Here is a 144,179-nt window from a genome sequence, read left to right on the forward strand (position 1 = left end):
TAAAGTGAAACGTTGAGATTGGCAGAGAGATAAACCTGTGTATTAACCAATCTGCGGATGGAATTTCTGCAACAGTGAATGGTAATTTTTCCAACTTTTGTATGTGTAACATAATGTATGTCATGTCTTTCCTAGCCATAGTGGTCTGTCCTTTAATTAAATTGTATGGTAAACGCAAACTACTGGCGTTTAGGTGTTTCCATGGGATGCAGCCAGTACATAATGTCTTTAGAGTCCAACTTAGTGGCATAATTGACCTAGGCTGCGATTGCCCATGTTGCAAAAGGGACATGTCATTCTGTATGATGTTGATAGCAGATGACACAAAGTTACCCAGAGAATATATCTGATTGGATAAGGTGGTCATACCATTGTCTAGTACTGCTAGAATCTTTTCTAAATTTGCTCTGTCATTCTCACGCAGTCTCTCAGCAGCTTCCGGCTGTGAATATTTCCACACTTCATTATATATTGCATTCAGAAAGCGCTTTTGACTTGGTTTTCAAGGACCTCGTAAAAAATCAGGTAGACTCATGTCATCAGAAAGAAGGGACAAGTGTTGTTTCACCTCAGACAATGTTGAATGTTTTAGCCACTCAAGGAACAACTTTCCAATGCTGTATGTTGCTACCACTCCTGCGTGTTGTGTCTGCACATAACGTGAGCCTGTGTTGTCAAGAAAACGTGCCTGACATCCATTAGTGTCCAACTTGAGTGGAACATGAAGAATTGTATGTCCCACTCCTAAGCATGCTGTCTAATGTTTCCTCTGTATAATTTGCGAACTGTTGCCAATTCTCAAAACGTGCAAATGTGGGAATATTTGGTATATTAAAAACCTTTATCTTGGTTAGGCCGAGACAGGACATCTCCTGCACAGTTTTATTCAGGAAAATAAGTTGATGTTGTATAAGGCATGCTCTAAATAAAGCCTCATTCCCCTGAACCTGCCAAACGTTTACCTCCCACATAGATTTTATAGCAACAGTGTCTCTCCAAAAGTCATACCCTTGTGTCGACAACTGGGAAATAAAAGATGTAGAAACATCAACATTGTATCAGTGAGCATAATTTTCTTTGCTGGAGAAGGTGTTAATTTATAATAATACAACTCTGGGTCTGTGGAATCATGACCAGAAAATTATGCACATTTCTGTGCAAATATTTTCAAGCTGCCATGTAGGGCAGTATTCCCATTGTGTGTAATAAAATATTGCACGAGGAGTACTTGCTTTATGTAAAGAATAATGAACATAATGGTGACAACAGAACATTTCATCATAATTAGATGCACCATCATAAATGTTTTCACTATTGAAAACAGTATATAGATCTCAATCACCAGACATTTTGTGTACTGTGTAAATGTCCCAATCATCAGAGATAGTTCCAGGAGTAATTACATCATTCAAAGATATTTGAAATACATAAGGTATTTGTAAAGTTGTATTCAGTCCAAATATATCATATGATACCTTATCCCAAAATTCCATCAGGAACTTGAACAGCTGAGATGTCTCTTCGCACTTTGTGTGATGAAGAATGGAGTTTCAAAACCTCATTTACCAGTTCAACTGCAGAGCGTTCTGGGAGATAGTGTCCATTCAGAAACAAGAAAAAGACAGAAGTAAATTCCTTCCAGGGTGGGAAAGGGAATGGAACATTTTTTGGGGGTTCAGGATAAGAAGTTTATCGCCAAAGAAAAATATTTTCTCTGTGGAGAAAAAAAGGTGCAACTGGGCTTTCTCAGTGAGGAAATGAACCGTTTGTACAATCTGCAATTTGGAAATAGTAATGTGTAAAAATGTCAGATTACCAAAATGTTACATGACGCTACCAGTAGTGTCAGTCTGACCCTGTGCCTCATGGGAACAGTCCAGCCCGAACTGCCAAGCCATGACTTCCCTGGACCGGAAACAAGCTTCCTAGGGCCGGTTTCTGGCATTTCAGCCGTCTTCAGCCAGGCTTGCTTGAATCCAGTGGCAAAGTGAGCAAGGGACTCACGTCTGAGCATACCCTGCCAACTTATGGCGAACAAAGCGGTACAAAAGGGGGTGGTGATGGACGGAGCATCAGAACCAATCAAACACTCACACCCAGTCAACAGATCTGGGTTTGTTTCTGAATGGACACTATCTCCCAGAACGCTCTGAAGTTGAACTGGTAAATGAGGTTTTGAAACTCCATTCTTCATCACACAAAGTGCGAAGAGACATCTCAGCTGTTCAAGTTCCTGATGGAATTTTGGGATAAGGTATCATATGATATATTTGGACTGAATAAAACTTTACAAATACAGCTTTGTTCTCCATAAGTTGGCAGGGTATGCTCAGACGTGAGTCCCTTGCTCACTTTACCACTGGATTCAAGCAAGCCTGGCTGAAGACGGCTGAAATGCCAGAAATCGGGCTGGACTGTTCCCATGAGGCACAGGGTCAGACTGATTTGCATATGGCCATGTCTGAACTGGGGTGGCAGAGTGGGCTAAAGAACGGTGATGGATCAAACCCAGATCTGTTGACTGGGTGTGAGTGTTTGATTGGTTCTGATGCTCCGTCCATCACTACCCCCTTTTGTACCGCTACCAGTAGTACGCCCAGAAACCTGTGACATGCGCATCTTTCCCAGCCTACTGCTGTCAATGTTTGTGTATTTCAAAAAGTAGGAAATTTGCTTCTGTTCATAGAAGTACTTCTATGGGTGCAGACCTACTAATTTGTTTTGTAAATTGGTCCCTGCATATATTTAATTCCCTGATCCAAAGAATGAACAAGTTAAAACCTCTTCTTTTAGTGAAATGAGGACAAATGCATACTTTTAAAATATGAAAGGCTTATTTGCACCAGATCAGGAAGAAAACCAGCACAGACATACCCGAACTTAAGGCTCCCAGACCCAACTATCAAGTCAAAACTGCATTTATTTTGGGGGAAGGTGTTACTCTCGAGACACCGACCTTGAAGATACGCCCCCGATTGAAGGCCAATTGTCCTTACAAAAACAGTAATAGAGACCTTTCAGCCATTTTATTTGATAGGGGTGAACCAAGACTTCAACCTCCAGAAAATATGGTTGTTAAAATGAAACCACAACACTGGTGCATAGTACCCTACTGACATAAATCTCTCTGTAAACATTAATTAGTGTGGAGATGAAATAACTCTAATTTGAATATAAATGGAACATAGAGTGAACATCATTTGTGATTACAAATGAGAAGACAACAATCAATCTCTTCGCTCCATATCCACGAAGGATGACTCACTGACAGCTCTCTCTACATAACAACCTTAAGTTGTACTGAAATCTGTACACGGCCTCGTAAATAAATGGAATATTGCAGGAGGACAGAAGCCAAACTGTTGTACAACTAGATGACTTGAAACAATGAAAGCCAGAAGAACTTTAAAATTCCCAAGGACACATAGTGAAGACAACTTAATTCTCACACAGTTCAAAGTTATTCTATCCACAGATTCAGTCAAATAACACTGTTTGCTTCCTTGCTATTTTAACTAATATCCAGGAAAGCTCATGTGCTCTAAATAGTTCAGGTAAGAATAAAATGAAATCCAAAAGTTTGAAAAAACCCAATGAAGATTTGTTAGCCAAGCAATTACTATCCTGAGTGGAAGATGCTTCTGATAGTCAAACTAACTCATATAATATTATTGTTCATAATGTGCAAGAATAGGATACTTATTTAATTGCTTATTAATCCCAAGCCATCATAACATACTAGTTAGTTGGTGTTTTTTGGGAGAGCTTGACTGTCTTTTCTGAAAATGACTGGCCAAGTTGGGTAGGTTGATCTGACTGGCTGGAGGTTTAAGATGTACAATGCCTCCAGTGAAGTTTGCATTTGACACCCTACCTTTGTGTGTGAGTGAATGCTGGTGAGTGTCTCTTCTGGTAATCAAGAAGTTCTGGAGCTGGATATTTGTGACTGGGACCTAGCACAACAACAGCATATCAGGGAAAAGTAGTCTGGTCTTCATGCAAAGCACTAATGGAATCACTATAGATTACTCAAGACTATTTTGCTTCTAGCATAAATTATTTAGGAAACAATCAACACTATATACATGATTGCTAGTTATGTTTGGGCCTAGTTTGTGAAAAAAGACTGCAATTTTGGAACACAAATCGAAAAGGAATTCACATTCCTGTGCACCCGCCATGCTAGGGTGTAGAATGTAAAATAAAAGCAAGATGGCGTACGCAGTCTTCGGTCTACATAGCTGCACATGAAGTACAAGTGACATATCATAGGCATAATTTTGCTAAAATAAATTTCGTAATATCATAAGGAGAAATTCAATCGACATAATTTAAAGTTTAACAGAAGAACAAGTCATTTTGAACAGTTAAGAGTGTGAAAAAAGAACAACAGTCATATTTCAATAAAACATATTAGAACCCCGAAATTAAGTTTTATGTTTAGTTTAGTTTGAATCTTGTACCTTTGAATATGAAGTGCTTACTTGCTAACGAGGATGAAGGTGAAACTAAATAATTTGAAGTGTGAGACTGAATTTGAAACAAAAACTAAAGCGACATTGTAGACAATGAACAACTAACTGAAAGAGAGGATTAATTTATGGACAGTATTCCATTAAAATACTCTTATAGAAGAATATAAATATGTTGATAAATCATCATCTTTTGTATATTTGTAACATTTGTGTGAAGTGCCTACTGCACTTTGGTGTGTTTGCACTCACTCTATATAGGTTAATGGGGAGCACCAGTCCTTCAGAGGTGTTGTTTGCAGGTTGCCCATTTGCACTTTTCCACGAAAGAAGGCCAGGTTTTGCAGCATTTATTAAAACGCCATAGGTTCGGAAAAGGCTGAAATATGTCATATTTCGGTCCTTTCATGGTGTTCCCAGCAAGCCTGACTCTCTGCATAAGTGGTGTGAGTACACCCATCCCCAGAACATGTTGAGAAAATGGTCACAAAATGATTCCGTTTTTAGCATAATTTTGCTAAAATGTCTTACAAGCTGTACGTGATTAGGGTAGTTTGTAAAATGCAATTTTACATTTTCTATAATTTTCATACCATTTATCTTCCTTTCTACAATTTATTTCCTTCCATTTTTTCCATTCTGCGTTTTCTAAGAACTACATATGTTCGGAGTGGTGCCCCTGAAGAATTTTCATGTATGGAAGACTGATGCAGAAGTTAGAGCGGGGACATGAACGTCAGCCTTCCATGCTGAACCCTGCCATTAGTCTGAGGTTAATAGGGCCACGTTGGGCGGGATCCCAGTGGGGAAGCGTCTGCAGGAAACTATGTGTCAGCCATCCATGCTGATCCCCATGATTATGGGGTGCATGAGGGACAGTTGGGGTGAATTCACGATCAGAGAACGCCTGCAGGGTAATGACTTCAGCATCGTTCTTCCATACATGAAAATACTTCAGGGGCATGTACGAAGCCTCAAGAGCTCAAGCTTGAATTCAAGACGGGACAATATCATTGGTCCGCCTAGCTATAAACATACAGCAGTCCGAGGTCTTCCCCTAGTGTCTCAGTCGAACCTGTATGCTTGGCCGAATCCAGTGGCCTTACTGAATGCACAAAACCACCCTCAATAATACCAAGAGTTCATCTCAGTCGTGATGAGACCCTGGTATCTGAAAAAGGGTCGAAACGCTATCAACACCAACAAAGACAGACCTTATTTCTGAGTGAATTAACACTAGGGTCCTACCCGCTGTGTTTAAAATAAATGTGATGCATTTTGACTGTCTTTTAAAGCAATAACCATTATACCATTTATGTTCACGCATATTGTCACTTTTTGCTTTTGATAGTTTTGGTTCTTTTCACTTGGGGTTCTTGCACCTGACTGTTTAATTCTTTGACTCAGGATTTGTTATTTACTATAGCCTTTTAGCCCGCCGTAGCGGGCTATACCGGCTATTAAAGGCCCGCTGCAGCGTTAAAGGCCCGAGCCGAAGGCGAGGGACTTTAACAAAGCAGCGGGACTTTAATAGCTGCTATAGCCCTGCTACGAGGGGCTATAAGGCTATTAGAACATTCTGCCACTAGACAAATATAACAAAGCATTCAGGGAGCGCGAGGGGATTGAAATCCCCTCAGGCTCCCTGAAGCCTTTGTTCACAGCCAGAGCTGTGAACAAAGAAACATTGGAATGTTGGAGCTCCGGGCTTATACCAGCCATTATAAGCCTGGAGCACTCCATTGTTTTCAATGGAGCTTCCAGCATTCTAATGTTCTAATATAGCCTTATAGCCCGCCGTAGCGGGCTATACCGGCTATTAAAGGCCTGCTGGAGCGTTAAAGGCCCGAGCCGAAGGCGAGGGACTTTAACAAAGCAGCGGGACTTTAATTGCCGGTATAGCCCTGCTACGAAGGGCTATAAGGCTATTAGAACATTCTGCCACTAGAGGGCAGAATGTTCAAACAAATAAAACAAAGCCTTCAGGGAGCGTGAGGGGATTGAAATCCCCTCGGGATCCCTGAAGCCTTTGTTCACAGCCAGAGCTGTGAACAAAGAAACATTGGAATGTTGGAGCTCCGGGCTTATACCAGCCATTATAAGCCCGGAGCACTCCATTGTTTTCAATGGAGCTACCAACATTCCAATGTTCTAATAAATAATAAACTTTAATTCGAATGAATCAAATTTATCTTGAATATTGGTTGGTTTTTCTTTAAGATTTATTCTGAACAGAATTTCTTTTTCTGTAAAAATATTACTGTTCTTCATGAGATTAAGTCTATACAGGATTACTGTACTATCATATAGTGTTTTAGGAAATGAGTTCCATGTTAATACTTGTCCCAAGTTACACACTTGATATCCATGTTCACATGGACATTTGGGTTGAGCTCTTGTTATTTTTAATACCATTTTGTAAAAGAGCATCAACAGTCAATGCGATGCAGTTCAAACCAATGCCCCCCACATAAAATGGACACTAAAAGCAATGAACAATATACATAAAGTACACAATAAACAATTTACATTTAATTGTAAAAACAATAATCTAAAAATCTAATCTAAACAATTTATTGCTACATAAAAAGAATAAAACATCATGTAATCCTATATCTGCTAGCACAACTGCCGGCATATTCTGTCTTAAGCATAAAGCAGATTGCAAAAATGTACACACCTCAAAAGAAGTGAGCTCATCATTGCCCATATTTAGAAAGCTTAATGCGATTTTATGTTATTTTACACCTAAATTCCAACATTTGGGGATTATCCAGTTTTTCCTCACAAAATAGTTGGTAGGACAAAAGAAAATAAAGAGCACCTCTGTTTCAACTTTGACCATACAAACTGGGCAAAGATCAAATCTTTCATTGCGTTTGTTCCATTTAATAAAAAAAGAGTTTAATGGGAGGATCCATAGCCTAAATTTCAGGAATAAAGTTCTTGCTTCCTGTGGCTAGGTCTTATCCATAAATGGTTCACACCCTATCCTATTTTTGTGATCAAAGAACATATCGGTCAGACTTCCCGATCTTGACTCCCAATACAATATATTGTATACAAACTGCCGATATCTCAGTTGACACCTCAGTTTTGGGAATGTCACATAACTCTTCTTGATTTAGGGTTATGGAGCCAAGTCTTAACATGATTAAACCATGGTATTTTGCAAACCTCATCTTGTCCCTTCAGATCCCCTTGTTCATTCTTATATGCTAATAGGTGATTACTAGACCATATTCTTAACCAATACAACACAGGTTTTAGATTGGCAACATGTTCAATATTCTGTAGGCCTCGGTCCAAATGAAATGGTGTTAGGGGAGCAATTTTGGGCATGTTGAGCAACTATCTTATAAATCTATTCTCTTTTCTGACTAGATTGTTTAAATTTCAACTTTCTCACAGCTCTGCATCCTACAGTGCTTCTGCCTGCCCTTTAGTCCGATATATTTTGATCACTAGAGAAATTGGGTGGAAAGTGAAACTGGAGGATTTCTGTATTTTTAGAACAGAGGAAGCTCCATGTTGTAGGCTCAGATCACTTTCCGTGATCTGCTGGGCCCATGGCAATGAATTTGTTAAAATCACCCTCCGATAGTCAAAATCCTTTACTTTCTCTATCAAGGTATTGCCCAGTTGTCTCTTTCCCCAAAAGATCTATGTGGGTTGAAAACAATGAATTTATTCTTGCTAGGATTGATTTCTAACCTGTTTCTCCTTTTCGTCAAGGAGGAGCTCCACTGAGGCAACACCAAGGGTCCAGGACCTGAGCGGCAACTCCTGGGAATCAACAACTCAATCCAGCAGAGGCCAGCAGGGTTAGGGCAGGTCCAGTTGCAGGTCTAGTTGCAGGTCCAGGCAACAGGTCAGCGAGGCAGATGCATGGAGCCTCTGTAAATTGTTATGTCCCTGTAGCTCAGAACAGGAGGTCAGTCAGCTCATCCTTGAAGTCACATCTGCCTGGGATGAAGGCTGCAGGTCAAATCGTTCTTCTTAGCAAGCAGGACAGTAAGGCAGCAGGGTAGCAGTGCTTCTGGCAGCTGAGCAGCACCTCAGTCCTTCTTCTGTAGTATCCACAGGTCCAAAGGTGTACTGAAGAGCACCTTTCAACAGCCAGGTTTAAAGTAGGAAGTTTCTAGAGGTTTCCACCCCCAGTTGTGCTTGTAATTTCCCACCTCACTTCTCTGGCCACAGTATGTCTGGGGCACAATAGACTGTTGTAAAACCTTGTATGAGTGTGCTGAGGCAGACTCTTTGTGATGTGCATGTGTGGTAGGTGCCAGCTCCACCGCCCCATCATGTTGAGATAGCCCATCCTGTCAACACTCATTCCCCATTGTCTCACTGTCTGAGTAATACAGAAAGACCAACTGCCAGCTACACCAAGTCATGTGACCCAAGATACAGAATGCAAGCACCACATGTTTAGAACAAGAAAATGCCACATTTCTAAAAGTAGCTTTTTCAGAATTGTGACCTAAAATCCAATTTTGCAGATTTTCTATCAAGCTAATCAGCCAATAATTCCCAGGTTATCTCTGTGCCCTTTGTTGTGGAATGGGATGACCTCTGACCCTTTCCAAGACTCAGGAATTGTGCCTCCCGCTGTGATTGCATTTGATGGCAGATTCACATGATTTCCAGATTCACAGCTTCACTGTGCTGTCACTAAGGGCTACGTTGGTAGTACCTTTCCCCTTCTTTCTAAATATTTTAGGCACCTATGTGACTGGTTATTGTTAGAAATTGGGCTACTGGTTGACTGGGGTGTGAGCCCTGGTCAAGTAGCAACCACAATCCTAGGCAGGGCAAGGCACAAGCACACCCCAAATTAACCTGTGCTCAACCCCCTGGCAGCCTGGCTTAACTTAGACTCAATGTGTATAGTATTTGTGCAACACTTCAAACAGTAAAACAGTGGAAAAACACCACACAAAAGGTTCCCACACCAGGTTAGACAAATAGAGCTTAATTTAATAAATGAAACAAGATTAAAACGACAGAAATCAAATCAGTAGACCTAGAGTTATACATTTTTAAGGAGAAAGCTGTGATATAGTGCCTGAAACCATAAAGCACCTGTTGTAAATAATAGGTTCATTCCATGTAGTTTCATTTAAATCTGGTCGCCCTGGATCAGGTCAAATTCAAAAGCTCAAGTCAACCACAATGGAGCGCGGGTCAGAAACAATTCCAGATTATTCCTGCTAAGTCATGAGCAAGGAGAGCGTTGCTGGCGGTGGTCGGCATTGGAACGACGAGCAGGCCGTGCGTCGCAGACTGACGGACTGGTGCTTTACATTGGCAGTCCACGCGGGCGATCGATGCTTGCCGTTCTAAACTTGCTGACAAACTTGTGGCAGCTCGGGCTGATTTTCTAAGCAAGCTGCTCAGTTCCAGTGTGACTGGGGTCGTTCATGCACATAAAGAGCTTAAAAGCTTGAATTTGAGAGCTCTAGAGCCGCACCAAGGACCCAGGACCAGAGAGGTGCCTCTTCAGGGTCAGAAACCCAGGCCCAGGAGCTGTTGGGGAGCCTGTTATGTCCCTGAGGCTCAGATCAGGAGGCCGACAGACTAGCCCTTTGAGTCACTCTGGGGTCCTGGGTTCAAGATGGGTTCCAGGTCCAGTTCTTCCTCCCCAGGCGAGAGGGCAGCAGGGAGCAGGTCAGCACAGCAATGCAGCAGTTCCTTCAGAGTAGCAGTCCAGCATAGCTCAGTACTTTCAGCAGCACAGCAGTCCTTCTTCCTGGCAGAGTATCCACAGGTCCAGAAGTATGCTGAAGTGGTGGTGTCTCAGGTCCTTCTTTTATACACTGGGGCCCTGGTTCTGGAAGGTGGGAGAAACTTTTAGACAATGTCTATGAAGTGCATGGAATTCTCTACCTCCCCCGCCCTGGCTCAAAGCAAGATGAGGTGACAATGCAGGATCGGTAAGCCATTTGTGTGGAGACAGGCACAGCCTATTCAAGTGTAAGTGAGGCTGGGCCCAGCTCCTCCCTCCCATCCTGCCTGTGATGGCCCATTCAGTCATACCTAAGCTCCCATAGTATATGGCCATCTAGGAGGAATACACAAAGTCCAACGGCCAACTACACCCAGTCAAGTGACCAGAAACAGGCTGCAGGCACCATAAGGCTAAGGCAAGAAAATGCCAACTTTCTAAAAGTTCAGAACACGAACCCGGCTCCATACTACCGTACACTCCTACTAGTCATGGAGTAACGAACAGTCAACTCTTTTATCTGTCCGAATGGAATTTTTATTAGACCATTCCTGTTTCTTATTAATTTAAAAATTGATCAAAACTATTTTTTGGACTGAAAAAGAAACACAGACATATCAAATTCACACATGAACTTACACATATATACAATTCACATTAACATACACTTAAAGACAAAAATGGACTGTGAAAAAATTATTGGCAACAGCTTGCAACATGACAAAAGCAGCAACTGAATTCATACATTAATCTGATGCAAAACACATTTTTAGGAAAATTTACATCATATACAAAATTTAGTAATAAACATGAACATATCCAATGTTATGAACCACATGTGTTATTCCAACTCCAGCGTCAAAAGAGTGTCTGAATAGTATATCAATCCTTTATCCAATAATTTCCTTCAACTCTCGTCGCATTCAGAATTAACGAAATGCCTCCCAAAATGCCAACGCGTTTCAAGACCCAGGCGAATAGTACTGGGACTATCATCAGGGCTTCATATAAATGGACCAGATATTCTACAAAAAACAAGATAAATAAATGATGCAAAAACAGCGTCAACCCGAACTAACTCTCTCTCTTGTACATGTAACTAACTTAGTGAGTACCTGTTTTCTAGAGATGGAGCGGCCGCTCCAGCTCGTTTGCTCCAAGAGTTTTTGGCTTTTCTGCCACTGGACTTGTTTATGTTACTGCCTACGAGGCTCCCTTAACACTTTGCCAGTATGAATTTCTGAAATGAAAGAACCAAAGTATTAAATATATCTGCTGCTACTCCCGACTTACACCCCCAGAGGGAAGCACCAAAAAGATATGTACCTTTACTGCAGAGTATGGGCAGGACTGAGTTCCTTGAAGACTCTTTATTCTACAAATGAAAAAACAATATTGTCCTCATTTAACAATGTATCCAAACAGGCAAAATGCATGAAGCAGTTTAAAACACTATTAACAAGCGGACTTACTTTACCGCATCTTCACCAATTCAAAACTCTGAATGTAATGGACTTTCTTTTTGCTCAAATACGGGCGTGCTTTCCCTCACGGGTATTATCTATAAGAAGATCATACTCCGCCACGATAATAACTGGCCTTAACTAAAGATGAAAAGTTAATGACTTAGTTCCCTTTTCCTATATGCTAACCACAGTATATATGTAACTATATGATGGATGCAGAATTATCCTTCTCAGAACTGATGTGTTGACATACAAGATTAGTCTTATGAACAGAGTGTGTGACTGACCAGCGTGCGTAGAATATTAACAGTGACACCGATTCATTAGACCTCCGAGTCCAGTTCTATATGATTCTCAATGAATAGCTACATGTGCGTCCAAACCAGCAACAGCGGCCTCCATCACATTTATCTTAATATAAGAGTGCCAGTCAATGAGATTAGCTATTCATTATTCTTAATTTGTTGTTCCTTGGCTCCTAGAAGGACATTATGTCCTTATTCTTTTGCCAGGACCAAGAGGGATGGCCCTGCCCTGCCTCTTCCTGTCACCGACGGGTGCAGACAGGCCTGCCCCTGGCCCAGGCAACACCCACATGTCCCCACCCCCTATGCGTAAAAGATGCGAGTGCTTTATAGTTAGGGTGACTAGATGTCCTGGTTTTATCCGGACGGTCCCGGTTTTTGGAGTAGTGTCCCGACACTTTGCTCCAAATTAAAGAAATGTACTGGTCTTTGTGCAGTGCCGGGGTTAAACAGAGAAATGTCCCGGTTTTTAAATAGTGTCTTGGTGCGCATGCTTACTTCGTACAAGTGCTGAGACCGGTCTTTATTGGACTCTACATTTTTGCCCTCAGGGAGAAAAAAACATCTTACTGCTGAAGCAGTACCACCCTTCACTGCCTTTGAAGAGACCTGTTATAGTTCTTTCACTGTCTCATCATTCCAGAACTGAAGCATTACAATGTTATGTACAACAAAGCCAGAGTTGTTCCTTATTTAGCTTATGCAGCTAACAACAATTGACAAAGCTAATAGTCCTGGCTTGTTTTTTTTTTGTTTAAACATTTTTTTATTGTTTTCTTACCAACATACCAATCCAATTCCCACAAAAGCACCAGCAACTCACCAGAGAATATTACATACGACATTTCAACCATTTATGCATTGGAGAAGTTACCCTTCCCGCTGGGGCCCCCCCCTCACACTCCCTCCCGCAACCCATGTCAGTGTGCCCCCGTCTTCCTATCCTCCCACTGATGTGGCCCTCCCTATTACTATGATGCATATAGGGGTATTCAAACCTGACTCTGTCAGCTTGGGCGTTCCCCTGGGTTCAGCCACGTTGAATGTGTCCACCTACCATAGTGACCCCCCTCCTACTCCCCGCTTATCGCATCCTCATGTCGGTCAGGTATGCCCCCCTCTCCTATGTTTTCTGACATCAGCCCCTGAAGTTCAACCACTAGTGACTCCCATGCACGGGCCGTCGCTAACGCCTTTTCGTCGTTCCTCCTATGCGCTAATTGCAGGCGAAGTGTGCCCTCCGCGCCTGCCCATTTCGCGAACGCCGTCCTCCACCTCAGAAAGCTAGGCCCCACCCTTGACTTCCAATGCATGGTTAGCTCCCTCTTGGCCATGATCAACCCTAAGTCACAGAACTTGCTAGTAACCTTCGTGCGGCGGGTGTGGGGGAACCAAAGCAACAGGCAGGCCCCCATCTCAAAATCGATGTTGCGATCTGTCACTTGGTGCAGGCATTCCGTGACGTCTTCCCAGTAACTACCCAGCGCCGCGCAAGACCAAAACATATGGCGAAAATCAGCCCCATCTCCCCCACACCGCGGGCACTGAGAATGGGTGCCCCCAAAATATTGCAATATCTTGACTGGCATCAGGTATGCCCTGTGCAGTGTAAAAAACTGTACTAGCTGAAACCGGGCATTACGCGTACCCTTCCAGGCCCGCCGCACCAACGCTGGCCATGTCGACTCGGGGATGGGCTTCCCAAGATCAGCTTCCCATTTATCTTTTAACGTGACTAGGGGCAGCAAGCGCTCCATCGACAGCCGTCGATATAGGCAGGTAATAGCCCCGAACGTACCCGCGGCCATAACCACATATTGGCAGCCCGCGGCAACTGGTGGTTCCGAGAGCCCCGCATTCCAGTGCTTCTGGAGGCCCGTTATGAGAGCAGCGTGAAGTAAATAATCTCCCCGTGGGAGCCCTTAAGAGTCCTGCAGTTCCTGGAAGGGTAAGAGCACCCCCTCCCTATATAAGTCACCCAACCCTTGTACGCCAAGGTCCTCCCAAGCGGCTAGTCCCGACCAATCACCCCCGTGTGGGAGCGCCGTGCACATACCATGGGGGATCTCCGGGGCATAAGGGTGGATAATGGCGGCCCTCCTCTGACATCGGTTCCAGCACAACCTAAGGGTGCGTTCCTCAAGAGTGAGCTGGGCTAGGTCCATCCGCTGTTGGAGGACTATGAAAGAAAGCACATGGCGAGGAATTAACCTGCCCTGTGGGCCCTCTGGGCCTCTAAACTCCCTTGCCACCGCCTGTGTGAGCCATTGTAATTGTGCTGCCAGATAATACCACTCGAAGTCCGGGACCGCCAGGCCCCCCTCTGCTCTTGGCCGCCTTAGTGTGGTCAAAGCTACCCGCCGCCTACCCGAGCCCCATTTGAAGCCCGTGGACAGTGCTCGAAGCCGCTCAAAAACGATGCCGGTATCCATATGGGCAATGTACGAAAAAAATACAGTAGGCGCGGCAGCGCTACCATCTTCAGCAGCGCTACTCGCCCAGCACTCGATAGTGGGAGCGTTCTCCAGAAACCTATGCTGCCACTCAAGCCCCGGATTTCCCTACCCACGTTCCCTTCCAACAAATCAAGCTGGGTATGATAGATATTGACTCCCAGATAGCGCAGACAGCGACCCTCCCATCGTATCACTCCCAGCGATTGGGGTTCCTGTCCATTAGGCGACAACGGGAACAAGCATGTTTTGCCCCAGTTTAATAGTCCTGGCTTGTTGTAGGTGTATTGTTATTTGTTGTATTATTTATCTTGATACAATGACAGAAGCAACACATTTTTCGGGCGGCACACTATGCGAAGCACAGATTGTTTAGCTTATGTGTTTTAAGCCACACCCTTAATTACCGCAGCCAAACCCCCTTTGAGAGACCCACCAGTTTTTTCCTCCCACTTAAAGCCTGGGTACTTCTGTCATGTCACCTGGTCATTGTAGAGCGCTATATGGGACTTCAGCACGCTGCCCTGTTTGGGAGCACTGGGAGGGCACAGGATGCATGAGTGGTTGAAGGGAGTGTTAGGGGAAGCGTCAGGTGTTGTGCGGGAGTGGTGATGTGGTCAAGTTACTGCAGCCTCCAAGCCTGCTCGGGTAGTATTTCTACTACATCTGAAGGCCCTTTGACTTAGAAGCGGTGAGACACCTGCCAGTGCGCTTGTCTCATGGGACATGGTTGGGTGAGATACACAGGGCCAGAGGCGAGCTCTGCCTTTTGTTTCCCTTTCTCTTCCTTCTTCCTCTTCCCCTTTTTGGCTTCTGGCATGGGGCAAGCTTTTTAACTATTTTTTGCAAGTTAGTAGTTTTGAGGCTGTTCTTGGCATTGTTAAAGCGAAAACTTCATTGCTGTCTGTGTCACACATCTGATTTGTCATCAGAAATTCTTTATCTGTGTCTGTGGAGGCGGCTGCCATCGTAGTCCCTTTTCTATGTCTATGACAGCTATCAAATAGTTCTATTTTTATGTCGAGGGTTACTGCAAACTGTAGTCCTACTTCTTTGTCAATAACCTGTCCTGGTTTTTTTGTTTTGAGAATCTGGTCACCCTATTTATAGTGCCAAGTTAGCTGTGGAAGGACCGCCGCCTCTGGTCCTGCCTCTCAAAACTGGGTCTCCTGGGACCTGTAGTCCCTCCTGGCTGCTGCTGGGTAAATATCATATTCACTCTTTGCACAATTGCCAAACACTTTGTCCACCAAAGGAATTATGAAGCTTTTCTACTCAAATATTCTTTCTGTGCGTTTTTCCCTTCAAGTAATGAAATAAACTTTTACCTAAGTTATAAGTAATAATATGTTTTTGAGTATTTCTTGTTGAAGGACTTTATGCAGATTCGTAGCAGTGCAAATGAAAAGTGGTATCACACACCACTGTAATCATGTTCATTCAGTGTGTGGATTTAACCCCTGCAGGAAGGATTCCAACTTGGGTCCATCGGGTCCCCAGCAGAATGCAGCGCTAATCTCTCTCAGACATCTTTAGATAAGTGAAATATATTTAAAAAGTAAAAAAAAAACATGAACTCCACCGTTCCATAAATGTATTTCCCACAGTTCACGGTATGTAGATGCCAGTATGTTCTGACAAATAATACAAAAGAAAGTCTTCCAATTACAAAATGAATCGAGTTACTCATGCGATATTCGATCATTTTTCTACAGACACAAATGAGAAGACTTCATAAATCAGCCTCTTTTGTCATTGGGGTCAGAGATAATGAAGGTTATCTGGAAAAACTGCCTTTTTTTTTACCATGATTGAAGAGGTTGGCCAAGGTAAAGCATTAACTGGATCTGTAATTAGAGAAAAGATGCAGAGCCAACCAGCCTCAGGGGCAGCTCCAAGAATAACCAATGGAGGACAAGGATGCAGGCCCACGTCACGACCGGCCGAGGAGAACAGAGTTCCATCACTCACCCCAGAGAGGGAAGAGAGCGGAAAGTACCTGCCTCAGTGAGAAAGCGCACAGGGAAGGAAGGACGTGACGCACAGCTGGCCGGGTACAACGTGAGCCACTGGTGGATGGTAATTTGAAAGCAGTGAGGTAGTCCATACCTCATGCCTGTAGAGAGCCACCCGGACTTTCTAAAAATATGTCACGATATTACACGCATCCCCACACCCCTCGGGGCGGGCTCGGCCCGAGGGGATAAATAAACGTGGGCGGTACCGCACGTGGTCTTCCGGCCCAGAGTGCTATACTGTGTCCGTGTGTGTCCTTTACTGTGTAGTACGACGTAACTGAGACCCCGGGCCTCACCGCGCTACACTGGCGACGAGGCCGGACGCGCCCTCGTGTGTAACGCAGGAAGCCCGGTTTGCGTGGAGCCCACCCGCGACGCTGCTGCCTCGGCATCTCACCTGCTACTGGCCTGAGATCGCGGAGCCCACCTGCATGCTGCAGGCTGACGTCTGGCTGTGTTCAGCGCTGTGCGCTGCATCTGGGGTGAGTGGCTGCCACAACGCCCTCCCGTGTCTGGCTCCGCTTTTGCTGCCCCCGGCGGTGGGATCCACGTGGGTGTCTCTCCTCGCGCTGGCTCCCGGCTGATCTCGATGAGGGGACCTTTCCAGGGCTGTCCTTCCCCCTGCCTGCCTGGATGCAAGGAGTGTACAATAAAGGTTTCAACAGCAGAGAAAAAAAAAAAGCTGAAAAGGGGAAAAGAAAAGCAAGCATTGGCAAGGCCACACAACAGTGCATGAGACGGAAGGACACTGAGACAAACAAGCATTGGCGAAGCCACACACCCAGATAGGGGAAAGCTGTCCTGAGTTAACCAAGCAGTTGGAAAGCCACAGCGACGCCTAGAACAGCGGCACGATGTCCACGCTGGCTGCGGCAGGCGCAGGTGCACCGCAAGCGGGTGGGTCCAATCAAGGTGCCGGCAATAATCCACCACCGCCACCAATGGTCACCCACGCTGCATTAGCACCGTTTCCACCGTTTAGCGAGACCTCGGATCCGGCGACTGCTGCGCCAAGATGGAAAGCGTGGGTAGGGCGCCTAAACCATTACTTCAAAGGGACTCGTGAGACCGATGGGACAGTCAAGCAGTCACTACTCATTTACTATGGAGGGGTGGAAATATATGACTTGTTTGAAACGCTTCCCAACACAGGGAACGAGGATGATTACGACGCAGCGGTCGCTGCGCTGAATGCCCACTTTGACCCCCAGCTCAACCCGGATTTCGAGAAGTTTAAGTTCCGGAGGGCATGGCAGACTGACGCGGAATCCGTGGACATGTTCTACGTGCTGCTGCGCCGGCTGGCCAGCACGTGCCCATTCGCGGACCAAAGAGAGGAAATAAGGGATCACATCATTCTAGGCTGTCGTTCCAAGCTCCTGCGCAAGTTGATCCTTCGGCAGCAAGGAATCTCGTTGGATGAAATCCTAGTGCTTGCCCGGTCTCATGAACTGTCCGATGCCCGGGCGGAGGAAATGGAGGCGGCCCTGCACGCACCCGTGGCTACGGGGTCGGGGTTCAAGAACTTAACCATCAAGGAAGAAAAGGTGGAAGCGATCCAGCGACGTCCCGCTACACCTCACCAAATGCCGAAACCTGCACCAGGAGGGTCGTGTGGGTACTGTGGGGACGACCACCCGGCAACGGCCATCTGCGGGGCAAAAGGGAAGGCATGATCGCGCTGCGGAAGAATGAATCACTATGCCCGAGTGTGCAGAGGCGGACGATTCCGACAGCCATCATCGAGGCCGAGGTTCGGGTCACAGCAGATGCGCCAGATCTCGCAAGAAGATCCGCTGCCGAACCAGGACCGCCAGCCGCAGCCACGACCCCCAGTGTATGAAGATGTGGATGATGAAGTGTTTGTGGTCTTGTACGTCAGCCGGACCGGCTCCCAACGAAGGCCGCCGCCCATGTGTTCAGTCTCGGTGTGAAACACGAAGATACAAGCCCTCATCGATACCGGGGCATCAGTCAATGTGATGGACTCTGATCAATATGACCGACTGTCGCCGCGACCCCTGCTGACGCCGTCCAGGGCGCGCATATACACATACGGAGGAACTGACCCCCTTCCCCTCCGTGGCGTCATCAGCACTACCATCGCCAGTGGGGAATACTCAACTCAAACCCAGTTTCACGTAAACGGAAGGCAAGAAAGGGACTCTCCTTAGCTGTCACACGGCGGAGGACCTAGGCCTTGTGTTCTTCGCAAACCAAGTTCACGACTCCCACGCCGAAGGCATACTCAAGGAGTTCCCCACACTCTTCACCGGCCTGGGGAAACTCATGGGCAAGAGGTTCAAGCTGCACATAGACCAGTCAGTACGGCCAGTGGCCCTCAGGCATCGAAGGGTGCCGTTCAACCTACGTCCTCAAGTGGAAGAGGAGCTGCAGAAGCTCGAAGAACTAGATGTTATCGAGAAGGTGTCAGGCCCCACCCCATGGGTGTCCCCACTGGTCGTGGCACCCAAGCCCAAGCAACCAGGAGCCATCAGACTCTGCGTGGACATGCGGTTGCCCAACACCGCAGTGAAGAGGGAGCGGCATATCACCCCCACGATGGACGACATCGTGGCGGACCTCAATGGGGCGAAGTGGTTCTCAAAGTTAGATCTGAATGCCGGCTATCACCAGCTAGAGCTAGACCCAAGCAGCCGATACATCACCACATTCTCGACTCATGTCGGCCTCCGGAGGTATAAACGGCTAAGCTTCGGAGTCTCCTCGGTGGCCCGAGGTTTTCCAAAATGTGATCCGTGAGACCCTGTCAGGGCTGCAAGGGGTGATTAACCTTAGCGACGATATCCTGGTCTTTTCGAACACGCTAGAGGAACATCACTCCCACCTCAGGGCCACGCTCAAGAGACTCGCAGAATGTGGGCTGACCCTACATAAAGCAAAGTGCTTGTTCTACCGGGACAGTGTAGACTTCTTTGGATACACGTTCACACGAGAGGGGCTGCTGGTAGACCCGAAGAAGGCGGAGGCCATCAGGGCCGCCCACACGCCTCGCAATCCTACCGAAGTGAGAAGCTTCCTCGGGATGGCCACTTACTGTGGGCGCTTCATCCCCAATTTGGCCGCCATGTCAGAGCCTCTATGAGCCCTCACATGCCATGACCACCCTTGGGAATGGACACCGGAGGCCAACAAGGCCTTTCGGGATATCAAAAAGGGGCTCCTCGACAAGACGATCATGACATATTTCCACCCTCGAAGGAAAACGGAGTTGGTCGTAGATGCTAGCCCGGTGGGCCTCGGGGCTGTCCTCCTGCAGGAGCAGAGTCACGAAGTGTGGAAGCCAGTCGCATATGCCAGCAAGGCCCTCACGGACACTGAAACGAGGTATGCCCAGATAGAAAGGGAGGCGCTTGCTATCAAGTGGGCATGCCAACACTTTCAACTGTATTTGTGCGGCCAAGATTTCACTGTGGTAACCGATCACAAGCCACTGATCCCGTTGTTTGCTGGACTGTCGAGACTGGCCCCGCCGAGGATTGAACGGTGGGCCGTACAGCTTCAGGCATACCAGTTCAAGGTAGTCTATCGGCAAGGGGCTCACAACCCCGCGGACTATCTGTCCCGTCATCCGGGACCAACATCGCCATCGTCCACACCGGAGGACACAAGTGGCACGGAGGAGTTTGTCCGCCTGGTCACGCAGAGCGCCTGTCCCAAGGCCATGACGCTAGTGGAAATCGGTCAGGCCACCCAGGATGACCCTACACTCACTCGAGTCTGCCGGGCACTAGACAGCAATGGATGGGCCAACTTCATGGACGGGGCCCGGGCCCTGCGACCAGAGATCAGCCATGCTCTCCAGCAACTGTGGCACGTACGGAATGAGCTTAGTGTGGGAGAAGAAGGAGTCATTCTGAGAGGGCGCCTCATCGTAGTCCCTGAGAGCCTCCAGGCAAGAATTCTTGCACTGGCGCACGTGGGTCACCAGGAAATGGCCAAGACAAAGGCCCGGCTACGCGATAAGGTTTGGTTCCCGGCGATGGACGCGAAAGCAGATGAGATGGTTCGGCAGTGCCACGCCTGCACTATCACTGGAGGGGATCCAGCCCCAGCTCCCGTGATCACTGACGAGGCGTGCGGGACACCGTGGACCCACCTCAGCATGGACTTTGGAAGTTTCCCTGATGGCCGGCACATGATGGTCGTCGTCGATACCTTCTCGAAGTTCCCAGTGGTCGAGGTAATAGCGTCGACGGCGTTTCCTCATGTCAAAAGGGTCCTAGACCGAGTGTTTGCAACTATGGGCTTGCCGGAAGAGGTCAAGTCAGACAATGGTCCCCCTTTCCAGGGGCGAGAGTTCCAGGAGTACCTTGCCAATCTAGCAATCCGACACCGGAAGATCACTCCCCTATGGCCCCAGGCGAACAGGGAGGTGGAGCGACTCATGAGAATGATCAATCGAGTGCTGCGGATCGCCGTGGAGAATGGAGAGGACCCGGAGGCAGCCCTGGAGCAGTTTCTCAGAGTATACCGCCAAACACCCCACAGCACTACTAAGTGTGCTCCGGCTCATATCCTGTTCAAGCGAGCCCCGCAAGATGTCATCCCGGCCGACCCAGGGTGAGTCCCTGCGGAAAGAGACGGAACGGTTATCCAAGCGAGGAGAGAAGAGACGAATCGGAAGGCGAGCGAGTCGAGAGGAGCCCGAGAGCCGCTGATGCAAGTCGGAGACAGAGTGGTCGTCAAGGATCGGCATCCGGGGTGGAAGTTTCGGACTCCCTATGAGCCTGAGGTATGGACAGTGACGGTGGTTCGAGGGACCATGGTCACAGCCAGACGAGGCCAACCGACTATTACCAGGAATGTATCCAGCTTCAAGCCGAGTGTGGAAGTGGGTACCGACGGGGAAGAGCCCCAAGTGCAAGGCCCAGTTTCGGATGGTGGTGCCCAGGTGTCTCCCGGCGGAGTGCCATCACCTCCGGTGTCCGGTCAGCAGTCCCCACAAAGTGGCGAGGGCTGTCAAAGACTATCCGCTCCGGATCCGGGTGGTGTTACATCACCGGCTACTCCGCCGCACAGCTCCCCAGCATCATACACCCGGAGTCAGAGGCATGGACTACGTCCTAACCCGATCCCTAGTCAGCGACTGGCAGACTTTGTATATCCTTCCCCGTAAGAGGGCGCACTCATAATTTTGAACTAAAGGAAAGGAGGGATGTAGAGAGCCACCCGGACTCTCTAAAAATATGTCGCGATATTACACGCATCCCCACACCCCTCGGGGCGGGCTCGGCCCGAGGGGATAAATAAACGTGGGCGGGACCGCACGTGGTCTTCCGGCCCAGAGCGCTATACTGTGTCCGTGTCTGTCCTTTACTGTGTAGTACGACGTAACTGAGACCCCGGGCCTCACCGCGCTACAATGCCTAACGTGATAAAACGATGCGGTGGTGCTGCTGTGTTTCTAGTGCTTTATGAATGAGGTGTTTGCCCTTCCGAAGTGATTGATACTAAGAATGATCCATTGATTCAACTGTTGTTTTAGAGAACTTCTTCTTCTTGTATTATTTTGAAATTCTCTGGTGAGCTAGGTGATCGATTTACAAGGGTTTCCTAAAGTGTACTAAATCCCACAGACTTAAGACTGATCCCTAAAACAGTCATAGCAGCAATGCGCAAGCTATGTTTCCCTGCACCTGCTTGCATCAAAGCTGTTCGGATGCACCTAATATCAGAAGAGGCAGCAGACATGTACGTCTTAACCCCACCACCCCCTCTGTCACAGCCAGTCACGGATATTGTTGCATGCCTAAGTTCTACTAAGGCGTGCAGAGAACCAGTTTACAACAGTATATTCCACATTGTAATAGATAGATATAGGATTGGTAGAATGTTACTCTTGTAAATTGCACTGATGCGCATTAAGATCCAATTGTACAGTAAATTGTCTGCACTTGATAATATTGGAGTAATGGCAGGAATACATTCTGGGTCCTGCCTTCGAAACTGTAGTGATCGACAAATTCACAAGATGGTAAAGATTCACAAACACTTTTATTGCAGTATTCGTCCCTAGAAATGCATGCAAAATTGTTTTCAGGGTGGTGATGGGAAGGGTGTAGGGGAAGGTGTTTCTAAACAGCGAAAATTAGTTTCCCAAAGGAGAAAAAATATTTACGCAAGTGCACTTTTTCCGCATTATTTAACCGTGTAAAATTTTCCACCAGATGGAAATCTTGAATAAGTAGATTTTTCAAATCAGAGTACACCTATAAATCTGTGACTTGCACATATTTCCTGGAGAAGTGGTCTTAGCCTGTAGTCTGGGGACCCCTAAGAGTACCACGAAGCCTACTCAGGGGTCTGTGATGGCCTTGACAATTAAATAATATTAACACATTAATAAAGTGTATATAAATAAAGGTGATATTTTAAAACGTTTGTAATTAGGAAGGAAATTGAAACAAGAAGCTAAAATGAAGTTTGTATTCTCAGATTAATTCTTGGGAGCAGTGCAAGATCATCAAACAGACTACTGTATGGCCTATGAGCCGCATCATTTGAATTTGGAAAAGTTCCAAACCTCCTATTAAAATAAAAATTTAGATTTTTTTAAAATATGTGTTTTGAATTAAATAAACTATTTAATGAGTTGTGTATTTGTTTGATGAATGCTTGCTTCTGTGTTTTTGTGTGTATTGTTTTACAGTTCAAATCATGGAAAATGATTTGGCCGGGGTCCAGCAATGACTCAGTAAAGGTCCCTGGAATTCCAATTATGATTTTTGTTGGTCCCAGGGTTCCAATAATGATTATAATGATCATGGGGTCACAGCCCCAATATTTATAGTACATTTTTTCTTTGTTTTCCCAGAGGCCTAGCCAGATCAAGCCGACCACAAGGTAGCGGCCTACCCAACTCAGCCCCTCTATGTTCCCAAGGCTGTGCGACCAGGTGCTCTAGGGTGGGGTCCTAAATGGTCATGGGGTTGCTACTTAGTCTCAAAGGTTACACACAGACTCTCTGGAACTAATGGACCAGCTTTTGCTACTAGAGGAGAGAACCTGCCCATCTCAGAACCCATGTTGATTGTTCTGCTACTGGTCGTGGTATAAAGGTGGATGAACTGTTAACTTGGTAGAGTTATTTAGTTATAAAGAATTACCCACTTGTGAAGTTCCTGTGGACATAAGATACCTTTAAGGGCTCTCTTTTCTCCTTCACCTAGTTGTTTGTGGCATATTGTGCACATGAGACTTATCAACCGTTTTGACTAGCTACCAACCATAGGATCTCCACTCTCATCTAAGCAGCATTTATGCAACATAGGCAAATTGTTAAATGCCATATTGCCCTTAACTGGCTAGTCAAGTGTGACAAAGACTGTATTCCATCGCCTGTGCTTCTAGCATGGATCCTGCCACTGCCCTTTCTTCAATACCAGGTTGTGAGATTTCTCACTGTGGTCATAACTTGCATTGACTATTGAATATAATCTTTGTATTTCCCACACGCGGCAGAGAAATAAAAATCAGGCTGCTAATTGTATGCATGTATGTATGTGTGTGTTTGCGTATGTATGCATGTATTTAAGTATTTATGTTTGTGCTTCATATAGGAATATTAGAATTGTAATGCCTTCTGCCTTGTACATGAGTAGTTGTGCGCCTGTGTTATCGTTTAATTGGTTCAATTCTTTTCATTGTAGCAATGAGATAAATGTCTTATATTTACTTAGATTGTGCCTTTCACCCTAATACACACAAAGGTTTAGGAGGAACTACTCTGCAAACACATGATTCTATACTGTGAAACTCCATCCCCTACACCTCCATGAGGCAATAAACCACATGAGGTTCAGACAAAGCCCCTTGTTCTGCTCTGTGTATTGTTCCTAGTAACATTCTATACAGCACCAGACAAGTCAGTAAAAAAAATACATGATAGATTTGTTTATCCAGGGATGAGAGTATGTTACACAAGTAAATTTACCTTTGTGAATCTGGCACCAGGAAAATCCAAAGCGAGACCACCTCCCAGCGAGGTTTCTCAACGTGATTGATCACGGTGAAAAACCATCCGTTTACGTTGAGGAAGCTGCCACTCGAGTAGAAAATCTACTCTAGCGGCACAAAGAAGCAGCACACTCTTGCGCTGCGCATGGTGCCGTTCGCGCTGATTTTCCAGCGCATGACAAACACCCGGTGCTAAAAATTAGCGTGAATGGGACAACCTAACGCACTCCATCACTTGCGCTGCAGAGTTTTTTGGTCAATTCGCGGAATTGAACTCTGCAAACTCTGCCCAGGCTTAGTGTGTAGGTCTATTCATGTGTAGATATACTCCTCCACGGAGGTGTAACGCTCTACTATTTTACTATTAACCATTTCTGACTCGAGATTAACATCTAGCTATAGACTTACATGTCTCCCTCCCATTCAGTGAGAGGAAGAGTCCCCTGTGACTGACTTTATGTGCGTAAAGTTACTATTAGTAACTTTCCCCCTCTTCGTGTTGGTGGAGGTGTCCACCACTGGGGTGGAGCTCTCCCTCTCAGAAATTATAGGGAAATTTAACAAATAATAATAAAAAATATTTAATATACATTTAACAAAAAATACTATTAACCTGGAACTAATACAACAAATAGATACAACATTTTACTTCCTCAAATTAAATTTGTATTAATAATGATTTAAATATAGCAATTTAATTGATAAATATTATTTATTACACAATAATTTAAAAATAAAATTTACCGCCATCACTAACACTTTTATTTTCATTTCATGTGCAGTAAACTTGGTTAAAAGGTATATATTTATTCAATGTAATTGTTTTGATATTTTTCTTTAAATAAGTTAAAAAGTTTCTTTTTTTCATATTTTTTAAATTAGGTGTATTGGTAAATTTAACCCCAAAAAATCAATTAAACTTGCATTAATTTATCTCTGAAAAAATCTATTGTATATTAATCTAAATTTAGAATTAATTGTAATTCATTTAACATTAATTCCTATGCGGTCCTAGTTTGATTCCCTGCCTCCGTTGTTTTTTATGGCAGTGTGTTGCAGTACCAGTGTTTGGCCGTATGTGGTGCTTTACCTTCTCAAGGTCTGGGTTGGAGTCAATTTAAGGCAGTTTTTAGACTTTTAAGGCTTTATTAACTTTAGAAGTGCATTTTGTGAATTGCAATGGTGTCACTGTTTTGTGGGTGTGTGACTTGCATTAGCATGTCTGTTAGAAATGGGATTTCTGGTTGGCTCAGGCATGCACCTAAGCCAGGCAGAAACCACCACTCTATTCAGGGCAAGGGAGTTACACGCTGCAGATAACCCCTGGTAGCTTGGCACAAGCAGTCAGGTTTATCCCAGAGGCAATGCGTAAAGCGTTTGCGCAACACACACACAGCAGCAACACACTAGGCACACCACAAAAGAAACTCCACACAAGGTTATATAAATAATAGCCTTTGTATTATCATAAACACATTAGAATCATAATCACAAAATATACTCTGTGCCAACTGGCACCAGGTAGAAATTCAATGGGGATTATATACATGACAGGGCCAATCTGGCCACTATCAGAACCTTTAGAAAGCACAAGTAGCAAATATAAAACAACCAGTAACTATTGGCAAAATACTGTACTCAGCATTATCACTAGCAACATAAACACATTACGTCTGCATCACATTAGGTATAAACACATTATGCATAACTCACATTTAGGAGTACAACGCAGTAACACTTCCCAGGTGCATACATCACCTTCAGCATATACACATTAGGCATTCTTTCAGGGCCTTGCACCCTACCAGTACTGTAAAAATGACCTCAGGCCACCTGGCCTTACTCTGGGGCCCAAGTGCCCTCTGTCCCAAGTCAAGGCTCAATAATCACTGGACCTTCCACCAGGCCCTCCAGCTGCCTTGGCAGGGAAACCAATGTACGCAATGCACTGGGGGTGGGGGAGCGTATATCACTCCTTCCTTGCTCTCAAAATAAACATGCCCCCATTGATGCAGCAGCCCACTCTCGCCCCACTGTGCCTTGGAAGCCCCACTCCGGGACTTCTAACTACAACTGCCCCTTCGATACAGCTGCCCGCACTCTTGCGGTGCAGCTGTGCTCTTCAAAGACTGACACCAACAGTGCCTCCTGAGCCCCCTCCCACCGGGCTTCTGCGCTGGGCCTAAACACGGCCCAAAAGAAATCAGCATGGGCACCACCAGTGCCTGAAGAATCCCGTTCACCGGGCTCCTCCTGGACAATTGCTCGGTCCCCTCTGGGGCTTGTCTCCTCTGGCTGTCGTCTGACCCACTCGCGGCTGGTCGGAGCTCCCAGCTCCCTCTGGCAGCCTCCGGTCAGGCACCCGAACTACCCGGCACAGGCCCCACTCACTGGGGTCTTCTTCGCTGTTCTCTGCCTCCTCCGGTCTCCTTCTTGGGGAGGCTCCTCACTGCGGAGTAGGCTCCCACCCACCGTCTGACTTTGCTCAGGCTTCCTCGATCACGGGGACAGCTCAGCGGCATCTCTCGGTCACGGAGGTGAGGTAGGCACCCGCCCTCCTCCAGGCACGACTCTGCCTGTCTTCCGGACGGCACTTCTGTTCCGGCCTCGCCCACAACAAAGCTGCACCTCAGCCTGCTTTCAATTGCGGGCACATCCGCTTCCATGGCAACGGACCCTGCCCACAGTCAGGCTACTCTGCATAACTTCTGTTTTTGCCGATCTCGGTGGCGGTTTCACTCCAGGCGGCAATACAACGTGGGTTAGGCTCCTGCTTTACTACCATGCATCCGCAATGCGGGGTGGGCTCCCGCTTCTCCTGTACAAAACAGCAGTTCCTCCGACAGGGCAGCAGATTAGCCCTGTGCAAGCCCTCTCCTTGAGGCACGGATTTCAGCAGTGCAAAGTCAAGTCTCTCAAAGTCCTCAGAGGCAGAGCTGGGCCCAGTCAGGCCAGCTCACCGAGCACTCCAGCAGAGGGGCAGTCCCTCGTGGCGTTCCTCCTGGGGCCCAGCAGGCACAAGTACCCCAAAGCAGCACACCTTTCATGGGGTCACAGCCCCAATATTTATAGTACATTTCTTCTTTGTCTGCCCTGGCACAGGGCTTGAGGAACCAGCCTCATCTGGTTCTGGGTCTGGGGGGTGTTGAAGCACTCTGTTTACCAGGCTTCCACCCACCTTTGTCAGATGGAGCTCGGTCCTCAGACACACCACAGGGGGCAGAGTCAGCATTCACCTAGGCAGGCACATACCTATTCAGTGTCAGGGGACTACTCCTCCCACTACTCCAAATGCAGATCTCCTATTCAGCCTAGTGCTGACTCATCCTGCCCTTCCTGGAGCCACACACCTCACCAGCCCCTGTCACTCCAGAGCCGGACATGCAATACACATCAGGCAGGCAGACACATAGCACACAGAAATGCCAACTTCTAAAAGTGGCATTTCTAAAATAGTGATAATAAACCTGTGCACACCATTACGCAGCATTTATTATCACTATTCCAAACATACTAAACTTGACCACGCTGCTCCTCTCATATCAGGAATTCCCACTGAAACACTTATCGGGGAATCCCCAATGCATTACTATGGGAGGGCAGCCTCACAGCAGTGAGAAACCAAAATGGCTATTTGTCACTACCGGGACATGTCACACACTTAAGGTACATGTCCTACCTTCTACCTACAATGCACCCTGCCCATAGGGCTAGCTAGGGCCTACCTTAGGGGTGACTGATATGCAGTAAAAGGGGGGTCACAGAAGTGTATTGAGCTGGTGATTTACAAATTTTTCCAAACATTTGGCAGCTGTGGGCAGTAGTGAGACCGTACGAAAATTAGCTGGTAATTCTGGGTCTCCATTAGCCTTTTTAGAGAGGGGGACAATATTTACTCTCTTCCAAGAATCGGGGATAGCATCCAACTGAAGTGAGACAGAGAACATCTCCTGGTAAGTTGGACCAATATTATCAGCGGCAGCCGCCAAAATTTGAAGACGAAATGGGTCCGCTGGTGATCCTGATTTGCATGTTGCCATGAGCTTCTTCAAGTCCTCTATTGTAGGTGGTACAAAGAGTGTAAATTCGGTTTCTGCTGAAGGCCCTGAAATATTACCAGGTACTGTGACAAAAGCCAGTGAACTGGGACTTCCCATATTAACCCGGATTTTGAGGATCTTGTCTTCAAAAAAGTCACTTAATCTCGTGCAGATAGTTTGACTAGATACCAGGAGAAGGGCTTTAATTTTAAGGTCCACAAAACTGGAGACAATTAATAGCACATTGTTACCGCTTTAGTCAGTGCTTTTACAATGTTTGTTAGTGCATAGTGCACGCGCACTTTTAATCTTCGCTCAACATATTAATCATGATGTGGTTGTCTTCGAGTAAGTGTTTTGCTGAAGAAATATAGCTTAGTTGCTAAACTGATGGCTGCAGGTGTGGGCGCTTTATTTTATCGCATGCAAAGTTTGTGATTAATAACAAATACAATTTTAAGCAAATTATAGTGCCTTGAAAGGGATTCTAAACATTCATACCTCCAGTCCCAGTGATATCTTTTCCTTACAGGCAACCCTTATATATAAAAGCTAGGCATTGCCACCCTGCCTCTCCATCTAGAAGATGTTATCCAATGAATACTCGGCGACTCTAAATATTGTATTTTCAGAATCAGTAGAGGTGAGGGAGTGGAGCTCTCTCAATACATACCTAAAACAGGGCTTCAAGAACTTGAGGATTTGACTAGTGGCCTGCTAGCCTTCATTTGATCTTGAACTTAGCTTTTGTTATGGCTGTTTTAACTGCCTGTTCAAAACATTTCACAAATGAGGTGGGTGAAAGTAAGCATTGCTCCCTATTTAAGGAGAAGGATATGAGCGTTGACCTTTGACCCTAGCATAATACTTTAAAACATTTTCATTGTTTCCGAGCTATACATTTTTCTGGCCTTGTGTGAGCACTCCAGCCTCACAGGGAAAGAAGTAGTCATTTAAGGGGAAGTTGGGAAAGTAATCCTTATCTGAAACGTTCTAGATGTTTGCTTAGATTTATTTCAGGTTTTTTCCAACTATCAGCTCTTGCCTTGCCCAAACATTGAATAAATGGAAAGGAGAGGATTTGGTTTCACAGAAACCACTGAGGTTAAATTGCATCCGTGTGTCTGTATCCACATTCCATGCCCTGACCTCGGCTGAGGATAAGGTTTAGTTGGTGAAGTTTCCTTAGAAGAGCAGAAACACATTTTCAAATGGGACTTTCCAGTCCATTTCTCTTTTCTAGCTGGAAATGACTCACTACATATTTGCTTTTCCTGATTAGGCTTCGTACGTTTTTGCTACACATGATCCAGGTCTTATTTATTTCACTATTAATTAGAAAGTATTTCTCTTCCTCTTGCTCGGCTTCGGTGTGCTGCAGTGATTTTCCACAGTCCGTGATGTACTAATTATGCTCAGTGAGTCAGAAACCTGAAGAATTTTCTGCTTTTAGTTTTTGGTGTTACATTTACTTGCACTTGATATCTGTGGAGGCTTGGAAATGAAATGGGACGAGAGAGCAAACAACAACATGGGACTCCACCACTCCGACTAGTCTCCTCTGTCGATCAGAAATACATGTTACACATACAAGATAAGATATATGTTTAAGTAACTTTTCTATTAAGATTTCTAAGTTTAAAAGGGACAGTGAATGGATATTTGTTAGCAATATCTCTAAAAATGTCAGTTTACACGGCTGTATATGGAACTTCAAGGATATTCTGTTGTGTGTTTCGGTCAGTGTATTATTACCTTTGTTTTATTCCATTTAATAAGTGATGGTCTTGGTCGTCGTCTTGGAATGGATTTAATGACATGCAAATGTGAAACAGTACCCCGCCGGGAATGCTTTTTAAAAGAAGAACCATTTCAAGGTGGTTGCAGTCCGTCTGCAGCCATCTGGGCTAAAAATACAAATGCCTAAAGTATTAGTATTACGTTCCATGAGACCTATCAGCTTTGGCATAGCTTGTTTTAATTTGAATTTTTCAAAAGTTTCTAATCACCTTACAGTGACTTTAGAGCACGTTCCGTAATGAATGGGTCGGAACGGAGGAGTGAAATATGGCACAGTTCCAGAAACCCAGTGAAGGAGGAACCAGATGACCCACTGAAGGCAGGAGAAATGATAGAATATGTCACTTTCTATTACAATCCCAACATGATGGCAAATCCTTAAAGGGAAATGGGGTTCATAGAGAAGGAACAGATTGTCTAATACACATATTATCCTTCTCAATACTGATCCTGATAGGCTTGTCTTTGAAGGTAAAATCAGCCATGGTTATGTATTAATGTGACTCAATATTTACAGCAGTTCTGATCCATTAATGCAGTGAACCTCTGTGCTAAGATCAAATAAGATGTTGTACAGAGGACTTTTTTATGGCTCATTATACGTGTGAATGGTCTTATCAAGCCAAAATGATTGCTCAGTCATACCTCCTCTTTCATTGAAACATGTTTTAATGCCAGATAGTATTTTGTCTTTGCCCATCTGCTCCTGGCTGTGCGTTAAGAAGGCCTATGGCAGTGTGTGCTGTACTGAAGACTTTGGAATTATCAGATTTTTCAGCAAGACTCCAAATGACTGAAGTTTAATACAGAATACATTCAGGGTAGGAGTCATCCAGAATGTATGGTCTGATCTGAACGGGTTTCATTCAAGTGTAATGGGCCAGGAGTTTTGCATTCTTGTTGTACACTAAATGCATCTGTTCTGATCCCGACCAATTCTATAAATGTACTCATCTTACATGGTTCACATATCTATATCTTAGTATACCTTTAAAAATTAGTTGTTCACTTTCATTAATATGATTTATTATGAAGTCTTTATGTACTGAGGCAACTTGAAACATTACAACAGCAGATCGCTTCCTGATAAAGTTCGGGATTCTAGGACCATGGACAAAGAGAAACAATATCAGACTTGAATAGAAGGAAAAAATATTGTCATTCCCCATTGGAAGTTCGAACCCACTGCAAGTAAACCCTAAGAGAAAATGGAGAAACTATGCACGCAAAATAACTTAAAATGCCTTGAAGCTTCTAGAAAATGCAATGTCTGAGCTAAAATGCAAAGACGTATACAAATGATATCCATAAACCTATATTGTCTGAAGGGGCAGCATATCATAAAATATTTTTCTAACTCCAGTCTACAAACTGAAAGATGGGGTTTAAAAATTGTTAATCATTAGTAATGGCTCTCAATCTACGAAATGTAGACGTATTGCTTGAGAAAGTAATCTAGCTGGATGTTGGGTCTCAGCTCACTGTTAATATCTGCATCTAGGTATGCTATCACATCTATGTATGCTGTCACTGTCAGGAGCTATTGAAGGTTGTGGGGGATCTATTCTAGAACAGAGGAATGTAACAGCAGTTAAAGTGGGAGCTGCGCGAGTGGCAGAGACCTTACTCATGTCCTGCTGTTAATCAATAAATCTTGGCCTTATCTGTTGGTGTCACAACTTAATATTGGCGACGCATTACCGGCAACCGCAGGATGTCCTACACGTACTTGAAGTCTTTATGATTGCTATCCTGAAGTGATCTTCCTGTACTGGATGTTATCCAGTATCCAGAGGATTCCCTGTTGGTGTCACAGCAGTTCATGTCATAAAACTTCAGCCTGTGCTTGACACTTCGATTCCCATCAAGATACTGTACTTAAAATTTACTTAGCGCTACACAGCATGAGCTCCGTGGTTTGAGACTTTCAAGCCGCCCTCAGCCACTCAACCTGTTAGCCTCATTAGATTCTGCCAGCTGTATCCACATGCGGACGAAACAATCCGCGGTCATCTTTAAGTCAGGTCGACTATAGGTGGAACTTTTAACTGTGCGCTCATCCTTTATGACACGCACACTCTGCGAGTCTCCGTGGCCACTCTTAACCTGCTACCTCCAGTGATGCACACTCCATGCATTCCAGTGATGCTCATCGTTTTGGGGTGTTATACTGTTGCGGGTCAGCTTTCTCAGTGACACGCACACTCGTGTGAGTCTCAACGACCATTCTTGTTTGGGCTGCCTTCCAATTGGATCTGCGTTCTGGTGACACACAACGTTTTGGGGCATTATTCTGTTGCGCACACAACAGTGACGCACACACACATTCTACACTTTCTGGTTCAACTCCAGTGCGTTCCATCGGTGTCACACACACCTTTCTTGGAATCACATTAATTCAGTTGTTTGTCTTCTCTTGCACATTGTTTGGCGTGCACATCGGTGAAGCGCACAACTTGGTTTTCATAATACAATAGCCAACCATTCTGCACCATAGTACTTTCACGTTGTTTTGATTTCCACATGCAATTTTCACACATTGCCAAGTCGACATTTTCTTTTCTTTTCTTTTCTTTGTTTTGGTTTATTTCATAGGTATATCGTTGCATTTACTAACATGCTGCAGTCAATTGTGCCTCCTCTCACTTTTGTACCCAATCCATCATCACCTGAGACTGATTGAGAACAGTGGAAGGAAGGTTTTGAGGCATATCTTGATGCTCTTCAAGGAGAATCTTTTACACATAAAATAAATTTGCAATTTCAATGCACTGTCTTGGTACAGAGCATTGTAAAAGTCTAAGACATATTCCTAAATAACTGGTATTAACTGTAGAAGGTGAAGGAGATGGAACAGAAGACAAATATGCTTCAGCCATGAAATCATTGGATGCACTTTTCAAGTAATGCAAAAATGTTACCTTAGAGAGACATAAGTTCTACAAGAGAGTACAGTTGCCAGCAGAATCTGCGTCCAGCTATGTAGGTACACTACATATTCTAGCAGTATCTAGTGAGTACAATACCTTCGAAGAAGAGATGATTAGAGATCAGCTGATGGAAAAAACAAACAATAAAAAAGTGCTGGAAGCTCTATTGTCTAAGGCTAATTTAACATTGCAAAAATCCCCAGAGATTGCAACTAGAATAAAAAGCACTACATCTTACATGGAACAAATGTCTTTATCATATTCTAAGTCTCAGCCACTATCATAAGGGATGTTAACTGCCATAAGTAAATATAAACAAGAACAAGGGGAATAACGATTCCGAGAAGACCAATAAAGATAATAAGGCTGACATGAAGTCTACATTTAAACACTTGGAGTGTTATAGGTGCGGAGGCACTTCACATCTTGGTAATGCTAAAGTGTGTCCAGCCGTTGATAAAACTTTTTCCAAATGCATGAAAAAAGGACACTTTGCTAGTATGTAGGTCGTCTGGAAAAACTTCTTCAGGCAAAGTCCACAGAATAGAATCTAACAAGCTGGAGGATAGGAACACTTTGTTAAGCAAAGAAGATGAAGTCTTCACTATGACTGAAACTAGTGTCCCGTCTCATAGAGAACAAGTGTGCATTGTGACATTACAAGGAACTAGAAGACCTTTTTTTATGCATTGAGTATAAATGGGGTGGACATTAAGGTGATGGTGGACTCGGGGTCTCCTTTCACACTTGTCAGCCAGAGGTTGTGGAGAGATCTGTTTGATAGTCTAGGAATAGTGTTAAGGTGTTTCACCTTGCAACCAGTGTGTTATGGCACTAAATACATCGAGATTTTAGGAGAATGTGATGCAAATTTAAGTTTCAGGGACAAAAGGTCTTGTGCAATTGTGTATGTGCAAAGGGGTGAAGTATGCCTGTTAGGATGGTATGACCAAGGGAATCTAGGAATCCTACTAGACCCCAATAATCCTGACCAAATTACACTAAAGAAGGATTATATACAATTGTCAGCAGTGCAGGAGAAAGCATGGTAAAAATTATATCCTGAGGTGTTTAAAAACGAACTAGGTCTATTTAAAGGATTTAAACATAAAACTCAACGGAAGAGCTCAACTAGTAGTTCATAAAGTTCAGAGAGTTCCGTTGGCTTTACATGCAGAGCTGAACAGAGAAATTGACAAGTTGTGCAAAACTAACATAATAGAATCTATTGAATCATCGAATTGGGTTGCTCCTATTGTTTTGGCCAGAAAAGCCAACGGTGCTCTGCAAATGTGTGTAGATCTGCACAATGTTAACTAACAAATATGGGTGGATCAGTATCCCTTACTAAACATCACCGAAATGCTCTCCACACTCAAGGAAGGAACTGTGTTTAGTCTACTGGATATGACCTCTGCGTACCACCAAATTAATATACACCCTGAGTCTAGACACTTTACAGCTTTCATCACTTTGAAAGACTGTTTTCAGTTCAAATGCATGCCCTTCGGGCTTGCTTTAGCCGGAGTGATGGCTTTCCAAGATGATATTTTACTTTATGGTGATAATCGGAAACAGCATGATGAAAGGGTTTGTCATGTCTTAACCATATTAAGGAGCAAGGGTGTAACTCTTAGTCTTGAATAATGCAGAATTAACACTTGCACTATAGAGTATTTGGGTTATAAGCCATCAGCTAAGGGAGTGGTAAAGGCCATAGAGGATTTTTGGACCCCAGAGAATAAAGATCAATTAAGGTAATTCATGGGCCTAATAGATTTTTACGCTAGATTCATACCTAACAGTGCCGAGAAGACTTTTGAGATGAGAAATCTCCTGAAGAAGAATTCCAGATTTGTTTGAAGCACAGAACAAGTTCAACTGTATCAAGAGGGAAATGAGTTGTTGAAATCAGGACCTGATTGTGAATTAAACAGAAGTCATGACCTCTGATGAATATAAAAAACTTTGATGCTCCAGTCATTTGAACTGTCCACCTGCCTGCTCCATCCACCGAAAACGTAGGTTAATGGATGAAGATCTTGCATTTGTCCTACAAATGCAGTAAAAAACATGTTTTTAAATTAAAAGATCCTAAATATAATTTTGCCATACACTGATGTAGGCATGTATTGCTATTTGCATAGCCCAAACCAAGCTTGTTAGCGAGGGAGTGCTGTACATCTGTGAGCAAGTTGAGCGATAATACAAGATTATGCATCTCAATTAGGGAATTAGGACTGGATGTTCTAAGTATTTTTACAGATGTGAACCCTCTGATTCAATGCTTGTGACTGTACAAATGCTTTTTCAGTTGTACTAATCCCATTTTAGGAGTTGGAAAAGCTTTTTAGACTCCTAAAATTGGATTGCAGATGGTTGCTGATTCTGTATCGGGAAGTGGCATGTTATAGGCGTCCCTTACAAATATTAAATCTGTATCCTAAGTATCAATGTTGTGCAAGCAAAATACTGTCAAAGAACAATGAGAAAGTTACCAAGAACTCAAAGGAGGTGGTAACCTGTTCACAAAAGTAAGGACCTCCTCCCCATTGAGAATTATAAAAAAAAGTGTAATGGGAACCACAGGACCACTGCCAATTGTTTTTTGTAAATGCAGCCAGGTTCCTTTACAGAAAATGGACTGCACTCAAAAAAATGTTTGCTTTATTTAAAAGCTATCACAGGCATAATGGCCTGCTGATACCAGCATGCGCAACATCCCTGTGATACTCTCCAATCGGATTGAGTCTCAATTTGTGACTAGCTCATGAATATTAATGAAGTAGGCCAGACTGCAACCCACTTCAAATATGATTTTTCCAATCTGAGCTATTTGTACATTGATTGCAAAAATAATAATCCGAAATTCCGACCAGTTTTTTAGGAGGAGGGAATAGTATGTACTGTGCTTAGGCATTTGGGGCCGTATTACACATTATCAGTGTTTGCACATGGTGCTCCTTACAAAAGATGCGTCTGGCGCAAACACTGATAATGCACCCCCTAATGCAGCCGAGAACTCGCACTGCCCTGGGGGCAGCGCATTCATGTGAAAACACGGAGCAGTCACTCTGTGTTTTCATAGTACAGGCTGCACCCGCCTGCACTTTCAAAGGGATTTAGAGTTACCTTGCAGGTGGGTGCAGTCAGTGACTGCATCTGCCTGCAAGAGGATTTCTGGGGGGTCCATGTGACCCCCTTTACCCCCTGCAGAGGGCTGCTGTTAGGTGGCGCACTGACAGTGTGCCACCTTTTAAATGGCACACTGTCAGTGCGCCTCCTGAGAGGAGCTTTGACTGCGTCTGTAATATGGCGCAGGCGCAGAGTCAAAGGAATCCTCTCATTTGCATAGGGCACGCCCCTATGCAAATGAGGGCACACCTTCTGTTAATAGCCCTGGTGCTTTAAGTGTGCCAGGCTATCGTATTATAGAAGGGGACGCACAAGCATTTGCGTCCCCTTCTATAATACCAAAGTGCCCCGGGGGCGCACAACGCAGGCACAAATGCCCGTTGTGCACCCCAGGCACCTTCTGTAATACGGCCCTTGAAGAGCACAGCAACATAATAGTTTCTATACTTATAACTGCATATTTTTTCACACATATTTAAAATTTAGGCAAAAGAGAATTAGTGGTTAGAACAGAATCACATAATTTCTAGCCAACTGCAGGAGCTGGGATTGGAGAGCAATTCCCCAGGTTCCGCACTGGGCAGCTTATTCACTAGATCACATCTCTGCCTGATGATGCAGAAAAGATCTCCACCACGTTGCCCATAACTGTATCATCGTAGCCAGATGATTAACACTCAATTCTTGAAAAAACACCTTTGTATGTACTTGACTCAGAGAAAACAACAAGGTTGTTTCTGTAGGCTTGCTTAGGCTTGCTTTGGCAGTCGTTGCTATTGTGCGAAGTGCATGTCTCGCTTTGCCAGTCATCTCTGGTACTCACTGTCGATACGTAGAGCAGGTCTCACTGGAACTTCACACTGGCGGTCATCGAGGGTGGTAGAGTCTTGGCGTGAACATTACGAAGAACCCAAAAGTCAGACTATTCACCTTTTCTTTAAAGTACACTCTGACACTTGCCATTGGTCCAGAACCTGGGGAGGCAGCTCCTGGGGATTAGAACTGACACCAGCAGACACCAGCAGGGCTCAGGCACATCTAGCTGCCGGTCTAGTTGTAGCAGGCCATCTGGGCTGTTTTAAGGAGACCTCACACAGGAGGCCAGCCAACTAACACTTGAAGAACTCTGGTTTGCCTCGAATGAAGGCAAGCAGGTCCATTCTTCATTTGCACACAGCAATGCAGCCGTAAAAGCATCAACAAAGTCATCTGGCAGCAGGGCCACAGGTCCAGGAGTATTCTGATGAGTGGGTCTGGAGGTTCATTATTTATACATGATAGCAGACTTTGTTTAGGGGGACTACCTATCCTTTCCCCCCATGTATGGCTCTGGAAACTTCACCCCCATCCCTTGTCAAAGCTCCAAACTGCCTGAGGGTTACAAAAGACAGGGCAAGCCAAGTTATTTGTGCAGAAGGCAAAGCCCTGCGAAGTTTTAGTGGGGCTGGTACAGCCCTGACACGTGGCTACGTTAGGCCCGGGAAGAAAGACTGCCATTTTACATGTACACGTTTCTTAAATTGCCTTCTACTCTACACAATGACTTTTTGACACACATTTGCTTACGTGATAGTGCAGGATTAGATTTCCTGAAACAACAGTGCTTACAATTCCACTTTGTAAGTACACCACCAAAACACCTTGAACATTTAGTACAAAGCCTGAACACACATTGTGCAAATGCTGTTGTTTGTTATTAGTTCATGAGGTGACATGGCTATCACAAAGACAAGAAACAATGTCGGCCTGGTAGAAGCCTCGACATGGAAGCATGGATGATGTTATTATAAATACATACACATTTCCCTGCTAAAATTAGAAGAGCACTCTGCTGTCATTGCGAGGTTGTCGCTGTGTTGGAGTCTTAGCCCAGCTGATTCCTGTTTTCCCCTCTGCGAGGAGGGATGTCCAACATATGACCAAGATGGGGACCTACATACCTTGCCATCAAGTAATGGGGAGTTAGATCATGAAGTAGGGGATTCCTGGCAGAATACCCACCTTAGGCAATTATGTTAGGGGAGTACCTAGTAGGAGTACACCATACCCAGTACTTATATTACAGCATATATACACTGTTTTAGCACAATGGTGGAACTGTTTATCCTGTTCACTGTTCTTATATTGCCAATCCCTTTCATCTGTTTCTGTCTATTAATCATTGCAGAGCATATATTTTATACAAGAATCACAACGGTTCAATAATAATTGAAAACACCCCCTTTGTGTATTTCTTGTATATCTTTCTGAGTGAGCATGAGTGACTGAACGAAAAGGTTCTAGATCTGTTACCCCGGTTCCTTGGAAAGCCACGGTTGTCATGTTCTAACTTTGTCCAAACCATTTGTTACCTTACTAGGTTTAGGGTTAGATATGGTGGCACTGTGAGCCAGCAGGTCTATAGGCCAACATATCCTGAGGAGGTGCGTGGAATCAATCTGGCAGCATCCCAAAGTTTATGTTGTCCAACAAACAAACAGTTCCTACTGAAAAAGCGGAAACCATAAAGCATGGTGCCACCAACACTGGTTGATTTGGTTCTTATTTAATGGATCGCCTGTGTAGTTCTCTCGTGCATACCCAGAGACCCCTACACTAATCATAAACAGTGATGTCTGTGGTAACCCCTATGTATTGGCTTCAGGTTCTTCAAGCTTCTGAACCTGAATTACATTAATTACGTCAGATGCAATTTGCTACTCTCTAATTGGCGGATTGCCCATCTGGCCCTATGTTATCCAGGGAGTATATTCTAGAGGACAAGGTTGTCATACCTCTTGTCAACTACTGCGGGAGACTTTTCTAGATGAGCTCTCTCTCTCTTGCTCAGACTTTCAGAAGCTTCCTGCTGAGAAACTTTCCATATTTCAGTGTATATTGTATACAAGAAGCGTTTTTGATGTGGTTTTCGAGGACCTAGCAAGAAGTCCGGTAGTTTCAGGTTATCAGAAAGAAGGGACAAGTGTTGTTTCCATTGGGACAATGTTGAAGTTTTTTCCAATCAAGGCATAACTTCCCAAAATTATAAGTTGTTACCACCCCGAGTGTTCTGTCTGCATGTAACGCAGGTCAGGCCTGCTGATCTTAAAGCCCTCGCTGTTACCCAGAAGCCATGCTTGATATCCATTATTATCTAACTGCCAAACTAACCATGCCAATTTGTTTCTGATGAATTGTATGTGCCATTGCATACCATGGTGTCTAATGTTTCCTCCTTGTATTTTGTAAACTGCTGCCAGTTTTCAAAACGTGCGCATGTGGGAATGCGTGGTGTGTTCAAATCCTATATCTTAGCTCCACCAAGACATGAGGTTTGTTGCACGGTTTTGTTCAGGAAAATCATCTGTCGTGGTAATGTATCATAACTAGAAAAACAAGCAAACTTCTGTGCAAATCTTTTGAACTACCATGTGGTGGTCTAGGACAATGTTTCCATTGTATGTAATTAAAAACAGCACGTAGAGTACTTGCTTTATACAAAAAATGATGACCATACTGTAGAAAACAGAACATTTCATCATAATTAGATGTGCCTTTGTACATTTCATCAGTTGAAAAAAACAATAGAATGCCCGAGATCTTCTAGTATTTCATGCACTGTTTCAATATCCCTATCATCAGAGATAGTACAAGGGGTGATGATGTCATTCAACGATAATTTAAACAAATATGGAATTTGTAAAAGTTCATTAGGACCATACACATCATACGATACCCTATCCCAAACAATCTCATCAGGAACGGGAACAGCTGAAATGTTCACCAGGGAAAGGTTTCTTTGTTCTTTGTGCGATGAAGAATGTGGTTTTAGAAACAAGTTCACCAGTTGTACAGCAGAGCATTCTAGGAGATAATGTCTGTTCAGAAGCAGGAAAAAGACTGTCACAATTGTAATCCAAATGTGTAGCCATGGAGGAACAAAGTATGTCTTTTTCAGCCAAAGATAGATAACAGTAGAAGTGCTGGTGGATCAGATAAATCCGTGGAAAAGTCATCAAAGTCGATGAAGTAGCCAGAGACAGTCCAATCTATTTTTGGCAGCTTTTGTAGAACTGGGAAATGACTTGATCTTTGGTATGTTGACGTAAACAGCATTTGTGTCAAGATTCCAAACTTAAATCTGTGTTTTTGTACTAGTCGATTGTACAGTAGTTGTTGTAGTAACAAGCAGAAGAGGTACATCATTGTTGGTTATTGCTATCTCCCGTTGGGGAGACAATGCTTCATCAGTAATGAAAGCTGCCATCCAAACTTCCTGTTTGGTAGTGAGCAGCTAACTACCCAGGAGCACATACAGTTTAATGTTGAGAATCGGCCTCATAGTGTGGTTTGATCAGATCAATGGAGACAAATTTCTTATTTTTGCAGCCGGCAAGAGGCGGAAGAAGTACAGTTCTGGTAACTGATTTGTGACTCGCAAAATAGCATTAGTACATGGGCCAAGGTTTTTTTGCGGGCGCAAATGGGTCTAAAACCCATTTGCGCCTGCAGAAAACCTTTGTACATCTGGCCCAAAGTGTCATTGGCAATAGACATGTCTGCATTACAACATGGGCAGTCACAACTTAGATCCATCTTGCTATTGATTTGGACACAGCAAACACAAGGAGATGGTGGATGGAGCGCTGAAACTTTTCAGACACTCACCCCCAGTCACAGATCTGGGTTGAATCCATCATCGTTCTGTAGCTCACTTTGCCACCCCAGTTCAGACACAGCTATATGCAACTTAGTCTTGACCCTGTGCCTCATTGGAACAGTTCAGCTCGAACTGCCAAGCCATGTCTTCCCTGGACCGGAAACAAGCATTCTGGGACTGGTTTCGGGCTGACAGCTCTCATCAGCCAGGCTAGCTTGAGTCCAGTGGCAAGGTGAGCAAGGGACCCACATCTGGGCATACCCTGCCAACTTAGGGCGAACAAAGCAAACACAAGGAGATGATGGACAGAGCGCTGAAACTTTTCAGAAACTCACCCCCAGTCACAGATCTGGGGGTGAGTGTCTAAAAAGTTTCAGCACTCTGTCCATCATCTCCTTGTGTTTGCTTTATTGAGTTGGACACTTCAGTTACTTTGTTCTGGTCTCATACCATGTCGACATATTAATGCCGATTTTTGTCATCTCCAACTGGAACGCAATCTGGCGTCCACGCTGCAGGAAGACTACCTACAGTAAGGGAAGACGCTGTCCCCTGCAAGTCCTCTATATACGAAGTAAAGGGGGATGACAGTAACTCATGGTAGTAAGGAGGACCAAGTTCCCTCGCCTATTCCCTATAATCTAGTAGTAGTGGACCGTGGGGTTAACTGACTCACAGTGAGTCACTATATGTAGGGACTTGTGGGTATTTTATGGAACCGCTATGAACAGGAGGCCAGTTGAAACAATATTATCACCATACAGGTTCCATCGAGGAACCCTTCTTCTTGCCATTGGATGTTTTTTTTTAAATTCTTGCGTATTTTCGGTGGGAGAATCTATTTATTGTCTTGAAGAAAGTGGTAGGAATCATAGAAACCCAAGAAAAAATCGTTGACGGGGTAAAAAAAGACTGGATCGGTAGCATATCTGATACGATGACGATGATCCTTAGTTTAAGCATCATGTATAATGTTGACACAGAGCAGTAATAGAGAATAAACCATTTAGTGTTGCCTTGTGTCTCTCCAGTATCATATACTTGCTTACACGATTTCTAGATTGTTTATTCATGTTGCGTCCTAATGTGGAAAGAATTAATGTGATTTTTAACTCAAATACCCTACAAGTGAGAACTGTTTTTAACATTGTAAAGTGAATTAAGTTATTTTATTGTATGAACTGCTGAGCATTTTTCAGTGCATGATTACTAATAAAATCATGGGACAGCTCTAACAAATTTTAATGTGACCTAATAGCTTTTCCATATTGCAGTAGTACTGAGGTTGGATAAATATAACACATATGCAACAAGTTAGGGCTGGCCGTTGGATTGAATGGTGTATGCATTTGTGGCACTGTATCTCCCAGGGGGAGATCTTACTTTTACTGCCATATTAATGCCACAAGCCTCTTTTTTTCCATGCCAACTTACAAAACAGCAAATACACATGGCACACAAAAATGTGACATACACTATGTTGCACATAGAGAAATTAGAGAAGCTGCCTTTCACTGTTGCTGAGAAACCTTATACGGATTGGATAATCCACAGGTTCATTACTCTTTAGATTTTTACATTTTATTTCCAATACTGCTTAGAACAAGTGGGCAGATATGAAGCGTCAGGGAAAGGGTATGTACATGAGTATTGGACATTACCTTTTAAATTCCGGTGTCAGAATAAGGAAACTGAAGTTTTCTTAGCAGTTCTGGCTGCAAGAGTGCTTTAAGAGATTCCTTAGTGTGCAAGGAAGTTTCACTCCATAGGGCTTGTAATGCATCCTTAGCAAACTTATCTTGCTACTTGTAAGGTTCCCAAGTGGCCTAGATTTGTCCGGCTTTCAGATTGCTCTCTAATGGGAGTTATTTGATGTTGAACAATCAAAGTTGCTGCTGAATGAGACCAGGCATAGCCTATCTTGTCACTGTTTCTTCCATTGTTACTTGTTGTATGCAAGTATTGTTTCCACCTGCCCACAGAGTTAGGGAGGAAACACTTTGGCCTTTGATAAAGCTTTCAAGCGTGCATTTTGATGCCCTGAGCAGACTGAAAGTCTCACTGTTTCAGAAGGATGTGGCCTTAACATCTGCAAAGGAGACGTTTGATCTTCAAGTTGCAAGGTCGTCTTCGGACATACAGTCGCTACTCAGCACTAATTTCCCACAACATTTTGTAGAATTAGTGCACCACATTCTACATATGTCTCATACTATGGGGGTAGTGCACTTTTGTAAAAGCTTAGGCTCTGGTTTGGTTAGTACCTTTCAGACAGTCTTCGGAGTCATTCCATCATCCATTCACTCCGTGCCTGGAAGTTTCTTTAGAGGTCTTCCGCTGGTCCTGTTCCTGGCTGTCAGGATTGTGAATTAATTTTTTCTGCTCTGCAATGGATGTCCTACCAGGAGATAAAAAGGAACTGGCCATGAAACCATTGTATGATGTTTCGGTGTATCCTTGCTTCAGGAACGAAATAAACATTGATTCTTAAAATTTCAACCTGTGTGGCTTCACTGTAAGCAGCCTGTATTCCGCTGTCTGATGTGCACCTTCGAGTGTGCCTTGGACTTGTACCTAGGAATGCAGTCTGTTCAACCTCTGGACATGGACGTACTGGTGGACTCCTAAAAGGCCTGTTTGTATTGCTGTCCTTTGCATTTTCTGTTGCTTCTGAACATATTCTATGAGCCTTCCTGGGATGCTTTGCTCCTGGTGACTTGAATCTTGGCTTTGGTTGTCTGGATTTTTCACTGGACATGGTCACTCCTTCTACCACTGCTGTGGGGGTAGGATGGAAACACATTTGCTCCATAAACGTGCTCTGAGGTGTGTCTCTGGGATCATCAGCTGCTGTTGCTTGGAACAGAAATATTTAATCTACCTCTTGGAACACATAAACAATTGGCTATTCCGTTTGGTGGTTACTTTTTGATTTGGCCTGGTTTTAACATTCTAAATTCCTTTTCAATTTGATATTATTAACTTTTATATTTTTGATAATGGCTGTCTGTATGCTTTGGTTTTTCAAACTGCATGATTGCCTTTTTGAATAATTTTAGCATCTTTTATATGAACATATGCTGTCGTATTGCTCTGGATAGCTTTCTTATTATTAGATAGCTTTAGTCTGCTCATGTCAGAGTAATGGGTGACAACAAGTGGCTAGATTAGGCCCGGGAAAAAACAGCCATTTTAATTGTACATGTTTCTTAAATTGTCTTCTTTTCTGCTCGATGACACACATTTGCCTGTGTGACACTGCAGGGATAGTTTCTCTGAAACCAGATTGCTTACAATTCCACATCGTAAGTACACTAACACAACACCTTGAACAGTTAGTACCAGGCCTGAACAAATGTTGCTGTTTGCTATTCGTCCATGAGGTGACATTGCTATCACAAAGACAATAAACAATATCAGCCTGGCTGAAACCTCGACACGGAGGCATGAATGATGTTATTATAAATACACACACATTTCCGTGCTCAAATTAGAGGAGCACTCTGCAGTCGTTGCGAGGTTGTTGCTGTGTCTGAGTCTCAGCCCAGCTGATTCTTGTGTACCCTCTGCGAGGAGGGATGTCCAACTTGTGGTCAAGATGGAGACCTACATATCTTGCCTTCAGGTAATGGAGAGTTAGATCATCTAATAGGGGATTCTTGGCAGAACACCCACCCTAGGCAACTAGGTTAGGGAGCACCTAGTAGGAGTACAGTATAGCTAGTGCTTAAATGCCAGCATATGTACACTGTTTTAGCACAATGCTGGAACTGTTTATGCTTTTCACTGTTCTTATATTGCTAAACCCTTTCATCTGTTTCTGTCTATTAATCATTGCAGAGCATATACAAGAATCACAATTGTTCAATAAATATTGAAAACGCCCCTTTGTGCATTTCTTGTATATCTTTCTGAGTGAGCACGAGTGACTGAGTTAAAGGTTCTAGATCTGTTACCATGATTCCTTGGGGAGTCAGGGTTGTCATGTTCTGAGGTTGCCCTAACCATTTGTTATCTCACTAGGTTTAGGGGTACATATGGAGACACTGTGAACTAGCAGGTCTACAGGCCAGCAAATCCTGAGGTAGTGTGTTGAATCAGTCTGGCACCATCCCAACGTTTATATTGTACAACAAACTAACAATTCCTACTGAGAAAGTGTAAACCAAATGACAACCCCTATCCAGTCATCCTGCCAGGATGTCCTATGCTCTCTACACCTAAGCCCCCATTGTGTCAATGTCAGGAAGGAACACACAAACCTCAATAGTAGAGCCATTCAGAGTTAGTGACCCAGGACAGTGTCAGAAGGCACAAATTGTTACGACAAGAAAAAAACAACTTTCTAAAAGTGGCATTTTCAAAAATGGAAGTTAAAATCCGACTTCACCATTACTGAGGATTTTAAAATACAATTTATAATGACGGTGATAAGGGATGTAAAGGGCTCATTGGAGCCAAAGATAGACTTAGTATCCGTAGAGGTCACACTAATCAGAGCGGAAAATGTTTTGACGGCCGAAACTAACATCGCCCAGCTTCAGTCCACAACAAAACATCTGGAGTCCCATTTGCTTAAGCTGACACAGCAAGCCTCACACATGGCAGCGAGGCTAGAGGACAAAGAGGGTAGAGCAAGGAGAAACAATATACGAGTGGTTGGGGCCCCGGAGTGGGCAGAGGACCCTAGCGTTGATTTATTCCTGGCGCATTTTATAGTGAACAAGCTGCAGCCCAAAAGACTGTCAAAATTATTTTCCATTGAAAGAGCATGATCCAGCGCGGGGCAATGGGGGGGGTGACATTTTCAGACCCTCCCTGCGTCACGGACCCGACATCACGCTAACTCATTCACACACGCATTCATTGGTGGGGCCCATAACACCAACACTCATACGTTTCTCTCACAGATCTGCACACAGGAGGAATGATGCGCTGGACATGTGGGGAGTACCTTATAACCTATAGGGAAGAAAAAGTTACATTACAGAATATACATATTTGCATCACCACCTACAGGATCCTAACCTTAACATCAAGGCACTCCACCACTTGGTTGGCGGACCAATTAGTTGGACTGGTTGATGGTGATTTAGAACCAGCTAAAACACATTTAAGCTTCAGAATCCTTTAGTTTCCTAATGGAAAAATCACAAACTCATAATTTCTGTTAATCAAATTATTGTTTATCTAAATCTTGTTTGCAATTATATAATTAGCATTTCGGTCAATCAAAGTTGAAATTTAGTCAAATAGCACAAATCGCATGGCATTTTATATTTACCTATTCTTGCTATCGGGGTCTTTTCTAATTCAATTGGCTCTACATAAACCGAATTTTTCTGCTCAATTGTCCCAATAAAGCAGGCCAAGGCTCAAAGTCCAGAAAAGTTATTTGCTCAGCACGTCACAGTCCCAAAGATCTCCAAAGGACCAGGAATCGTGCATGCATCTAGCTCATCTGTCATCGCCTGTGGGCTCGGTAGAGGTGTGCGGTAACTCCTCCCTATTCTACTACCCTTTTATAATAAAATTTGGGATAACATGAAACATTTCTTTGACAATACTATAATCTGATTGGTCCATTTGAAGAAAATTTTAACATCGTCCAACTTTCCCAGACTTTGGTTCTCAAAGAAGTGCTAGGTCACTTCCTCAGTTCATGACTTGTCCATGCAATATTGTAGTTTTTCCTGGCTGTGGAAGTTCATTGTTCCTTGCATTGATTTTTACTAACTGAAGTTTGTCAGTCCTCCATGTTCCTATCCTTGATCAGGAACACTGTGCTCTGACTTGAGGGTGCCTGGAGGTCTACGGAGCCATCCGAGTCTGCGCAGTAGAGATCGCGCTCACGAGACGGTGGCCACTTCTGAACTCCATTTTGGATGTCATGGTTTGGTAGGCCCAAATGCCAAATTAAGCAAAACAAACACAAAAAAGTAATTAATACACAGAAATAAAGATTCTAATGTTAAACCCTCACCTATCCCCTTTTTGTATTAGTATTTTCCTAGCTTATAGCGACATTTCAAGCAATAAAACTCACCATTCAGTCCAAACGGGAACGCAAACGTCACCAAAGCAACATAAATCATGCAATATTCTATCGCCACACGTACTACTATTAATAGGCGTACCACAATTAGTTATCAGAGTTATTCTGCCATGCAAATAGCAATTAGTCCCACGTGTAATTTGTGTTTACCAAAAAAGGCGAAATGTTGATTAGTATAACACACCACTCAGTTAAATCAAATTATAATATAAATAAATTAAGTAATTAGTATTTTCATGCAAAATAGAGGAGGTATACAAAATTTTGCTTTACGTGCTCCATCAATCACATAGAGCTCCGGTGCCCCCACCTAAGCCTGGATGCAAAAACAACAATAGATGGACAGAATGCAGAACAATGTCATACATTCACCCCAGTACAGAGATCTGGGCCTAAATCCATCGTTTTTTTGCTCACCATGCCATTCCAGTTTGAACCCAGCCATATGCAAATCAGTCTTGACCCTGTGCCCCATGGGAACAGTCCAGCCCGAACTGCCAAGCCAAGTCCTCCCTGGACAGGAAACAAGCATCCTAGGACCGGTTTCGGGCTTTCAGCCCTCATCAGCCAGGATAGCTTGATTCCAGTGGCATGGAGAGCAAGGGACTCACGTCTGAGCATACCCTTCCCACTCGGGGTGACAAATGCAAAAACAACAATAGATGGACAGAATGCAGAACAATGTCATACATTCACCCCAGTACAGAGATCTGGGCCTAAATCCATCGTTTTTTTGCTCACCATGCCATTCCAGTTTGAACCCAGCCATATGCAAATCAGTCTTGACCCTGTGCTCCATGGGAACAGTCCAGCCCGAACTGCCAAGCCAAGTCCTCCCTGGACTGGAAACAAGCATCCTAGGACCGGTTTCGGGCTTTCAGCCCTCATCAGCCAGGATAGCTTGATTCCAGTGGCATGGAGAGCAAGGGACTCACGTCTGAGCATACCCTTCCCACTCGGGGTGACAAATGCAAAAACAACAATAGATGGACAGAATGCAGAACAATGTCATACATTCACCCCAGTACAGAGATCTGGGCCTAAATCCATCGTTTTTTTGCTCACCATGCCATTCCAGTTTGAACCCAGCCATATGCAAATCAGTCTTGACCCTGTGCCCCATGGGAACAGTCCAGCCCGAACTGCCAAGCCAAGTCCTCCCTGGACTGGAAACAAGCATCCTAGGACCGGTTTCGGGCTTTCAGCCCTCATCAGCCAGGATAGCTTGATTCCAGTGGCATGGAGAGCAAGGGACTCACGTCTGAGCTACCTCAGTTCGGGCTGGACTGTTCCCATGAGGCACTTGATTTGCATATGGCCATGTCTAAACTGGGGTGGCGTAGTGGGCAAAAGAACGATGGATTTAACCCAGATCTCTTGACTGGGGGAGAATGTATGCATTGTCAGCATTCCGTCCATCATTTGTTTGTTGTAACGCTTTTCGCCCTAAGTGGGATGGGTATTTCCAGACGTGGGACCCGTGCTCACTACGCCACTGGAGTTATGCTATCCTGGCTGATGATGGCTGATAGCCAGAAACCGGTCCTAGGATGCTTGATTCCGGTCCAGGGAAGACATGGCTTGGCAGTTCGGGCTGGACTGTTCCCATGAGGCACAGGGTCAAGACTGATTTGCATATGGCCATGTCTAAACTGGGGTGGCGTAGTGGGCAAAAGAACGATGGATTTAACCCAGATCTCTTGACTGGAGGAGAATGTATGCATTGTCAGCATTCTGTCCATCATTTGTTTGTTGTAACGCTTTTCGCCCTAAGTGGGATGGGTATTCCCAGACGTGGGACCCGTGCTCACTACGCCACTGGAGTTATGCTATCCTGGCTGATGATGGCTGATAGCCAGAAACCGGTCCTAGGATGCTTGATTCCGGTCCAGGGAAGACATGGCTTGGCAGTTCGGGCTGGACTGTTCCCATGAGGCACAGGGTCAAGACTGATTTGCATATGGCCATGTCTAAACTGGGGTGGCGTAGTGGGCAAAAGAACGATGGATTTAACCCAGATCTCTTGACTGGGGGAGAATGTATGCATTGTCAGCATTCCGTCCATCATTTGTTTGTTGTAACGCTTTTCGCCCTAAGTGGGATGGGTATTCCCAGACGTGGGACCCGTGCTCACTACGCCACTGGAGTTATGCTATCCTGGCTGATGATGGCTGATAGCCATAAACCGGTCCTAGGATGCTTGATTCCGGTCCAGGGAAGACATGGCTTGGCAGTTCGGGCTGGACTGTTCCCATGAGGCACAGGGTCAAGACTGATTTGCATATGGCCATGTCTAAACTGGGGTGGCGTAGTGGGCAAAAGAACGATGGATTTAACCCAGATCTCTTGACTGGGGGAGAATGTATGCATTGTCAGCATTCCGTCCATCATTTGTTTGTTGTAACCCCCCACCTAAGCCTGGGGCTCCATCTCGCACGATTATCCCAAAAATATTTAATTACTGTGACAGAGATGCAATTCTTCAAGCGGCCAGAGTGAAAGGGGAAGCACACCTCGAGAACACCCTGGTCCACTTCTTCCCAGACTTTACTCTGCAAGTGTAGCGCCAAAGGAGAAGTTTTGAACCTGTGAAAAGGATGCTACAGAGAGAGAGACATTAAATATATGATGCATTTCCCTGCAAAGCTGCGTGTGATAGCGGTTGGTAAGACCTGGCACTTGGCATCTTCGGAAGAAGGCTGGGAGTGGCTGGAGGGCTAGCGTACAGTTGGCTGGAACAAAGGCAAGGGTCCAGGCCACAAGTGAGGAGCAACCACAGGTGGTACTGAAGCGGGTGCTTCGCAGAACCAGCAGCCTACGAGTGCACTGGCGGCAAGTCCGCAGACATACAATGGGGGCGAAGGAGCTTGAATAAAGGGGGCTGTTTTGAAGGTAAGAGTGTGTGTGGCCAGGTATTGATCTTGAAGAAGGGTACATTGGGGGGCCTCACTGCCAGGACACTTTGGACAGACTCCTTTGAAATGCCGGACTTTGCCGTAGATGGTGGCTCGATGTGGCATATGGAGACTACAGTCTGGGGAAGGGCTCGTCAGGGAGGCATTCAGGGTTGGAAGAGCTTCTCATTAGTCTTGGAGGGCTGCGTCCACCCTAGTTAAAGTTCAGACATGTTATCTAATGGGCGACAGGCGCTCTGCAGGTTGGGTTGTTGGGGATTTCATCACCATATTTGCAGGGTAGCAGGGGGAAAGAGGGACAAAGTTGGGGACAAGTGGGTTGTTATTCATTGTTATTTTCAGGCATCTTGGTGATACAGCATTGGGATGAAAATAGGGCCGCAGTATAAGGGGAGGGAACCGGGGAGGTGGGCAATACCCCTTCACAGCTTTCTGGATCCGCATAGGGGGAAACCCAGGGCCCAATTCAACAAGGTAATCTGAGACAAAATCCTAACTTTACGACTTTCGGTATTCACAAAGGGCATTTAGGAGTAGTAAAGTTAAGATTTTGTCTCAGTTAAACTCAAGTTTTACCTAAGTTAAACTTAAGACCAAAAATTAAGTTTAACTGAGACAAAATTCTAACTGTACTACTCCTAAATGCCCTTTGTGAATACCGAAAGTCATAAATATAGGATTTTGTCTCAGATTACTTTTGTAAATCGGGCCCATTGACTTTCGTACCAATACCTAACCATCAGACACAATCAATGAAGATATGGTCCTGGAATGTAACTGGCCCTAACGGCAAGGTGAAATGCACAGTAGCTACGCAATTCATTAAGAAACATGCCCCAGACATTATCCTATTACAAGTAACACACCTTCATGGACACCATTGTAAGGCCCTAGATAGATACGGCTACGCTCTGCTGGCATACACTGGATACACCGCGGGATCCAGGGGAGTAGGAATGCTATGTAGGAAGAATTTCCCTTTATCCTGGGGAAATCATGGACAGACCTCTTGGGCAAGTATGTGGCTCTGAGTGGACAATGGGAGGGCCCGACCATCAATCTCTGTTCGGTGTACGCCCCACCCAGGTTACTGGCCACCACGTTGGACACATTGGGTTCTCTTCTACTTGAGCTCCTTCAGCAAAGATTGATAATGGGGGACGACATGAAGACGTTCCGGGTGGGGTATCCTTTGGGAGGAAAGCCGGGGCTCTGGGTGATATTCTTTCAGCTATGGGGCTAGGTGACATTTGGCGGGGTCACAATCCCGACGTCAGACAGTACATCCACCTGTTCGCGGCACATGTAAGCCTTGTGCGACTCGACAATCTGTTCACAAAAACCCACTTCATGGGTCAGTTCTAAGGAGGCCAAACATATAGCTTGGGGATATCCGATTACTTCCCAGTTGCAGCCATGTTAGAGGGGCCTCCGTGAGAATATGTCCTGCCCCCACTGATTGACCCATGGTACCTCAGAGATTAACACTTTAGGTCCAGTATCAGGGAATGCACAGACCGATTCTTCACTGAGAACCTGGGATCAGTGGACTCTGGTATGATACTTTGGGAGGCTTTCGAGACAGTACTCAGTGGCCACGTCCAAGCTCAGATTGGGGCCTCCAAAAAAGAAAAGGCACTGAAATGTATGGCCCTGGAGAGTAAAATTCTGGATTTGGCAGCCCGGACGGGGAGGGTGAAGGAAACATCTGGGGAGGTGGCCTGCCGCCTTTGCCAGCACCAGAAGGAGTTGCAGGAGCTTGTGGAGGAAGGCACCAAGTGCCCTGGACCGGGCCACACAGTACAGAATATACAGGATAGGGGACAAGGCAAGTAAACTACTGGCGTGGCTGGAAAGGCGTGAGACTTTGATGTGATGGGTCCTGGAAATACTAGACGACCTTGGGGTAAGACACATGACCGGGCGAGAGATCACAGAGGTGTATGCATCCCATTATGAAAAGCTATACACATCCACCTTGAGGCATGCGGAGACAGACTGCATTGACTTTCTATGGGACATCGCTCTGCCGGGCCTGCCAGTTGAGGATAGGGACAGATTAGAAGGCGACCTCACGGTGGAAGAGATTAGCACAGCTGTCCGGGCTCTGCAGGCTGGGAGGACTGTGGGGCCCAATGGTCTCCCACCGGAAGTGTTCAAATGTATGCTCGATAAAACTGTGCCACATCTCCTTACAGTGTTTTAGGAAGCGAGCCAGACAGGGGTTCTGTCACAGGATCAGCGGTTGGCAGTGATAGTCGTGATACCCAAAGAGGGTAAGCCCCCGAAGTGTTGTGGGTCGTTTAGACTGATATCCCTCCTGAGCTTTGAGGTTAGGGTCCTGGCGAAGGTCCTAACCATGCGTCTGAGCACTGTTGATGTAATCTCTTGTACACCCAGTTCTATCGGGTTTTATGCCGCACAGGGGTACCAGACTCAACCTGTGTAGACTCTTTGGGGTCCTGCATTTCACCGAGTAGGGCTCCTCGCCGCCAGTGGCTCTCCTGTCCCTGGATGTCAGAATGGCTTTTGACAGTGTGGAGTGGAACTACCTGTTGGTGGTCTTGGCGCGCATGGGGTTCGGACCTAGGTTTATTGGTTGGATAAAGTTACTATGTGAACAGCCACTGGTGAGGGAGCGGGTTAATGCAACAGTGTCTCTGAGTTTCCCCAGAAGGGGATGTGGCAGGGGTGCCTCCTGTCTCCGATTTTTGAACCTCTAGAGGCATGGGTACGACAGGACCTGTTGATATGGGGTGTCCCAGTGGGTGAAGAATAAGAGAGCGCATAACCGTATATGCAGATGATTTTCTGTTATATGTCCAGCGTCCACGGCAGTCCATCAACAGAATTCTGAAAATATTCCGTATCTTTGCAGACTTCTCAGGGTACTGCATTAACTGGGAAAAATCCTTGCTGTTTCCATTGGCAGGGGGGACCCCTAAATTGACGTCAAGGTGTGAGGTGCCCTTGGAGCGGGACGGGTTTAAATACTTAGGGATAAATATAATGAGGAACCATCAGGGGTTCTATGAAATAAACGTACTACCCCAATTGGATAGGTTTAAGAGGGAGACACCCAGCGCTGGATGTTGCTGCCTCTAACGTTGTTGGGCCGTGTCGCCTTATTTGTTGGGCCTGGACAGACTTGGTTATGTTTGGAGGAACCAGGCATACGTGAGGGTTGCGGTCCTTCAAGAAGAGTATGAAATGGGCAAACAACAAAAGAGGAGAGAGCCGGTCAAAATGTAAAGAAACTGGGAGCCAAAGAGAAGAAGACAGATTCAGCCCACTAAGTTGAGACAAATCCCATCAGCCCACCGTTTTGGCAGAACATAATCATCCGGGAGTAAGGTGGATCAACTCATTGCAGTGCACCCTATTTCAGGGGAACCATCACTGTGTATATGCAATGAGTTTGCAGTCTTCCAGAGAAAAAGTCTCGAAACATAGTGGTATTGAGAAAGATGTGAGATGCAGTGCAAAACAGAAGAGAAGTGTATTAAAAATGGCTACCTGATAACACCACTCAACTTTATTCGGTGTAAAAAAAAAAGTGTCTGTAGGTATGTCTGTATGTATGTATGTCTGTATGTATGTCTGTCTGTATGTATGTATGTAGGTATGTCTGTCAGTATGTATGTATGTATGTGTGTGTATGTCTGTATGTATGTATGTCTGTATATGTGTATGTATGCATGTATGTAGGTATGTCTGTCTGTATGTTTGTAGGTATGTCTGTCTGTATGTATGTATGTGTGTATGTATGTTTGTATGTACGTAGGTATGTCTGTATGTATGTCTGTTGGTATGTTTGTATGTACGTCTGTATGTGTGTATGTATGTATGTATGTAGTATTTCTATGGCGCACATCTAGCCAAAAGCCAATGAAGATGATGTAGGTCCTAACTCACATGAACAGAAGATGCATGCATGTTACATATGTTTTACGTGTTTGTTACATTACACCACCGATTTGGCATTTTGCCTTGTGCGAGCAAACAAGTTCTTTGAAGGGGGGGGCTAAATATATGGAAACTAAGTTCCTGTTTGCAAGTGGGAGGATGTAATTTTCAAATATTGAGGCTTTTTAAAACAAGTATTTGCAATGCAATAGGTCTCGCATTTACGCAAGTTTAAGCTATTGGCATTGTAAATGACAATGCCTTTTATTTATGTTTAAAAAAAGGCATTTTCATTTACAATACCAATAGCTTAAACTTGCGTAAATGCGAGACCTATTGCATTGCAAATGCTTGTTTTCACTTTTCATAAACCGAATGTCTGTGTGGCACTTTTTAAATGCAGTTTTATGTCTGAAACTAAAGGCAGCTTTTGTCATTTAGTAATTCTTAAATCAATAGGTGAAATGTAAGCGCTATCAATTCACCCTTTGATGATTATCAAATCATCACATCTATATGATTTGAAAATCATCACAAATATTTCATTTCACAGATGACATTTGTTCAAAGAGCACTCTCATCATTAGTTGAGTCAAATATATGCTTTCTCTACCAAAGATATTGCTACTCATCTTTAGTGTATATAGACATGATAATTTCATTAGCACACTTAATTTCTATCAAGTATATAAAGAAACCCCTACTAAAACTAGCATGTTCATTATCACTTGTTATTACAAAACTGAGCACTTAACAATTTTACCTCTATTTCTAAGGCAACACAAGTTTTGTCTGTAATCAGATCATATATAGCCAAGCTCAAAAGGTCAGTGTAGAGTTCTGTAAGTAGCTTCTTGGAGCTGTTAGTTTTCTGCAAAATAAGTAACTAAAATAATAAAGGATCCAACAGAACAGTTCTCTTTTTTTTATTGTTATTTTTAATATTTTGTACTTTATAAAATGGATAAAACTGAGACTGGTAATCAAAATCAAAGCTTAAATAGGTGAAGGTGTCTATATATTTGCTTGATATGTGTCCATGTAATATTGTTTGTTTGGCTAGTGTTAGCACTAATAGTGCCTTATTGTATGTAGCCTGTCAAATCTACTAATGATTATGTAAAAACAATTATGGAAGTAGCAAGAGTCCTTAAAGAAGATCAATACGTAGATATTAAAAAACTAACGAGGAATAACTGACAAGATAACTCCATTAATGATTTCTCGTTAAATGTTTTTACTTAACCTTTATATGAGTATGTTGATACTATGGATGCAAGAGATTGTTATGTGTGCATGCAGTTACCTTCGTCTGTGTCAGAAAGGGTGACCTATCAGCACCTTCCTTTAACATGTAGAATTTCTTGTAGTGTGCTAACAAGCTTGTTCTATGGCAAGGAGCAGTTTCAATATTACTATTCTAATTATGATTTAGTTTTTTCAGAAATTCCTATTAGGAAGGATCTGAATTTAGTGCCTAGTGCAAAGAATGCTGAGTATATGGGTGTATTCTTTGATACCACTAAGCCTATAGACACTGTACAAGCACCTAGAAATAATCTTACATGTAGTTTGCACAGAGTAGAAATAGAGTTTCTGAATATTGTAGAGGATAGACGGCAAGAGTTTAAGAGAAAAGCTGTAGAACAGAAAACTAATATACCTCCATGGGCTCATAGGGAGGGTAATTATAAGAAAGGTGAGACAAAGGGAAGCTTTGCTTAGTAAGACAAAAGACTGAATATAATAATGATTTCATTGGTTCTAGTGAATGTAAACATACATTCCTAATTACGGGAGGTTGGTGATTAAGGGGTGGTAGTGATCCAGTTTTTCCTGGAGTATATTATGTGTTTGGTAAAAATGCTTATTCTAGATTGCCACTACATTGGTATGAATGTTGTTATGTGGGCATAGTTTTTCCAAAGATATATCACGTGAATGAAAATCATGAAACCAATGAAAGGAAATTAACACGAAATCGAAGAGGAATAAGTGCTGCGGAAATTGTGGGTGATATTTTTGGAGCATTGATACCATCAGTAGGAGCAATTTTGAACTCAACGAATACTGCTGGTAGGTTTTTAATATTGATACTGAAAGGGTTGCTATGAGATCTATGGTTTTGCAAAATAGGCTTGCCCTTGATGTACTGTTGGCAAACAAGGGCGGAGTCTGTAGTATGCTGAAAATTCAAACAATGTTGCACTTATATCCCTCACAAAAGCAGAGATTTGGAGGGATATATATGTAACATTACTCATTTACGCAGTGATTTAACAGAACTAAAAGTTGATGGTGCATAGGAAAAACTTGGTAAGGGTTTTCCTCGGTAGGTAATTGGTTTACAGCACTAAGCAACAATTTGCTAGGACAAATATTAACACCAATAACTGCTATTGCTGCTGGTATACTAATTGTAATACTGATATATAGATATTGTAAATGCAAAGTAGAAGAGACAAAACGAAGGGCAAGAAAAAGAGACGAAATAGAGTTGGAAGACAAAAAGGGTGCTTATTAGGAAGTATTAAGGGATGTAGAGGGTGTTAAGCTTAAACAGATGAGAACAAGTGCATCAGATTGTAATCAGATTATATGGATTGTGTGATGGCTTGATTCGCCATCAGATGGGGGACTGATGGAGCATGATTATTTGGGAATAATTTTCCTTGATCAAGTCTGATCATTAAGTGTGAACTAAGATTTATTGAATACGTTTTGACTAATAGTGTGGTCTTTTTAAAACACGGGAGAGTTTTCAAAGTGCAACGTAAAAGCATGCAGGAGTGACAACACCTTTAGAGTTCCAAAACTGCATCGTAAAAGCATGCAGAAGGCTTGCAAACTGGAGTAATGAGATGCCATGAGAGAGAAACTTACTAAATGTACTAAGAAATATAGTGTAAATGTAAATTGCAAGTAGAAATATAGAAATATGATTATGCTTAAAGGTAAATTGATTCTTGCTTATGGTTTTTTCTGAACATGAAAATCTAAATAGAAAAACAGTGATTGCTTATACTTTTAGAAAACGTAATCAGACTATGCTTATAAATTTAATTGAAATGATGCCTTTTGTATTGTTTCTTATGCATTCTCTATTTCTTATAAGCTTTTTATAATAGTGTGTTTTTATTCATTAGGAAATTATGATTTTATGGTTTCTATGTAGGCCTCAAAGCCTGTTAGTGTATTATTTATTTTCCTAACCTAGGCCTCAGAAAAATGTATTTTGTCCTTCACTATTTTTAAAAAGCTGATCTAATGCTTCAGTTATGAATGTTTATCACTAAAGTTTTCCTTCCTATGGTTAGAGAATTCTTTCTATGAATAATTGTAAAAACTTTGTGCAAGCAAACATGGAAGTGAGTGCGTGGATGTGAAAAGTTTCAATGTGCTTCCTATTTCCGAGGTGATTTGATAACATACAAATGAATAAAAGAATTATGTTAAAGTTCCAGATGAATTTGAACTGGAGAATGATCACACTATGAGCGCACCATGGATCCTAACCAATGAAATCGTGTACAATTGTGAATAAGCTACATTTGGGTGTTGGAATTCTGAACCTTTTGAGGTATAATTACTCCGTGAGAAAAGAACGGCTGGCTGGCTATTTCCCTTGCAAATCTTGGGCGTAAGATGCTGTCAGTCTGAACTCTGACTTTCCCTAAACTAAACTTTCCTGTATTTTCCTTGCACTTCATCGGCTGGTGATGTTGCACAAGCTAAACCTTTTCGACTAAAAGGATGACTTTATAGACTGTTGCACGCTGTGCACTAGCTCATTGATCATAGGATCCTATGAAACCTCGAATTGCATACTGAAATTGCAATGTGTTTCTTTTCTCTCTCTCTTTCCCCTCACACCAGTTATTGATTTATGATGTATTTTTGCTCTAAGCTGATTGTTTGTTATTATCTGTACTACATTTCAATTAACCAAATAACTGGGAATTCCAATGTGTTTTGTGCATTGACCATTTATTTGAAGTTTAGATATAAGTATCTTGATAGATATTTTGAGTTTGTCTTGATTGACGCGAAATATTTAACCTAAAATGATTAGTAGACTATTGTTGTTAGGCATTTCCTTCATTACAGGTCCTCATGAAGGACATAGCATTCGTCTCTAATTATCTGAGTCCCTTCATGTAGTTTACACAGAGTAGAAATAGAGTTTATAAATACTGTAGAAGATAGATGGCAACAGAAAACCAATATACCTCCGTCGGCTCATAGGGAGGGCATTATAAGAAAGGCGAGACATATGCTGCAATGACGCTGGATTGGCATCACAAAGGGAAGCTTTGCTTACTAAGACAAAAGACTGAATATAATAATTATTTCATTGGTTCTTGTGAATGTGAACATACCTTCCTGATTACAGGAGGTTGAAGATTAAGAGGTGGTACTGATCCAGTTTTTCCTGGAGTATCAATGTCAGTGAGCTGGGCGCCATTTGGTAAAAATACATTTGATTTCTGTTGTGGATCTTAATTGAGACATTCTACTCTCATACACCTTCACACAATGTACCACACATAACTTGCCATGTTCTTCAAACTATGGATAGAAATTTGTCTCCGAATTTGTCTTAGTCTTTTTACTCAAATAAAAACATAGCCCTTCAGCTTGTAATTAAATACTTATCTCTGCAAGTAACCACAAAAAAGGAGGAAGGCTGAGGCTTCTGGCCTTTTGTTGAGTGTCAGAATTTTGTTAAAGTTCTAAATTCTTTAAAGGGCTGCTGTGAGTAGTAGCAATAAAGGAGAATGCAATAATGTTAGCCTCCGGTCTTGTCATAAAATTGTGTATGTTTGTCACTTACAATTCACAGCTTGAAATGTAAAAACAATGATGTATTAACAAAACTGCATGTAGTTATGTTTGCTTAACAAAATTAGTCACAGAAATAATTATAACAAGAGTAGTTTGCATTGAAAGTTGTGAAGAATACTGAGCGAAATAATGCATCGTAGGAATTTGAGACACAGGGCCGGTTTATTTGTAGTATCTTTAAGCAAGTCTGCACACACATTTTAACTTTTGAACAAAAAAAGCTGTAACTGCAACAACATATTAACATGAATGCAAAGTAAAGCAAATTAATTTTCAAGGGTGATTATTGAGTAGTAATTTGACTTAATTTTATGACAGGCTTATGCATCCAAACACCAAGCATTAAAACCATTAATCAGCAATTAACATGTTGCTGGGACAGCAAAGTAAATGCATTTTCAAGGGTGATTATTGAGTAGTAATTTGACTTAATTTTATGACAGGCTTATGCATCCAAACACCAAGCATTAAAACCATTAATCAGCAATTAACATGTTGCTGGGACAGCAAAGTAAATGCATGAAAGAACACACGTTAGGTGTCGATTTCAAACTACAAGTCTTGTTGCATCTATAGTTTTTGATAAAAAGATGGCATGATTCCTTTGCCAAATCTAATGGGAACACAAAGGGGGAATTGTAGCCAATCTCAAAATGCCATAGTGGGTGATTACTAGTTCGGCGGCCCATAGGACGGCCAAACACGTGGTGGCGCGGCGGGTACCGCCTCACCAATGGTCCGACCACCCTCGTCTTAGTTTGGCGGTCAGACCACCGCAGGCACGATGCAAGCGGTATGAGGCAGTAAGAAGCTGGCGGTGCCATTGCGGCACCGCCAAGCATGTTACGAGTTTTCTCACTGCCACCCTTTTCATGGTGGTGAGCAGACCATGAAATGCCTGGCGATGAGGGAACTAAGGGTGCCCTACAGGGCCCCCTGGTGCCTCAGGCCATGAGAGGTGCAGTGAATGCACCCCCTTTCCCGAACGGCATAGACTGCAGAGTCCATGCCATGCAGAAACGGGCTTTGGCATTCCCATTGCGGTGCTATATTTAAAAGCACCACCCTGGGAACGCCAAAGGACGCCCGCCAGACAACGTGGTAACTCGTAATCTGGCAGGCGGCCAGCTGTGAGCTTTGGCGGTGTGGGAGCGGGGCAGTGGCGTGCCGCCCCGCTCCCACACCGCCAAACTCAGAATCAAGCGCATAGTCTTGACTCACAGCCAATCCAAGCAATAGCAAACCATGAAACACACAGGCAATCCAACAACTGAAAATGGGTAATCCAAAGTACACTCTCTTTCTCTACTTCTTCATACTTCTTTTTAATGTTTTGAATGCAAGAGCTATTGCAAATGTAGACTGGCATAAGACCCTTCCTAGCAAAATAAAAGTGAGAATTCTAACCACCTCAGTTTCAAAAATTCCGTGTACAACATCCACTGTACCCCTCATTACATATAATTGATAAAAATACAGTGATCATTGTACTCGAACCCTCTTGTACCGTGCAAAAATTGTTGTTTTTGAATGTCAGAACTGCCTTTAGCGTTTACTCTCTTTCAATTTTTTGAGGTGGCTTTATATTAATTTCTTTCCTTAATGTTGTAATCATTGTCTATTATGCTCTCCTATTTTAGCAAGTTTCTGAACATTGCATCTGGGTGTAAATGGACAATCTATCAAAGTCTTTGTACAGCTCTATATAAAACTATGGAAATAACCAAAATCCATATAAAAGAGCAACTTTACTTGCACTATGATCTTTCTTTGTAGAGATTAAGTGGTTTGGTATAGATGAGATTAGCCACTGGGCAAGTGGTCGTGAGCAAAACCCTGTATTCCTGCATATGAATCCCACACTACTGTTTGCATAAACACGTGTCTGACATATGAAAAGGACATAATTTCACATTAGCAAAGTGTGTGTATTTGCTCAACCTGCATGTATATCATATCTCGTATGTCAGAGTATTTTGTAGAAAAATATATTTCTATGAAATATTGTAGCCAGAAAATTGGCTACCACAATATTGTGAAGGGAAGCATACAAAGATAAATATAGATTTTGTTTTCTTAACTCCACATCTAAGTGCTTTCTCGATACATATATTATCAAGGGAAATGTATGTGGAGTCAAGTAGAGTAACATATATATCCTACTGGCGGTCACCAGTCGATAGAGTGATGTTTCACTAGAAAAAACGTTTTTTGACATTCCTAGATCATTGGTGCCGTTTGAAGAATCTTCACAAATTTTTTTTTTTTAAAGCGTGCCAGTGATTCGTGTTGTGCATGGAAAGCAGGGGCCAAGAAAAAGGGGGTAAAAAAATTATTTTATTTACAATATAAATAATTTGTTGCTAAGGTGAATTTCCCAATGTGAAAAAGCCTGCTGGGATTTCAAGAATCATGTTTGAGAGAAAACAGTTTCTTCATGATATTCACATAGAGATTATAGAAGGTGAGAGCATATTTTCTGTAAATTCACACTGTGTTTCGTAGCCATATAAGAATGAAGTCTGATATTCTCAGTAAAACATGTACTTCCAGCAGGGGTAGCCTGTCAGTTGATTGCCTTGTGTTCTACTGCGGCCTCCCAGAGTGTTCTAGAGAACAACTAGAGCGCTAACAGTCTTACTTATGACATAAGTGTGACACACCTTAAGCCATCTTGATTGAATTAAACTGGTAAAACTTAAAACATCTAATTTAGAAAGGAATACAATTAGGGGCTTCATTTTGTCATAGAAATTATGGTTAGTGCTGTAGAAAGAAAATTAAGAAACGTTTTAAGTGAGTTCTCAAATATCTTACTCTTCTATTTCTTTAAACATTCTGATATGTAGACTAAAACATGCAATTTCAACACCAGCAGCAGACTGCCAGTTAACTCCCTGGTGATCAGCAGTTTACTATAGTGTCCAGATGAGCAACTAGATTGCTAACATTCTGAATTTATGCCAAAAGGGTGGCATACCTGACCGCCATCATGATCGAATCGAAGTGGAAAACTGAAAACATTTTGTACTGAGGGTACTGCAATAAATGAGGAGCTATGGGAACTTCATAACAAATAAGTCTTCCAAGATGGCCACCAGAGAGCAAAGAGCCCAAATGTAGTACAAATATCACCCAAATGTAGTCCATGTATAGTCCAATGACAGAAATGTGCAAAACACTTAATTGTTTATTTATTTTGCAGTTTTATTAAGCGCAGATCTGACCTGAAGGTATTGAGGTGCTTATGTAGGTAAAGAGCTATAACAAGTGGATGAATATACATAGAAATATATATATCCAATGTAAATCATGAATGTAACCACTAAAGTGCCAATCATATAGACAAAAACTTTATATACGCTTATGATTAGAAAAATACTTTTATTTCTTCATTTGATATTCTTTTTTGTGTATTATTATTCAATCTTATTTTGATATGGCGTAAAACAATTAAATATATGACAATATTTACAAGTCAACAAACAAAGTACAATAAAGTGAATGCAGTAAAAAAATGGGGGAAGGGAATACAGAAAAATTAGGTATCCTGAAACCAGATAGCAAAAAAAACTACATAGACATGTGAGTAATAAAAACAATGCGGTAGATGAGAACTACGCGCGTTTCGGCATAACTGCCTTCATCAGGAAAACCGTCTATTGTACTGAAACTGAAAAAAATATAAACAACATGTAAGAGAGTGGTTACATTCTAATGTTTTGTATACATGTGCACCGTAATTTTAAACACTTTAAGTACAATGCTTACGGAAAAAATATATATAACTGAATAGTTTGAAACAGGACAAAAAAGGGATACAAAATGATATATTAAGCATTCGAATAGACACCTCAAATTAATCATTCCTATTTGATTGCTCGTCAAAAAAATTGCATGACCAACTGAGAGTAGAGCGTGCCTAATCTTTAAAACATTCCATTAGTTATATACATATATACAATCTCCTTATCTTCTTTTATTTAATATTCACACTACTATAATACAGTGATCCTATCTATACAAAGGCTAATTATTTAAATAAACAAGGAGAACACAAATATTCAGAAAAAGTCAAAATAAGGAAATTTGTAGAAAAACAGTAGAATAATAAAGAATAAGTATTTAGAAGAAAGATCAAACAAATAAAAAGCAGTCAAATCAGATAGCCTTATGTAGCTGAAGTACCCATCAATACATCACATATTGCTACGAATGGAAGGGGTAAGAAAAGGCTACTTCACTTACTGAATACCAAAAATTAGAGAGCTGAATTATCTTGGATTTGGTTGGGCGTCAATTATATGACTGAAGGCAATGTTTGCGCAGTCAAAGATGATATGATTTACTGGTTCTCTCTAGGCAAATGAGATATACAATATATGTAATTGGGTAAATAGATTCATACAGCTATATTCATTTTATTAAGCCCAAATGTACAAGTACCTGGAAGAGCCTCCTACTATACTCACTTAAATTTGATTTGAATACGATGATCTGTAACACGACGCTCCAAGAGTAGAAGTGTGTACGTATCTACCCGGATCAGCTATCAAAGTGAGTGCCAATTCCACTAACAGCAAGAACTAAAAAAAGGAAGAAAGGTCGAAAGAGGTAACCATATTGTTGTCGTTGTACCCATAAGTATTATCCATGGGTAGACAGCCACCTATTAGCAGTGGTATATTGTGCCGATATCTACTTACTAGAGATTAATCGGTATCCTTCCTTATGCGATTCTGGATGAGAACAGAGCTGACCAAAAAACGTCTATCGACATAAACTCATCCAAAGGTCCAAAATGTAGGAAATCACCAAGGTATTTCCTAAATATTCCTAAAATAACAATGATAAACAGAAAAAGTGGGTGTCTTACAAATGGCTCTAGCGATAACGTTCTGCTAGTAACAAAAAGCCGTAGTGACATACCTGATAATCGCTCAAATTATAGTATAACTGGCTCCAATGACTAAACTGCAGACAACGCTGTCAGCTCTTGTTTTAGCGTTTCACCATCTGTATACCACACGATTAACGCACCAAAAATCTCATTGGTTCAGCTAATTAGGAACAGGTAGCGATACTACGAGATACAGGTAGCGATATTCCGAGTTAAAAATAAACATCGAAGACGGACCTTAGCCTTGAGTATCTAATCTCATATATTCAAGATGGTGCTGCCCATTATGCATCCCGAGAGTCGATTAGAGGAGGGACAAATAGTCCCAATATTCCGAGTTAAAAGTAAACATAGAAGACGGACCATAGCCTTGAGTATCTAATCTCATATACTCAAGATGGCGCTGCCCATTATGCATCCCAAAAGTCGATTAAAAGAGGGACACATAGTTACGAAAATAGATAGAAAACGAAACCGTAACAAGCACCATTAGTAAGGGTGCATAATGCTGTAGGTCTCAATACATACCGATGTTAATGATGTATATCTACAGATCAGCAAAATTATATATACTAAGTAAAGAGATGTATAAACATACATCAATCCTACATCTACGAGCGCCATCTTGGAACGGGACAGAATATTAAATAGATGGTATTATTCATGTATAAATCCATGAAAGGCAGGACAAAAGGTCCCTATATTGAGAGTCGAAAGTTAAATAGGGGGGCAAGATCTACTAACACAGTGTAATTTGCCAACCTACAGGAATGAAATATTCAACTATACGTTTATCAATATAGAGAGGATTTGTACTAAGGCTAGACTTAGATAATCGACTGATCCCAGGGTATTTCCAAATTCAAGCCCTTTTTAACAGTATCCAGACTGCAAATCCAAAAGACTTCCCGTTTCTTTCTTATTTTATCAGAGATTATGCCTTCTTTACCAAGGATTTTTTCCAGAATGAACCATTGTATATTATCTTCAGTATGGTTGTTTTCCAGAAAATGTGAAACCATGGGGGAAGCCATTTTTTTGGTCCTAATAGCGGACCTATGTTCAGTGAGTCTGATGTTAAGAGACCTAGATGTTTCACCCACATATCCTTTGTTGCAAGGACATATAAGTAAGTAAATGATGTTTTTTGAATTACAGTTACTGATACCCCTCGATACAATTATTTGTCCATTAAAGACAAGTTGTTTTGTTTCAATAGCTAAAGGGCAGACTTTACATGTTCCGCACTTGAAGTTACCCTCTATGGGGAGCATGCCTTCAATACTTCTCTGTATTGGCTCTTTTTGTGTAGGCATGCGGAATCTGACAATGTGATCCTTAAGATTTCTGTTTTTACGATAAGCAAAAAGAGGTTTCTGTACACAATCTATCTTGGTTCTATTCACATTTAGAAGGTGCCAATTAGAACAGATAATCTGGCGAATTTGTTCGTTCATAAGTGAATGACAAGTAACAAAAACTAGATTTGCTTCCTGTTTTTGTTTGGTGCCTTGTAGTAGGTGTTGACGATCATAAAACCTCGCTCGTTTGTACGACTCTCTAATGAGTCTGTGAGGATAGCCCCTATCAAGAAACTTCTTTTTCATAGTTATGGATCTTTTATCAAAATCTTCCAACATAGTACAGTTCCGCCTCAGGCGCAGAAACTGGCCGAAAGGGATACTGTTTTTTTGTTTCGTGGGGTGGAAGCTTTCATAGTGCAACAAGGTGCGCACCTTGTTGCACTATGAAAGCTTCCACCCCACGAAACAAAAAAACAGTATCCCTTTCGGCCAGTTTCTGCGCCTGAGGCGGAACTGTACTAAGTTGGAGGATTTTGATAAAAGATCCATAACTATGAAAAAGAAGTTTCTTGATAGGGGCTATCCTCACAGACTCATTAGAGAGTCGTACAAACGAGCGAGGTTTTATGATCGTCAACACCTACTACAAGGCACCAAACAAAAACAGGAAGCAAATCTAGTTTTTGTTACTCGTCATTCACTTATGAACGAACAAATTCGCCAGATTATCTGTTCTAATTGGCACCTTCTAAATGTGAATAGAACCAAGATAGATTGTGTACAGAAACCTCTTTTTGCTTATCGTAAAAACAGAAATCTTAAGGATCACATTGTCAGATCCCGCATGCCTATACAAAAAGAGCCAATACAGAGAAGTATTGAAGGCATGCTCCCCATAGAGGGTAACTTCAAGTGCGGAACATGTAAAGTCTGCCCTTTAGCTATTGAAACAAAACAACTTGTCTTTAATGGACAAATAATTGTATCGAGGGGTTTCAGTAACTGTAAGTCAAAAAACATCATTTACTTACTTATATGTCCTTGCAACAAAGGATATGTGGGTGTAACATCTAGGTCTCTTAACATCAGACTCACTGAACATAGGTCCGCTATTAGGACCAAAAAAATGGCTTCCCCCATGGTTTCACATTTTCTTGAAAACAACCATACTGAAGATAATATACAATGGTTCATTCTGGAAACAATCCTTGGTAAAGAAGGCAAAAACTCTGATAAAATAAGAAAGAAACGGGAAGTCTTTTGGATTTTCAGTCTGGATAATGTTAAAAAGGGCTTGAATTTGGAAATACCCTGGGATCAGGCGATTATCTAAGTCTAGCCTTAGTACAAATCCTCTCTATATTGATAAACGTATAGTTGAATATTTCATTCCTGTAGGTTGGCAAATTACACTGTGTTAGTAGATCTTGCCCTCCTATTTAACTTTCGACTCTCAATATAGGGACCTTTTGTCCTGCCTTTCATGGATTTATACATGAATAATACCATCTATTTAATATTCTGTCCCGTTCCAAGATGACGCTCGTAGATGTAGGATTGATGTATGTTTATACATCTCTTTACTTAGTATATATAATTTTACTGATCTGTAGATATACATCATTTACATCGGTATGTATTGAGACCTACAGCATTATGCACCCTTACTAATGGTGCTTGTTACGGTTTCGTTTTCTATCTATTTTCGTAACTATGTGTCCCTCTTTTAATCGACTCTTGGGATGCATAATGGGCAGCGCCATCTTGAGTATATGAGATTAGATACTCAAGGCTATGGTCCGTCTTCTATGTTTACTTTTAACTCGGAATATTGGGACTATTTGTCCCTCCTCTAATCGACTCTCGGGATGCATAATGGGCAGCGCCATCTTGAATATATGAGATTAGATACTCAAGGCTATGGTCTGTCTTCGATGTTTATTTTTAACTCGGAATATCGCTACCTGTATCTCGTAGTATCGCTACCTGTTCCTAATTAGCTGAACCAATGAGATTTTTGGTGCGTTAATCGAGTGGTATATAGATGGTGAAACGCTAAAACAAGAGCTGACAGCGTTGTCTGCAGTTTAGTCATTGGAGCCAGTTATACTATCATTTTGAGCGATTATCAGGTATGTCACTACGGCTTTTTGTTACTAGCAGAACGTTATCGCTATAGCCATTTTTAGGACCCCCACTTTTTCAGTTTATCATTATTATTTTAGGTATATTTAGGAAATACCATGGTGATTTCCTACATTTTGGACCTTTGAATGAGTTTATGTCGATAGACGTTTTTTGGTAAGCTCTGTTCTCATCCAGAATCGCATAAGGAAGGATACCGATTAATCTCTAGTAAGTAGATATCGGCACAATATACCACTGCTAATAGGTGGCTGTCTACCCATGGATAATACTTATGGGTACAACGACAACAATATGGTTACTTCTTTCAACCTTTCTTCCTTTTTATAGTTCTTGCTGTTAGTGGATTTGGCACTCACTTTGATAGCTGATCCGGGTAGATACGTACACACTTCTACTCTTGGAGCGTCGTGTTACAGATCATCGTATTCAAATCAGATTTAAGTGAGTATAGTAGGAGGCTCTTCCAGGTACTTGTATATTTGGGCTTAATAAAATGAATATAGCTGTATAAATCTATTTACCCAATTACATATATTGTATATCTCATTTGCCTAGAGAGAACCAGTGAATCATATCGTCTTTGACTGCGCAAACATTGCCTTCAGTCATATAATTAACGCCCAACCAAATCCAAGATAATTCAGCTCTCTAATTTTTGGTATTCAGTAAGTGAAGTAGCCTTTTCTTACCCATTCCATTCGTAGCAATATGTGATGTATTGATGGGTACTTCAGCTACATAAGGCTATCTGATTTGACTGCTTTTTATTTGTTTGATCTTTCTTCTGAATACTTATTCTTTATTATTCTACTGTTTTTCTAAAAATTTCCTTATTTTGACTTTTTCTGAATATTTGTGTTCTCTTTGTTTATTTAAATAATTAGCTTTTGTATAGATAGGATCACTGTATTATAGTAGTGTGAATAATGAATAAAAGAAGATAAGGAGATTGTATATATGTATATAACTAATGGAATGTTTTAAAGATTAGGCACGCTCTGCTCTCAGTTGGTCATGCAATTTTTTTGACGAGCAATCAAATAGGAATGATTAATTTGAGGTGTCTATTCGAATGCTTAATATATCATTTTGTATCCCTTTTTTGTCCTGTTTCAAACTATTCAGTTATATATATTTTTTCCGTAAGCATTGTACTTAAAGTGTTTAAAATTATGGTGCACATGTATACAAAACATTAGAATGTAACCACTCTCTTACATGTTGTTTATATTTTTTTCAGTTTCAGTACAATAGACGGTTTTCCTGATAAAGGCAGTTATGCCGAAACGCGCATAGTTCTCATCTACCGCATTGTTTTTATTACTCACATGTCTATGTAGTTTTTTTTGCTATCTGGTTTCACGATATCTAATTTTTCTGTATTCCCTTCCCCCATATTCCTTTTTTTACTGCATTAACTTTATTGTACTTTGTTTGTTGACTAGTAAATATTGTCATATATTTAATTGTTATACGCCATATCAAACTAAGATTGAATAATAATACACAAAAAAGAATATCAAATGAAGAAATAAAAGTATTTTTCTAATCATAAGCGTATATAAAGATTTTGTCTCTATGATTGGCACTTTAGTGGTTACATTCATGATTTACATTGAATATATATTACTATGTATATTCATCCACTTGTTATAGCTCTTTACCTACATGGTCTTTTTCCCTACGTATAGCAAGTTAATTAGTTGTAGGGGTCCTCTTCTTTCCAAATGGTATTGAGGTGCTTTACATGAGCATCAGTTACATTACACAAGGATTTATTCCTTTTGGGCTTTAGGCATGGGGAGATTAAGTGATTTGCCCAGAATTACAGGCTGTCAAGCTGACGCCGAAACTTAAAACTGGTTCCCCAGTTACAAAGTCTGCAGCTCTGGCCATAACGCCACATTCTCTCCCCTAAGTGCAATTTATAATCAAGTGATCAAATAGATAAAAAAGCATCAAGATTTCAAATAGTTTAAAGTGTTATGTCGCTATTTGAGAACGATATATCCTTAATGTTGTTTTTTAGGGCACTAACCATAACTTCTATGAGAATAAGATCCTCTCATTTTTATATTTTCTAAAGGAAATGCTTTAGGTATTACAGTTTTGATTACATCAAGATGACGTCAGGCCTGCCACACCTTTGTAATAAATATAGAATGCTAGCAATGTAGTTGTTCATTAGAATACTGTGGGAAGGTAGATGTCAGGGGCACTGACTCGGTTAATTGAGTGCAGGGAGGATGATGCAAAGACAACAAGTTGACCATGCCGGGCAGGTGGGAGGGGCAGTGGCAGCACAACAGGTGATGGAGGGCAGGGGAAAGGGAGCAGGGGCAACAAACCAATCATGCAGGACAGTCAAAAGAGGTTGTGGCAACATGAAAGACCATTAAGGGCAGAAGGAAGAGACGGTGGCAGTACAACCATATATGCCAATAGACCTGATTCAGTCAGGAGACTCCCTTATGTATTTCAACCCAAAAAGGATTTAGTTTATCTGTCTCCTGCCTAAAGTCTTCCTCTTTTTCAATTTAAGTCAATGGTTTTTATTTTTTAATATCCCTCTTACCAAGTTCAAAATATTGGCAAGCATGGTACATTAGATCACTGAGTGCAGGAGGAATGGGGTAGGGAAATGAACTTGGATAACAGAGGGCAGGAGGGAGATGGGCATGGGCTTCAAACTGACCTTACAGGGACCGTCAGGGGTTGCAGCAGCACAATACACCACACAGGGCAAGCGGGACAGCAATGCAGCTCAACGGATCACGGAAACAGTAGGGAGGGGACAGGGTCACACACATGGACAACAGAGAGCAGAGGGGAAAGAGGAAATGGCAGCAAGCTAACCATACCAGACAGACAGGAGGGACAGTTGCAGCTTAATGGATCATGAAGAGCAGGAAGGAGGGTGAGGGGCACGACAACGGACCAGACAAGGCAGGAAGGATTGCATAGGGGCCTGCACATGGAACACAGAGGGTAGGGGACAAGGTTGCAGAGCTGGAGCAGCAAGTTGACCATGGAGGTCAGGCAGCATGGGAACTGGAAGCTCAACACACCATGGAGGGCAACAATGAGACAATAATTGCATACACCCAGACAATGGAGGGAAGGTGGGAGGGTGTGGAGGGCGTCAGGACCAGCAAACCGACCACACGGGGCAGGTGGGAGGGGCTATGGCAGCACAGAAGGCCATGCATGGCAAGCTGGAGGGTTAGTAGCAGCACAACTGCCATAGTGGTCAAGAGGGAAGGGGCGGGGCATGCACAAAGGTCCATAAAGGACAGAAGGGATGGGTAGGGGCCGGACACACACAAGAGAGGGCAGGAGAATGTGCTTCACAAATGACCACACAAGTTTAAGCAGGAGGAAAGGCTGCAGCACAACAGAGAATAGAGGGCAGAAGGGAGTGGCAGCAAAATTAACCATGGAGAACAGGAGGAAAGGGATGGAGTATGGTGCATGGTGACCATGGTGAGTAAAAAGGAGGGAGCAGCGGCAAGCACATAGACATCAGAGCTTGGGGGAAGGAGGGCAGGGGCAGCAAGCTAATCACAGAGTCTAAGAAGGAGGGCAATACTGGGGCTTAGAATTGGGCAGCGGAAGGCAGGAGGAGTGGGCAGTGACATCAAGCTAAATGGTGGGCAAAAAGGGGAATAGGAGTGAAATCTGGGACAGATAGTCACATTTGTAGGATGAAGCATTATACCTTCACTTCTCCCCTCGCTCCCCCTCCCCTTCTATTCCTTGTTTTAACAATTACATATTTCTTTGATGTTTGGCAATTTCAGCATGCAAAAAATATATGTGAAACTGATTTCTCGGTAGTGGGGTCATCCAGGGACAACTTTGATGAATTCAGTAGTGAAAGCCCATCCAGGGCGTAATTCAGATGAGAACGGTTCACAGAAAATTAATATGGCATGGCTGGTACCATGAATATCATTGCTGTGACATAATTTATTGGTAATTGTCAAGAAAGTGTAGCGAGTTGATATCATTCAATTCACAAATCAATGTGTGAATGATCATTTTTATGTTGTGATAGTTGATAGGTCTTTATGGCATTTTAGGTTGATTGTGTAGTGTGAATATGAATGACATTAATTGGATTATTTAGTGGTAACCCAAAGGAATTCAACAGATGCTCATTTAGGGCATAATCTGGAACTGATAGTTTGTTTGGATTAAGCAAATAGGACATGGCTGGCACTGATAGTATGATCTGCTTAATGGTAATGAGTAGTCATAGCAACATCATTATAGAATCTGGATATTTCTTTTTTATGGCTAATTATATGATCATGATGATGATAAGATATATTATTATTTATCAATATGGACATGTGGAGTCGATACATGACAACAGACATGAATGTACTTGATTAAGGGCAGTATTGCAAGTCAAACTATGTACATACAACATGGCCGCCATGTTCACAACTATAGTAGCCCGATCAGAGAAACCGTTTTTGATTTTCATGTCACAGTGGTGATTTTGAATATAAGTTAAGGAAAATGGCACCCTGCTCACTGACATTGATAAAGGCAGGAGGCAAATCGTGTCTGTTTGTCCATGCGGCAATAAACGGGAGTGCCCATCGTGAGTCTGCTGCTGAGGAGATGTTTGCTGACTCTCCTCAGGAACAGCGAAGTAACAGCAAAGGTGCCTGTGAAGACAGGAATGCAGGGGCAAGAACCCTGAAGGACAAGTATCGAGTATTAGAAAAGCTCATGCGCCAGGAAACAGCCAAATGGTGGGAGTCCAAATCATTGCAAAAGTATTTGGATGTCGGACGAATCCCCAGGGGGTTGAGAATAATGATTGCTCCAAGTTATGACACGTCCAAACCCCTGATTATGGCTGAGTGGGCACAGTGTAATTTGGATTCCTCCCGGAGACTAGTTGAAATACTAGTTAAATACGCGGAAAGCGACCATGGAGAGTTGCTAATCAAAATTGATGTCCTAACTGAGGAAATAAAAGCTCTGAGCGACTCACAACAACAGAAATCCAAATTAAACGAGGAAATGATGTTCAGACAGCAAAAGGAGGAAGATAAGATTAAACAACGTAAAACTTACAAATTCAGGAGGGACAAAGAGGACTATGCTAACAGGCAAATATTTACATTTGCCCATAAATATGATACATTTCGTAATGCCACAGCTAACAAACATCGGCAGGAGGTGAGCCAGTCGGGACACAATCCACCACAAGAGGAAACTCCATCTACTTCAATCTTGAGCTCTGGGGTGGTGAGTGAGTCTGATGCGAGGGTCGGGATGATCGACAGAAACGAAACTCAATTAGGCTCACAATGGGAGAGGAATTAGAGTATCTGAGACGCAGTAGGAGAAAAACACTGCGACCAAGAGGTCAACCGACAAAAAACGTCACACTAGGAGCAGGAGAGAAAGAAGGAGGGTAGTCAGGCAATGCCGGCAGCAAGCGGGGTGGCCGGGGACGGGGGACATGGATGAACAAGTAAACAGGCTGACAGCTACACCCCCCCAGGACAAGTCAACGCTAAAACGATCATAAACCTTGCTAAAATAAACCTGACTGCAGCAGAGGAACAACTCCTCTCCCTAGGGCTAACTTACTGTCCTGAATCCAATTTTGATTATACACAAATGCGCGCGGATGTGTATAAATTTATCAGGAAACTTAAACTTCAGAAGTTCCACAAATCACAGCCGCAAAAACAGTCAAATTCGAGTGCAACAACAATTACCTCTAGCACATCGAAATTAACAGCTGCGGACTGCGGCGTATTGAAAGATATGTTGGAACTAGGATGTGAAACTAATATACCCAAGGAGAGGGAACCCAGGGGACCAATACAGATGAATATGCAGGACAGGAAATACCGGGATCTGGAGCAATGACCTGGATCAAGCCAGACACCCCCTTCAAAGTTAAATCCAAATTTACACCAATCATGATGAGAGATTCTGTGGATGTTTTTAATGAACTAATTGCGGCTCAAATAAAGAAACTCAACATCAAAACCAACAAAGAAAAAAGAAAAAATTCGAACCATGAAAGAAAATATGGACAGCTCATGGCCAAACTTAAGAAAGAGGGGAACATAGCAATCAAAAATTCGGACAAAGAGGGAAACATAGTGCTTTGGCCCCTTTCGGACTATATGACAGAAGCCTATAGCCAACTTAACAACACAGAATGCTATCGACAAAGTACTCCAATCAAGTTTAAAGCCATGCAGGAACAGTTCTATACCAAATTAGTGGCATGGAAAAGTTTGGGACTGCTTAACCAGGAAGAATTCAAATTCTTAAGAAAGGAATATCCCAAAATTCCCATCATTTATTTTATTCCGAAGGTGCATAAGAACATGGAGATGCCACCAGGAAGGCCCATCATTGCAGCCTGTGATGGGCCTTTAGAAAATATGTCGAGATATATAGACTTTTTTTTGCAGGAACATGTCCATAGTTTGGAGTCATATGTACAGGATACCAGTGATTTTATCCAAAAAATCAGTAATGTTGTCTGGCAGAAAGGATAATAACTTTGGACGTGTTTGGACGTGTTCTCGCTATATACCTGTATTAGAAACTGTGATGGAACAAAGGCGGTGAAACACTTCTTGCCAAGCAGACCCATAGAGTACATGCAGCACAATAGAATGTTGATGGACATGCTGATTTTCTGTTTGGTAAACAATCAATTTTTTCTTATTTAAAAAACAAATGTACCAGCAGGTGCAGGGGGTTGCAATGGGGGCCAGCTTCTCTCCCAGCTGTGCCTGTATTGTTATGGGCTGGTGGGAGGAGTTGGTCCTCAGAAAGCAATATGAGCAAATTTGCAGTGGAAATGTTGTGTCTTGGCTAAGATATTTTGATGATCGTTTTATTGTGTGTAATGGTACACAGACTGAGGCTAGAGATGTCATTGCTCAAATTAGTGTGAATAATGTCAACCTCATATTTACATCTTACATTAGTGACAGCAGTGTTACTTTTTTAGACGTGAGGGTGACGATAAACAATGACATTTTAACCATATCCCTATACCACAAGGAGACAGCAGGCAACACTTTGCTCCACGCATCGAGTTCTCATCCCCCCCACTTAATTCACAGTTTCCCCTATGGGGAGATGCTGCGCTTATGCAGAATTTGTAGCAATGAAAGGGATCTGGAAAAAAATCAGATGGATAGTAAAGTACGCTTTCTGCAGCGGGGCTATAATTCCAAAACCATAGATGCAGCTATCCACAAGTCCAGAACATTAGCTAGGGAAGATTTGTTACAATACAAGAGACATCCACAGCATTCATCCAACGAAAGTCCGGGGGTTCCTATGGAACCAGTCAGACTTATTTTGACTTTTTCCCGACAGGAACAGCAACTGTGGAATATCATTAAACGCCACTGGCCTATAGTTAAGGATGACCCCATTATAGGGAGCCCTCTTCCCAGTTTTCCTGCGATAACGTATAGAAAGTCCACTTCCATGGCCAATATTTTAGTCAAGAGTAGTCCAGAGGACCAGGAAGCAGGGGGTTGGCTATCTGCGAGAAAGGGATTCTTTAAATGTTCAAGCTGTAAAGCGTGTTTATATGGAAGCAATAGAACGTCTTACAGCACTGCCTTCAGCGACAAGCCACATATGACCCAACAACATCTTACATGTAGAACCGACTATGCGGTGTATGTCTTGGAATGCAGCTGCAATCTAGCATACATTGGTAGTACTAAACTGGCGGCACACAAAAGGGTTCTACAACACACTAGGGCAATAATTAACAATGACCCTAGTTATCCTGTGGCCAGACACTTTAAAGAGCAACATGGGAGCAGCCCTAAGCGTCTGAAGTATTATGTCATAGATACAGTGCCAAACCAAAGGGGATGATGGACGGAGTGTTGAACAATGCAAGCACTCACCCCTAGTCAACTGATCCGGGTTTAATCCATCATCATTCTTTAGCTCACTCCACCACCCCAGTTTAGACATGGCCATATGCAAATCAGTCTGACCCTGTGCCTCATGGGAACAGTCCAGCCCGAACTGCCAAGCCATGTCTTCCCTGGACCGGAAACAAGCATCCTGGGACCGGTTTCGGGTACATAACCCTCGTCAGCCAGGCTATCTTGAATCCAGTGGCAAAGTGAGCAAGGGACCAACGTCTGGGCATACCCTGCCAACTTAGGGCGATACCCCAAAACATGTCCTAGGATGCTTGTTTCCAGTCCAGGGAGGACCTGTCTTGGCAGTTCGGGCTGGACTGTTCCCATGAGGCACAGGGTCAAGACTGATTTGCATATGGCTGGGTTCAAACTGGACAGCCATGGTGAGCAAAAAAAAATGGATTTAGGCCCAGATCTCTACTGGGGTGAATGTATGACATTGTTCTGCATTCTGTCCATCAACTGTTGTTTTTGCATTTGTCACCCCGAGTGGGAAGGGTATGCTCAGACGTGGGTCCCGTGCTCTCCATGCCACTGGAAGCAAGCTATCCTGGCTGAAGAGGGGTGAAACCCCGAAACCGGTCCTAGGATGCGTGTTTCCAGTCCAGGGAGGACCTGTCTTGGCAGATTGGGATGGACTGTTCCCATGAGGCCAGGGTCAAGACTGGTTTGCATATGGCTGGGTTCAAACTGGAACGGCATGGTGAGCAAAAAAACGATGGCTTTAGGCCCAGATCTCTGTACTGGGGTGAATGTATGACATTGTTCTGCATTCTGTCCATCAACTGTTGTTTTTGCATTTGTCACCCTGAGTGGGAAGGGTATGCCCAGATGTGGGTCTCGTGCTCTCCATGCCACAGGAAGCAAGCTATCCTGGCTGAAGAGGGGTGAAACCCCGAAACCGGTCCTAGGATGCTTGTTTCCAGTCCAGGGAGGACCTGGCTTGGCAATTCGGGCTGGACTGTTCCCATGAGGCACAGGGTCAAGACTGATTTGCATATGGCTGGGTTCAAACTGGAACGGCATGGTGAGCAAAAAAACGATGAATTTAGGCCCAGATCTCTGTACTGGGGTGAATGTATGACATTGTTCTTCATTCTGTCCATCAACTGTTGTTTTTGCATTTGTCACCCCAAGTGGGAAGGGTATGCCCAGACGTGGGTCCCGTGCTCTCCATGCCACTGGAAACAAGCTATCCTGGTTGAAGAGGGGTGAAACCCCGAAACCGGTCCTAGGATGCTTGTTTCCCGTCCAGGGAGGACCTGGCTTGGCAGTTCGGGCTGGACTGTTCCAATGAGGCACAGGGTCAAGACTGATTTGCATATGGCTGGGTTCAAACTGGAACGGCATGGTGAGCAAACAAACGATGGATTTAGGCCCAGATCTCTGTACTGGGGTGAATGTATGACATTGTTCTGCATTCTGTCCATCAACTGTTGTCTTTGCATAGATACAGTGCCGCCACAAAGGAGAGGGGGAGATCGAGAAGGAAAGCTAAGACATCTTGAGATTCACTATATTCTCAAGCTAGATACTAAACAGTCAGGGGGATTAAATACTAGTGAGGATTTGCACACATATCTATAAATATTACTCATGTGCAGACCCTTACATAGTAAAGATGTTGATGTAAGAAACTGTTAATCCCAGATGCCTCAGCCACCCACAGCCAGTACAGGAGTCTCCTAAGCCAACTTGAAGGTTATCAGAAAGTAATAGTAATTGAGTGATCTTATCTACTTCAATAATTTTAGTACATACAAGGGTCTTAGATAATTTAATTCTTTAATTTTTCTTTTACCCGTGTATATTGGATATATAATTGAAGTCTGACCATCTATTTATTTCTCACAATGAACTTCTTGATAATGGTGTTTTTATATAGTGAAAAAAACTTTTTTAGGCATTAATCTTTTATTTAGTTTTTAGACAAATGAATTATATTTATATGATGGTTATATGTATTTATCTATTTAAAGTATTTATTTACATATTCATGGACATATATTTATAATTGTGGGAATCAATTGCCTTAATACAAGTAATATGTTAGGTTTTTGTCTTCATTTTGCACATGCTGTCTGTTGCACATTACTCTATGTTGGCAGAACTTTAACATAAGAGATATTATATCAGTAATATAATGTTTTTGGCAATTTGATATGATGTCTGAATTAGCACTAGCACTTTACACAGTTTGCACTAAGTGGGGAATATTTAATGTTTTTTGTAAGGTTAATATTGGGCACTTTGTTAAAACGTCTATAAAAACAGGTATTAGCATAGCGTAATATGATAATGGAATAACAAAATGCATTGAAGCAAGAAATTATCATAACAATAATTATTTATAATTATCTGAATAGGGAAAACAATTGCCCAGTATTGTCTGTTTATTTATTTCATCATTTTTACTGGCGAATGAATGTATTTAAACATCTATGCATGTATGCAGTCACGCAGGAATAGCAAAGATTTCTACCATGTCTATTACCTGGTAATTATGCACTGGCACTTTAAAAGGGGTTTCACGAAAAGCAACGTTGTCATGTGATCAAGGCAGGGATCTGCCGAAACGCGTTATGGCGATGTGAAGGTGTGCTAAATAAACTAAGGATCTGGCATATATATATGTATATATATAGCAAAAACAAGGAGTTCATGGTACTCCCAAGGTCCGGTGCACTCACGGGGTATGTGACGGCAAGAGCCAGAAACGCGTCTGCGGATGTTTTATAGCCGACACATACCCCGTGAGTGCACCGGACCTTGGGAGTACCATGAACTCCTTGTTTTTGCTGTGTAATAAGTGGTTTCCACCACCACTTCCCGGTTGCACCCGCTGCGAGTTCGGCTGGCCCCAGGTGGAATACTGTGTTTTGGATTCAATTTGGGCTGCTGAACCACCGCTTACGGACTCTGTTGACCTATTCAGGTTGTGGCTTATACAAAGCTAGAGTGCTTCACCATATGTGGGACACTCACAGAGTTTTCTTTCTAACAGTGGCAGGCGAGGGGATGTTTTCATTGACGGCTTTTCCGCACTGATGACGGCAAGAGCCAGAAACGCGTCTGCGGATGTTTTACAGCCGACACATACCCCGTGAGTGCACCGGCCCTTGGGAGTACCATGAACTCCTTGTTTTTGCTGTGTAATAAGTGGTTTCCACCACCACTTCCCGGTTGCACCCGCTGCGAGTTCGGCTGGCCCCAGGTGGAATACTGTGTTTTGGATTCAATTTGGGCTGCTGAACCGCCGCTTACGGACTCTGTTGACCTATTCAGGTTGTGGCTTATACAAAGCTAGAGTGCTTCACCATATGTGGGACACTCACAGAGTTTTCTTTCTAACAGCGGCAGGCGAGGGGATGTTTTTATTGACGGCTTTTCCGCACTGATGACGGCAAGAGCCAGAAACGCGTCTGCGGATGTTTTATAGCCGACACATACCCCGTGAGTGCACCGGACCTTGGGAGTACCATGAACTCCTTGTTTTTGCTGTGTAATAAGTGGTTTCCACCACCACTTCCCGGTTGCACCCGCTGCGAGTTCGGCTGGCCCCAGGTGGAATACTGTGTTTTGGATTCAATTTGGGCTGCTGAACCGCCGCTTACGGACTCTGTTGACCTATTCAGGTTGTGGCTTATACAAAGCTAGAGTGCTTCACCATATGTGGGACACTCACAGAGTTTTCTTTCTAACAGCGGCAGGCGAGGGGATGTTTTTATTGACGGCTTTACCGCACTGATGACGGCAAGAGCCAGAAACGCGTCTGCGGATGTTTTATAGCCGACACATACCCCGTGAGTGCACCGGACCTTGGGAGTACAATGAACTCCTGGTTTTTGCTGTGTAATAAGTGGTTTCCACCACCACTTCCCGGTTGCACCCGCTGCGAGTTCGGCTGGCCCCAGGTGGAATACTGTGTTTTGGATTCTATTTGGGCTGCTGAACCGCCGCTTACGGACTCTGTTGACCTATTCAGGTTGTGGCTTATACAAAGCTAGAGTGCTTCACCATATGTGGGACACTCACAGAGTTTTCTTTCTAACAGCGGCAGGCGAGGGGATGTTTTTATTGACGGCTTTTCCGCACTGATGACGGCAAGAGCCAGAAACGCGTCTGCGGATGTTTTATAGCCGAAACATACCCCGTGAGTGCACCGGACCTTGGGAGTACCATGAACTCCTTGTTTTTGCTGTGTAATAAGTGGTTTCCACCACCACTTCCCGGTTGCACCCGCTGCGAGTTCGGCTGGCCCCAGGTGGAATACTGTGTTTTGGATTCAATTTGGGCTGCTGAACCGCCGCTTACGGACTCTGTTGACCTATTCAGGTTGTGGCTTATACAAAGCTAGAGTGCTTCACCATATGTGGGACACTCACAGAGTTTTCTTTCTAACAGCGGCAGGTGAGGGGATGTTTTTATTGACGGCTTTTCCGCACTGATGACGGCAAGAGCCAGAAACGCGTCTGCGGATGTTTTATAGCCGACACATACCCCGTGAGTGCACCGGACCTTGGGAGTACCATGAACTCCTTGTTTTTGCTGTGTAATAAGTGGTTTCCACCACCACTTCCCGGTTGCACCCGCTGCGAGTTCGGCTGGCCCCAGGTGGAATACTCTGTTTTGGATTCAATTTGGGCTGCTGAACCGCCGCTTACGGACTCTGTTGACCTATTCAGGTTGTGGCTTATACAAAGCTAGAGTGCTTCACCATATGTGGGACACTCACAGAGTTTTCTTTCTAACAGCGGCAGGCGAGGGGATGTTTTTATTGACGGCTTTTCCGCACTGATGACGGCAAGAGCCAGAAACGCGTCTGCGGATGTTTTATAGCCGACACATACCCCGTGAGTGCACCGGACCTTGGGAGTACCATGAACTCCTTGTTTTTGCTGTGTAATAAGTGGTTTCCACCACCACTTCCCGGTTGCACCCGTTGCGAGTTCGGCTGGCCCCAGGTGGAATACTGTGTTTTGGATATGTATATATATATATATATTCACTGAAAAAACCATGGGTTTCACACACGTTATAGTTAGGAATTAGCATTTAAAAAACCTTAGAAATTCAATGAAAAAACCAAAGGTTTCACACATGTTATAGTTAGCTGGACATTTCACTCGTAAAAAACCATTGAAATTCCCCCGTTATAGTTAGTTCAGCTAACTATAACTCGCGCGCCCGCAATCCACTACTGATGACGTCACATATTACATCACTCATGACATGGTCAGTGACATCACTCATGACATCACTGATGACATCTCAAATGACATCACTGATGACATCATCCAGTGAATGTGTGTTTTTCTGAAAATTAAATATGTTTAATATATGTATATCTCAAGGTCGATGGAAGAATAAATGAGTATATAAGTGTCTAAATTGATGATTTGTTTTTGAAAAATTGATTGTATTACTGACTGATTAAGTGTATCTTTTTGAATACATGGCTAAGTGAGTAATGTTTAAATGTGTAAATACCTGTATCAGTCTCTCACTTTGTGTATAAGTGGCTGCATGGGTTGGTGAGTAGGTACATGAGTGTCTATATAGGTTATTAGTTGGTTTTTTGAGTATCAGTATGAGTGTCTGAGTGTCTTCATGGTGCGGTGGGGGGTATTACATAGTGCATAGATGCATGAATGAGTGACTCACTGTTTGTATGTGTTGAAGACAGCATGTGTGCAGGACTGTATGGGTGGATGAGTGTGTGCATGGGTGTGTTAGTGAGTGAATGACTGTCTCAATAGTGTCTTCATAAGTAACTACATATGTTTTAAACTAGTATATGTGACTATTGGTGTTTATAAGTGAGTATATGTGAGAGTGAGAGATTGGTAGAGTTCCTGTATGAATAAGTATGTGTTTCTATAAGTGATTGTTTAAAAGACTAAGTATGTGTAAGTTTCTGTAAAAGTAAGTGTGGTGGTGTGTGTATAACTGTATATGCAAGTAAATGGATGTTTGATTCTTTATTAGCATGAGTGACTATGTGTGTGAGTAAGTCTATGGATGAGTGGCATTGTGTTACAGGATGTTTAGGTGTATGAGTACATATGATGTGTGAGTACATGTATGAGTGACTGTATAGGACTGTTGGTGGATGAGTGGATGTGTATGTGGATCTTACAATTACTGAATAGGTTGTTGTAACTGGTATTGGTATGTCCATTTTTTTGAACATTTCAGTCTCTATTTTTGAATGTTTGTATCAAAGGTTATATTAGGGTGAGAGGAGGTCTACCACTCTGTCACAAGGATAATGTCATCAGTGATGTCATTTGAGATGTCATCAGTGATGTCATGAGTGATGTCACTGACCATGTCATGAGTGATGTAATATGTGACGTCATCAGTAGTGGATTGCGGGCGCGCGAGTTATAGTTAGCTGAACTAACTATAACGGGGGAATTTCAATGGTTTTTTACGAGTGAAATGTCCAGCTAACTATAACATGTGTGAAACCTTTGGTTTTTTCATTGAATTTCTAAGGTTTTTTAAATGCTAATTCCTAACTATAACGCGTGTGAAACCCATGGTTTTTTCAGTGAATTTGCAAGGTTTTTTAAATGCTAATTCCTAACTATAACGTGAGTGAAACCCATGGTTTTTTCAGTGAATTTGCAAGGTTTTTTAAATGCTAATTTTTTTTTTTTTTCTTCTTTTTTTTTTACATATTTTTATTTTAATTGTCTATCCTTTTTTAAAGACTATGGTTAAATTTAAAAAATTCTACAATATGTTTTTATTTTACAATTTTTTAAAAATAAACAGGTAAAATTTATTAGCAATACATATTTTTTTTTCCTATTTTTTTTTTTTTTTTTTTTTAGTGCGCGTACGGTAAGCGTACGGTTTACCCAATGTCCGTAATTTATCTACGCTGTTTGCGTATAGTTACGCAATTTGCGTAGCCGCGCGTACTGCGCGTGGGGCGCGTACGCGTGTACGCTACACGCGCACGTTACGCGGAAGTGTTGGGGAGTGACTGTTATGCGCGCGAGCGCGTGTCTTTTTTACGCGCATGCGTACTTTTGCCGTAAGCGCGCCGTAAGCGCACCGTAAGCGTACGGTGGGTCATGTGATCATGAAACACAACTTTTGATTGGTTGAAACTACTTTCAGTTCTAGAACTCTCCTACACCACACCCATTCCCCTCATTTCTGCTTGTGATCCCTTAGGAGAAGGAGCTGGGTTGTCTTTGTGATACGATGGCAGAACAGCAGAGCCCTTCTGAGAGTGAGGCTAGCAGCACTACCTTGAGGCAGAGAGCGAGGAAACAAAAGACTTCTTACATATGGGAGTATTTTTCTTTTCCAGAGGGCCAGCAAAGGGTAAATGCACCCTTAGTGACTTGTAAGCTGTGTGGCCGTGTACTTTCAAGAGGGAATCCCGACAGGAAGTATTCCTTTGGGAATCACACCATGATGAGACACCTTAGGGATGTACACAGAAGGACACATGCTCGACTTACTGAAGGTAACCCTTCAGTAAATCAACCAAGCACATCCACAGCAGCTCAGCCTGGACCATCATCTGCAGTGCCGAGTCCTTCTTCTGCAGGTCAGGTGAGCCCTTCATCTGTGGGGGGAGCATCTCCTTTTTCTGGTCCTCTGGAAACTAACCCTCGGTTTCTGAGGGTTGAAATACGGTGCGCCACTTGTCATGATCTAATTTGTTATAGGGAGACCAGTATTTCCCTAGTGAACAATTTAATAGATCAGCACACTTGTCGTACCGTCTAATATTCCCATTCGTTCTTTCCTCTGTCCCTGCATGAACACAACGGCTCTTTTAAGAGCCAACCTTACCTTTCATCTATTTTTTATATATGTTTTTGAAAACTATTTTTAATTTTTTTTTTACCGTACGCGTACGGTACGCGTAATTATTTTTTTTTTTTTAAAAAAACACTAAAAATCAATTATCACATTACAAGGTCCTTGAGAGACTACAATGAAAAACTGAAAATGTGATTGTAGAGAAGTGGAAAAAAGGGACCATGATATTTTTGACTTACCATACCCACTCAAAAAAATATTTATTCATTTAAAATTTTTTTAAATTGCTTTAAAAATGGTTCTAGTTTTCGAAAATTTTCTATCTCAATCTGAAAAAAAAGAAAAAAGTATTAATATTTAATAAAACATTTTATAATACAGTACACATATAGACCAGCAACATGTGTAACCTGGGTGACTGAGTACACTCCAGCAAGGGCAACCAGCCTTAGTGATGCTGAATGTATTTGCATTACTGACTGCAACCTCAAACCCCACTCGGTTGTGAATACTGTGCATGATTCCACAGGATAAGCAGCTGGCTGTGTGCTAAGAGTCTGCTTCTGCACCAAAAAATGGCTCCCCCTTTCCATCTAATGCAACTGTGAAATCACCAGAGCAATACGCAATAAATCTCTGCCTGTAATTCCTTTTTGCACACAGAGTCATGTTTTCATATTAGTCACAAAACGAAATTTCTTTGCCAATTTGAAAGCACACTTACTACTCTTTTTTTTGGCAAGTGATAAACACTTTTACAGACTGACACATTTTGAATCCACTTTTTAGATTCTTAAAAAAGCACATGTCCAAACAGCTTTTTCAGACCAGCAACATGTGTAACCTGGGTGACTGACTACACTCCAGCAAGGGCAACCAGCCTTAGTGATGCTGAATGTATTTGCATTACTGACTGCAACCTCAAACCCCACTCGGTTGTGAATACTGTGCATGATTCCACAGGGTAAGCAGCTGGGTGTGTGCTAAGAGTCTGCTTCTGCACCAAAAAATGGCTCCCCCTTTCCATCTAATGCAACTGTGAAATCACCAGAGCAATACGCAATAAATCTCTGCCTGTAATTCCTTTTTGCACACAGAGTCATGTTTTCATATTAGTCACAAAACGAAATTTCTTTGCCAATTTGAAAGCACACTTACTACTCTTTTTTTTTGGCAAGTGATAATCACTTTTACAGACTGACACATTATGAATCCACTTTTCAGATTTTTTAAAAAGCACATGTCCAAACTGCTTTTTCAGACCAGCACCATTTGTAACCTGGGTGACTGCCTACACTCCAGCAAGGGCAACCAGCCTTAGTGATGCTGAATGTATTTGCATTACTGACTGAAACCTCAAACCCCACTTGCTTCTGAATACTGTGCATGATTCCACATGGTAAGCAGCTGGGTGTGTGCTAAGAGTCTGCTTCTGCACCAAAAAATGGCTCCCCCTTTCCATCTAATGCAACTGTGAAATCACCAGAGCAATACGCAATAAATCTCTGCCTGTAATTCCTATTTGCACACAGAGTCATGTTTTCACATTAGTCACAAAACGAAATTTCTTTGCCAATTTGAAAGCACACTTACTACTCTTTTTTTTGGCAAGTGATAAACACTTTTACAGACTGACACATTATGAATCCACTTTTCAGATTCTTAAAAAAGCACATGTCCAAACTGCTTTTTCAGACCAGCACCATTTGTAACCTGGGTGACTGCCTACACTCCAGCAAGGGCAACCAGCCTTAGTGATGCTGTATGTATTTGCATTACTGACTGAAACCTCAAACCCCACTCGCTTGTGAATACTGTGCATGATTCCACATGGTAAGCAGCTGGGTGTGTGCTAAGAGTCTGCTTCTGCACCAAAAAATGGCTCCCCCTTTCCATCTAATGCAACTGTGAAATCACCAGAGCAATACGCAATAAATCTCTGCCTGTAATTCCTATTTGCACACAGAGTCATGTTTTCACATTAGTCACAAAACGAAATTTCTTTGCCAATTTGAAAGCACACTTACTACTCTTTTTTTTGGCAAGTGATAATCACTTTTACAGACTGACACATTATGAATCCACTTTTCAGATTCTTAAAAAAGCACATGTCCAAACTGCTTTTTCAGACCAGCACCATTTGTAACCTGGGTGACTGCCTACACTCCAGCAAGGGCAACCAGCCTTAGTGATGCTGAATGTATTTGCATTACTGACTGAAACCTCAAACCCCACTCGCTTGTGAATACTGTTCATGATTCCACATGGTAAGCAGCTGGGTGTGTGCTAAGAGTCTGCTTCTGCACCAAAAAATGGCTCCCCCTTTCCATCTAATGCAACTGTGAAATCACCAGAGCAATACGCAATAAATCTCTGCCTGTAATTCCTATTTGCACACAGAGTCATGTTTTCACATTAGTCACAAAACGAAATTTCTTTGCCAATTTGAAAGCACACTTACTACTCTTTTTTTTGGCAAGTGATAATCACTTTTACAGACTGACACATTATGAATCCACTTTTCAGATTCTTAAAAAAGCACATGTCCAAACTGCTTTTTCAGACCAGCACCATTTGTAACCTGGGTGACTGCCTACACTCCAGCAAGGGCAACCAGCCTTAGTGATGCTGAATGTATTTGCATTACTGACTGAAACCTCAAACCCCACTCGCTTGTGAATACTGTGCATGATTCCACATGGTAAGCAGCTGGGTGTGTGCTAAGAGTCTGCTTCTGCACCAAAAAATGGCTCCCCCTTTCCATCTAATGCAACTGTGAAATCACCAGAGCAATACGCAATAAATCTCTGCCTGTAATTCCTATTTGCACACAGAGTCATGTTTTCACATTAGTCACAAAACGAAATTTCTTTGCCAATTTGAAAGCACACTTACTACTCTTTTTTTTGGCAAGTGATAATCACTTTTACAGACTGACACATTATGAATCCACTTTTCAGATTCTTAAAAAAGCACATGTCCAAACTGCTTTTTCAGACCAGCACCATTTGTAACCTGGGTGACTGCCTACACTCCAGCAAGGGCAACCAGCCTTAGTGATGCTGAATGTATTTGCATTACTGACTGAAACCTCAAACCCCACTCGCTTGTGAATACTGTACATAATTCCACATGGTAAGCAGCTGGGTGTGTGCTAAGAGTCTGCTTCTGCACCAAAAAATGGCTCCCCCTTTCCATCTAATGCAACTGTGAAATCACCAGAGCAATACGCAATAAATCTCTGCCTGTAATTCCTATTTGCACACAGAGTCATGTTTTCACATTAGTCACAAAACGAAATTTCTTTGCCAATTTGAAAGCACACTTACTACTCTTTTTTTTGGCAAGTGATAATCACTTTTACAGACTGACACATTATGAATCCACTTTTCAGATTCTTAAAAAAGCACATGTCCAAACTGCTTTTTCAGACCAGCACCATTTGTAACCTGGGTGACTGCCTACACTCCAGCAAGGGCAACCAGCCTTAGTGATGCTGTATGTATTTGCATTACTGAGTCCAACCTCAAACCCTTAAACTATTCTTTTTTTATACCAGTGCACCTTAATTTATCGTGAAAACATAGTCCATATTATTTTACATGTTCCTCACATTTAAATTTCTCCCAAAACAGAAAATAATAAACACAACTTCAACAAAAGGAATCCCATTTCTATTATTCATTTCTTAATTTACCATATACATCCCCTCTCAAACTCTAAACTCACCTTTAAAATTAGTTAGTTGTGAAAGAAATGTGGCACTCAAACAGCAGATTATCAGAGCCAGGATCTCTGTTCTTTACACCTCTCTCCTCTCAGCAGAACCAGATAATGGCAAACTTTCCCTCTCTTTTTCCACACATATACATGTTAGTTTCAAATCTCAGTGCTTCCCCCTTTTTTTCAAATGTAATCACACATTTCTATTGGTTGAAAACCAACCCTTTTCCAAAAGTACCCTTCCCCTAACTCGACTTCTGCCTAGTACCCTTCCCCCAACTTGACTTCTGCCTGCTACCATAGCAACAGCTCATGGAACACTGCTGTGTGGAGTTAGGTCAGAAGTTCACCAAACAATGTTTCAATTCCACAGAGCAAGAGTGCTTGACTTTTCAAACCTAACAGCAAATCCATAGTACTGTTCTTTGGTAATACATTTTTCTGTACCAATACAAAACATGCTTCTATTAATTTACACATACAGCCTAGTTTTTATTCTAGAATGGTATGAAACAGCCAATCAGTTCTTTTTTTATGAAAAAAATATGTATGCCTCCATTTCCAAACTGTCTTTCTTTTCATATTGCCATTCTACTGAAAGACACCTCCTGAGTGCATCCAGTTCTCCTTTGAAGATGTTCACAGTGTGGATTGTAGGGCACAGCTATGTCTTCTGGAGTGAAAAGTATGCAGAGAAAACAGATATGGTGAGAGACCTTGCTTTGCCAAATGTAGACATTAAATGGATTGGTCAGAGAGGGTTAAAGTGGCACCAATTGATGCCATTGGTGAAATCCTTCATGCACATCCAACACCCTGACCTCATAATAGTGCACTGTGGTGGCAATGACCTAGGCACTTTGACTGGGGTAGGTCTGGAAATGCTTATGAAGGACACCTTTGCACAACTGTTTTCACTTTTCCCTAAAACTGCCTTTCTGTTTTCTAACATATGCCAAAGGCAAAAATGGAACTGGTCCAATCATTTCTGTCCGCAGATTGACAAAGCAAGAAAGCACGTCAACAAATCTGTTTCTGCTTTCCTCCGTGACTATGGTATGGGTTCCATTTACCACAACAACTTGCGTTACGACATGCAAGACATTTATAGAGGAGATGGTGTGCACTTCAATGATGAAGGGAACAGAGTCTTCCTCTTGAACCTTAGACTCTGCATCGGTACTTACTTGTAGGTACCACTAAAAAATCACTTCATAAACACAACGGCTCTTTTTAGAGCCCCCTAATATCTAAACACTTAAATCTGCATTTCATTTCTTTTTTTTTTTCTTTTTTTACCGTACGCTTACGGTGAGCTTACCGTACGCGTACCCCGCGATTTTTTTAAAAATCAATAAATGTTTTCTTTGTACTTTTCTGTCCTTCTTTGACCCCCTTGCAAATGTTAGGGGGTCTGTAACTCTCCTCCTTGCCCCCTTTTCTTGTTATCACTCTTTTTTTTCTGAGTGAAACACACGAAATGGCGGCCGCCGCTTCCTGGTTTCGACCGATTCGAATGTTTACTAAGATCTAAGAGCCAATCAGAATCGCGCACGCCACCGTACGCGTACGGTAAGCGTACCGTAAGCGCACCGTAAGCTGGCTCAGATATATATTGATTTAAAGGCTATTTTCTCAGAATCTACTGAACAGATTTACACCAAACCAACAAAAGGCACTTCCTTGACCTGAGGACTACCTCTCTGCCAAATTTCAAGTAATTCTGTTCAGCCGTTCGGGCTGTAGCCCTGTCTAAAGGTCCTATGGAAAAATGCATGGGAAAAACGCGTTTTGGGACCCCCCTTTTATCTCAGCCCCCGCTTGACGAATGCCCCCGAGACTTTCAGGGTAGGAGCGGAGCGTAGCGCCCCACCTATTTTGAAAAATTCGCGAGGATTTGTCGCCCGGCGCCAAAGTTATTCAAAATAGAATGTTGCGGATTTCCTATGGAAACGTGGTCCTAACTATAACTACCTATATATATATATATATGTGTGTAGTTTGCCAAGCACCTCGTAAACAAGGGATGACAACGCTGTGTTATGGCCAAAATACTTTTATTTAAGTCGACTGGTAGGAAGTGTTTCGCCTGTCCAGCAGGCTTGTTCACAAACAACACGCTAGATCCAGCATGTCCAAAGAAGTATAGGCTCATCTCCTTGCTGCCCTATCCAGTGAAGATCACAGAGCGACTGGTCAGTAGAGCACTCTCCCAGTTTCTTGAAGACAACAGAAAACTGGAGGATGTGCAATGTGGCTTTTGCCAAGGACATGATACAGACACTGCCTTAGTGACCATATTGGACGATCTTCGAATGCGGGCGGACAGAGGACAATCAGCAATTCTGATTTTGCTGGACCTGTCTGCCGCATTTGATACAGTCAATCACGAGGTACTACTGGCCAGGCTCGCAGGAGCAGGAGTAGGAGGGCTGGCACTGGAGTGGCTTCAATCCTACCTTTCTGATAGGCAACAGGCGGTTGCTCTTCCCTCGTACCAATTGCAGTTCATGAATATCCAGCATGGTGTGCCACAGGGGTCTGCCATTAGTCCAATTCTATTCAATAAATATATGAGGCCTCTGGTTGCTGTCATCAAATCACATTACATCAGTCTTGTGAATTATGCTGATGACACTTAATTGATTTTGTCACTAGAAGGCCACCAGTCACTTTCGCTGGAAAAATGTCATGATTGTCTGCAAGATGCCGCACTATGGTTACGAAATAACTATTTACAATTTAATGGGGGGAAAAACGAGATTCTGTGTTGCTTAGCTGGGAAGGTTCCCCTCCCACTAGTACTGGGTTCTGGCCACTCCTTCTGACAGCTCCACTGATTCCCGACAAAGCAGTACGCAATTTAGGAGTCATCTTTGATTGTAATCTGAGTTTAGAGTCTGAAGTAAATAAAACAGCTGGTAGCTGTTTTGCTCTGATTAGAGGGCTCCGAAGGATCCTCCTACTGCTCCCCACACAGACCAGATCATTGGTAGTAGGGAGTATCATTCTGAGTCAACTGGATTACTGCAACGCATTGTTGCTGGAGTCTCCTAAACATATGATAGGGAGACTCCAGAGAATCCAGTCGATGGCGGCCAAGCTAGCTCTGATGAGACCACGTCAATCATCGGCATCTCAGGCTCTCTCTGAGGTTCATTGGCTCCCAGTTATGCAGAGGGTACAGTTCATGCATAGTTTTTAAGGCTCTGCATGGACTTGGGCCCAAGCCATTACAGAACAGATTTGAATGGTATGTCCCCTCGCGTAACCTTCGTTCCTCCTCAGCTAAACTGGTGAGAGTGCCCAGGTTTAGAAGAGCCAGATCAGGAGGTAGGGCCTTCAGCATTGCAGCAGCTTCGGCTTGTAACAAACTCCCAGCCGAACTCAGGCAGAAGGAAAACCTGCTGCCATTTAGAAAGAAGTTGAAGACTTTTCTATTTCCTAGGGCATACATTTTTGGTCGTGGTTTTTTAGCTCTACTGATCCCGTGCCCTCCAATATACTCAGAGTTTAGCTGGTCTCACGTGTTTAAGCGCCAGGATACCCGTAGGGTTACAGTGCGCTCTATAAATGCTGATTACATTACAGTACTCTATGGGTGAGTGAGTAGGTGTGTGAGTAGCTCTATGGGTGACTGACAGTGTGAATGGCTGTATGGGTAAATGAGTGGATATATCAGGGACTGTATTAGTGAGTTGGTGTACGAGTGGCTGTATGGGTGACTCAGTGGATGTGTGTTTAGACCTATGAGTGAGTGTGTAAGTACTGGTATGATTGTGTCAATGGTTTTGAGAATGGTAGTGTGGAACTTGGAGTGGGTTTATGAAAGGTGATATAGAGGTGTAAGTGGGTGCATCAGAGATTCTGTGGATGATGTCATCAGTGATGTCATTTGAGATGTTATCAGTGATGTCAATGACCATGTAATGAGTGATATAATATGTGAGGTCATTAGCAATGCATTGCGGGGGATGTGAGTTATAGTTAGCTTTGCTTTGCTAACTATAACTGCTGAATTTCTCTGGATTTGAATGAGTCAAACCTAAGCCTAACTAAACCAAAGGCTATAACATAGCCTTTGGTTTTTCAGTGAATTTCTACGTTTTTTAAAATTCCATTTCCTAACTATAACGTCACTGTAACCTTTGTTTTTTTAGTGAATTTCTAAGGTTTTTTAAATGCAAATTCCTAACTATAACGTCCCTATAACCTTTAGTTTTTTTAGTACATTTCTATGGTTTTTTAACTAGTAGTGGCGTTTGCAGATTGGTTGGAGAAAGGTGGCTGAGACTCCAACCAGCTCTCAGGAACCTCACTGTGTAGGACTTACAGGAGGTACCAGGAGGGCTTCTTGGCCTCCAAAGTCCCTCAGCAGTAAAGTGGACTTCATACCCCAACCAGTAATACACTACGAGCCGATTTGCAAAGTGGTGGAGAAAGGGGGCGTGGCCTCCAAAGACCTCTTAGCAATTCGGCAGTGTGGGACTTACTGGAGATAAGAGGAGGGGTAGTTGGCCCCCAAGGACGTCCCAATATCTCCAGCAAGTCCCACACAGCAGGAGACCTGATAGGAGGCCACACCCCTTTTCTCCACCCCTCTGCAATCGCGGGTAGTAGGGTGATAAAGTCCTCTTAGCTATTGAGGGTCCTTGGGCCAACTACCTTTCCTGTTACCTCCAGCAAGTCTCACACAGTGGGTTTGCTAAGAGGTTTTTGGTTGCCACACACACTATCTCCACCACACTGCAAACACGCCTCCTGGTGTACTACTCATTGGGGGGTGAAGTCTCATTGGGTCTTGAGGGTTCTTGGGGGCCAACTAGCCCTCTTGTTACCTCCAGTAAGACCATACAGGTAGATGGCTGAGAGGTCATCAGAGGCCATGCTCCCTTTCTCCACCACTCTGCAAATGCACCTCTGGGCGTACTACTCACTAGGGTAAGAAGTCCACTTTAGTCCTGCGGCCCTCAGGAAGCAAAGGGACCTCATCCTCCCACAAGCGGTGCACTGAGAGGCATATTTGCAGAGTGGTAGAGAAAGGAGGTGTGGCTTCCGACTACCTCTCAGCAATCCCACTGTGTGGGGCTTGCTGGAGGTAATGCTTTTTACCCCGGTGGGGTTCCCGAGGGACCCCCCCCACCATATCTGGGAGGTCAGGGTATTCCTACTCTGCCATTTTACTTTATCTGTAACTTTTTTTCGGGGACTCTGCTTAAATCCAATTCCCAAGATGGCTGCCAACACTTCCTAGTTGAAGTATTGGCAGTCAATCAGATTGTAGAAGGATCTGCGAGCCCACTGCAAGGATTTGCATACCCAGATATCTATATTTTTTAAGTTAGATATCCGAAAAACTACTGAACTGATTTACACCAAATCACAACAAGCATTGGCAAAGCCAATAGGTCTCGCCTTTGGGACCTTATAAGTGTTTAGTCATAGCTATTGGTTTTGCTAATGTGTTTAAGCTATAGTGTGGAGCAGCGTGGCTGTTGTGCAGCATGTTGGAAAGTTATAATTTAAAAAGTGTTATAAGCATTTTTTTGTTACCTTCTCTATAATTAAGATGAGATTATGTCTAATTGAATGGCCTTATTAAAATAAAAATGTATATAAAAAATGTGTTTAGTGTTGGCAACTTTTTCCTTTCTGTTCTAATGTTTGTTATAGTTTTCTTTTTTTTTGAGTGAGGGCAGATATAAATAACGGGAGAGTAGAGAGTGGGACACGGTAGGTGAATTATAATTTGAGTAACGGACGGATATTAGGGGAGAATTAACAGATGCCAAATTTTTTTTTTTAAAACACTTTTTATTAAGAACCAAGACAGCGAAAATAACCATGACAATGACATTGCAGAATTGCGTACATCAGTCGTTACCACCAGTCCACAACCCCCTACTCTCAGCAGCCAAGCTATTCTCTGCTGTACCCTATCCAGTGACCCTCCCCCACCTTTCGTCGCCACCATACTATCCCCCATCCCGGTACCCCCCCTTCCAGCCTCCTCTTGGGGTTTCCTAATCAGGGTCCTGCCGATCTCGCGTATCCCCCCCCTGTATCCGCTTTCGCTCATTTCGAAGTTCAACTGTCGGGGAGACGCATATATTACCCCTATACCTGTTCCACTTGCCCCATTTCGTATCCCATTTTCGCGGGCACCCCCTCCCTGTGAACACCGTTTTCTCCGCTAGCATGGCATAGTCCATGTCTTTGGCCCAGTCCGCCAACCCCGGGGCGGTACCGACCCCCCAACGCTGCGCGATGTTTCGTTTGGCTACCCCCCATCCCCCTGTAGCCCATTCCTGCTCGACTGGTGTGAGGTCCGTCGCCCCCCAGATGTTCAGCAGACATAACCGAGGTGACGGGTGTATGGTCTTGTCGCAAACTCTAGCCAGTTGCCTAGTGACGCCGGCCCAGTATTCCCGTATGCGGGAACAGATGCCAAATTTTGAGGGTACTATGGAGCTATAGCAAGAGGCAGCCCTTACCAGCGCTACGAGGCCATGAAAGTCACAGAAGTGTGATACACAAAGAGTGAGTAACATAGCCAGCAGTGCACTTTTACCCCCTTCTTTACTCTTTATAGGCCCCGCCCTCCTCTTTGTATCCAACTTAGAGCACCGTCATCACCATTGAACACGAAAACATGCAAAGGGAAAATATAGAGTGGGGGAAAGAAGGAAGGACAGAACGCTAAGATGAATAAGAACAGAGCAAGAAAAGAACAGAGGATGAGAAAATAAAAAAAACTGACAAGAACCAGTAATGGCAGGAACAAGAAAAGGAGATTAAAAGAGTCAAGAGGAAGAATAAATAAATAAGAAAGAGGGGAAGAAGAGAAGAGGAAGGGCACTATGAGAAAGATAAAGGCGGAAATAAATAAAAAGGTTAAGATGAAAGAAAACAGTGAATACACCACCATCAGGCAAAAATGCCCCTCATCTCTCCATAGCCCCTTTCTCACATCCATTTCATTTGTTTTAAAGCGCTGGTAAAGGCTGGCTTTACTAATCCACTCAGCTATCCACATAAAATACAGATCTGTTCTTTGCAGCAGGCATGTTAACCATCTATGCTACTCTAAAGCAAGTCAAAAGTGCCACAAGACAAATCTTCCATCTCTCTCTCTCTCTCTGTCTAGCAGGAACATTAATCACAAGAGTTATCTTGACATTTTTGTTGCTGCCTGAAACCTGGACGCCCAAGAAACTCTGCGGCAGGTGCTTTTAAATCTTAAATTATGCTAAACACAGCACGCCCCCGCAGGTCAGCGCCCCACTCCAGGTCAGCGCCAAGTGCAGCCGCACTGGTTGCATTTCTCTAAAGCCAGCCCTGGAATGTGACCTCTGTAGTTTGCGTAAGGGAAATATTTGGGCCCCTGCGCTCTGCACTAAAGTTGAGTCTTCCATGAAGTGTGGGGAGAAGGTTGGTCTCAGCTGCCGTTTGAGGATGAGCCCTCCGTAGTGTGCTTGAGTGTAATTAATGCTTAGACTCCGCAGTGCGAGGTGAGCTTGAGTCCTGGCAGCAGTTTGGGGTGAGGGTTGGTCCCAGCTGCTGTTTGAGGTGAGTGTGAGGATGAGACCCCTGCAATTTCCATGAGTGTACTAAGGATTGTACTCTTTAGTGTGCGGTGAACTTGAGTCCTTCAAGCAGTGTTGGGTGAATGTTGATGCAACCTACATTTTGGGCTGAGTGTGAGACTGAGAACCCTGCAGCTTCCATGAGTATGACATTTGCACCTGTGCAGTGTGAGGATGAGCACGCTGTACTTTGCGTTAGTGTGATGAATGTTTGAACTCTGCAGTGTGAGGTGGGCTTCAATCCTGGCTGCAGTTTGGAAATTGATGTGTGACTGAAAAGTCACACTTGTTGCATTATCTTCAGCGCATCTACACATTATGACCCAAAAGTACAGGATCTTGAACTGGACGACACCGCAGACAACAGATACCGCTACGAGACAATATTTATATCAGACTGGGGAAATTCCACATGAAACGCAGGACACAAGTGCATTTTACAAACAAGGAAACCACTTTCAAGAAACTTCATGCACCAAAACATCCAGTAAAACCCACGAATAAACTGAAATAAGTTAGACCATCACTCCAGTCACAGAAACCCGTCAGAAATTCCAGGGAGTCAGTATCTGGGCAAGATATCCACCTGTGTCACTCCAACAGAAATGGCGAAGATGTTCAGCAATGACAGACACATTTCACCTACTTTACGAGTCGAAAATCCTGAGAGTTGACCGCCCTTTGAATTTCTGATCTGCTCTATAAGTGGAGAAGCGTGGCCAATATTAAAGGGGCCTGTAATAAAATAGTAGGAATTTGGTAATTTTGTTGACATTTCAAGAGCTACGTCCACGATGCTGACTTGGCAGCGGATTGGTAGACAATGCTCTCAGTCAGATGTGGTACTGAAGGTGCTAGGTGCACGGACATGGCCCCTTACAGTACGAGTCGGAACAGAGGCGCCCTAATAGAGCTATCTGTGCTAAGTGGCCCTTGCAATGGACATGCACGGAGTGCTTCCTACCAGACCAGAGTTACCCTAAAAGAGTGGCACGTGACCACGGAGGAGTTCTTGTGGATACTGTAAGTCGGTATAATTGAGGTATACTGGGCAGAGCTTCCAATGCGAGGAAAAGGATTTGCAGAGTGCAGGCAGGTTTTATTAAACCAGGATAGAAACACAATGGCAAAGGTGTTTAAGTGGGGCCATGCACTGAATTCTTAGGGTTAGCCTGGCACAGCTACCCATATCGTGAGGGGCTCCTGCAGATGGGACCGAAGGGCAGGATGCAAGCTGTACGCGTGTGGACGGAGGTGCATCGGCTGAGCTGTCTCGCTTCCCAGTAAGAGTAGACGTGGTGGGAATCCTCGAGGCCGCCACAGAAATGCAGCGTGAACACTCTGCGTTACGTTCAGAGCTCCGCATCTATGGAGGTAAGAAGAGCAAGAGGTCTTCACTTTCCACTGGGCAAGCTCCTTCAATGCTCTTCTCATCCACCAGACCTGCTCCCCACCATCCCCTGCCAAGTCTGCATGCCGGTCCAGGTGCGTCGCGACAGACACCGGGCTCCTGACTTGATGTCTGAGCGCCGACTCAAGAAAGATGGGCGAGGGCGGGCGAGGACGGAGCTGGCGGCCGCCGGGGCGGTAATGAGAGTTTACATTCCGGCTAGGAAATATTTGCAGACTCTTGGGAGCTGAGAGACAGCCACAGCCTGTGGGAGCCGAGCGAGCGAAGGAGGAGAACAAGCAATGGCTTCAGTAATCGGACGTCTGTGATTGAGACGGAGAGGGCGGAGCGAGTGAGTGGCCGGGACGTGTGGGCGAGGAGAGAGGCTCACGCGCTTGGGAGAGCAGTCTGCTCATTTTCAAGCACTTCACTCGTGCTTGTGGCGCGCCCCTGCTCGCTCCCACAAGGTGGATGCCGCCACAAGCACGAGTGTGTGCTTGAAAATGTCCAGAGCGACGGCTAAATGCCCTCCTACGCAGCGCGCATGATACCTAAAAAGCATGCTTTCTGGACCAACATCTAGCTTTCTGCCAAATTTGATGTAATTCTGTTCAGCAGTTCAGGCTGTAGTCGTGTTAAAAAAACAAAGAATCCCATAGACTTAACAAGGGACACCTTCCTGCAAAAAAAACAATCACGACTGGTGATTTCCTCTTTCTATGCGTGCTGCAGAATACCGCACGCATAGAAAGAGAAAAAAACAAGGAGAAATGAAAACATTTCTCCTTGCTGCACCTCCCGACACCTCCCCTAGGGAGGTGTAGCATTCTGACACATTTCCAGGTATACGATTTCTCGTAAATATGGAAATGCGACAGAAGCATTGGGTGTTGAGTGGGAACACCCACAGCAACACCCATGGCATGCCCATTTCACACAAAGTGCTGCATGTAAAGGGGCCGTATTTACAAGGATACGAAAAGCCACGCAGGGTGGCTTTATGTGTCTGTGTAAATATTGGGCAGCAAGATGCCCGCCACAAAAAAATGACGCACCGGTCGCGCAAGGGGCTAGTAAAAAAGCCCATTAGGACCAAAAGAAGTGGAGAGTTTGGTTGAGCAAATTAAAGCACACCAAAAATAATTGCTCAAAGAATACCGGAGGGAAAGGAAAGCTTGAATGGGTAGCTTCTTAGCGGAACTCCCGATGACATGTGGGAGGGTTCCGCAGGTTGGGGTGGGTGGGTCACGATCACAAAGGAAAGCACTGGGTGTGGGAGCATGCTGTCGAAAAAAAAAATTATCTTCTTCATTGAATTTGAGATTATTTGTAGGATTTATAGGGACCTAGGTAGGTTATTCTCACCCTCCCCTTTACCACCTAGGATAGAACCATAATAGAACCAGACAAAGATAGGTCCCTCGGGATTGTAACATGGAATGTTAACGGCCTTAGGGTTGCTAGCAGATGAAGGATATTCTTGGAGTATTGGAGATTATCAAGTAGTGAAATAATAATAATACAAGAAACGCATCTGGTAAAAGAGGAATGGGCGAGCCTTTTAAATAAGCAAAAATAGGTTGAACGTTAGGTGCCTGATTCACTAACTAACTTAAGACAAAATCCTAAAACTTACTACCATTTTGGTATTCACAGAAGGCACTTACTCATTTTGGTATTCACAGAAGGCACTTACTCATTTCGGTATTCACAGAAGTTAGGACTCCTAAATGCCTTCTGTGAATACCGAAAGTCTTAAATTTAGGATTTTTCTCAGTTTAGGAGTAGTAAAGTTAGGACTCCTAACTTTAGGAATCCTAAATGCCTTCTGGGAATACCAAAAGTCTTAAAGTTAGGATTTTTCTTAGTTAGGAGTCCTAACTTTATTACTCCTAAACTGAGAAAAATCCAAATCCTCCTCTAGAAACATAGTCAATACCCATAAGAAGAGAACTCTTAAAAAAACAAATAATGGAGGGCATGGGTTTGATTGACATTTGGAAGGAAAAAGAAAGTAAGGATAATAAATTCACCTTTGATAACAAAAAATATGGGCACTCCTCCATAATAGATTTTTTCTTGTAAACTGCAGGACTGGGAATTTAAGTCACAAAACTTGAACATATGGTGGAGCATTTATCGGCTCATTCAGCCGTGAATCTGGAGATTACCTTACCCTAAATACTTACACAAAAGAGATGGACTTTAAATCAAGAATTATTATCTGAAGTGAAAAACATTTTAAGAAAAGACACAAATTATGTTTTTCAGATTAATAATTATCTGCTCCACTGCCTATTGTTTGGGACACTTACAAAGCCTTTCTAAGGGGATATATAACTATTATCTCCATCAGCTAGAGCAGGGAGCGAAAATACAAGATCAGGAAACTTGAGTTCAATATCACAAAGCTCTCAAATGAACTAGAGAATTGTAATAATGAAGCATCAATCAGGTAGCCTGGTAACGTAGAACAGGTTGTATATTTATTAGGCAGGTTACAGGATCAAATATGATGGTAAGATCTCAGGTAAAGCCTCAAGTAAATCTACTGTAGAGCCCCAGGTAAAACCCCAGGTAAAACCCCACCAGGAGCAGCCTCCCTGCTGCTCAGCCCATCTCTTCCAACTGCCAACTCCTCCAGTCCCTCACACCCAACATTCTAAGTGACATCACACATGGCTGAGCAGCAAGGGACAGAATAGTAATAAGGAAGATGCACACAACACAACAGGTTATAACAAGAATTCACTAAATTTATAAGATCAGACTTTAATCCAAGAAAATTTGCAGAAAGTAAAATATAATTTGACAGGTTTTTGGGAGGATGGAATAAAAAAAAAATAGGCCATTAAGCTATCACACTATGAGTATGGGGAGGATTGTGGCAAATTGTTGGCATGGAAAACCAAAACAGAACTCACTATAAAATAATATTGTAGAAATTCAAGACCCAGAAACTGGCAAACTTTGAAAGTAGGATGTAGAAATGGAACGGGCTTTTGTTCATTTCTCCAAAAATCTGTATTCTGAGGACACTGTAGTGAACAGGGAACAGTTACAAAGCTACTTTAGCAGAATAAACACTCCAAGCTTAACATTAACCTCAAAAATATTCTCTGCTCTGAGAATTAGTAAATTGAAATAAGGGAAGGCCACTGGTCCTGACAATCTCCCAAATGAATTATACAGAGCTTTGAAAGAGGAACTGGCTCAGTTTTTAAGTGCGATGATAAATGCGGACTTCCTAGAAGGCAAAGAACTTCCGCAATCTTGGGAGGAGGCTACCATCAGTATCATTTTAAAACCAAACAAGATCCCTAAGCTATGTGACTGGTATAGACCTGTCTCCCTATTAAATTGTGATTATAAGATCTATACACAGATTTTAGCAAAGCGGTTGGAGAGTTTTATTGGGCCTCTACAGAACAAAAGGGCTTCATTAAAGGGAGATAATTACATGATCTTACACATGAGCTGATCGGAGCAATAGACATGACCATTGATGAAAAAACTCCCCTGACAGTTCTCACTTTTGACGTAGCTAAGGCGTTCGATAGAGTTAACTGGCCTGTCCTACAATGGGCTAATAAGCAACACAACTTGTGGGAGGAATTTTCTAGAGCAGTGATAGCTTTTTATAGAAACCCTACTGCTAGGATTCTAGTAAATGACAACATTAGATATCAAATACAAATCAAAAGAGTGACACGTCAGGGTTGCCCTTTGTCGCCCTTGCTTTTTAATATATATATAGAACCTCTGGCAAACAAAATAAGATCACCTTTCAATATCAGCTTATTTAAATGTAAAGTTTGGAAGAAAAAGGTGGCTTTATATGCCGATGATTTAATGATATACACCAATGAAATGGAAAGGTCTATCCAGAAATCTTGAATACCCTAGAAGTCCTCAGGGTATTCTGTTAATCAACAAAAGACCGAAATTATGGAGAGGTATACGCAATGCTCTAGGTCATTAGTGAAACAGAAGATGAGATACTTAGGGATTCAGGTGATACAAGATCTTGACAAACTGATCTAAATCAATTTAAATAAGCAATAGCCGAAACCAAGAAGTTATTAACGGCTTGGAGCAAGGTCCAGCTCTCATTTTTAGGAAGATCAAATCTACTTAAAATGTCCATACTTACAAAGGTTACTTTATTTTTGACACAATATCCCCAGAATATAAACTGGATGCTTTTAAGAAATTGCAAGGCGATTAAAGCAGTTTTATTTGGTTTGCTAAAGGGGTAAGAATTGCCTGGAGGTAGTTGCACTGGAGGAAATACATGGAGGTATTGGAAGTCCGGATTTTCTTCTGTATTGTCGGGTTTTCCAGTTCAAGACTTTTATTTCTCTCCTTTTAGATAATCTATACTACACCTCACTCTTTAGAGCCTTGACATGACTGCATTTTTCTTGTTTAAATTTAGCCAGCCAAATACTTTAAAAAGGTCAGGCTAAAGATTTTGAGGACTGTGTGTAAAACATGGTATCAAATAAGACAGACCCTTGAAATACCATATTATTGTACCTGTGCCCCCATTTGGAACTCCCCAGGTACTCCAGTATGTCTTCTAGATAACTTGGCAGTGGCCGAAGCAGGAATACATAATGGGGACACATTCTGCAGGAAAATGCATAAGTTTTGACTTTAGAAGGGCATCTCTCAAAGTTTAAATATTAACAATTGACAAGCTCGGCAAGAGATAAGGGGAAAATTGGAGAAGGAAGTATGGACTGTGAAGCGAAACTACAAATAAGATCCCCTCAGGAGAAGGAAGTTGCACTGGGTGCTGATAGAGGCAGGGAGAGAACCCTATTCTATGACACATTCTGCAGGAAAATGCATAAGTTTTGACTTTAGAAGGGCATCTCTCAAAGTTTAAATATTAACAATTGACAAGCTCGGCAAGAGATAAGGGGAAAATTGGAGAAGGAAGTATGGACTGTGAAGCGAAACTACAAATAAGATCCCCTCAGGAGAAGGAAGTTGCACTGGGTGCTGATAGAGGCAGGGAGAGAACCCTATTCTATGACGGTGGAGATCTGGAAGAGGGATCTGCCGAATCTGGGGATGGAAAACTTATGGCAAGTATCGATGACTTCTTTTTGGTTAACCATAAAATCTGCACCCCTCAGAAAGAATCATCTTTTCACAGTACACTGGGCATACTAGACGCCGAAGAAGCTGTCAATGTTGGGGGGCAGAGAGAGCGGACAACATTTATATGTTCTGGCGGTGCCCTCTGATAGAGATCTTCTGTGTTGATATTGTTGGCAAGAAGGGAGAGATGTTTAAAATAGATATTGCCAATCCCCCTAACAAGAACCAACTGGACATTATCTGTCCAAAGTGTCAATCTTCAAGACTGCAGGTTCTCACTGGTCAAAAGAGTAAATTTCTGTGAGATTTGGAAAGACTGGCAAAAACTCTGAGACATTAGAGGGGGGTAATGTTAAGAATAATGAGGAACAGTTCCTATGATTAACACATAATTAGCAAAGCTCCATAGAAGGAAGTCAGGATACTAGGACCCAAAGAAGCCAATCCCATATACTCACTTCAGATAAATTGCTAAAGAGGTCGTGGAGCCGGTATGGAGTGCAACATGGCTGAAGGTTACTCCTCTGTCTGTAGGGAGAGGGCAACGTGGTCGCGTGTTTTGATCCTTCTAACTGAGCCCTTATATGTCTTTTTGATGGAAAATGAGGATTAAAATTATAAAGACAAAAAGAAAATCATTGATGTCATCAATGATGTCATTTGAGATGTCATGAGTGATGTCATCAGTAATATCACTGATCATGTCATGAGTGATGTAATGTGTGAGGCCAAAGCAGCGCATTGCAGAGGACTAAGTTACAGTTATAGCTAGTTAGGTAACTATAACTGCTAAATACCAACGTTTTTGTTTGTGAGAAATCTCAGCCTAACTATAACGTCCCTGTAACCTTGTTGTTTTCCAGTAAATATATATATATGTATGCATGTATGTATATATCCCAACACAAATTCACCCTGAGGCAAAGACACGCCGACAGTAGGGCTGAAAGCAGGGCGGTTGAAGAACCGTTTGATTTCTAAAATTGACGTTCCCAGTCCAGTAACACATCCATTCCTTCCTTACGCGTTTCGGGGCTCAGCAGCTCCTTCGTCAGAGGAGAACTTGCAGTGTACTGCCAAACTGCTCACAGGCGCCATTAACCACATGCTACTTATTAATCTCCAGTGGGCTCTCAGGTGAGTTTCTGTGAAATGCATGTTGGTACCTGTGGTATTCAATTCCGCGCAAACAATGTCCCCCAGTGGGTTCAGTACTATCTGCAAACATCTTTGTCCATATTCATCACCACAGTGGGCTCTGAGCCGGGATAGACAATTGTAATGTTTCCTTCCCCGCTGTGCCATTCATGTGACTCGAAACCTTTCAAGTCATTGACCCAATGTATTAAGTCTCATGGTGGCACGTCTTCTGGGGCCAGGCTACCACAATTAAATCCCAGCACAAATTCGCCCTGAGGCAAAGACATGCCAACAGCAGGGCAGTTGAAGAACCGTTTAATTTCTAAAATCGACGTTCCCAGTCCAGTAACACATCCATTCCTTCCTTACGTGTTTCGGGGCTTAGCAGCTCCTTCGTCAGAGGAGAACTTGCAGTGTACTGCCAAACTGCTCACAGGGGCCATTAACCGCATGCTCCTTATTACATCCCCAGTGGGCTCTCAAGTGAGTTTCTGTGAAATGCATGCTGGTACCTGTGGTATTCAATTCCGAGCAAACAATGTCCCCCAGTGGGTTCAGTACTATCGGCAAACATCTTTGTCCATATTCATCACCACAGTGGGCTCTGAGCCGGGATAGACGATTGTAATGTTTCCTTCTCCCCTGTGCCATTTATACGACTCGAAACCTTTCAAGTCATTATAGATATATATATATCGCGAAGAAAAACCCACTGCAATGCAGCGGGCCCGGGACGGCGTCGGTTGGCTTCGTCAGTACGATAGGAGGTGGTGATCGGCACGCAGCTTTGCAAGTTGGGCAGAATTGGACACTTGAATGCCATCAACCCACTGGGGTGATTATTTGTTTAATTTCGAACACTTGAACAGACTCACTGTAGTTTAATATTCTGCACTACGAGGACGAGAAGTCCGTAGTATTGGTCCCGCCCACTGAGGCAGGTTCCCTTAAATAAGGTAATGCAGTAAAGCTGTCGAGAGCTCTTTTGGACATTGCCACTGAAGAAGGGAGCCTTGACTCCTGAAACGCGTCTGACATGGCTTTACATTTGATGAATTTCAGGGTGCCTTTGACTGCCTGTAAGCTGCTGGAAATTAAACCGAAGATTGTTCACGTACCTGTTGGTTTTCTTCATTAGGGCTAACCTTTGTTGTTGGATATTGAGCGGTTGGAGCCCATCCGCGAAGAAAACCCACCGCGATGCAGCGGGCCCAGGACGGAGTCGGTTGGCTTCGTCAGTACGACGGGAGGTGTTGATCGGCAGGCAGCTTTGCAAGTCGGGCAGAATTGGACACTTGAATGCCATCAACCCACTGGGGTGATTATTTGTTTAATTTCGAACACTTGAACAGACTCACTGTAGGTTAATATTCTGCACTACGAGGACCAGAAGTCCGTAGTAACAGTCCCGCCCACTGAGGCAGGTTCCCTTAAATAAGGTAATGCAGTAAAGCTGTCGAGTGCTCTTATGGACATTGCCACTGAAGAAGGGAGCCTTGACTCCTGATACGCATCTGATATGGCTTTACATTTTAAGAATTTCAGGGTGCCTTTGACTGCCTGTAAGCAGCCGGAAATTAAACCGAAGATTGTTCACATACTTGTTGGTTTTCTTCATTAGGGCTAACCTTTGTTGTTGGATATTGAGCGGTTGGAGCCCAGCCGCGAAGAAAAACCCACCGCGATGCAGCAGGCCCGGGACGGAGTCGGTTGGCTTTGTCAGTACGAGTGAGAGGTGGTGATCGGCAGGCAGCTTTGCAAGTCGGGCAGAATTGGACACTTGAATGCCATCAACCCACTGGGGTGATTATTTGTTTAATTTCGAACACTTGAACAGACTCACTGTAGTTTAATATTCTGCACTATGAGGACCAGAAATCCGTAGTAACGGTCCCGCCCACTGAGGCAGGTTCTCTTAAATAAGGTAATGCAGTAAAGCTGTCGAGTGCTCTTATGGACATTGCCACTGAAGAAGGGAGCCTTGACTCCTGAAACGCGTCTGACATGGCTTTACATTTGATGAATTTCAGGGTGCCTTTGACTGCCTGTAAGCTGCCGGAAATTAAACCGAAGATTGTTCACGTACCTGTTGGATTTCTTCATTAGGGCTAACCTTTGTTGTTGTATATATATATATATATATATATATATATATATATATATATATATATATATATATATATATATATATTCACTGAAAAAACCATAGGTTTCACACATGTTATAGTTAGCGGAAATTTTACTGATAAAAAAACAATGAAATTCCCCCGTTATAGTTAGTGCAGGCAACTATAACTCACGCGACCGCAATCCTCTGCTGATGCTAATACTGTATTTAGACACTTATTTGCCCATGTCTTCTTCCATAAATTTTTAGCTATACATATATTACAAATATTTTTTTTTCATAAAGACACATATGTCATCAGCAGAAGATTGCGGTCGCGTGAGTTATAGTTGCCTGCACTAACTATAACAGGGGAATTTCATTGGTTTTTTATCAGTAAAATTTCCGCTAACTATAACATGTGTGAAACCTATGGTTTTTTCAGTGAATTTGCAAGGTTTTTTAAATGCTAATTCCTAACTATAACGTGTGTGAAACCTATGGTTTTTTCAGTGAATTTGTATGGTTTTTTAAATGTTAAGTTACTTTACGCCATTCGTGGCGTGCGCGCCCACTTAACGCAGTTCGTTCTGTGCGCGAACGGTGCGCTTCGTGCACCGTGCGCGCACAGTGAGCACGCGGTGCGCTTCGCGCACCGTGCGCCCACTTTACGCAGTTAGTGCCGTGCACGCACGGTGGGCACGCGGTGCGCGTAGCGCACCGCCGTGCCCACGTTACGCTAGATGGGCCATGTACGCACGATGCGCTTCGCGCACCGTGCGCACATGGAGGACATATGATGCGCTTCGTTGTGAAAGGTAACATTTTAATTTTTCACATCAATAATATGCCATGCACAAATGGTGCCCTGCGGGCACCATTTGCACATGGGGTGGGGAGAGTATGGATAATTTTTTTTTTTTAAACTTTTTACCGTACGCGTACGGTAAGCGTAATCGGCGAAATTATCGAAAAAATTAAAATTCCGTTTTTGGCCTTGGGGGATCTTTGGGGAATCCCCCAACATGGCTAGGTGCTTAGGAGCTGTCAAAACAGCCCCTTTACATGTTTTTGTCCTTTGTTTTTTAATCCCCACTCAGAGTGCCAGAGAGAAAATGGCGGCCGCCGCTTCCTGGTTTCGACCGATTCGAATGTTTACTAAGATCTATCAGCCAATCAGAATCGCGCTCGCGCACGTCACCGTACGCGTACGGTAAGCGCACCGTAAGCGCACCGTAAGCTGGCTCAGATATATATATTGATTTAAAGGCTATTTTCTCAGAATCTACTGAACAGATTTACACCAAACCTACAAAAGGCACTTCCTTGACCTGAGGACTACCTCTCTGCCAAATTTCAAGGAACTCTGTTCAGCCGTTCGGGCTGTAGCTGTGTCTAAAGGTCCTATGGAAAAATGCATGGGAAAAACGCGTTTTGGGACTCCCCTTTTATCTCAGCCCCCGCTTGACGAATCCCCCCGAGACTTTCAGGGTAGGAGCGGAGCGCAGCGCCCCACCTATTTTGAAAATTTGGCGAGGATTCGTCGACCGGCGCCAAAGTTATTCAAAATAGAATGTTGCGGATTTCCTATGGTAAGAGGGTCCTAACTATAACTACCTACTGGCGACCGCCAGTAGGTAATATATATATATATATATATATATATATATATATATATATATATTCACCAAAACCCCTCCATGCAGGAAGAAGAGAAGGCCACACGGGGAATCTGTCAGGAAGCACTTTAATGGACAGCTTGGCATAATGCATTTCGGCATACTCTGCCTTCCTCAGGTGTCGCTGCTTCCAGGTTGAGGTCACAATCCCGCCTTTAAAATTGTCCTGCAACTCTCCCATTGGTGGGGGCACTCATCACCCCAGGTCATGTGCTCGCACACCTGATGCAGTCCGATGAGAACTACATCTCCCAGAGTTCTCCATTGCCGGGTGAGTGTTGCGTGGGGGAAATTAGATGGTAAACGCCAAAATGGATTGGTGCTGTGCAGGGCAAGGCGCGGAGTTACCAGTAACAACAAGTCCCGGTTGTTAAAATGTCCTGGTGCCCCCTCGAGTCCCCTCAACGTTCCAGCCCCCAATTCAAGTGTCCGCCGGGCCGCAGGTTTGATTATAGTGAATCTCCCCTCTCGTGAAGTCACGAGCTGCCGCTGGCAGCAGCCCCTGCTTGGCTTGCACTGTAGGGCGGGCCAGAGCGATACCGATACCTCGGACAAGAAAACAACTGCAGATGCCGACACCAGGTGAGCTCTGGCCAACTTGCAGAACGGGGCCTCCCTGCGCGTATCTGGCAGACGCGCTAAACATTCACCAAAACCCCTCCATGCAGGAAGAAGAGAAGGCCACACGGGGAACCTGTCAGGAAGCACTTTAATGGACAGCTTGGCATAATGCATTTCGGCATACTCTGCCTTCCTCAGATGCCGCTGCTTCCAGGTTGAGATCACAATCCCGCCTTTAAAATTGTCCTGCAACTCTCCCATTGGTGGGGGCACTCATCACCCCAGGTCATGTGCTCGCACACCTGATGCAGTCCGATGAGAACTACATCTCCCAGAGTTCTCCATTGCCGGGTGAGTGTTGCGTGGGGGAAATTAGATGGTAAACGCCAAAATGGATTGGTGCTGTGCAGGGCAAGGCGCGGAGTTACCAGTAACAACAAGTCCCGGTTGTTAAAATGTCCTGGTGCCCCCTCGAGTCCCCTCAACGTTCCAGCCCCCAATTCAAGTGTCCGCCGGGCCGCAGGTTTGATTATAGTGAATCTCCCCTCTCGTGAAGTCACGAGCTGCCGCTGGCAGCAGCCCCTGCTTGGCTTGCACTGTAGGGCGGGCCAGAGCGATACCGATACCTCGGACAAGAAAACAACTGCAGATGCAGACACCAGGTGAGCTCTGGCCAACTTGCAGAACGGGGCCTCCTTGCGCGTATCTGGCAGACGCGCTAAACATTCACCAAAACCCCTCCATGCAGGAAGAAGAGAAGGCCACACGGGGAATCTGTCAGGAAGCACTTTAATGGACAGCTTGGCATAATGCATTTCGGCATACTCTGCCTTCCTCAGATGCCGCTGCTTCCAGGTTGAGGTCACAATCCCGCCTTTAAAATTGTCCTGCAACTCTCCCATTGGTGGGGGCACTCATCACCCCAGGTCATGTGCTCGCACACCTGATGCAGTCCGATGAGAACTACATCTCCCAGAGTTCTCCATTGCCGGGTGAGTGTTGCGTGGGGGAAATTAGATGGTAAACGCCAAAATGGATTGGTGCTGTGCAGGGCAAGGCGCGGAGTTACCAGTAACAACAAGTCCCGGTTGTTAAAATGTGCTGGTGCCCCCTCGAGTCCCCTCAACGTTCCAGCCCCCAATTCAAGTGTCCGCCGGGCCGCAGGTTTGATTATAGTGAATCTCCCCTCTCGTGAAGTCACGAGCTGCCGCTGGCAGCAGCCCCTGCTTGGCTTGCACTGTAGGGCGGGCCAGAGCAATACCGATACCTCGGACAAGAAAACAACTGCAGATGCAGACACCAGGTGAGCTCTGGCCAACTTGCAGAACGGGGCCTCCTTGCGCGTATCTGGCAGACGCGCTAAACATTCACCAAAACCCCTCCATGCATATATATATATATATATTCACTGAAAAAACCATAGGTTTCAGACATGTTATAGTTAGCGGAAATTTTACTGATAAAAAACCAATGAAATTCCCCCGTTATAGTTAGTGCAGGCAACTATAACTCACGCGACCGCAATCCTCTGCTGATGCTAATACTGTATTTAGACACTTATTTGCCCATGTCTTCTTCCATAATTTTTTAGCTATACATATATTAAAAATATTTTTTTTTCATAAAGACACATATGTCATCAGCAGAAGATTGCGGTCGCGTGAGTTATAGTTGCCTGCACTAACTATAACGGGGGAATTTCATTGGTTTTTTATCAGTAAAATTTCCGCTAACTATAACATGTCTGAAACCTATGGTTTTTTCAGTGAATTTGCAAGGTTTTTTAAATGCTAATTCCTAACTATAACGTGTGTGAAACCTATGGTTTTTTCAGTGAATTTGTACGTTTTTTTAAATGCTAAGTTACTTTACGCCATTCGTGGCGTGCACGCCCACTTAACGCAGTTCGTTCCGTGCGCCCACTTTACGCAGTTAGTGCCGTACACGCAAGGTGGGCACGCAGTGCGCTACGCGCACCGCGTGCCCACGTTACGCACCGTGCGCACATGGAGGACATATTATGCACTTCCTTGTGATAGGTAATCTGTTAAATTTAATTTGTAAGTGATGACAATAATATGCCATGCACAGAGAGTGTTTTTTTTTTTTTATTTAAATTTTTAGCGTAAGCGCACCGTACGCGTACGGTAAGCGTAATCGGCGAAATTTTCAAAAAATTCAAATTTACCGTTTTTGGCCTTTGAGTACTCAACTAACATGGCTATGTGCATGGGCGCTGTCTAAACAGCCCCTTTATATGTTTTTTGCCTTTATTTACAGCCCCCCCCTCAGAGTGCGAGAGAGAAAATGGCGGCCGCCGCTTCCTGGTTTCGACCGATTCGAATGTTTACTTAGATGTAACAGCCAATCAGAATCGCGCTCGCGCACGCCACCGTATGCGTACGGTAAGCTTACGGTAAGCGTACCGTAAGCTGGCTCAGATATATATATTGATTTAAAGGCTATTTTCTCAGAATCTACTGAACAGATTTACACCAAACCTACAAAAGGCACTTCCTTGACCTGAGGACTACCTCTCTGCCAAATTTCTAGTAATTCTGTTCAGCTGTTCGGGCTGTAGCCCTGTCTAAAGGTCCTATGGAAAAATGCATGGGAAAAACGCGTTTTGGGACCCCCCTTTTATCTCAGCCCCCGCTTGACTAATCCCCCCGAGACTTTCAGGGTAGGAGCGGAGCGTAGCGCCCCACCTATTTTGATAAATTCGCGAGGATTCGTCGACCGGCGCCAAAGTTATTCAAAATAGAATGTTGCGGATTTCCTATGGAAAAGGGGTCCTAACTATAACTACCTACTGGCGACCGCCAGTAGGTAATATATATATATATATATATATATATATATATATATATATATATATATATATATATATATATATATATATATATATATATAGGAGGTCATGGACTATACAAGTCTGGGGAAGCCAGTCATTTGTCTGACTCCCACGGAGGGAGCAGCGACTGACGAGGGACATACAATTGAACTTACCAAGTGACAATGCATGGAAATCTCAAAGGCACAGAGAACGGATGGCAGTGATGGAACCCGGCTTCCGTGAAACATCAGAGGAATATCTTTATTGGGCATTGGAGTTCTACAATTACTCAAATATTGCGGAGTTGCCGGCCCGTCATTTCTGCGCCGCCTGGACTGGGGCCTTCTGATTGGACAGAGAACAGCCAATCATGGAGTAGGACAGTTTAAATCTCTGTGGTGCTGCCCAAGTTGGTTATTTGCACTTGCACATGCTGCACTGGAAAGGCTAAATTCTGAAACGCGTGAAAAGTTTGTTGAAAATGCCCTTGAGTGCTCCAGGTTCTTTTGTGGTTGTTGAACGAAGCGGGTCTCACCCCCGCTAAATGGAGGCACCCATCGCGAGTTTGGCGGCTTTGGTGGGAAACATCTGTATGTATATATATATATCCACCAACAAACCTACAGATTACTGTAAGTACGAGCCACACCGATCCAAGTTTGGCAAAAGGTATTTATTAATTCAAGGCAAAAAGACGTGTTTCGAGCTATCCAGCTCTTGGTCACATGACCTTGGTTCAAAGTTCAGAGTTTTTGTACAATTCCATAAAAATAAAAAAAAGACTTAGGATTTAAATCATCCCCAACAAAAACGTACATATTTAAATACATTTCAAGCTGTATGTATTAAATGTATTGATATGCATTTGGTTCGTTTGAAAATAACAGAATATACAAATATATGTGAGAAACACACTCAGTGTTGACAGTGGCTTAGCATGTTTGCGCATAATATAAATGGAAGCGGTGTCCCAATTTCAGGAGGACGTGCAAATATGTTGATCTTACATATTATCAATCGGTTATACGATCCTCTCTCCAGCATATAAGTAAATGAAGTTATATTGTGTAAATAACAATTTATTTTCATGGGTAGAGTACCATATAATAATAGACGGCAACTTTATATTGAATTTCAGATGTAAGACCGGATAATAGTACCCAGAATAATATCAGTGAAACCAAATTCTCTCATCAGCCTGAAAGGGTATAGTACCCCAGATATAGAACTGACAATACTTATATAAAATAAAGCCATCATATACATTGTCTTGTTGCCCAAAATGTGTCTAGAAAAGGAGAGCATGGTTGTAGAGACCAACACCTAAAACTCCGTGCTCGTAACTCATAGTAATGGTGACCCACACAATAGAAAAATCCAATCTATAAGGGAGCAATCAGAAACAAAGTTACGTTAGTCACATGTATAGTCAATGCTTTGTTGAGAGTATTCATAATGGATCACAGTGTTACCCACTTCATACGTATTCTGTTTAGTGGCCTTGTATATATACAATAAAATTACATACATATGAAAGGAAAAGGAAAGCATTATGATTGAGTTAGAACACCGCTTTTAATTACAATTCACCACCAGGCAAACATGTTAAATAATTGTGAAGGGATACAGAAAATAAAATAATACAGGGATGGGATAAGTGACAAAATTATAACTATATCCAAGTTAATAAAGAATACAGAACTTTAGATACTGCTTATGTATTCCCAATTTCCTTAGCCCCCAAACGTTTGTTTATGTGGGTCCCAGTTACATATTTTATAGATCATCATGCTAAACTTTTTTCTGTACCTCAAATTTCGAACCAAGAAGTTTTGAAACCCCCCTGACATTTTCATTTGTTCTTATCTTCATTATTGTTCTTATTACTGCTTTCATTATATTTTCTGCATTGTTCTATTGCTTGACCAGATTTTTAGTATACTTGTATTTACCTTGTTATATTGATGTAGGGCGTTTTACCTATGTATTATCAGAACTTTCAAAGTTATCATCTATGTGTATTTACATTTTATTTTCTCCCTTTTTCACCCTCTCCCTTTTCTTTTTCAATACATTTTATCTTTTTCAAACTTTAAAAAAAAATACAAAACTTTAGTTCTGCAAAGGTACTACGGGAGGCTCAGTTGTACTCAAATTATAGATGCACATGCATCTCTTCATCATTGTTCATCCCAAACGGAGCTACACTGCCAGCCTGCAAAATGAATCTGGATTCTGTTCTGTGTAAGGCTAGAATCCTATTCCCACCTATTGGATTCTTGGGGATGGTGTCTAGAGCAAAGTATTTGGCTTTTGTCCAATCACCATCATGTTCTTGGTTAAAATGTCTAGCCGTGCTATAACTGAAGTCTTTATTAGTGATAGCATGCCAGTGCTCTAGTATCCTTTTCTTGATGGGAAAGGTGGTTGAGCCTATGTACCACTTGCCACATGGGCAGATGATTACATAGACTACAAAATCTGTACTACACTGTATGTTCTTTCGGATATACCACTTCCTATTTGTTCTCTTCAAAGTAACTTCCTTCACATTTTCGCTGTGACTACAAGCCTTACATTTACCACATATGTGGAATCCTCCCACTTTTTTAAGCCATGTCAATTTCTGGTGTTCCATGTGACTCCTGACTATCTTGTCTTTGGTAGAGGGGCCCTTACTGTATGTTATTGCTGGGTGTGAGCCTAGTTTCTCTTTAAGTAATCTATCTTGTGTGAGGATGTTCCATCTTTTTCTAATTATCTGGCTGAACTGGTTGGACTGAGAGTTATAGGTCATGATCAGTCTTATGGGGGAATTTGTTTCTGTTTGTTTAATGTTTGGTGGTTTGTATAGGGCTTCACTCCTCTCAATTTCATCTGCTCTTCTTTCACCCATTTTGAGCATTTTGAGGGGATACCCTCTGGCTCGAAATCTTTGTGACATCTCATTCTTGTTCTTCCTGTATGTTTCCTCTGAACTACAATTTCTCTTTGCCCGGAGGAACTCTCCAAATGGTATGCTCCACCTGAAATTGGGAGGATGGCAGCTCACTGAATGTAACACTGAGTTACCTGCTGTACTTTTTATAAATAGATCTGTCTCTAGTCTATTTCCCTTCACAGTGAGTCTAATGTCCAGAAAGTCTACCGTCTGTTGACTGTGTTGCATAGTAAATTTTAAGTTCACAGAATTTTCATTTAATTCTTTAACAAAATCTAATAGTTCCTCCGCTTTGCCTTCTCATACAAAGAAGACGTTGTCAATAAATCTGAGCCATATATTGACCTTGTGGGGCCAATGTTCCAGATATTCACTCCAGAGCATCTGCTTCTCCCACCAGCCTACCAACAAATTGGCATAGCTGCGAGCGAAGCAGGTGCCCATCGAAGTTCCCTGTACTTGTTTGTATAAAACCCCATTAAATGTAAATACATTCTTCAAAAGACAAATTTCAATCATTTGTAGTAGCATCCTAGTGTGTGCCAACAGGTGTATACTCCTAGTTCTCAAGAAATGCTCACATGCATTAAGTCCGTCTCTATGCTTGATGCTCGTGTACAGACTTTCTACATCTAAACACACAAGCCAATAGTTTTTATCCCAGTGTATATTTTCAATTTTCTGAAGAAGATCTTTTGTGTCTCTGATGTAAGATGTCAAATCTCTCACATATCTACTAGAAAATGGTCTACGTACATGGAAACATTCTCAAGCAGACTTTTGATGAAACTATCGGCCGGCCTGGTGGTTGCAGAGGGTCCTTGTGTACCTTCGGTAGAAGGTAAAAAGTAGGTATAGTTGGTGTGTCATTTCTGAGGCATTTTTGTTCGTCCCAATTCAATAAGTTGTCGTCCCCCCACCCCTTGAGGAGGTCAAAAAATCTAGCCTGTAATTTAGTAAGATAGGATTTGTCCACCTTAGTGTAACAAGTCGTGTTGTTGAGCTGTCTCATGGCTTCCTGGATGTAGTTCTTCTTATCCCATAAAACGATGTTGCCACCTTTATCGGACGGCTTTATGATTGCATCAACATCGTTTTGGAGACCCTTTATGGCTTCTCTTTGTGCTCTTGTTAAATTAGCACTTGCCATAGGTTTTTTTAGAAGCTGTAAAACGTCATGGTTGACCATCTCATGAAAGACATCAATGTTGTCTCTAGGGATCTGTGGCCTGTACTTAGATTTAGCTCTGAAAGGAGTAACGATAGGTCTGGCTGGGTCTAGTCCAAGATTCTCTACTGTGGTGATTATATTTAGATCTGACAAGGCAATCGTCTGTGTGCTATGTGCTTCTTGTTCATCACCTAGACTCTCAAGTGTTCTTAGGATGTCAATGTCATCAATAGAGAGGAAGGTGGGGTGTAGGGAGTGCATTTACTACTGGTATTGTTTGATTCTGTTGTCTGAATTTATGAATTTTAAACAGTTTCAATTTTCCGTACAAATAAATACATATCAATGCGTGTCTGGGTGTAATCAATGGGTAAATCTGGACAAAAGGTTAAACCCAGTTTGAGGACCTGTTCTTCAAATGGGGTTACAAGTCTATTAGAAAGGTTCATTCCCGTGAGTTCTTGTCCATCCATTACTTTCCCCTCTGGTTCTGGCCTTTGGTTCCAATGCCAGTGTTGCTGTTCTTTGCTCCGCCGGTCTCGCCTTCTCTTGCTTTTGTTCTTCCTCCTCTTCCTTGGTATCTCGTTCTTCCCCTTATTGAGTGTTCGTTTGCTTCCTGCATGAGGCGCAGTTCCTCGGAAGAAGACGTGATCTCTGGTGGAAATGAAGTGCTGCTGTCTATTGATCCCACATCTGAGCTCAACCTTGTGCCAGACTCCCATCTTCCTTTGTCAGCAGCCCCCAGTGACCGATCCTTGGTGAGATTGGTATGTAATTTATCAAATTTTCTAGCGAATGTTAATATTCTTCCGGACCTATTGTCCCTCTCGTCCCTTTCAAATTTCCTTTGTTTTCTTTCAATGATGTCTTTCTCGAAGGTTATGATGCGATCATTTACTGCAGCTAAGATCTTCTTAACCTCATTCTGATCCGGATCTTTGGCCATGTCATCCAGTATTTTTTGTATTTGTTCCACTAAGTCTTTGTGTTCCTCCCATGCATTCTTTATGAGGATTTGCAGCATCGTTTTTGAGCAGGCGGTGGTGTTGTCCAGCCATGCCTTCAAGACCTCTTGTTTAGGTTTGTTCAGTGTGGGCACAATAAAGATTCTTAAATATATATTTTCATGTTTCAATACTTTATTCAGTTTAAAACAACCATAAAAGCATGCAATAGAACACTTTTAACTTCTGCTCATAGCACTATTAATCATGAAATATATACAATTAGTCAATCTTAAGATACAAATCCGAATAAAGTGTTTCAGTGCAAATTTAAAACAAATAAGATAACTAGCAAAAACATTTCATTTGATAGGGTTTAAAACAAGTATACTACTTAAAACTCATAATTTTTCCCCACTAATTTCCTGTGTTTCATAACAGACAATAAATCTACATACAGTTATGCAAACTTAATCCGTCTGGAGCAGTTGTTGATACTCCGAAGCCTCTTTACAATTTCTGCTATTTAACATTTTCAAAAGTGGCTTTAATAACTATTTTCTCTATTCTTTATAGAGCTCGCAGAAAAAGAACATTTGCATTTGGGGTGGGGGCGTAACAACATTACATAGGTACAGACCCCGATCTTTCTCAGAAAAAACATTAGAAGTGTAAGACACCAGAAAATGGGTATGGCCAAGTATAACCTTAACAAAAGAAATCTCTGATGATGAGGCAACCTCAACAAATATGGCTCAATACTGTGTGTAGTGGGATGTATGACGTTACAAAGCATACTTTTACAACGCATGCACTTACAACGCAATTTTTACATCGCAACATCCACTACAACGCATTCCATTACATCGCATGACACTACAACGCATTTTAAAAAACAACCTTTACAATGCATTCCATTACATCGCATACTACCTTTACAACGCATACCATTACAACGCATACTGTTACATTGCATTTAAGGTAAGTATTGGATAGTATAGGGGTAAAAATGACTATTCTTACTCCAGGGGGTGCAACAGTAGGGTAAGTGTTGGATAGTATAGGGGTAAAAATTACTATTCTAACTCCAAGGGGTGCAACAGTAGGGTAAGTGTTGGATAGTATAGGGGTAAAAAATACTATTCTAACTCCAGGGGGTGCAACAGTAGGGTAAGTGTTGGATAGTGTAGGGGTTAAAAAATACTATTCTAACTCCAGGGGGTGCAACAGTAGGGTAAGTGTTGGATAGTGTAGGGGTTAACAATTACTATTCTAACTCCAGGGGGTGCAACAGTAGGGTAAGTGTTGGATAGTATAGGGGTAAAAATTACTATTCTAACTCCAGGGGGTGCAACAGTAGGGTAAGTGTTGGATAGTGTAGGGGTTAAAAATGACTATTCTAACTCCAATGGTATGCGTTGTAATGTTATGCGTTGTAATGCCTGTGTTGTAGTGACATGCGATGTAGTGTCTGCGTTGTAATGGTATGCGTTGTAATGGTATGCGTTGTAGTGTCATGTGTTGTAAAGGATGTTCCGTTGTAATGCCTGCGTTGTAAGTGTAGTGCGATGTAATAGTTGCGTTGTAAAGGTTGTTTCCCGTGTAGTGCACAATGGGAGGTGCATCATCACCCTACCCTTCTTCTGCTCACCCTCCCACCTCTTCTTGGCTATCCAGTCCAGTAGTTCACTTTTAACCAGCAGTCTGGTCTGACAGTTGAAAGACGTCAGAGTAGTGAACAGCTCTGACCTACCAATTGCATGCAGTCCATTCTTCACATAGGTCAACCACTTGCCCATATTGGCCTTTGACAGTTTTAGGCAGTCTCTGATTACTGAATGTGTCAGCGCTGCCTCAGGTATTGACCAAATTGATAGCCAGAGTAAAGTAGGTGACATCTTTAGAATATCCCCAACGTACTGCAATCCTAATTCCTCATTCATTATTGATGAGTGGGTGCTGCAAGGGAGTGACAATAGCCTATGCAAAAAAAATTGTTTTCACTGTTTTGTAATAGTGTATAGTCTATAAATCACCATATGCCAGCACCATAGGTGGCTATTGCTGTGGGTCTGGCTTTATAGATAGTGAGAGCAATATCCACTGGCATGGACCCTAGTTTAAAGACAAATTTAAAGAGGGCCACAAGGGCCTGCTCAAACTGTGTGACCCTTACACTTTTCAGGTGCACCTACATGCTCCGAGTATCAAATGGGATCACCAAATATGTAAAGATGAGAATGCTTTTTAGCACAGTGTCACTGACATGGAATGGAGTTGACCTACTGCGCGGCCGCCCACATATCATAGCATAAGATTTCGTTTTATTTGTTAAAAGCCCTAAATCAGGCATGAATCCCACAAAACAGTCCCCTCCTTGTGGGGTCATAAGCACACAGTCATCTGCATACATTGGGAAGCTCATGTGTCCCTATCCTAGGGAGATCTGCCACCGCTAACATCAGGTATTGATATAAAAGCTACAAAGGAAAGGGGCCCTCACACAGCCTTGATTGACCCCTTTTTTATTTAATCTTAATGTAGGAGGTGCATTTCCCATGTGGCCCAAACCTAATCCTGCCTTCCACGTCAGTGTGCAGCTGCGAAAGAAGATGAACAATTTTAGGGTTGGCCCCTTAACTCAGTAACATGGACCACAATTTCCCCCTCAAAACATTATTGAATGCTACATTTAAATCCATGAACGTCAGGAACAGACAACCCTCCCTGGCAATCACGTATTTACTAGAAACCAAGTGAAGATTCAGGAACTGATCCACCATCCCTAAATCTTGTCTAAAACCATACTGATGATAAAATCTGATTTTTAGTTGCCCAGGTTTGCAGATGATCCTAAAAAATTCTGACAATATTTTCGCAGTCAAATTTAATACCAATATGGGGCGATAGCAATGAGGATAGCTACTATCCCCCTTTTTAAAGATAGGAACGATTGTAGCCCGTGACCAAGACTTGGAGGAAGTGCCCTTAATCGCGGTCCTAAGAACATTCACCAAGACCAGGGCACAGAGAGCCAAATTGCCCTTATAAAGATCAACGGGGACTCCATCTGATCCTGGCGCTTTTTGGCTTTGAGATCTAATTACCGCAGAAATAACATCCCTAAGAGAGATTACGCGATCTTTTGAGTTTACTCGGCTCCCTATGTCATTGTCAATTCAACCTTCTGTGGGCACTTGCTCATTAGAGTCATATAACTTATTAAAATGCTCAAGCCGTTCATGTTCGGGGATAGTTACCTTTATACCGACACTAGGGCAAGTTGAGAAAAAGTGAGCATTAACTATCTTCCAGAATTGCAAAGCATCATTCCTGGAAGAAGCACTAGCCAGCAGCTGGAATACCTCCTCTCGGATTTCATCTTTCCTTCGCCTGACGGCTGCTTTTTAGAGCGCCCTACAGTTCCTTATAGCTTTTAGGGCATGTAATACATTTCTATGGGCTCTTGAACACAGCTTGTCAAATCAGTTAGTTGGCCTCTGTAAGTTAGTACATTTATGTACAGCTAATTGCTCCCTGGCCTGGAGGCAAATTTCAGAGAAAGCCCCCAAAATTGCCCTAGGGTCAGATCTATCACTCAGACAGGGCTCAAACGGGTCCCTACATTTGACCACTAACTGTGCCAAATATCCACTGGGCTCAATATCCCTCCATTCCCACTGTATCCCCCCATTTCTAGAATGCTTAATGGGGGAAACCATTTTATCCAAGGGGGCTTGACGCAGCCCAAGGGTTAAATTGAGGATTAGCGGATTATGATAGTTTAAAGCACAGTTTTGATATGGAAATTACGACCTTTCTAGTCCAGGATTTAGATAGTGCTATAAAGTCAATTATTGAGCCCTTGCCCTACCTGGGATCGTCATCTGCTGCGAAACTTCACTCGTCACCAGATCATGACTAAAGATGAGGTCATACACAATCAGCTGCCTATTTACCTATTCTCCGCAGTGATTATGGGCAAAATGTGAGAGGTTAGAATGACCATCATCAGGAATACCATAAACCTTATCATCAGTGATAGGTCAGAGTCTGAGGTTGGAATTCCCCCCCCCCCCCCCGACATTTACATAGTCCTCCATGAATTTTGATGTCACCATCGCCAGGTAATGCATGCGCAAGGGAATTGATAATTTGGTATTGCTGCTCCTGAAATTATTATGGTAAAAAATTAAGAAGAATTACTAAAGGTTCCCCAGACATAGGCAGAGGAATTATTTGAAAGGAAGTGAAGTCTGCACAGGACTTCACTACCCTAACTGTCAAAGTGGTCTCCACTGTGATGCCCTGAGAGAGATATGTGTGTGTGTATACATATATTTATACACAGTTACCTGCACAATATGCTGGCTAATACATTTGTATTGGACGACACTCAAACAGGCTGATATGCCTGGTTTCTCAGGGTGGGCTCATAACGCTGTCATCTTCCTTAATGGTTTTCTGCCATCCCTCCTCTTGGGACCGACATTTCTTAGTTTTGCATAAATGACATCTCTAACGACTGCACATAGTTTTGTGTAATGGGCTGACTAACGCAGCAGCAGTTCTTGCTTATTATCCGGCTGCCATGTTTTGCTTCTGAAACGTCTGAGCCGTGTGAGCATAATTAGTCATTATTCTGAACCAGTAAATTAGTCATTATGTGTAATGGGCTTGTGTATAATTAAAAGAACTCACACGGAGATGTAGTAGCTTTTTTTTCCTTTGAGACACGATATTTTTTTCTACGTCTTTCAAATCATATGTATTTCTACAATGCACCGTCGGCTTCGAATGCCTTTTGCTCCCTGGATTCACGCAGAGTCTGCAATCTCTCACGCAGAGAAGCTGCGTGATTGCGTAGTAGAGGGCACGTATGGCAATAAGAGGTCATGTGACTCACGCAAGGCAAACCTTGGCAAGCACTGAAGAATATCAGGTACTCCACGTGGCAGTGAATTGAATATTTGAGGGGAGCCAGCTGGAGATATCTTACTCAGGGAGCATGCAGTGCACGCAAGGATTATTTCAGCGATGCTGGAGGCAGGAGCCAATTAGCCTTTGAGGGCTATCATTAGGGGTGCAGATTTTAACAAAGAATGCATGCTATCCTTGCGTACCAGGAAGTAACAGGATGTATTCCTCTACATAATACCATTTATACTGTTGGAGTGCACACTGTAACAAAGAGTGCATGCTTTCATGCTGGCTGCGAATGGTGCGCGAGTCTGGTACACCAACTGGCTTCATCCGAATCAAAGATTTTACATTTTGACTTAGACTTTGAAATGGAAGTCAAAATCTTCCAGCGAGGGAAGGTTGTAGGCTGTATCTGCCAAACTCCTCTCAAAGCTGGATAGCAGGTGGACGAGGTACTTCTGAAGCCAGTGGTTTAGGCAGGAAAAGCACAGAATAAGAGAAATTTGTAGAAACCTCATAATAGGTTGTGATGTATTCTGTGGAATCTTACCTTAACAATCCACAGCGGAAGCCGTGTTGCTAAAGGTGGAATGTTTAGGTTGAATTCTGGTGACAGTTGGGGCTGACCAGATCGTGCTGAGAAACGTGTTGGCTGCAGCTCCGCTCTATAATAAACTATTGTTATTACAACTACTGGAGTCGATGTGTGTCTTTGGAGGAGCGTTACAACATTGATTTGATGGCAACGAGGATGAGATGAGCTTTACTACAAAATTCAAATGTTATTTTCTCCAAAGTCTTTGCATCAGGAAGATACTTTTCGTACATGCCCGGTGAAGATTTCTACCTTTAAACTTTGTTTTCGTACTTTCCTCCAGCAGGCAAGCCTGACGCTCTGTCCAACGAAGTCCCTTGAGAATTGGACACCTTTACTTTGGAAGTTCAAAAATGTTCCAAGTCCCAACTTATCAGAGTTTCTGGAGCACATTCTCTTGCTCATTTCTAAGTCTCCCAGGATGTTAAGAACAGCACTTAGGGGCCAGGATCCACTCCACCAGAGGTTACCAACAGTGTCCAGTTCAGGTCCAGTTGCTTCTAGTCTGGTGGTCATTTCAGGAAAAAGGCTTCTTGCCGGTTGTTGTTTTCCTATAGTTACACAGGAGGACAGTCAACTAACCCTTGGAGTCCACGTCTTAGTCGTGGTTGAAAATCATAGCAGGTCCAGCGCTCCAGGTCTCAATACAGGACTCAAACAGCCCTCTTCTGTCCTACCACAGGTCCAGAAAGTGTTCTGATAATCTGATAATCCATGGGTGATGTAAACACCTGGTTTGCCTTATTGCAAACCATCCCACAATGCACTATTCTAAGGCAAATCTAACATGGCAAAATCGTTATGCCCCTGAAGGGAGCTTGCGTGTTTAGGGAGATGATCAGTTACCCCAAACTAATTCTCGGACCAGCTCCCATCATACTGGGCTGGTGCCAAATTGGCTACAGAGTGCCTACGGAACGAAAATCTTCGCTGCCCCAGGTCTCCCCTTACAATTGTGGACCTTCTTTTTCTTAGTTATCAATTACAAGAGGACCTTGAAATACATGACATCAGGATGTGCGATGAACAAAACCTTATCCTGTGTTTAATCTAATAAATTATAATGTTGTTTGCATATAATAGGAACCAAGGCCACCCAAAAAGTGTCCAAAACAACTGACTTGCCTCTTAGTTCACTATTGGCATTGTTGTCAGGGTAGGGGCAGGGCCGGACTGGCTGTAGCGGGCACCAGACATTTCCCCGGTGGTCCACCAGCGTGGGGGCCGGTTTTAGGCCCCTGACGGGGCCGTTTTTGTTGCAGGGCAGCTTTTGCAGTGTAGCTGCAATATCGGCCTCAGTAACAAAATCGTCCGAAACCGGCCCTGGCAAACAGCTCAGCCGCACTCCCAACCCCCTGGGTGGGGGGGGGGGGCAGCCGAGCACTGTGCCAGGGCCGGTTTTGGCTCCCAGTCTGGCCCTGGGTAGGGGGAAGAATGAATGTTGCTGAATTCATGTTTGGAAACTTTCACTTTTAAAAGAAATACTTCCCAATGCACTGATATAGTCTGATGTACTAAGGTGAAGCGGTTCTGCATGTTAATGAAATTCACTTTTTTAATTTTAAAGAGAGTTTATTATACTTTTTTACTTTTCCTGCAAGATAAAGGTATTCTTAAAGTTAAGTGGTGTAGGACACCCTAGTTACTTCCTTTCTTTAACCTCTATTAATCTTTAAATAAATGCTCACCTGTTTATCTAACATCTTTTTAATGTTAGTGCTGAGTTGAGTAAACAGCAGTCCAGTGGTGATTTTGACCCGGGGGCCATATGTAAATGTCAGGAGGGCTGCATGAGGCCCCAGGGTCGTACTTTGAGTATCACAGGTCTAAGCCATTGCTTCTGCTATGAGAGCAGGTTTCACTTCTCATTAAGGGGAAGCATTCAGATGTAGGCCTGGCCAAAATTTAAATTATGCCAGCATAATTTGCGTAGTTTTGGGAATTTCGCTTTATGCTAGTTAAGCAAAATTCCAGAAATTAAACCACTTTCCATAATTACATGCCATTCGTGGTAAAATGTAATACAGGGTGCTGTTCACAATAAACATTTACAGTGCATGCATGGGAACAACAGAACATGAGTGACTGTTGTTCGCAGTGCTCTTGTTTCAATGCAACATTGCAACAAAAATTTGACGCAAGGATGCATTGAGCACTAACATATAGAGCAAAATGACAGATATGCATTTTGTGTAATCATGCGTAATCTCACATAATTTTGCCATAATTTCATGTAATTACGCTAAAGCAAATTAAGCAGACTTTGCACATCCCTACTGGCAGGGACATCTGGCAACAAGCTCATGTTAATTTGCCCACTGGGGAATCAGGGAGACAAAGTCTGAGGGCTGATTTAGATCTTGGAGGATCTGGTTCTGCAGTCACTTTTCCGTCTGTAAATCCGTCGCCTACTAGGGGGTCCGCCCGCTGCTGACGGGTCTATGGACGATAGTCCGTACAAGTCCCACCGTTTCTGCTAGACATTTCCACCCGCTTGGACGGCATTATAGGCAAAAACGGATGTTGGAGGGTGTCCAGCCAATATTTCTGCTGGGTCAATTGCGATGTGCCTTCCAGTCAACTAAACTGTGGCGGGTTAACCTCCAGACCTGATTTGGTGGTTTCAAAGGGATATAAGGTACAAACGTACCCTTTTTTCTTTTTACCACTTCTCTTTCCGTCATGAAACGGATCGTCCAAGTCCTTCCTTTGCTGCTGCTACTTCAATCAATCAATCATGAACATTGACCATGAAACATATCAACTCCGTCATCACTGGAATCGGAGCTAAACCTATTTACTTGTTTTCTTTTGAATTGTCGGTTTACATTCACTCTGAACTCATGCATTTTTTAATTTATCTTACAAGGTATATTTTCTAATGTGTAATGCATATGTGTTTATTTTGTCACTTATTAGTTAAGATAAACACAACTGTATTCACACTTAAAAAGAAAAATGTCAATTGTAAAATTAAAATTTTTCATTAATAATTTAGATAAGTTGCTCATGGTTTTATTTTCAATAACATTAAAAAAAATAAGAAAAAAGGGTTTTCCACCACAACCCCTTTTGGCTTTGTTGCCCTTAACTTGCCTCCTAAACATAATTCAAAGTATAACCTCCTTAGGAAGGGGCATCTATTGGGCAAGGAGCAGGCACCTCAAGTATTTTTATTGGCAGGGGTGGGTTTAAGTTTGGTAGGGGTCAAGGACAGATAAGAGGTAAATTCGGAAGAAGTAAGTGTAGGAGGGGTTGTAGAGGATTGGATTTTGGAGATAGAGGGAGCGGGAGTTGGTGATGTGCTTGTGTCTGTATGTTTGGCAGTTGCATGTGGGTCTGGTGTTTGTTGTGTATGTTTGAAGTATGTTTTTGGCTTGTGTATGATATTCTGGTGAGTGTGTGCGGTTCCTTTTGGTTGGTGTTGTTTTGTGTGTCTGTGTGCTTTTGTGTGAGTGTGTTAGTTTTGATGAGTGTGTTGTGGTGGTTGGTGTGGTTGTGGTACTTGTCGGTGTTGTTCTTGTGGGTGTAGTTTTAATAGTATGTGTATGTTGTTTGTGTTGCTTTGTGTGTATGTCTTTATGTATGTGTGTGTGATTGTTCTGCTTGTGTCTGTTGGAGTGGGTTCCTGCAAAGAAGTGAGTGTGCTTGGGATTGGGGTGGGAGTTTGGATTTGGGTTCAGAAAGGGACCTGAGTTGAAGCAAAAGTTTGGGCAGGCTGGGAGGCTGGGGTGACTGAGGAGGCTGCTATGCTATATGTTTAAAAAAGGTGCAAAGCACAATAGCAACAGCTAAATTAAAAGTAAAAACGACATTTAGGTTTAGTGACACATTCAAAAGTATAACTTACCGGTCTCCACTTCACCAGGGATTCCGGTCAAGCCTTCAGGATGAAGAATCTGCAAGACCTTCTCCTCCCAGGGGATGTAGCTGTAAGGGGGCCTGCGAGAGCCACCACCAGTTCTCTGGGCCTCTGCTGACGCTTGGAGGTATGCAGTTGAAAACATTTAGCATACATACACCCAGTGTGTGATGCTAGCATCCGTCCAGAAGCCACAGGAATTGTGCAATGTTGAACGAGTCCAGCGAAGGAAATCCCTAACTTCACAAATCCACCAATAGGACAACACCAGCACAACTGTGAAATGTAAATAGGTTCTGTGCAATTCTGCCAACCTGACGGCGTTGGAGTAATGTTAGCCAGAAGAGGAGTCCGCCTCGTTGAATGAGATGAGCCGCTTATGCGACGGAAAACACTCTCTCAACACGGATTGAGGATCAGCCAGCCCACATCTGAATACGGTGGGCAGAAATCCATCGGCTTCACGGAGAATTGTAAATGCCGCCATGGAGGGAGGATGGGAGTCCTGCCAAGATCTAAATTATGCCCTAAGTCGTTAAAAGTCGCTTTTCCTAAAGTTTTATTAAAAATCCAACTTCACCATTAAATTGGACTTTCGATGAGCATAAAAAATAGTGACTGAATTAGTACAGCAGTTTGTTCCAAACTGGGGTTAGCAATATTATGATTTTATTCTGAATTATAGTTTTTCTCAGAAGACAACTACAGCCCTACAGTGAAAATAGCTTTTGGGGGCTAGTCACTGTAGATAAGTGCCAACATTAAATTCTTGCATGTATCGATTCCAAATCTTGTGGGCTATGAGTCCTACACACGGGTGACTTATTTAATATGTAATAGTAGGATTCTTTCCTGTCAAAAAAGGGAATCATACACTATAGCGTTATTTGGAAGTTAAATATGTTAGTTAGAAGTCAGTCAATGTTGCCATGTTTTAGGAGTCAAAGCACATACAATGGGGACTGGCCAACAAGGGCCCCAGTGTGCAGACTTAGAAAACCACCAGCATCAATCAAATGAATGGGGAGAACACGCAAGAAGAGGCACATACCCACATTGGGACATTACACTTTGGATTTTGAAGAATAAATACATTTAGCAGTGCAGTGCACATTTCTGATTAAATAAAATAAAAAATAATAAGCTAAACAAGTAGTTGCTATGTTTCATTATTGTGAATACAGGAACAAGTGGTTTGTTTGAAAAAATCCTTTACGTCTGTGTATTTTAACAGCAAGTAATAATTCAAGTTATAATATAGTTGCTAGTAAATATATGGCCTATTTTAATTATTACAAATAGACATAGCTATTGTTTTTTAATGTTTTCCTCTCCGGGTGACTTATCAATACATTTCTCATTGCAGTACTCATTAGGAGAATGATTAAAACTTGCTAATTTGTGGTATAAAGAAGTTAGGTTTCCTGTAATGTTCATGTTTTGTGGCACTATATCCTCTTCATATGATGACATATTTTGTATGGATTCAAAGAGAAATGAGTGCTGTTCCTCTAGCATAGCGATACCAAAGGGGATGATGGACGCAGCGCTTGAGCAAATCAAACACTCACCCCCAGTCAACTGATCTGGGTTTAATTCATCATCATTCTTTAGCTCACTCCACCTCCCCAGTTCAGACATGGCCATATGCAAATCAGTCTGACCCTGTGCCTCATGGGAACAGTCAAGCCCGAACTGCCAAGCCATGTCTTCCCTGGACTAGAAACAAGCATCCAGGAACCGGTTTCAGGTTCATAACCCTCATCAGCCAGGCTATCTTGAATCCAGTGGCAAAGTGAGCAAGGGACCCACGTCTGGGCATACCCTGCCAACTTAGGGCGAACAAAGCGATACCAAAGGGGATGAGGGACCGAGCGCTTGAGCAAATCAAACACTCACCCCCAGTCAACTGATCTGGGTTTAATCCATCATCATTCTTTAGCTCACTCCACCACCCCAGTTCAGATATGGCCATATGCAAATCAGTCCAACCCTGTGCCTCATGGGAACAGTCCAGCACGAACTGCCAAGCCATGTCTACCCTGGACCAGAAACAAGCATCCTGGGACCGGTTTCAGGTTCATAACCCTCATCAGCCAGACTATCTTGAATCCAGGGGCAAAGTGAGCAAGGGACCCACGTCTGGGCATACCCTGCCAACTTAGGGCGAACAAAGCGATACCAAAGGGGATGATGGGCGGAGCGCTTGAGCAAATCAAACACTCACCCCCAGTCAACTGATCTGGGTTTAATCCATCATCATTCTTTAGCTCACTCCACCACCCCAGTTCAGACATGGCCATAAACAAATCAGTCTGACCCTGTGCCTCATGGGAACAGTCCAGCCCGAACTGCCAAGCCGTGCTCTCCATGCCACTGGAATCAAGCTATCCTGGCTGAAGAGGGGTGAAACCCAGAAACCGGTCCTAGAAGGCTTGTTTTCAGTCCAGGGAGGACCTGGCTTGGCAGTTCGGGCTGGACTGTTCCCATGAGGCACAGGGTCAAGACTGATTTGCATATGCCTGGGTTCAAAGTGGAATGGCATGGTGTGCAAACAAACGATGGATTTAGGCCCAGATCTCTGTACTGGGGTGATTGAATGTCATTGTTCTGCATTCTGTCCATCAACTGTTGTTTTTGCATTTGTCACCCCGAGTGGGACGGGTATGCTCAGATGTGAGTCCCGTGCTCTCCATGCCACTGGAATCAAGCTATCATGGCTGAAGAGGGGTGAAACCCCGAAACCAGTCCTAGGATGCTTGTTTCCCGTCCAGGGAGGACCTGGCTTGGCTGATCGGGCTGGACTGTTCCCATGAGGCACAGGGTCAAGACTGATTTGCATTTGCCTGGGTTCAAACTGGAATGGCATGGTGAGCAAAAAAACGATGGATTTAGGCCCAGATTTCTGTACTGGGGTGAATGTATGACATTGCCCTGCATTCTGTCCATCAACTGTTGTTTTTGCATTTGTCACCCCGAGTGGGACGGGTATTCTCAGACTTGAGTCCCGTGCTCTCCATGCAACTGGAATCAAGCTATCCCGGCTGAAGAGGGGTGAAACCCCGAAACCGGTCCTAGGATGCTTATTTCCAGTCCAGGGAGGACCTGGCTTGGCAGTTCGGGCTGGACTGTTCCCATGAGGCACAGGGTCAAGACTGATTTGCATATGCCTGGGTTCAAACTGGAATGGCATGGTGAGCAAAAAAACGATGGATTTATGCCCAGATCTCTGTACTGGGGTGAATGTATGACATTGTTCTGCATTCTGTCCATCAACTGTTGTTTTTGCATTTGTCACCCCGAGTGGGACGGGTATGCTCAGACGTGAGTCCCGTGCTCTCCATGCCACTGGAATCAAGCTATCCTGGCTGAAGAGGGGTGAAACCCCGAAACCGGTCCTAGGATGCTTGTTTCCAGTCCAGGGAGGACCTGGCTTGGCAGTTCGGGCTGGACTGTTCCCATGAGGCACAGGGTTAAGACTGATTTGCATATGCCTGGGTTCAAACTGGAATGGCATGGTGAGCAAAAAAACGATGTATTTAGGCACAGATCCCTGTACTGGGGTGAATGTATGACATTGTTCTGCATTCTGTCCATCAACTGCTGTTTTTGCATTTGTCACCCCGAGTGGGACGGGTATGCTCAGACGTGAGTCCCGTGCTCTCCATGCCACTGGAATCAAGCTATCCTGGCTGAAGAGGGGTGAAACCCCGAAACCGGTCCTAGGATGCTTGTTTCCAGTCTAGGGAGGACCTGGCTTGGCAGTTCGGGCTGGACTGTTCCCATGAGGCACAGGGTCAAGACTGATTTGCATATGCCTGGGTTCAAACTGGAATGGCATGGTGAGCAAAAAAACGATGGATTTAGTCCCAAATCTCTGTACTGAGGTGAATGTATGACATTGTTCTGCATTCTGTACATCAATTGTTGTTTTTGCGTTCCTCTAGCATGTCATGTCATGTCCCTCTTCTCTCTCTCTCTATCAGGGCTCTTGAAAGCATTTTAGGTAGTATCTAAAATCGACATTTGTCTGTGTTATTATGTTATATATGTTATATTAATAATGTGGTCATTATGGAACTTCAGCGATGTGAATTATTGTAATATCATCAAAGTTAAGGTAATTTAACATCGCTTCCTGGAAAGATTAAAGAATAAGGAGCAGGTCCTTGTGCCAGCTTCCAATGCAACAGTTCTCCTGTCCAGCTTGCCCACAGTCCACTACCCTCTGCTGCCTGTCCACCTGCTGCCCTCTGTTTGTGCCTCTTCTGCTTGTTTCTTGCTCTGTTTTTTTTTCCTGCTCCTATTTTTGCCCTCTGTTTTACCTTTGCGGCTCATTTTCCTGTGCTATTTTGCCTTTTCTGTTCATTTTTCTGTCCTTTGTTTTGCCCTCTTCTGGTCTGTACTACCTTTTCTGCTTGCTTTTCTGCACTCTGTTTTGCCTTTGCTGCTCATTTTTCGGTCTTCTGTTTTGCCCTCTTCTGCTCTGTTTTGCCTTTACTGCTTGTTTTTCTGCCCTCTGTTTTGACTTTTCTGCCCTCTGTTTTGCCTTTTCTGCTCGTTTCTTCCCTCTTCCCACTGTTTCCCTCCTTCCTCCTTTTCCTCCTCCTGCCACCCAGCGCCTTGATCTCCCCCAGGATCTACTGATTGGAGGCCGCAGTGCGACCCATTGAGCAGGTCCTCAAGCCAGCTACCCCTGCTACAGTTTCCATGTCCAGCTTGCCAGCAGTCTTCTACCTTCTGCTGCCTGTCTACCCGTGGCTCTCTGTTAGTGCCTCCTCTGCGCGTTTCCTGCTCTGTTTTGCCTTTTCAGCTCATTTTCCTGCTCTCTGTTTTGCCTTTTCTGCTCATTTTTCTGCCCTTTGTTTTGCCTTTCCTGCTCGTTTTTCTGTCCTCTGCCTTGCCTGTTTTTTCTGCAAATTTTTCTCCCCTCTGTTTTGCCCTCCCCTGTTTTGTTTTGCCTTTTCGGTTTGTTTTTCTGCCCTCTGTTTGCCTTTTCTGCCCGCTTTTCTGCCCCCTCTTTTACCTTTTTCTGTTTGTTTCTTTCCTCTTCCTGGCGTCTCCCTCCTCCCACCACCCAGCGACCCCCCCGGACCTACTTAATGGAGGCAGCAGCACAACCTCATCGAGCAGGTTTTAATGCCACCCCCCCCCCCCTTGACAGTTCTCCTGTCCAGCTTGCCAGCAATCCACTTCCCTCTGCTGCCTGTCTACCTGCTGCCCTCTGTTTGTGCCTCCTCTGCTCGTTTCTTGCTCTGTTTGGCCTTTTCTGCTACTTTTTCTGCCCCCTGTCTTGCTTTTATTTGCTTGTTTTTCTGCCCTTTGTTTTCCCTTTCTGGCTTGTTTTTCTGCCCTCTGTTTTGCGTCTTCTGCTCATTTTTTTCCTTCTGTTTTGCTCTCTTCTGCTCTGTTTTGCCTTTTCTGCTTGTTTTTCTGCCCTCTGTTTGCCCTCTTCTGCTCTGTTTGCTTTTTCTGCTAGTTTGTCTGCCCTCAGTTTTGTTTTTTCCACTCTTTTTCTGCTCTCTGTTTTGCCTTTTCTGTTCACTCATTGTTGTGCCCTCTGTTTTGCCTTTTTCTGCTTATTTCTTCCCACTTCTCGCCGTTTGCTCAAGACCTGGGAGACCTCGCACCTCAGCACCCAGATACCTTCAGGTGTGGCAGTGCCGCATTCTACAAATGCTGATTGATTGATCGTGATAAGATGACGTCACTGCTTGTCATGTGATTACATTTAAAGGGTATATTTTGTCACTTCCACTTCACCTGTCATTTTGGTCAATCCAAATCAATGAGCTCTAGAAAGATTAAAATCACAAAGACAAGTATTAAATATAGTAGGAAATTGTAATTTAGGAAATGAGATTAAAAAACCTGTGACAATTGTTTGGGATAAAGCAAACACAATGAGATGATGGACGGAGCGCGGAAACTTTTCAGACACTCAGCCTGAGTCACAGATGTGGGTTGAATCCATCATCGTTCCTTAGCTCACTTTGCCAGCACAATGCAGACAAAGTTATATGCAAATCAGTCTTGACCCTGTGCCTCATGGAAACAGTCCAGCCCGAACTGCAAAGCCAAGTCTTCCGTGGAGCTGATACAAGCATCCTGGGACCGGTTTCGGGGTAACACCCTTCATCAGCCAGCCTAGCTTGAATCCAGTGTCAAAGTGAGCAAGGGACCCACGTTTGGGCATACCCTTCCAACGTAGGGCGAACAAAGCAAACACAAGAAGATAATGGACAGAGCGCTGAAACATTTCAGACACTCACCCCCAGTCGCAGATCTGGGTTGAATCTGTCATCGTTCTTTAGCTCACTCCGTCACCCCAGTTCAGACAAAGCTATGTGAAAATCAGTCTTGTCCCCTGTGCCTCATGGGAACAGTCTAGTCCGAACTACCAAGCCATGTCTTCCGTGGACCGGAAACAAGCATCCTGGGACCGGTTTCTTGTTTGGGAAAACCAGATAAATGAGTTGAGAGATAAACAAGAGGGCATCTGACGGTGGATAGTCATACAAAGGACAAAGTGGGTTCTACTAGAAGAGTTGTGATATCTTGGGAGGCCTCATGAATTATGGTAAGAGCACCACCCGTCTGTGTGTCACTTGTAATTGTGTAGGCATCAGGATGACTTAATCGGAGATGGTAACATGGAACATGGGTGGGGTGACAAGGTTCATTGTTGAAGAATATGGGTTCTATATGTGCAGAGGTTTTCCATATCAGGTGATGAATGTATGTATGTATGTGGTAGTTGTATAGTGCAAACCTAGCCAAAAGGCAGTGGAGAGCTGTACAGTTTCAAAGGCTAGCTTACAGTAAATGAGTGTTAGGAGTTATTGAATTCTTACTGCATTGTGATGTAGTATTCTTTAAAGTGGTGTGTCTTAATCTCTTTAGTTAATTGGAGAAGCGTTGGGGCAGTCCTGATGACTACGGGGATGTTGTGCCAGATCCTGTGTGCATATATGTAAAAGACCTGCTGCTTTTCTTTTGTCTACAGTCTGATGATGTCCTGGCTGTGGGAGTGCTGAGAGCTACCAGCGATGACGAGCTTGTCTGTAAGATAAGTAGGGGAACTGGTTATGATGGCTTTGTAAATGATGCCGCTATTTTTGCAGATGGTGCAGGTTAGCAAAGGAAGCTAACGGAGTTTCATCAGATGGGGGTGATTTGATCATATTTCTTCTGGTCCTGGAAGTGACGTGTGCACCGTGTATGAATCTCTTAAGGGGTGCCAATGTTGAGTCTGGGTGTCCATGAAGTAGGTCGCTACCACCAATGAATAGTACATTGATTGCCACGAGTTAAAGGAGGAACAAGCAGTGGTTTGTAATGCACAATGCTGCCATTTGATAACTTGCACAATAAACTGGACTAATGCATGATGCACATGCTCATTCCTGTATACATCTGAGTAAACCAATCTTATGTTCTTGCTCCAGTGATGAATTGCCAGGCCTTCTTATGCTGCACTGTCTGCTCAGGAATCAAGCTTTACCGGATACTATTGCTCCAGCGGGAAAGGCCAAATTTACATATCCTCCCTGCGTCACAGACCCATCATCACTCTTACTCATTTATTCACGCATTCATTGGTGGGGCCCATAACAACAACACTCATACGTCTTACTTGAATCTGCACACAGGAGGAAGAAAAGCGCTGGACATGTGCGGGGGTACCTTATTACCTATAGAAAAAATATTTACAGTATTTACATATAATACATCTTCACTTAGAGAATCCTAACTTTATCATCAAGGCACTCCACCACTTGGTCGATGGACCAATTAGTTGGACTGGTTGATGGTGATTTAGAACCAGCTAAAACACATTAAAGTCTCAGAATCTTTAATCAATACCCTTTAAAGAACCACAAACTCGTTTTCTGTTAATAAATGTTTAGTTTTATCTAATTAAATTCCCCCTCTTTGGCATAATCAGCATTATAATCAATCAGAATTTTAATAACATTGGCATAAATCAGTATGACAATTATATTTAGCTAATTTCTGATTTTTGACTACCATTCTCCCGCAACCTATCAGTTCTGCATAAATCAAATCCCTTCGGTTGTGACCCTCCAATCGAATGCAGGCTACGACCCAAATCTGTCCGGGAAAAAGTTATTTTCGCTCATCACGACACAGTCCCAAAGATCTCCGGGGAACCCGACAATCGTGCAAGCAAATCGGTCAACGGGGATTCGGATCACACTCCTGGAACGCAATTACCACCACCCTTCTACTAACCCCCCTTTTATAATAAACTTTGGGTAACATGCTACATTTGCTAAATTGGGAATGACTGTGATTGGCTAAGCCACCAAATTTTACAATATCGGACGTGATTCACAGAGTTCCTTGGTTCTCATGGGATCTAAGATGTCATCCCATGGTTTGGGAAGTTCTCATGCGAAAGGGTCCGAAGTATCAATATGCAGGCCTCTAAGGACAGGTTTCCTTTGTCTTCTCTGTTATTCACACTAGTTGAGTTCTGGCAGCCCTCCACGTTCCTATCCTTGACGAGGAACACTGTGCCCTGGTCGGAGGATGCCTGGAGATCTTCAGAGCCATCCGAGTCTGCGCAGTAGACATCGCGCTCACAGGACGGTGGCCACTTCCGAACTCCATTTTGAATATCATGGCCTAGTAGGCCCGAATATCCACTAAGTATATAGGGGTACCCCAATTCGAATATAGGAAGAGCAATGGGGGAAAGAGCCAATCAAACGAACAAGAGTTTTCTCAACCTTACTGAATGATAAACAGACTGAATCTTTATGATAATTAACCCTCGAGGTCACTCAGGCTGGACCATAGGAAAGAAGGGGGGAGGAGGACACCAAATATATGATAAAAATTTACAATGTTTATTGATAGTTTAGTAGGTGTGTATTGAAAAAATAAGATATGCAAACACCACAGAATACAATATTTCAATGAATATTTACAATATCGGAACTGGACCCCACAGAGAAATCACTAGGGGGTGTGTCGATTATAATCTCACATTCATATTAACCATGCATCACATTCAAACCATTCATAACCAGCAATTGTACTACACATTCGTCTACTGCACATAAAAATAATCGAACAGAAATCCTCTCAACAATTGGTTGGTATACAATGTTGATATGTGTATCGATCAACCAAACAAAACAGTAGGACACGCCAACGCGCGTTTCGGTGCAACTACCCAAGGATGTGGGTGCCACCTTCTTCAGGGCATGAGTTTTATAAAATTCTGTACTCCGTGGGGCCAAGACTAGGTTGTATTGTGAACAGGGACATCTTAAGGATTCTGGGGGCCCTGGGCCAAACATATTTTGGGGGCCCCTGTTCAGAACAGCTTTGAATTTAAGATCCAATTTGAGCCCCTGTTTCCCACGCAGTTTCCGTTTTCTCAGCTGCGTTAGCGATCCAGTTTGCATCATAGGCATTAACCTATATATTCCCGATGTAAACGGACGCGTGCAGATGACAGTGCAGCTGGTAGGATTTAGTGTTTTCTGCCCTGCTACTAGGTTTTTAATACTTTTAAAATTGTATATGTGTGGCTGAATTACTCTGTGCTTTTTAACAATTTCTCCTACCTACGCGCACTTGCACTTTACTTGATTCTGCTTGCCTACACCTCCTTAGCTGCTCCGATTCGCATCTCGCTTTTCCTCCAGTCCAGGTCTGCCGCGGCTGATACACCAATTGTGCGGATGGCTGGGGTTACTATCAGGCTCCTCACTTCCACCCATGCAGTTTCTGCTTCCTCAGCTGCGTTAGCGATCCAGTTTGCATCATAGGCATTAGCCTATATATTCCCGATGCAAACGGATATGTGCAGCGGGCACGCCGCTGGCGCCCCAAAGGCAGGCCTGTCTATGCCCTTCAGCATCCCGGAGGCGTCTGGCACCGGCCTTGCTACCCAGTTCTCCTCCGGTGAGTTTCTTCCACTTTATTACAATAGGGAAAAACTGCTTAGCCTTAGGTGGCTACCATTACGTCAGTGTACAGCGGCTGATCCGAGCCTGGAGGTAGACTTTCGATGCAATAAGTGCAACTGGTCTCTCCTCCAGCCCAGGAAACTTGCACCCAAGATCTTTCCACGCAACAATAAGTGTAAAAACAATAAGAAAACAGAGAACTTAAAGGCCACGCTTTTGAATTGTCGCTCTATGCAAAAGCATGAACCACACATGTGTCACCTACTTTTAGACGAACAGCCTGATCTTTTACTTTTCACTGAGACCTGGCTGTCTGAAGCCTCCAACCCTACTATCACCTCGGCCATCCCTACAGGCTATAAAATCCTTAGAAGGGACCGACCGAGTGGTAAGGGGGGCGGTGTTGCCATAATTTACACTAAAAAACTAGACTGCTCTCCTATCCCGATGGAAAACATCGAGGGGGCAGAGTCCTTAGGCTTCCGCTGTACCTTAGTCCCCCATCATAGCATAGCTGTTTTTCTGATTTACAGACATCCCGGTGCAATTGGAAAATGTATTACTACGCTTAAAACAGCCACCATCTCCCTGGCCTTAAAATACAACAACTGCCTTATTCTGGGAGATTTCAATATACATATGGACAATGGAAAAGACCCTCAAACAATTTCCTTGTTGGAGATGCTGCAGGCCTGCAACATGTTTCCATCTATTTCTTCGGCCACCCATGAGAAGGGCCATACCCTAGACCAAATCTTTCACAACTTTGACATATCTGTAAGCCTACCTTTTACCATTACCTGGTCTGACGACCTCATATTAAAATGTGTCATTCCCAACTCTGCCACCGCCCCTCAGGCTAACGCAGGGCAGAGGGTCCCTAATTACAGGAAGTTCCATAAAATATGCATCCCGATGTTAGCAGATGCCCTTGTTTATTCCTCAACAGAGCTGTCTGGCTGCCCCGACGCGGACGCCCTCTCAATAGATTCAAGGCTCTGAACCAACATTGGTGCAGAGGTACCGGTTGTTTCCCGCTCCTCAAACAGGTTGGCCCCACCAGCTACATGGTTAAACGATTCCCTCAGATCTAGCAAAACAAACTGTAGAAAGATGGAACGGAAATGGTGTAAATCCTATCTACCCGAGGAAAAGAAGGTGCATAAAGACACCTTAAAAGATCATTACATTCTCGTGACGGCAGCCAAGAAAAACTTCTTTCAAACCAAGATAGAAAATGCCCAAAATAAGAGTAAGGAAATGTTTAGCATAATTAAATCCTTTACCTTTACCACCCCAAAAGCCAGCACAAAGGAAGGGCCATGCACGGAAGAATGGTATAATCAAATAGCTCAATTCTTCCACAAAAAGATCTCTGTGATCTAACAAGCCTTCACTGACATCTCAGAGGAAGAACTGACCTTATACCTTAGTTCTTCTAGCAAATTTCACCTCTTGGATCCTCCATCTTTACTAGCTTTCCCTGAGTTCCAGCTTGAAGAGTCACTGACCCTTCTCCAAAGCATTAAGTCTGGCTCTCCTACTGACCCATATCCAGCGAATATCCTGACCCTATTAGCTCCCACCATAAACCCCATGGTAAACCAGCTCATTAATGTTTCCCTCTCCTCAGGCAACATGACGAAATTATGCAAGAATGCTAGGATTCTTCCACTGATAAAAAAGGCTAACGCCAAACCGAAAAGACCCTGACATCTACAGGCCAATCTCCCTTCTTCTGGCCCTCTCCAAAGTATCAAAGAAGCATGTAAACAAGGCCCTCCAAAAACACAGTGAAGTTGGGAAGCTCATTCATGAGTCCCAATCTGGTTTTAGGGCTAACTACAGTACAGAGTACGCTCTGCTGGAAGTGACTGAATTTCTCAAGGGTAAGCTGGACCAGGGAGGCAAGGTTGTTCTGATACTGCTCGATCTGTCGGCGGCCATCGATACGGTCCCACATGAGAGGCTCCTGGAAAGACTTGCTAACATCGGCCTGGGGGGGGGGGGGTGACCGCTTTAATGTGGATGTCATCCTTCTTGGCAAATAGATCTCAGGACATCTGGCTCCCCTCTTTCTCATCCCCGGTTCTGGCCATGAATGTAGGTGTCCCTCAGGGCTCCATTCTCAGTACCCTTTTAATATATATCTATCCCCCTTGTATTTCTGGTAGAGGAAGAGGATGCCAAAATGATGACACTCAGATGATTTTTACATGTGAAAAAGGAACCGACTTTGACGGGCAATGATTAGGTCTTGCCTCACAAAGGTTTTTAACTGGCTTAAGATCAATCAGCTGAAGTGCAATCTTGACAAAACTGAAGTTGTTTTCTTTGGCTATCCAGAAACGCCTGACTGGAGCTCTTGGTGGCCAAAAGATCTGCCACCCCCACCCGCGGAAAAGGAGAAAGTAAAAAACGTATGAATTGTCAAATCCAAAATCTTACTGGCGCTTGCTTAGGCATACTCCGGATGCTAAAAAAAAATCCTGCCGCTGTTACCGCTTGAGAGCAGAACGATCGTGTTGCAAGCCCTGGTGACATCAAAGCTTGACTATGTCAACAGCTTGTACCCCAGTCTTCACAAATCCCTTTTACAGCACCTACAAGTGGTACAAAATGCGTCAGCCAAAGCCATCCTGAGACCTAAACACAGATCTAGTATGACCCCTATTGTTAAGTCTCTAAACTGGCCCTCCATAAAAGAACGGATCGACTTTAAAGCGATGACCATCTTCTTTAAAGCTTTCCACGGCTTAGGAGCCGGCTACCTAAATAAGCGCGTTAATCACTACACAACATCTAGACCCCTAAGATCTTCCAATGCCAACCTGGCCATTATGCCTAAAATATGCTGTGCCCGCACTGGAGGCAGATCCCTCTGCTTTCTAGGTGCGAAATTGTGGAATAGACTCCCTGAGTTTCTGAGACTAACCACAGACCTACTCTCTTTCAGGAAGAACTTAAAAACCTGGCTTTTTAATAACTGATGGATCTTTTATGCACGTTTTCCTCCCGCAGTCACTCGCCAGGATACTCTAGTCTGTGTAGCTGCATGCTTTATTAACCCCTTCGATGCTGCGCAGATTCCGCCGCTGTGCTGACGGAATCTTGCGCGGGTGTGGTCATGACGGAATGGTTCCGTCATGAGCACAGCTCAACCGTGGGTCATGACGGAACCATTCCGTCATGAGCACCGAAGGGGTTAAATACACTATTTCATTTCATTAGGTCCCTGACAGTGCAAAGGAACACTCGTCCAAATTCTAAGTGCCTTATTTATGAGGCCTTGCTTTACTTTTATGCCGCCGGTGCGTCACTTTTTGTGACACACTGGCAGCGTAAAAAATGTTCCATGTTGAGCCCTATTTACAAAGTGACGCATCTAGGCCGATGCATCACTTTGTAAATCCCGGCACCAAATTATACCAGCGCCAGGTATAACGTATGCAGGGTGGGTGTTCCCCCTCAAAAAGCCTCATAGAAGTGGTGCATTGAAATCTATGAGAACTCAGTGCACCACTTCTAGGACGCCATTGCGTAGATATCTTACACCTGCCTCACGGCAGGTGTAAGACTGATGCATTCTCTTTCACGTGGGGCTTGCCCCATGTGAAAGGACACATTGCTGGAGTTGCGTCTATTTTCAGACACACCCCAGCAATGCATCACTTTTGCACCTACAGATACGTCAGAAATACTGACGTATCTGTAACTCCTTGCGACATGATGCGTCATACAGTAAATATAACGCATCCATCATGTCGTAAGGAGGGCGCACTAAGAAGTGACGCATCCCTGTTTTCACACAGCGATGCATCACTTCTCATAAATAAGGCTCTAAATGTGTTTACATCTAATATTCAAGCATAGTGACGTGTGTTTTCAATATTGTAACACAGCAGCAGCTCACCAATATTACTGCAAATAATCTCTGTGATGCCCTCCCATTTCTTATATGTTAGGCCTTGTTTTGATCTAAAAGAAACTTTTTTTATGTATATTGCATGAAACATAAACACAACATTTCTCTGCAAAATGGCTGTACTAGACTCACACATCAGGTACATAAAAAATAAATGAAACGAAAACAGTATTTAAAACAATCTGTTTAAGAAATATTCAAGGTCATTAGGGCAAAACTCTGGAGAACGGAGCTGACTCTGTCAGGGGGCCCCCTGAGAGGCTGGGGCCCTGGGCCAGAGCCCACTTTGCCCATGCATTAAAACGTCTCTGATTGTGAACCAGAGAGGTTGTCATCGACAAACAAGATCGGTATTGGGTGTGTCCGATCAATCTAAGAACTGGCAAACGATAAGATGGTAACTGATGTCGGGCGGCGCCAAACAAGATGATGTCAAGCTACGAGTCGTCGGGATTACGCATTGGACACAAGTAGATTCTTTAAATATCTTCAAACTTTTGGTCTTGTGCGGAGATCGAAGGATGGCCGGGCAAAACTTTCGATGCGGGAAGAATGGAAACAATGTAGCACTGATCCCAAGTAGGTACGATAATTAGTCCGTATAGTTATAGCGATGTTTCTGATATGAACATTCGTAGAGGGCAACAGATGAACCTCGATGGTAACGTCTTGATAAGAAAGGAATAACCGGTACCGGTTAACTGTATAACTACCGGTATAACTATACGGACTAATTATCGTACCTACTTGGGATCAATATTGTATTCTGTGGTGTTTGTATATCTTGTTTTTTCAATACACACCTACTAAACTATCAATAAACATTGTAAATTTTGATCATATATTTGGTGTCCTCCTCCCCCCTTCTTTCCTATGGTCCAGCTTGAGTGACCTCGAGGGTTAATTATTATAAAGATTCAGTCTGTTTATCATTCAGTAAGGTTGAGCAAACTCTTGTTCGTTTGACTAGTAGGCCCGAATGCCAACTTAAGCGAAACAAATATAAAGAGTAATTAATATACGGAAATGAATATTCTAATGTTTAAACCCACACTAATCCCTTTATATATTAGTATTTCCCTAGCTTATAGCAACGTTTAAAGCAATAATACTCATCATTTTGTCCCACCAGGAACGCAAAACATTACAAAGCAACATAAATCATGCGATTACTATCACAACACTCTCTATAGTTAATATGCGTACCACAGTTAGTCATTAGAATTATTTGCCATGCACTTTAGCATTTAGTCCCTCGTGTATTTCGTGTTTATCAAGGTGTAATATTGGTTAATGTCAACACTCCAAACAGTTAATACAAGTTAGTAGTTGGAAAGTTTCGTAATTAGTATTTTATCATGCAAAATAGAGAAGGTATACAACATTTTGTTTTTACCTGCTCCACCAATCCCCCCTTTGGTGATTGTTAATATCACCACAAATCCCACTAAATTTCATTTTAAATTTTTATGGAAATGATGTCTCAGTTCCCTTACAACATGTTACGTTACATCATTGTTTCCCCCATCTCATCCTACTTTGTTTTCTTATACATATTTTCTTTCCATTCTTCCAGTTCTTTATCTCCCATTTCTCTTTCCTTTCTTTCTCTCTTTTCCTGGCAACTTCTCTTTTTATTTTATTTTGTAACTTTCTTCTTTTTATACATACACACCCTAATCTCAGAATTAATACTAGTATTACCACACAGGTTACTGAAATTAAAATCTTACCTACAAATGTACTACCTAGTTTAATTAAGAAGTTTTTAATAGTAGAAAATCCTTTACCAATCTTCTCCCAAACACTTTCAACCTCCAATGGAACAATCTCCTCATGCAAGTCCGTTATATACTTAATATATTTCTTTAAATCTTGACTTGCGTCAGGAATATAAGTACAACAATGTTGCACTTTCAGCATTCCACAGACTCCTCCCTCTTTTGCCATAATAATATCAAGGACAAGTCGATTTTGCATCATCATGGCTCTCATGGCTACCATTTCGGATTTTACCAGTAAGAACCCTCCAGCAGTGCTTGGCGATAAGCGATCCACTACTGTAGACAATTTTCTTATTTTATGTGCATTCAGAGATATTCCAACGGCTAGTATCAGTGCTCCAAAAATATCCCCTACAATTTCTTACCAACTTTCCCTCCTTCTACGTGTTAGTTGTCTACCTATCTCATGCGCACCATACTTTCCCCTTCCCACATGAAATATCTTTGTGAAGACCAGGCCTAGGTAATATGTGCCATACCAATGCCATACCAATGTTCCGGCAACCGATAATAAGCTTTGTTCAGGCAGATAAAATATAATCCAGGGAGTACCGGATTGTTTCCTCCTTTAAATCCCCATCCTCCCATGATTCTATATGTATCATGGCATTCGCTCGCATCTATAAAATAGTTATCATACACAGTTTCATTCCTTCTGATACACAATTTCCCTCTCGGAGGCCAATCTAAAGCCACTGGTTTCTCCCTTTAAATGTTTTTCTCTTTCTACGTCCCAAACTGTCTTCTCTCCTTTTCCCTCAGGTATCTTTCTTTGCATCTTAATTCTCCTCTCTTCCACCATGTCCAAGAAAGTCTTTTCTTCCTTCTTCAGACTACATGTAAGATTATTCCTAAACACTGCCTCTAAAGTCAATTCTCTAGTTTCTAAGAAATATTCACCTAAAATTTTACCAGGTTTTATCTTATTCAATTCAGTAACTACAGGTACTTGTGAGAAAATGTTATACATCAGAGAAATAGTATTCTAATTACCCTGTTTTGTAAAACAAACTTGCTAACACATTACATGTTATTCCATAGGTCACAGGAAGGTGGTGCTATGTAACACCTTCTGACACTGATGCAGGTAATTGCATGCAAACATAAAAATCCCTAACGTCCATGGTTTTTACATATTCATACAATAACTTTGAGAAAATGTTGTTAGAAAAATCAGTTATAGACCTATCCTTATGCAAATTAGTTCTGTCTATCAATCTAGTTAATATGAGTATCCTGAATCTTTTCTATATTAGTCTGGTTCTCCGTATGACCCTCCACTGTTGCGAAGATTACTTTAAATGAAATTATTAAAGCCAATACACTCCACAGAAGCATTAGTAATCCTATACAACAACACACTTTGCACCATCTTCGAAAGAACACACACATAGATTTTCTACCTTCTGTGTTTGCCATTTCGGAAATGATCAGTGTCTTTTGACTTAGCCTCGTCTACTCACAACTAGCTTTTGTCTAAACCCAAGGCTCTGTTGGTTCTCTTTCGGGTATATGTCTTATCCAGTAATTCAATCTCTCTGCAACTTCTTCTTGTCACTTCAGTCTGGCATTTGATCGTCTTTCACTCTGTTTTCACAATCTTGGTTCAGAATTTCCTGAACATCCGTCTCTTCTCCGATATCGGACAAGATAACTTTCAAGATTTCCGAATCTTCTTCCTCCTCAACCACTTCCGGTATAGTCACCACTAGACTTTCTTGGCTGTCTGCTTCCTCTTGTACTTCAGGAAGTGCCACATATGTCCATTCAGGTGACTTATACTTCTGGTTGGGTTTCTTAATTTGTTTTTCCTTCTTCAAGTGTGTCTGATCAGTGTCTTCAGGTTTTTCTTGGCTAGACACCTCATTCACTTGTTCTGCTTTAGATGACTTCACTCGGGTCAATCGATACCTCAGTCTCTTTATTTGGTTTGGCCAAATTTCCTCCTTTGCTGGCCTTTTCAACTTACTTCCCTTTTCACCTCTCTCGGCTTTCCAAGCTCTCTTTCTCAAGACTCGTCCCTCTGGTATTTCTCCTTCACTATGCTCGGATTTGTTCTCAGTGTGACTTTTACCTTCTGTCGAGTTTTCTTCCACCACTTCCTGTTCCCTATCTATAGTTGTCCCTCCTCGTGTTTCTTCCACGCAATCTTCCTGCTGACTAACTGTCCCTTCTTCTACCTGGATGGGTGGTTTCCCTACACCTCCTCTGGGGTCTTCCGCAACAATCTTACCCTCACTCTCTGTATCTAATTCCTCACCTTCCACTTTTATGACCTCAGGTGGAATTTCTCTTGTACTTGCATGTGGAGCTTCTTTATCAAGAATTTCCTTGACGGTCTCTTCAATATTCTTCTTTACATTTTCCTGTATTTTCTTTTGTTCAGTATCTGACTCTGAGCTAGTTTCAGAAATCTCCAATCGCCTTCTTAATGGTAAATTCTCTGGTTCTGTAACTTGACTTGGTTCTAACTCTCCCTTTCTCTGAGTTGGTCTTGCTCTTGTTTCTTCTGAGTCCGACTCGGAACTGGTATCGGATTCCCCAAAATATTCTTCTTCAGGTCTACTCGCTGGGCTAGGGATTCGCAGAGTATGACTCGCATGAATCCAATTGTTTACCCTGGTACATTTCACAGCCGTCATCGTGGTCAAAACCACTTGACGTGGTTTTCTCCAACGTGGGACCAGACAATTTCTTCTTCTATGTACTTTGATTCTTACCCAGTCTCCTGGACTCAAATCATGAGCGGGCTTCTTTTCAAGAGTGGTTGCATCTGATCCAGCCTGATGAAACACAGAATGAACGGAATCAGCCAACCCCTTGCAATAATCCAACACAAAGTCATCAGATATAGGCAGTAGTTTGTTGACAGGAATGAAAACATGTCTCATCACTCTACCCATAATAATTTCGTGGGGACTCAGTCCAGTATTCCTATCAGGGATAGATCTAATAGTCATGAGCACTAGAGGCAAGACATCATGCCATTTTAACCCTGTGGCCAAACACATTTTTCCCAATCTGTTTTTAATGGTGCCATTTACTTGTTCCACTACTCCAGAAGCCTCTGGACGGTAGGCACAATGCAGTTTCTGTTGTACATTCAATGCTTCACAAATGAATTTCATGATTTCATTCTTAAAATGCTTTCCTCTATCTGACTCGATCGTAACTGGGAAACTAAATCTAGGAATAAACTCCCTCAATAGGAGTTTTGCCACTGTAACCCCATCACTCCTTCTGGTCGGGTACACCTCTACCCACCGTGAAAACAGACAAACAACTACTAAGACATATCTTAGCCGATTACATGGGGGCATTTCAATGAAATCAATCTGCATTCTATTGAAAGGAACTCCTTCTCGTCCTATCGTTCCCAAACTCACCACTGTCTTTCTTCCTGGATTGTATTGCTGACATGTGAGACATCTCTGGCAAAGGGTCTCCGCTACAAGCCGAAACTTGGCATTATACCATGTCTGTTTGAAAAATCTGATCATTGCATCCCTTCCTACATGTGCGTGTCCATGGTACATCCGTGCCATGGTAGAGATCATGCTATCAGGCATGACTGGTCTTCCATCCCGATAAACCCAAACTCGGTCTGACTCTCGGGGTGCGCATCCTGAATTTATCCACTGTTTCTTTTCTTCATCTCCTGCCTCTTCCTGCAACTGTCTCACCTCTTCCCACGTATTTACAGTGTTAGTAAAAAGTAAGGGACATGAGTTCATTTCCTTTTCCCTGTTTCGGTTGACCGAATTCTGATTGTGCCCACACTATTGCGCTATGTCGTTTACAAACTTGTTTCCCGCCGACACATAGTCAGCAGTCTTCGAGTGGGCAGCACACTTTACCACTGCCAATTGCTTAGGCAGCTGTATCGCCTCAAGCAACTTCCCGACCGCTTCAGCATTCCTTAAAGGAGTCCCACTTGATGTCAAGATCCCCCTTTGGGATCATATTTGCCCAAAGTCATGTACCACTCCGAAGCCATACTGACTATCGATAATCACAGTGAATCTCAGATTCTTTCCCAACTTGCATGCTCTTGTTAGCGCAAATAGTTCAACAACCTGAGCGGATCTCACTCCTTTCAAACAAGACGCTTCCAATACAGTCGCTACAGTACTCAGGAAAGCGTATGCTGCATTCAAAATCAAATCCCTTCATCTGTTCTCAAACATGACCCATCCACAAACATCACATAGTCACTTACTTTCAGCATCAGGCAACAACGTTGAAGGATTTACATTGAGACACCTCACAATGCTCACATTTGTTGTACCCAAAATGACTTACTCCTACTTAGTTAGACGACTATGCGTCATAAATTGGGTGCGGCTCCTTGTTAAAAGGATCGCCACATCATGTTTCTGTACCAACACAGAAAGTGCACATCCATCTCTCTCACTGCAATAGAGCTCAAAATCCTTTTAATAGTCAGGCATTCCAAGTGCTGGGGCTTCACACAAATTGTCTCTTAATTGTTTAAAAGCCTTCAACTCTTTCTTGTTCAATTCAAGGGGGTCTTTCACATCACTCTTCGTCCATCGCACCAAAGGTTTTGCAATTAGTGAAAAGTTGCTGATCCACTGACGGCAATATCCAACCATTCCAAGAAACATTCTCACTTCTCTTTGAGTCATTGGTGCTCTCATTCCTTTTATTATTCTGATCCTGTCTGTTGTCACTTTCCTCAAACCTTTCTCAATTTTATGGCCTAAATATTGTACTTCCTTTTTGCAAAATTGTAATTTCGATGGGGATACGTTAAGTCCTCCATCCGCCAAATGATTCAGTAATGCAACTTTATCTACCACACAGGCATCTCGGGTTCTCGATGCCACCAGTAGGTCATCGATGTACTGGACTAGTACTGAGCTTTCAGGCATTTTTAAATCTTCCGGGGATTTCTTTAGAATCTGATTAAATATTGATGGACTTTCTGTATACCCCTGTGGGATTCAGCACCATGCCAAGGTACGTTCACCGAACCGGAACGCAAAAATCTGTTGGCTGTCAGGGTGCAATGGGATGGAAAAGAAAGCATGACACAGGTCGTTGACCGTGTACCATTCTGCATCCCGAGGAATCTGGGATAGGATCACTGAAAGATTTGGTACTATGGGACAGCATGGTACAACAATTTTATTCACTTTTCTCAGGTC

This window comes from Triturus cristatus, chromosome 6 (assembly GCF_964204655.1).
Source record: "Triturus cristatus chromosome 6, aTriCri1.1, whole genome shotgun sequence".
NCBI classification, from domain to species: domain Eukaryota; kingdom Metazoa; phylum Chordata; class Amphibia; order Caudata; family Salamandridae; genus Triturus; species Triturus cristatus.